The sequence below is a fragment of the Acomys minous genome (genome assembly GCF_964271855.1).
Source record: "Acomys minous genome assembly, chromosome: 10".
NCBI lineage: Eukaryota > Metazoa > Chordata > Mammalia > Rodentia > Muridae > Acomys > Acomys minous.
The window spans coordinates 25419792-25563970 of record NC_140491.1 but is presented as its reverse complement, the minus strand read 5'-3'; the positions used below and the strand labels follow the sequence as shown (position 1 = coordinate 25563970).

General features: G+C 43.1%; 1 protein-coding gene across 5 annotated transcripts; it reads left to right on the top strand.

Moving 5' to 3' along the window:
* The first annotated feature begins 41814 nt into the window (after positions 1–41814).
* On the top strand, positions 41815–143932 carry C1QTNF7 (C1q and TNF related 7). 5 transcript variants are annotated; one of them, XM_084797632.1, is made up of 3 exons: positions 41815–42058; positions 137089–137334; positions 142846–143932. In XM_084797632.1, exons 2-3 carry the CDS (start codon positions 137097–137099, stop codon positions 143475–143477), a joined length of 870 nt encoding a protein of 289 aa, XP_084653758.1. In that variant the 5' UTR covers positions 41815–42058; positions 137089–137096; the 3' UTR covers positions 143478–143932. The 5 variants fall into 5 exon arrangements, with proteins under 5 accessions (XP_084653758.1, XP_084653757.1, XP_084653759.1 ...); XM_084797631.1 differs by lacking the exon at positions 41815–42058 and adding an exon at positions 42069–42369; XM_084797633.1 differs by lacking the exon at positions 41815–42058 and adding an exon at positions 79494–79709.
* The last annotated feature ends 247 nt before the right edge of the window (positions 143933–144179 follow it).

Sequence of the window (144179 nt, the reverse complement as noted above, 5' to 3'; positions counted from 1 at the left end):
TCCTGATCTGGGTGCCTGGAAGTGAAATTTGAGTCCTCTGTAAAAGTAGTACTACCAGCTCTGCTGAGCCATCTCTTCAGCTCCTGTGGACCTTTTAAAACTTGAAATCACTCGAGTATGCAAAACAAAACCCATAATAAAAAAGCGTGGCTCTGAGTGTGGGGTGGGAAGGAAATTTGTTTATAGTGTGAGAGCTGACACAAGAAGGCAGAGAGCTGGGCACAAGTGACTCAACTACTTTGCTGCTCTTTGCATAGTCATGAGCAGGCTGTAAAGGGGCCTGCAAACCCTGATGATAAAGTGTGTGTCTGATGTAACCTTTACTAAGCAACCTTATGGAACTCTTGGTGTAAATGTTTATATTCCGTCTTAAGCCAAGCGTGTTGAGAAGAAAGATCATCTCATTGCTTTTTAGGTTTTGTTGTTTTTCTCTTTTGTCTTAGGACATTTCCCTATCCATTCTAGACTGAGACTATCCCTACAGCACTCAGCAACCATTTTCTTGGATCCAGGAATGACATTTCCCAGACACATTTTTAAAAATGTATTTATTTATTCACTTTACATCCTGACTACGGCCCCCCTCCTCCGACCCCACTCCTATCCCTCCCTCCTCCCCCTCCCCTTTCCTTTTTCTCACAGAACTAGCCCCCCCCCCCATGGGTACCAACTCACCCTGGCACATTAAGTTGAAGGAGGACTAGGTGCATCCTCTCCCACTAAGGCCAGACGAGGCAGCCCTGTTAGTAGGACAGAATTCAGAGGGAGTCAGAGAGGGTCCCTGCTCCAGTTTTTGGGGAATCCACATGAAGAACAAGTTTCACATCTGCTATGTCTCCCGGGGCCTGAGACCAATCCATGCATGCTCTTTGGTAGGTGGTTCAGTCTCTATGAGCCTCCAGGGGCCAAAGTTAATTGACCCTGTAGGTCTTTTGTGGAGCCTTTGATCCCCCCAGCTCCCTCTATTGTTCCCCCAACTCTTCCATAAGACTCCCCAAACTCTGTCTAATGTTTGGCTGTGGGCCTCTGCATCTGTTTCCATTAGCTGCTGGGTGAACCTTCTCAGAGGAGTTATGCAAGGTCCTGTCTACAAGCATAAGAGCATAATAGTGTCAGGGGTTGGTTCTCTCCCATGGGATGGGTCTCAAGTAGGGCCAGTCTTTACGTGCCATTCCCTCAATATTTACTCCATCTTTGTCCCTACATATCTTGTAGGCAAGACAAATTTGGGGTCTACTGTTTTGTGGATAAGAAAACACCAACATCTCAGGCACTAAGATCAACAATTAATAAATGGGACTCGTGAAATGGAAAAGCTTCTGTAAGGCAAAGGATATTGTCAATAGAACAAAATGGCAGCCAAAAGAATGGGAAAAATCTTCACCAAGCCTACATCTGATAGTATCCAAAATATATAAAGAACTCATAAAATTTGATACCAAAAACCCACATAACCCAATTAAAAATGGGATACAGTGATAAGCAGAGAATAGAGGAATATCGAACAGCTAAGAAACACTTAATGAACTGTTCAACATCTTAGTCATCAGAGAAATACAAATCAAGATAACTCTGAGATTCCATCTTACACCCATCAGAATGGCTATGATCAAAAACTCAAGCGACAGCACATGCTGACAAGGTTGTGGATGAAAAGGAACACTCCTCCATTGCTGGTGGGAGTGAAAACTTGTGCAACCACTTTGGAAATCAATCTGGAAGATTCTCAGAAAATTAGGACTAGTTCTGCCCCTAGACACATTTTAATGAAACCTCAGTAGAAAATATCACCCTAGCCAAATTTAGCCAGCACATTGCTGCTGCCACATGTATAATTTATGTTGGATGATGCCTCTTATCGCCCATAAAGACTTTCCAAATCTATACTCAAAATCCAATCTGCATTCACTCTAGTCTCTGCTGATACTTAGAGCATTTTTTGTAGATCAAAGTCATCTTATGCAGAACGTTTGTTATTTTCATCTATCTCCTATTTTCTTCATTTTTTAATGAAATTCATTTTCAACCAGATATTATGGTAATCTGCCTCGTAGTTACAGAACTTGGAAGACAGAGCAATAAAGATCATAGCATCCAGGACACTGAGCTATTTTTAAAAATCGTGGGTCTGGATAGATAGCTCATCAGGTAAGAGTGCTTGTGGCTCTTCCAGAGAGCACCCCAGCTGGGTTGCAAGCAACCACATCAAGGTGCACACACTGTAACTCCATCTTCAGGACATCCAGTGCCTTCTTCTGGAGAAACATGTCGTTAAAAAAATAAAATCTTTCAAAAAGTATTGTCTCCCTTTAGGTATTTTCCCAGTTTTCCTAAATCCTTGTTCCCTCCCATTCTTTACCGTCAGGCCCTTTTGAAGAGTGCTTGGCAACCTCTGTCCACTTTCACCATTTGCCTTTTGGCTTCTGTCTTAAACTTTCACTAAAACTGTTTTCTTCATAGTCTCAAAGCCTACTGTTTTTTTTTTCAGTCTGTGACTATGTGGACTTATAACACTCATCCCTGTCAGGGTTTTCCTCTTGCTGAAATGCCCCCATGGACCTCCATGAAGAACAGGTCTTCTTTTCTGGTCTCTTTTACTGCATTTGGTAGAAACAATACACATCTGTGCCCCCAGCAGTGGGGAGATGAAAGCAGGACTCTCTGGCCAGCCAGTCTACCTGAAAGGGTGAGTTACAGGTTCAGTGGCAAACCTTGCTTTAAACATAAGGTAGAGAAGCAACCAAGGAAGACAGCCTTCTGTCAGCCTCCATATATGCACATAAACACACACACACACACACACACACACACACACACACACACACACACACAAACCAAGCCTTGTGGTGAATAAATAGTAGACAGGAATGTGAGTCTATGTCTTCAAGTTCCAAACGAGCTATTAGCTCCTATACTGCACTGGCTCAGTCTGATTAAACATAAGCTATTTGGGTAGTAATCTACTTAGAAGTCTTCAGTGTCTCTATACGGTCTGGAGAAAAGAAAGAAAGAAAACAAATTCTCCCCAGACAGAAACTTAGGGTCCTTCCTCATCTGGCATCAAATTTGCTTTCTAAATGTACCTTTTCAAAATAATGGTTCTTACAAATGCTATGCTTCTGACATCCCTCCTTTAGTGTCTCTCTATTTTATGACTTCAACCTAGGCACTTATTCTTTCAATTCAGAATATTATAATCATACTCTTGTATATTTCACATTATAACAATAATAATTAGAAGGACCCAACACAGGAAACCAATTTAATAGCAAAGCTTGAAGTATGTGCTCTGCACAGGAATAGAGTCTTTGAAGAAGAGGCAACATTATATGTTTTCAGGTGGGTTTATGGTGGCCTCAATACCTGTTACTTTATAGGACTTCTAATTGTGACTGTTGCAAGGTTCTGTCGTGATTGACAGTGTTGTTTGAGCAGGTGTTAGTTCCCCATTATTCCGGCAGAGCTATGAAGAAAGTAACTCCAATGTATCTTGAGTTTATGCAAATATCATTCAAGATTAAGTTCTGCAATTTAAAAAGTCATAAGGAAACATTAAATTGTGATTACTTTAAAATACATATGTAATATATAATGGCTGTGTATATTATATATATATATTAAAGTTATGACACTTGGAATGATAATGCTTCCACCAATGCCACAGATTAACAGAAACCCTAGTAGAAGGCATGAGAAGCCTTCCTTTGAGCTGTTGGTCAGGGGAGTCCAAAAGATTTCCAAAACAATATAGTCTTTTGCCTCTGCTTTTGGCTTCCTACCAAAACTCAAAGGCAAGACCATGTTGCTGACTGTACCACACATTTTATATACAGGATTCGGAGGAATAAAATTGGAACTTGCCTAGAAGTTTCACCCTCAGGACTAGTACTGCAAAAGTACTCTCATAGTACAGGAAGGTGGTATGCAAGCTACCACAGGAGAAAAGTGATCCACAGTCCTACAGAGCTTTACAGCCTATGAATCACAATGCCCAGCATGACAAATTATCTGAAAGGAAAAAATAACTGTACTTACATCTTAGGAGTAACCAGTACCTATCTAATTGGACTGAAGACTCAGTCAATAGGAGGAAACCTGTGCCTGGTTTTGTAAACCTAGCCAACGACCCATGGCTTGTGAGGTCATGAATCCTAGAGGAGAAGCTACTACTGCCACCTTCCTAAACAGGTATGGATTCTAGACGCATTCTAAAGACTTATTCTTATGCCCACAGACAAGTGTAGCTCTCACGTCTCATTAAAGAAGCTTCTTCTGCAGTAGATAGAGACCATTGCAGAAACCCAAAAATGGTAAGATGCAGAGAACAACTGACCATGGGATGTCCAACCCCAACTGATAACACGCATAATGCAACACACACACACACACACACACACACACACACACCACACACACACACACACACACACACACACCACACACACCACATTTACGTTTCAGGGAACATCAAGGAAGAGGAGTTGGAAGAGTATAAGACTGTAAGTCACCAGAGTACTAGAATCTCTGCTGTGAAAGACTATCTTCTATACATGCCACAGGTAAGCTGCACCTATGGAACTTTTGTAATATGGTGACCTGAGCAAGATCTGCACAGTGTCCACACCAGTTGACATGCCAATGTGACTGGAGGAAGTTTCACAAGACCCCACCCATAGATGAAAAGCTACAGACTATTAATGCCCGCTGAGAGCAAGAGAATCTGTCTTGTTCCTGCATGAGCCTCTCATGCATTATCCAATCCCAGGAGGTCAACCCTGAGTACATATACATATGAGCAACACTAAATGGACTCAAAAAGATGTGTGTGCACATGTGTGTGTGTGTGAGAGAGTTAATCATAATAATTAAAGAAGAAGCCATAAATTTGAAGGAGAGTAGGAGGAGTGAGAGGAGTTGGAGGTGAGGGAGGGGCAGTGATGATGTAAATATAGTACTCACATATGAAATTCTCAAAATTAAATTAAAAATAAATAATCACTAAATGGTAGCAAGAACAAGACATTTCCAATGGCTGCTCTGCAGCAACTCCTTCCATAGTTCCTTCTTCTAGCTGATAATTTCTCTGAGTTTGCACAGAGGCCCAACAGCATATTTCAAAAATAATTCTGAATGCTCTTGATCTTCCACAGAGCTGAAGTTTCCAAGTCATAAACCATTTTCTCCCTTTTATCAGCTACAAAAATTATTCCATTTGTTAACATTTTCATATTCCGTATGTGGAGAAGGCAGACACTTCTTGACAGCATCACACTAATAAATATTTCAGAGAGTGAGAACAAGCAAGATATTGGACCAAAAAACCCCAGCCCTCTGCCTCCATGTGGACAGAATGTTCTTATGAAGCGGGGCATGCGCACGGGGGAGGCTTGTATTGGAATACGGAAGAGAAACCACGAAACTGGACTTTGCGCGTAGTGTGAGGTGTCCTTGAGTAACTCTTCTGAAAAGTTGGAAAGGAGGCCTCGCTTGATGTAAACATCTAAGCCATCAGTATGCAGACCAGGCAAATGAAGCCTGGTGGGATAGTGAAAGTGTTTAAGGAGATATCAAGGGGCAAGAACAATTGTCTGAATTGTCTGTGTTGGAGCTTAAAGAGCGCCAATAATTTTTTTGTGTGTGTGGACAGAAATAGAAGAATAAATCTGTCAGGAGAACTAAGAGCATAGAGCTAAAGAGACAGCTCTGTGGTTAAAAAGCACATGCTGCTCTCGCCAAGACCCTGGATTGCAATGAGTGGCTCCCAAGCCTGCAACTCCAGCTCCAGCAGACCCAAGGCCCTCCTCTCATCTCCACAGACGCATGCTTTGCATGAGCATACAAACATACAACCAGAATATAAAGAAAGCTTTAAAAGTCTTTAAGACAGAGTGTCATATCATTTGAAATGAACAGAAGAGTTGGTTCTAAAATATGGAATCCTTCCATTGTCAGAAGAAATTATGGTGGAATGTTCCCTTTGTGATGCTCAGATTGGACATCAGTGATGACCCTGAGCAAGCCCCATCCTTTTGAATAAAGATTCCCGTTAGAATAAAGTTGCTGATCAGTGAGCTGAAAGGCTGGTTAAAGACTGTTTAAGAAGGGTGTGTGAGGAAGAAATACAGCAACATGATTGCACTTGCAGAGAAACCCAAAGATGGCCATGCTTTGGATCTGTATCACGCTGCTCTTTTCTTTAAGCAATGAAGGTATCTTATTTTGTACCGATGTCTTTCTTTCCTCTTCCTCTTCTAGCTACCTAGAAATAGAACTGGCGGGCTGGAGAGATGGCTCAGCACTTAAGGGCACTGTCTGCTCTTGCAGTGGTCCTGAGTTCAATTCCCAGCAACCACATGCCCTCTTCTGGTGTACATACAGATAGAGCACTCATATACATAAAATAAATAAATCTTAAAAATAGAACTGGGCCTTTATCATCTTTGACTAAACAAACCTTGGCTTCACCTCACAGTTTAACATGAGGCAGAGCCTCAGTTAGCTGTTAAAGATGAAGCCAGGAGAAGGAGGAAGGAAGGGTAGAGAGGAGAAGATACAGAGGCTGTGCGCACAGACATCTTCTAAGGGGTGATGGAATGCTTGGATGTCAACTGTCAGAAACAAACCCTAAGCACTCAGTGTAGAAACTGTATGCATTGCTGCCCCCTTCCCATGGTTTCTTCTCACTGGTAAGGAAAAAAAAATATTCTTTTGGGAAAAAAAAAACCAAAAGAACCAAACTGCTTTTATGGATAACTACTGTTATGACAACAGACAATAAAAAGTAAAGTCCTGCAAAGTCCATAGAGAATCAACCACAGTCTTAGTTATTTACTTACTTCTGGCAGAAAAAAAAAAGTGTATAGAAGCCAAGTTGATGAAAAGGTGCTAGGTGACAGAACAATGTGATTTATGTTATTAAAGGTGATGTTCTGTATTTCCTGCCCCAGAGGGCTTGATTTCTACACTTATGGCCATTCTCCCCGCCCCGCCCCCAGGGGCTTTCCTCTGTGCACCTGTCTCCAGATCCCTCTGCACTAACAGGTCATCATGGGTTGTAGAGAATGTTGACTCACTCTGGAAGGTCCCTGTAGAGTGCACTTGCCTCTTCGGAAAACTCCATCTCTTATCTCATTGTTTCCAAAGTCACGGGTCTGCACACAAACAAGAACACACACCGGCCAACTTTCAGACTCTTTGGCTCTTCTCCTCTGAGCCCAATCACCGTACCTCTGTGTATGCAAGCTTACAAAAAAGGGCCTCGTAACTGGGATGAATTAGTGAAAATCATAAATTATATTCTTTTTTGTTTCAACAACAAATGAATCGGGAAAACATTGTCTGGCAAGCACAATTGTATTCACTGTGTATTCAGATCATGTGGAGCAGATTAAAAACAACCATAGAATGCCTCAGTGTCTAACTTCTGGAGAAGAAACAAAAAATCAGAATTACTCTCCCAGTAACGTTGTGAGAACCAGTGCATTCGGGTGTCACCCCCTCCTGAGACTGCTCCTTCTACATTGTCAGTGCACTCCTGCCATCTATCAACTGCCTGAGAAAACACAATGCAAATTATCCAGTTGTTTTTCTTTGAACAGAAGAGAGTATGTAGTAAGAAGTGAGCAGACAGTTTGGTATGTGAATTAAGCAGGCTCCCACCAGCTCACCTTGCTCACAGCCTACAATGCACTACTCTGCTTCAAATAGCTTCACACTTGTTTCCAAGCTAGGCTTCATCTCCATCCTTCATCCCCCTGCCTCCTGCCTCACTGCAAGACTTCAAATCCCCTCAGATACAGCGCTAAAAACCTCTGTCCATTTCCAGATTTCATTGTTTCCTACTTGAAGTGAACGACCTGGAGTAAATCCATGGCTTCACCAAACTATGACTACTCTAGGCAATTGTCAAACTATTCTTACACTCACACAGTGCCAGAGAATCTGCTGCCCCCACTACACGCTGGCTGGATTCTGTGCATTTCAGTCTGGAGAAGAGAGACAGCAGGAACAAGGCGATGGAAAGAAAGCCTGGGCTCTGTGGTTTTGCTGTAAGCATGATCTCTACACTGGCATGTCCACCCCACCTTCTGCAGATAGAAAAAAAAGGTTGGCCCAGAAAGGAAGAAAAGAATCCTTGTGCTGTGTCTGACATGACCTCCAAAGCATGCTTTTTGGCTCCACAGTCATCTTGGGCATCTCCACCTTCACAAACAGAACATTTCTAAGAGAGGAGTTATTCATTACATCATAGAATTGGTTTCCTTGAACCGAGGAGCTGTAATTTGCGAGTGGGCATAATACACTTCTCCCTTATCTATATGGGCATTGCTTGGAAAAATAGAGGTCTCCTCTACCATATACTGGGCCAAACATGTGGTTCTGAAGTGGACTAAGCATATTTTTGTGTGATCTCCAATGTTCATGTGGATTTGATTCACAGCCTAGGGAACTAAGCCCTGTCATACAGCAAAGCCTCCTTAACCCCTTTGCCTTTTAGAAAATGCTGCCATCCAGTTGGCATCACATTCCTTCCCTTCCATGGGGACCATGAGTCTATGAACCCGGGTCAAATATTACCTAGGAAGATATTGCATGTAATTTAAGAGCCAACAGTTCCATCATTTAAATGATGATGACAATAGCTAGAATATTTATCAAGAAATAAGAGGGCTCTACCCATCCAAAAGTTTATTTCAGTTGTCAATGAACATGATACACAACACACACACACACACACACACACACACACACACACCCCACCACCACCACCACCACCACCACCACCACCACCACCACCATCACACCACACCACACCACGAGGGTATGAAAAGTTCAATTTTTTGAGAACACACAGCCACCAAGCTGTGAAGGTCTGAAGGTCGAGAGCAAAGAGCAGAATGAGAATGGTCCAGATTTCGCTGTGACTTTTATGGTTTGAATTTCCTACTAGCTCCAAAAGAGAGATGATCTGCTGTTTCTTCTCAGCCTACACAGATGAGAAGCGAGCAGGAAAGAGGTGAAGCTTCAGATGCCAGCAGTCAAATGTTAAAATGGAGCCACACTGCAGCACCACAGCACACCCTATGTTCATGACTGTCTAAGGACCTCTCATTGGAGTTTCCCTTCACCCCTTTAAAAGCAGAGGTTCTCAGCCTGTGGGTCGTGACCCCTCTGTAGACGAACGGCCCTTTCACAAGGGCTGCCTACGACCACTAGAATGTACAGATATTTACATTATGATTTATAACCATAGCAAAATTACAGTTATGAAGTAGCAACAAAAATAATTTTATGGTCAGCGTGACCACAACATGAGGAACTGTGTTAAAGGGTCACAGCATTACGAAGACTGAGAACCACTGCTTTAAAGCAATTGACTAGTGTTGGCTCACAACGAACTAGTTAATATCCAGACAGGAGCAGAAACTTTGCAAAATCAAACAGCAGCGGATGCTGTGCTGGAAATATAAGCTAATATCTTTTTAGTGTCAAAACCCATCCTTTGATTTTGACCTTGAGCAAGAAGCCAAGACAATCTGATGCCACCTGACCACCATCAGGGTGATAACAGTCCCAGTAAGTCAGTCTTAGTTTGGATCATCAGATTATAGCCTTGTTAGTATACCTACAGAGGGTGGCAATTATGTTTCCAGTAATGAATTTAATGCCATAGGCTACAAAGCTCAAACAGAGAGCATAGGGAACAGAGAAAACAAGGCCACAGGATACCCACTCACAAATGAGTTTCTTTCCTAAAGATGTGAAGGGAGTCAATTTTCATGTTTTTGGAACACTTTAGACATTATTTTGGGGGTGACTAAAACACAGATGTAAGTGCTTTGAGCTCTGTGCCCACAGGACATGGAGACATAACACCCCATAGGAAATGTGTAGTCCTCCAATTTTCTAAGTAAATGAATACAGTTTCTTCTGAGTTCTGGAAGTACTCCTTTCTCTTCCTCAATATTTGCAGACTGGTGACAAGCTACAGTTCTGGCCTGAGGTCTTATGGAAGTGCACGAGATGGTTCTCATCCTCTCAAAAGCTGTTTCTGTCCTGACAGGCATAAATGGATGAGCAACTGCCTCCCTGCTGGCCTCTCAAGGGGTTGAGAGAGTGTTGGAGCCAGCACTGTGGTTTCAGGATACTGTCTGCTGAGAGATTTAACCTCAGAGGCCAAGTTTTACCCAGAACTCTGAGGTCAGTCACAGAACTATTCAGACCAGGGGTGAAAGCATGATTGGAACTGGATAGATGAAGACGTTACCAAATTTATGTTGCCTAGATTTCAGGTATATATTTATAGATCCCATTAGAGAAGTGATGAGACTCCATCAGACATCTTTCCTGGCAGATAGCAAGTTATGGTGCTAACCTGGGGCGACAAGTGGTGTTCTAAAGAACCCTTTTTAGCACTGGACTTTGTACAGCAGGTTTGCCATGTAACAGAAGGCTATACCACACCCTCCTTTAGCCACTGGAGCACTGTCATCAGTGAGCATGTTCACAACTGTGCTGTATTGAGGGGGACACGGCATCAGTAGAAAGCCCTAGTAATTATGTGCGTGTGCAGGCAATGGTCTGAGACCAGTCTCTCGAAAAAACTCAGGACAGGGAGGAGGGATTGTGTGTGCATGTGTGATGTTGTCCGTAGCTTTATCATTGGTGGTAACGTGTCCATAATGCCTTTTATGCCCTGGCAGCTCTCTGGCATGAGCCTATCTTCATTGAAGAAGCCATCCCAGGTTGTGATGTGGGACTGGTGGCTTAGAAGGGATTTTGTGTTATCCAGCTTGTAATTGAGTAGAAGCAAAGGAAGGAGATGGCATCATTCGAGGCCTTGAATTCCCATCAGCAAGCGAGCGCCAAACAGCAGATTGAGCTAGACGTGTTTAAAGATTTCATAATGATTTAAATGCATAAAACATCATTGTGGTAATGATTCAGTGCCTAGACTAAGACCTGGTATCTGGCAGGTATGTTGTAATTTTTATTTAAACAAAGACTTAGCAATATATTTCTCAGATATTGTAGTATCCCCAAACCACAGACTATGTCTAGTCTTAAACTAATTGATCTTTAACAACATCCTGCAGGTGCTCAAGAGAACTGATGAAATATTCTCTTCTTAAACAGCAGAGGAGGCTGAGATAGGAAGAAGTTAAGTGATTTGGAAAGATAAAATTCAACCAATAAATCATGGTGAGGTGCAGAGCAACGTATCTCCAGCTCTCTGCTTCCTTTCCAGGGAGCACTCTTCCCTCAGTGATTCATCAGTGCCCTGAGTGGAGACATGGCTCAGTCCACCAACACCAGGGAGAACCTCAATTTATCCTTTGGTTTGCAGGTTAGAGGTGGTACCCAGGACAACTTGCTTCTCACATGGTTATATGTACCTTGCACACCTACGTCTTCTCTTCAGGCTGTACTCTTGAGAAAATACCTATTAAAATAGGAATTTATAGTTAATTCTTGGCTTTGCAAATTCTGTCCATTCTGATTAAATGCCAGAGCCCATCAGCCCATCCTGGAAATGCAGCTCGCTCTCTTCCTCTACAGCAGAGCCAAGGAAAATTGGAAAGCACTGGAGGGAAAGAGCCCCGGGCTGTGCAGAGAATGATGCTATGCTGCCAGTATCCATTTGTCATCACTTTCTGCAGGTGAAAGAGGGAGGTCTACAAGGAATAAATGTGGCAACGTGGCTGAAATCACTCCCTGAAAGTGCTGCAGGGATCCCCAAGGACCCTGAGCATCTTCAGATTCACAGAGAGATTCTTCAGAGAGTGGACATTATGTCATGCAGTGAGCTTTCCTGAGCCATGTGCTGTTCATTAGGAAAGAAATCATTTCCTCTCACCTGTATATGAGATGAGCTCAGTATTCCAGATTAAGTGGAGAATGACAATTCATGAGTTTTACAAGTGCTAGTTTACGATGATGTATTTAGCTCTTCATAGTGACACTGAGAAAGGAAAAGGCATCAGGAAGGGAAGGGATGGGTCTCCCTATTATCCCAGAGGCACTGACTTGGTTGTATTATGAGATGTCCCTTATTACGGTTAAGGCAACAGTTGAGCAGTTTGTCTCAAGCCAAATAATTTTCCCTTGCTGGAAATTTAAGACCCTCCAGATAAAGCAGAGATTCTCAGAAATCTTTGTTTCAAATCTGTATCGACTGCTCGAGCTCAGGCAAGTGAATCTAAGTCAAAGCTACTCTATCTGAAATGAGATCTTTCAGCTCTTGTGGGCTTGAGGACTAAGGGAAACAGATCTGGGTGGGCTTCTGCAGTGCTTGGTTCATGCAAAGGGCACAAGAAAAGCTGCTTCCGTTTCTTTTCACTGCTGCCATGATTTGATTATGAAATGCTACCCGAAAGCTAACATGTCTGCTCGAGCTGACGTAGCTTCAAGATGGTGGATCCAACCATTGATCAGCTAAGAGATGATGAGGCCATGGATAGATTCATAAATGGATGGCATTATTTGGACATTGTAGAAAAGAGGAAGTGAGGGTAGAAAAGAGTATGGCATTTGGGGGTGTGTCTTTGAAGGGTGTATCTTGCCTCCTGCCCTTTCCTCCTGTCTATTTCTGCTTCCTGGCTACAGTGCTGTGAACAGGTTTTCCACACTATGTCCCTCTGCCATGTTGTTTTCTGCCTTACCAGTGGCTTAGGAGAAATTCAGTAAATTGACCATGGACCAAAGACTCAGAAAGTGTGAGCCAAAGGGAAACATTTCCTCCTTTAAGTTCATTTTCTCAGTTGTCTTGTCAAGATGATGAGAAAGATGAGTGACACCTGTGCTAGCAAGTGTTTTCTCTGGCTGCTCTGAGGAGTCTGCTTTTGAAGATGTACTTCAGTGGTCTGTGTGATGTCAGCAATGTCTCTTGGAATCGGTTCTCTTCTCCACAAGCAGCTTGTAGGGCAGGATAACTTTCTAAAGCTGCTGTGAGCCATGATGGTCTAGCATACCGGAGATGACAGAAGCCACAGCTGGCAGAGCGAGAGAGGGCCCTGGGTGCCACCTTCCCTGTCAGTCGGTCCTTAGCACTAGGTACTTCCAGGGAATACGGAGGACGCTATACTGTTAGCAAGTCAAATTCAAAGCCACACACTCACTATTTCATTACTATGACAGTGATAACACACATTTCCTGTTTACAAAATAGTGGGATCACAGATCTGATCTATAACTTTCTTCCATGTGCGCTTGCACAAGTTTCCTAACCAGCGTGTGCCTCAATGTCCTACCATGTAAAACAAGTGCAAAGGATAGGGTTGTAATTAATATTAACATCTTTACTGCTTATGCAGTGCTTCTGAGAGACCTGGGCATATGGTGAGCATCCTCACTGTTGTGGGTCTTCTTCCAATTGCCCATGCGTTGTGCTTTTCTAAGACACAGAACTCATGGAACCTACTCTCACATAGTATTTAGCCTCACAAGAGAAGGCCGGTGAGTAGATTGCATTGTTAGTAGATCTACCAGTCTGATCCAGAGTCTACCACATGCCAGATACTGTAACGGGTACTCACGACACAAAGATAGACACATGATGAGCCTTAACTATATGGAGTCAGGGCATCAGTGGAGACCCACCTGGATGGAAGTGCCTTTCTTTGATTCTAAAGTGCATTCTGCTATATGAGTAAGAAATGCTACTGATCTTGAACAAATAGCATCCACCTTTCCGGGTTGGTCTGGGCTTTGAGTGAGACACTACCCACAGAGTTCCAGAATAGGCTATCACACAAATTGACATGCTGGCAGCTCCTACTAGGTACTTATATCAAAGTGTAACAAATTACACATGAACAAGAGACCCAAGGAGCCATGGAAGCACAGTGTACAGACATTTAGAACACACAGATGTGGGCATCCGGGATGTTTTCTGGACAAGGGTAGAGAACTGTTGAAGGAAGACTAGCTACAACACTCAAGAACATTGTAAGCAGAAAAAAAAAGCATAATAAAACATTGGAGGTTGGTCTGATGTATCCTGGTGCTAATTGCTGCTTACTGTCTCTGTGCTCCTACCTGGACCTTTTCTAAGAGCCTAACCAATCAAAGGTCATCACACCTGGGCAGGGCAAGTGGGATAGATGTGGCTAAGGGTTCAGGTTTGGAGAGACAGAGAGAATCTTGGGAAGAGGAGAGACTGGGGGAAAGGAGAGAAGGAAGAAGGCTGTGTGGAAGAGAAGCACATGACGGGTGTGGATGGAGATTTGGCCCAGATGATGAAAATTAGCAAGTAGTTTGGGATTATGAATGGGAGGTAGCTTGACAGAAATTATTAGAAGCAGATGGCATAAAAAGTACTTTAAAGGATGAATATCTGCCCTGCCCCAGATTAACTGAGGCTAATTTAAAATATAACAGGTGTCTGTGTCTTGATTGACTGCCTGCCAAAGGGTTAGAAAATCTGCAGTAATAATAATTACAGGCATAATAATAAACATTCTTAGGCCATACTGATAAATTAACCACAACAATAAAAGTGTGCTATGGTGGAGTGTTCTAGAAAGTTTATCCCCTGGAACTATCTACAGGTTAAAACTACTCTACGCCCCAGGTCAAAGGAAGTTGAGTCACCCTGAAGTTCAAAAGTTGACTCGAGTTAATTGCTCACAAGAGAGCATTGAGCCAAAAGCTCTAGATTTTCTTATAGCACTGGAACTTTGGGGTAAGGGTGGGAGTTTGTCCCTTGAGCATCATTCTCCCTTCCACCTGCATCTGATGTGCAATTTGATATAAAATAGTTTCCTACTTAGCAGAGGTTCTCCTGAATGGTCCTGATTTGGACTATCCCATACCATTCTGTTCTGCCTCTCAAAACAAAATTAGCATGGCTAGGACACACTGCAGTAAGGTCAGCAGAGGCTCCACCTAAGAAATTAGCAGAGCTTAAAATTCTTGTAGCCTCTCCCCAAGTTCACGAAGATCATCAGGTCAACCACAGTGCCAAAAACTGTTCCATTCCTCAGTCACTCACCTCAGCAGAGGCCGCTCTTCCACAACACTTAAGCCACCACTAAAGATAATGACCCAGGAGACAAAGTCAGGCCTCAGACTTCACCCTCAGCCCTTTAACCTAGAAGTCAAACATCTCTGTAAATGTGTCCTATCTTCCTGGAGGGTGTCCAGACACAAGCCTGAGTCTCTCAGGGAAAAACGGAAGAAAACACAGGGAGGAAGAGAAGGCTAGATTGAATGTTGTTTACTGCAACTTCTTTTCAGCTCTGTGACTGCCTCTGTCTATACAAAAGCATGCCAGGAATTTTTTCCATTCACCTAACAAAGTTACAGAGAATGTTATGATGCGCCCAGATTTTAATGAAAGTTTTGCCTCTATCATGACAGCATCTCACTCATCACTTAATTTGTAAATGTTCAGGTTACTACAGACACTGCCTTGGCACTTTTTAATGTATTTATTAGCATATAATAATTATGTATTTTAATAGGTTCATTATGATATTTTCATTCATGTATATAATGTATTTTAATCATATTTGCCTCCCCATTACTCTTTTTGCCCTTCCCCCATTTCCTCTTCACAAGTCATCCCAATTTAACTTTTTGGGTTTTTTGTTGTTTGTTTTGTTTTTGGTTTTCTAGATGTGTTTCATTAGAGTTGCTTATGGAAACATGGGGAAAGGTTATTTACATGAGAAAATTACCTTCTTCTCCCAGCAACCATTAAGATTAATTGCTTAAAGGCAGAGTGGGCCCTCGTGAGCACCTCTACTCCCATGGATGTTGATGGGATCAGTCTTGGGTGGGTCTTGTACAATCAGTCCCAGTCACTGTGGGTCGATGGGTGCCACAACCATGTGATGCTCTGTCCTGGTTGTTGGTGACATTTTTCCTGTTTAGGAATGTAGGGATGTAGACCCCTAAGTACTTTTACTTGTACGTGTGCCAATGAGAGCTCAGTTAGGCTGCAGTAACAAATATCCCCTCTACCCAAACCCAGCAGCTTGGAACAACAAAGATTTCTTTCTCTCTTACACCAACTGCACTGGGGTATGGATGGCTGTCTGCACTGTCTGCAATAGCTCAATATTTCCCATTTGTGTCAGGATGGACTTCCAGCACTCTTGAGGTAGAAGAAAAAAAGTCAGATGGATGAATTTCACATGGATGATTACTCGTTTGGCCTGGAAGTGCCTTCCATCACCTTTGGCTGTCCAAAGTGCATGGATCTACACACACCTGCCTTCCTAGCATCACATCATATCACTCCCTACTCTCTACATCTCTGCCCAATATCCACCTTGTCCTACCAAGAATCTCCAGGCTGGCATCAGGTAACAATGTCCTCCTTTCTGTCCATCTTTCCTTCCCCGCTGTGAATCTCTGTCCCACCCCAGTTCCAATGGGTACACCTTGCTGTACAACTAGAGTCTCCTGGTCAGCAGTGGTGTCTCTACTAGTTTCCACCTTGTCTTTGCTCCTTGTTGGTGCCCACACTACTACACACAGAACAACTTGTAGAAGAGACAGATACTCTAGAAGCCTGGATGTGACAGAAGGGAAGAACCACCTGACTGAAAGGCAAGAAGCAGGCTGGAGCGAGAAATGGCCCCAGCAGGAATTTGTTCATTGGGCTGAAGTCAAAAGTTCATCTTTTGGGAACCAAGAGTAGGCAAGCAAAGCTACAGTCACACAAAGACGATGTCAAATGTAGGATGACAAGGTCAGACTTAAATCCTCAAGGGAACAGGAAAACTCCATAGACTTTGCAAATGATTCTGTGTGACACAGAGAGTAGCCCTGATGGGCTCAGATGAATTTCACTAGGTTAAAAGGGCCTGCTCCCAGGGTCTTGTAACCAGAACTGATGTAAGATGGTCACAGCACATAAGGTAGAGGGCCGCAGTGTGATCGTCGGCTGACATGTGCTGCATTACATGCCAAAAAACTTGCCAAGCTCTTTCAGTGTGCTGTCACACTTAACTTTATTAGTCCTCACAAATATGAGTCAGAAATAACTACCCTCTCTTTTCAGTCAAAAACCCAGACTCTGAGAGATTGGATAACTACAGCAGAGTCACACAGCTGGTGATTAGCAAAATTAAAGTTCAAGTCGGTACTCATTCTGTGGCACTTGGCTACACAGGCCGCCACGCGGCACAACACCCACATGGTAACCACAACAGCAACCAGAGGACATCAACAGGGAGGCCTGGATCTTTAAAGGGCCCCATGCAGCCCGAATTTATGTCTATTCTTTCTCCTCTGTCAACTCAAAGGGAGGTCTGGCTTGGTTAGCCTTCCATCTGTGGTTTCATGTCAAATGAATTTTATTTCCACATATTCTGGTTTTGTTTTTGTTTTTGTGTTTTTTTTTTTTCAATTTCACCCTCGATCTCTGTCATTAGTTTTCAATTTTAAAGTTTTCCTTGCCAATGACTCTTCTCTTATTTGCATTTTGGTTAATATGATTTACTAGCTGGGGCCTTTCTGCACTTGGCAAAACGGAAAGGGACCTCTTCTCTTGAACAAATCTATTAAACTCACATAATTAAACTAAATAATCGTGTCCCTCATGTGATGCTTTCTCTCCTCTCACAGTAGTGTTCTCATCTCATCCCATATGGTCTGTCATTCTGGCCTTCTAAGCCCCACTACTTCCATCTTGGGAAATTCAAAGTCTTGCCCTCTGGCTTAGCTTTTCTCACCATTCTGGACAGCTCGTAAAGACAGATGGTTTTGTTTGGTCTGGTATAATCATGGGGTCCTAGAAAGGGACGTGAGAGGATCACCAGAGGGGTGAAGGAAGAAGGGGTCACAGGCAGACAAGCTCTAGAAGCCAAGATACACAAAGAATCCAGCTCCTCGGGTGCCTCCAGAACAGAAAATAGCACTGGGACACCCTAATTTTCATTCCATAAAGGCCAGCTGAAATGTGAACCCACAGATAAATACAACAGCTTTTATGTCACTTAAGCCACTGTGCTTAAGACACAGCTATTTAAAGGCACTTTACAGAGCTTATCAAAGTATTGGCATGCAACGCAACACGTGTTGGCTGACACACTCGGACCCTTTTCCTTATTCCGGAACCACTCATTTCTTCTGAATCTAGAAAACTACTATGTCCCCTCAGTACATATCCATAGAGTTTTTGAAATTCAGCCTAGGTAAAATCAATTTTCTCAAAAAAAAAAAAAACAAATTAATTATCTTAATTAGGGTTTCCATTGCTGTGAAGAGACATCATGACCAAGACAGCTCTTATAAAGGTAAACATTTCACTGGGGCTGGCTTACAGTCTCAGAGGTTTAGTCCACTCTCATCATGGCTGAAGCATGGCAGCATGCAGGCACACGTGGCGCTGGAGGAGCCAAGAGTTCTACAGCTTGGTCTGAAGACAGTCAGGAGAAGACTTAAATTCCACACTGGGCAGAGTTTATGTATAGGAGACCTCAAAGCCTACCCCCAACAGTGCCACACCCACTCCAACAAGGCCACACCTCCTAATAGAACCATCCCTTCTGAGCCAAGCATGAGTCTATGGGGTCCAAACCTATTCAAACCACCACACAAATAAAAATTACAAATGCAAAATCTTCCCTGGTTACCAAAGGCTGACCACAAAAAGCTGTGCTGAAACTTTTCCGTCTAGCTTTGTAAGGTAGGTTTCTGTTTCTCCAACTCTGTGTTCCTGTAAGGTATAGTGCATGCCCCGCCCCACCCCCACTCCCACAGCTTTCCCAGCTTCCAGGAGCTCATTAGAATAAGGACAGAGAAGCCTGTTCCTTTGCAATCTGCATGTTAACAAGTTCCACAGATGATTCCACTGCATATTTCAGGCTGATGTGCCACTCTCTACATCTAAGTGAGCCTAAAATTAGTTGCATTGATTGACTGCTTCCCATCAGCCAGTCAACATCACTTGACTCTGGGAACAGAATTCCTCAAGATGGCAACTTAAAACTCATCTCATCTGATAGCTTTCTAATTCATTTACATCACAGAATCTTGGAATATGGAAAGATGAGAGTAGAGAAGGCCAGATCCACAGGATAACACACCCGTCTCTTCCACGTACCACCAACCCTTAAGGGTCTACCTCATCATTTGGATGCAGATTTTCCACTAATTTTTTTCTTGATGTGTGGAAAAGAAACTATAATAAAAGAAAGAATTTTGTCCATATTCTTGAGAGAGTCACTAAGCAAAGGTGGGTCTAGAAGCCCAGACATTTCTTTTAGTGAGTATGTTAGTAGTTCATCAGGTTCACACAAGGCAATGAGTGCCTCCTTCTAAGAAGCAATCTCTCCAGGAGGCCAGACTCTCCTGCAGAGAGCACACTGGTTTTGCAGAGTCCACCAAGAGTGCTTCTGAAGCTACCCGTGCCAGGGTCAACTTTTTGGTTCTTCAAAATTCATTTTCTACCTAACTGCTCCCACCAACTGCAGAAGCCCATAGACTCCAAAATTGGCTCAGTCTGAACATTCATGGAAGAGCTTACACATGACAAAGGGAGAGAACTGAACATTCCCAGAAAAGCTTGAAGGTGACAAGGGGAGGGTAGGCTTATTGGGTTTGAAAGGAAGGAAAACTATCCACTGCTAAATCTGAAGAACACAGTTAGAAGAAAGCAACCCTCTAGTCTATTAAATAGCAAGATACCCATTGTCCTCAAGGATGAACTGCTTGTCATGGGTTCCCTAACAAGATGGAGGTAGTCTTTCTAGTCCATCTGTTATTTTCCTGGCCATCTCTGAGGTAGTGAGCTTCTACTCTTAAGCTTTATCTGCTAATAATCCATTTTGGCCCAAGAATATTTTATGTAACTTTGGGTATATAGATATATAAAATAAGTATATAAGCCAAACATTACTAACAATAAATCACAAGCAATTCTTTGGTATATAACAATTTTACCATGTATTAATTATGAAAGAAAATGTATATGTTAATCAGATAAATGCACTTGGTTTTGGGGGGCAGGAAGAGTTAAGTGGGGGAAGGGTTTGCTTGAGAGTTGTGTTAGTCATTAAGAGCCCTTGCTGCTCTTGGGGAAAATCCAAGTTCAATTCCTAGCACCCTTATTGGTTGGCTTATACTTGCCTGTAACTCTCTCTCCTAGACTCTGTGGGCATTGCATACCCATGCACACCCTATGCAGAAAACATACATATGTACATATAATCAAAATTAAAAGCAAAAATTTTAATAGCTTAGTATTGAATAAATATTTGATTCTACAGGTCATAAAGTATTATCAGCATTTTCAGGCTTACTCTATGTCTTTGTTCCAAATATATGGTAGACATGTATTTGGGGGGCACTTCAGAAGTAGCCAGAAATTCTGTCCTAATCCTAAGCCAAAATTAATGACATTTATGAAGTCAAACAGGAATCTTTAAACCAAACATTCTAATGCAATACAATCTGGGGATATGGTGATTTGATGCTTTATTCTGAAGAATGATGATGGAAAATATTATCTTTGTCCTAATTAAACCATTATGTTTCTATCAGAGCAGAAACTTTGTGTGTACAGTAAAAGCACTGAGATCAATAACATCCAAATAGGCTTGAGTTGAGGAATTTCAGGCACTATTCAACAGCATTGCAGGACATGAGAGCATGCACAGAACCAAGGCTGCAGAGACCCTGCACTGTTGCAACACAGGTACACTTAGTCAGAAACACCTGGGAGCTGTTGTGCATTTAATTTTGAATTAATTTTTGATGATCACAGATTCAGAATCTCTTTTCCGTTGCCAGATTTTTCACAACCCCAGCCATTTGGTTATGTAGCTGAATATGAGGTCACAGCCCAGAGTTTAAGATGCTCTGTGCGAGGCCATGTTTACAGCGTTGGTGTGTTTGATCTTAACAGTAGCCTAATGATGGAGAGTCCAGTTCCGTTCATGTTGGGATATCTCATCGTCTCCATTCCAGAGAACAAACAGAAGCCAAAGATCACATGGGCGATAAATGTTAGCGTGATCGCATGATCTCCCTGCCTCCATGCCCGAAATCCTTTCTGCTGAAACTTCTTTCTTTGATCAGAGTACTAAAAATAAACAAGCGTTGTCATCTACTAGAAGCAACCAGGCCTTAGTTCTGAAGGCTTTTTAGTGAAGTAAAAAGAGTTTCCTGTCACACTTAACCATTGTGTTAGCAATAAGCTGTTTACCCATTTGACTTCTAGGACCTGGAAGCCTCTCTGCACCGCCCCCCCCCCCCCGGGGTTCAGCACAGTTACCAGCAATGCACAAAAAGTGAACGCGATACTGTGTTCTGAGTGCTGAAGTCAGGCCAGGATTTATATGTTAAAACTGAAATCTCAATTAGTTGGTGAGGGACCTTTTGGGGAGTGATTTAGTTGTAATGGCTTGGCCTGACAGATGCACTTAGTGTCCTCATGAAGGAGGCTGAGGGGAGCACGGTGTGTGCTTCTGCTCTGGGGAAAATGATCCTCCCTAAGAGGAACTGGCCAGGAACAAAAGACAAAACAAAACAAACAAACAAGCCTTCCCCACACACTGCCGCCACCTTGGTCCTGCAGGGTTCATCACATCCCAATCCATGAGAGGCTTCTGTCATTTAAAAGCTACCTGGTCTCCATTCTGTTTGCAGTCTGAATTCACTAAGACATCAACTAAATGAAAAGTAATGAGATCAAACGCTGATTATCGGTCAGGCTCTGTCATTTCACCTCTTTCTGGCCCTAATCTCCTGCTTAATAAAATAATAGATGAATGAATGCATGCATGCGCACAGCAGCGGTAGAGGGGCATCTAGACAAATGAGCAGAGAGATGGATGGGGAAATGTTTGTATGGGTGTTTTTGATGGAAGGGAGAGACTATATCTTAACTTCTACAATGTTTTATACCAAAAAATTAAAAGACTCTGGTTATAATTTGAGCTCTTGTTGTAATTGCAAATATGGTTAGCAGAGTGAGGGTGGGAAAGCATATCTGGATAGCTTTGATCCTACCATTCTGGAAACTAATAGGCTCTTCAACAGAATGTGCCTTAAAAATAGAGTCCGAAGAAGAAGATGAAGAGACAATTTAATGGCAATGGTTGGGATCACCTGTGGTGTTTAAAGGTCGCTCTTCTGTGATCTTCTTCTAATGACACTACTTAATTCTCACAGTGTGCCTCAGACCCGTAACACAGTGATGAGAGCTGTCTGGGGAAATCTGATTACTAACTATGAAATATGTCAAAGACTTCTTAGCACAGGGCATGGAGCATCTAAGGACTTGTTAAAAAATATTATTGTTAGCTATTATGAGTGATGTTACTAGTCATGTCATTGTAGGTATGACCAACCTGCTTTTTATTACATGTTTATTTTTTTTCAAGTATTTTTAAAAGTCCACTGCTTAACTATTTCCCACAGGAGCTCTAAACATGCAGATTACAAGGATAATAGCTTAGCCACCTCTTTATTCTACTCTGCAGCGCGGAATCTGCATCACAGACTGAGTAGATGCGAAGGAGCTGAGTGAACTCAGTTGCTACAAGAAGGCCTGAACACGGACCTTTGCCATGTCTCAGCTGATGCTGGCGAAGACCCCGCTGTCCCCATGCTTGGTCTTCATCATCATGAAGGAAAAAGTATGAAATAGACACAGCTTTACCTTGGCCATTTATGGGGAGCGAGGAGGTCAGAAGCCTCTTCACTCAGCATAGTTAATGGCCACTGACAAGGGGTTAGTGAGTTGTGACTGCTTTGTGAAGAGCCTTGATGGCTGTGTAGGACGGTTAGCCTCATTGTCAACGGAGAGCTTCACTGTCGCCTAGGAAGCATATCTCCAGGTGCATCAACGAAGGCATATCAGAGAGGCTCACCTGAAGAAGGGGACCTTGACCTGAACGTGAGTGACACCATCCATGGTCTGGAACCGAATACAAAGGAGGAATCTAGCTGGGCACCAGCTCCCATCACTCCCAGCTTCCTGTCTGTGGACACAGCGTGACAAGGTGCTTCTCTCTCTCGCCAACATGCCTTCCCCACAGAGATGGACTGCACCTCAGACTGTGCACCCAAATAAACCACCCCCTTCCCAAGTTGCTTTTGTTAAGTGTTCGTCACAGTAATGTGAAAAATACTGTGCTAAGGATTTAGCCATTTATTCTGGAGGGTGCAATTATTTACTGAGGAAATTCACATGTGCTGGTAAAGTGAGAGTTCAGCTGACTGACAAAAATAGTAATATCTGTGAAAAAAAAAAAGAAAGATCACATTGCTATTAGACTGAAAAATAACTGCATAGTCCTTTCCTAGAAATGCTTAGCTACGTTTGTGTTTGTTGAACTCTGTTCGGGGGTTTTTAATCTCAAATAGAAGAGTATTCATTATTATAAGATGAAGAACATGAATGCTAACACTACACAGATGTGATTTTGAGTTCTGGATACACTCTGATTAGACAGTTAAGAATCTCTCTGGCCCTGCCTCTGTGTCTACATCCGCAAAATCACATTCCCCATGGTACCATTTGCACAGAAGTGCAGTGAGGGCTAAATGAATTAATGGTGTTCAATTCTGTGAATGGCATGATGTTACTATAGTAACTACCCAAGGAGAGGAGCATAGCATTGGAAACATTGATGGGGCTAGCCAATGAGTTGCCCTCTCATTTGAGACATGTATTTTATTGGATGCATACTTTTGTTGAACAAGCTTTCTCAAGCCTTTAATAGGGTCCTATACTACTGTGGGGACTATTTCCTATCCTGGTCACTGTGAAGAACAAAGGTATATTTAAAATCAAGCACTAAAGAAAAAAAAGATGTGAACAAAAATCTGTGCTTTCAAGGACCTTCCATTCTAATGATGCTACTTAATTTTCATAGTGTGCCTTGGTCTCCCCACCTGGAAGAAAGTGATGAGAAATGTACAGGGGATCTAATTATTAACTATGAAGCATGCATCAAAGACTATCCAGCACATAGCATAGGACACATAAGGCCTTGTTAAAATTAGATTTGTCATTACATTATTATTATTATTATTATTATTATTATTATTATTATTATTATTATTTAATGTTATTAGTAGTGTCATTGTAGTGTACAATCACTCACCAGCTTTGGAACACTGGAAAGAACTTCAGTCCTTTAGTAAGAGGCTTAGGAGTGCTATTAAGATACTTAAAAGAATGCCTTTACACTTCATGAAGACAGGGCAGAATCTAAACAAAATCTGTGCCCAAAATTGACACTCTAACTCTCTCCACATGTTCCCCAGTTTCCACACCACATACCCTAGAGAAAAATGTATTTTCAGGCACTGACTAGCATCAATAGTTTTATGATACGCTTGCTCTCCCAGAGTCATCTAAGCTCTTAATAAATGGGCTTCCCCACATTTGCAGTGATGAATGGGAGAATTAGCAGTACCTCAGGAATTTTCACTCCCAGGATGACCTCATGAGCCTTGCATAGAGCCCAGGACAATGCTGAATAAAGTGAAGGAAGCTTTTCATGGGAGGCAGGGTACTTTGATTAGCCATTTAGGATGGGAGTCATTAACACTGACTTTCACTGTGTGTTTTAATGCCAAACAATAAGACAGTCTGACGTTCCAAAATGCAAGTAGACATAACTTTATCTTATTTTCCTTAAAATGACTTTTGAATCTCTACAAGTTTGGTTTGCACACTTCCTGTCAGTAATGAATGTTCTAAACCATCTCCCCAAAGACTATCTGAAATCCCTTTTAATCTACAGATTAACACCTAATGGGAAATTACATCCTTTCCACCCCCAATAAAAGGGACAAGAAAGACAAAGATCAATATTATGTGTGACGGGATTTCTCAAAGAGCTAAGTTCAAAGTGAAAGCTGAAAACTTCAGGGAGAAAATATGCAAAGTACACAAGAAGAAAGCTGAAAGATTACAAAGAGAAAAAAAATGGATTAATAAAGTCTATGCCAGGGCAGGAAATCAACCTCGACATAGTTTTTTTAAGCCTCTTGACTCTCTTGTTTGAGTTGAATTTTAGTGGCTTTGAACTTTTTGTCTTTACAACTTCTGAAGCTGTTCCTTCCAGAAGGAGGAAGTGGGGTGAGAGCAGGATGGATTTGCAGGAGAGACATTCGTCATGTCGCTTCTAGCCTGGTTGAAGTTTCCAGAATCTTCTCATGAATTTTTGCTGCACTTGTGTTTACTAAAAGTGGAGACACCTCGCCATCTAAGGCTCCTATTGACTTAGAAGCCAAGGTACAGGTGGGAACTGGGGAGAAAGCTTGGGTCATCAGGCAGACCACAGGAACTCTTTAGCAGGCCAGATACCTCACTTCCACCTTTGCTTGCTGCTCTGGCACCTCAGCTAAAGCCCCTGCTCTTTGGTGTGAAACACAGAAGAAAAGTTAGAATTCATGTCAGAAACTTGAATTTTTTTTTTATTGTGACTGTGTAACATCGGGTATCACTGTTTCAACTATTCACAGATTAAGGGGTCAGTGTTGTCAGGTGGATCATGTCACTGTGTCACTGTTGGCCATCATCCTTCTCCAAAACTGCTTGTCATCCCTCCGAGACTCCATGTCTACTCAACCGTAGCTCCGCATTCCAACCTCAGCTTCTGGAAGCCATCAATCTGGTTTTTGCCTCTACAAATATGAATGTCTTAAGTAACAAGTAGAGGAGAGCTTCACATAATAGTCATCCTATTGTTTCAAGAGTATTTGTCTAGCTTATCTTCAAGGGTCATGTGTGCTGGACAGTGTCAGAACGTCACTATTTTTCAGGTATAATAATATTCTGAGTGAACATGACCACACCGGTCTATGTTTCATAACAGGAAAATCTTAAAGTATATTTGGGTTGATTTCTTGCTCTAGCATAGATTTTTTTTAAATTAGTGTTTTTATTTTTGTCTTTCAACTTCTCTTCGCACACACTTTACATACTCTCCACCAGAAATTTCAGTTTTAACTTGGCTACTTGTGCACGTCTTTGATCTCAGCACTTGAGAGGCAGAGGCAGGTGGATCACTGTCAGTTCAAGGCCAGCCTGGTCTTCAAAGCAAGTCTAGGACAGCCGGGGCTACACAGAGAAACCCTGTCTTGAAAAACCAAAAAAAGAAAAAAAGAAAGAAAGAAAGAAAGAAAGAAAGAAAGAAAGAAAGAAACCACACACACACACACACACACACACACACACACACACACACACACACACCATTTCCACAAAAACAGGCCATATCTAAACAGCATTTTAAATGTACTGATGCTATAAACAGTGGATATCTGCTGTTCTTATTCAACTGGTGTCTTTTATTTTATTGGACAGCCTTAAGATCCACAGCTAGCAAACCACTGGCTGTGAGAATATTCCTATTTGGAACTACGAGTTGCATGGGGAGGGGGGTTGCCTTTGCTCTATACTTTATTGACAATTAGCTCACACCAGGTGAAGACCAATAAGTGCAGAGCCCTCTGTCTCGGGACCTTTGCTGGCTGCATCGCATGCCCTCCTAACCCTACAACCACCATTTTGTTTTCTAGATGTGGAAACTGGGGCTTTCTTGAAGCTCAAAGCGTTCCCAGCTTCATGCCAGTGGACTTAGGCAATAACTGGGCTGGTCCAAATGGAAAGCTTTAAAGATAGACATTTAGGAATTGGTGAGATACGGATGTAGTTCATTTCTCTTGTCTGCTCCATCCTCTGCACGTTCTCTGTGGAGAGGGAAGGAAGAGTACGGCCTTTCTCACTGCATGTCTCACTGCGTCTACAGCCTAGAACAGAGGCTTCTCTAAAGTGCATGGGTGGTAACTTTCCAAGTAGCAACACAAGACAAATAAATGACTAACCCTCTCAGTGTGTGGGGGGGAGCCACTCAAAGGGGTTCCTGATTTATCAATGATGTTAGGATAAGCCAAGCAGAGAATCCGAAACTTCTGGTGAAATCTGGGTTTAACAGACCGCTCTCTCCGGTGTGTAAACAGAACTCTGTGTGGGCTCACATGTTCAACACACAGGCTGCCTTCTCCCAGCCTCCCTCTCCACCACTGCAGGCAGGCAAGCCCAGGGAGTGTATGAACCTGCCAAATCCCCATCTCCTACAGCAGTGTCTGGCACACAGTGGCCTCTTGATTAATGAAGATGGGACTTCTCCTGGCAGATACAGAAATGGAGTCTTCTTCCCTTTTGGACCAGCACCCAACTCCACTCATCGGCATTTGCACACATGCGCTCCCTTAATCACCATCCACGTGACATCAGGCAAATGGAAGGATACTGTTTGGGGGCGGGGCAGGGGGACAAGTTGAGAACCCAGTTACTAAAACTCAGTTAACAACACTTTTGGAGCAGGAGTGATATTACTTATTAAGAGGAAAACTTTCCAGTTCTCTCTGGAACAAAAGCTCAATCGACTTCAATTCTTCAAACCTATCTTACATCAATGAGCATCTATGGAGTATTGTTGCAGCTTCCTTCAGCCAGATTCTGGCTTACAACTTCCCTCTATGCAGGGAACATAGCTTCCTGCCTTTCGATTTGGGGGGGGGGGGGAGGAGACAGGGCTACTTGGTCCTTAAATTAGGATAATAAACTACTATCCTACAGAACTTGGCTTGCAGATGTCAGCCACCAGGTGTCTAGCCTGACATTGACTCTCCTGCCCCAAACATTAGTTTTGTCTTCTCCTAGATATGTTACTGTAACTCACCATCAAAAGAATCATTTCATTATAAAAATTCTTCTCCAATCTATATTAAAAATGCTTAACCTTCCTCTTAACATAATTAACCTAATTTCTGAAACACTAACGACGGCTCTCTTACATTGCGCCTGCCAGTCTCTGCCTTTCTTGCCAAGGCCACCCCTCTTTCCTGCTCTATGAGAAGCATTGTGAAGACCCTCTCACTTTCCCACAGGTTTCTGTCCGATCCCGGCATCTCTCCACTACCTCAAAAAGGAAGATCAAAGAGAAGTTTCTGATACCTGCAGGTGCTAGTAATTATGGCAGCATCCTAGAAACAAGCTGATGATAGCACAGCCAGATTCCTGTGGCAGAGGAAAAGAGGCGATTCCCAAGACGAGGCAAAACCAGGCTCAGCCTGAGGTCTGTGTCTGTCTTGCTGAGTAAACTTGCACAGAGAAGCCCAAAGTCTCCCCAATTCCCTGCACTCATATGCAAATGAAGACAGCCACGTTTTCTTCCTACACTTTCCATACAATGGGGATGAAGAACTGTACAAATGCACAGATCCCTGCTGTTCTTCAAGCCGGATACTTTGCACAATGAAACGATTACTCCATCTTTATCCAGAGCTGCCAGGCAGTCCTCGGTTGTTCTTCCAAAGAAACGGATTGTAAGCTGTTGACAAGCACACTGCAAGGCAGGTGTGGGCAGTGAGAAACGGTGACTTCAAAGGCAGACCAACCAACGTCATCACGTCATGCTTCCTTCCTGCCTGTCCTTTCCAGCAATCTCCTTCGGGTCCAAGTACAGGATGCTCCCTCATTTGCCTGCTTGTATCAAAGAAAATCATCTCTGCCATTTGTAATTGTTTAAACCCGATGAAACTCTCCCGCCACACAAACATGAGGCGCTTGAGAGATAATGGCTCAGCAGCTATGGGCATATTTACATTCCTGCAGAGGAACAGGGTTCAGGCCCCAAAACTCTCACAACTAGCTATAACCCCAGTTCCCAGGGATCCAGCACCCTCTTTTGGACTCCTCGGGCACTAGATGCACACGTAGTGCTCATATATATCCGTGCAGGAGCATGTTCGGACACATCAAAAATAAATCAAAGTAAGAAAAGGAATTAAGCACATCAGGGTTGGGTAGATGGTTCAGCGGGTAAAGTGCTGACTGGGAGAGCTAGAGGACCTGAGTTCAGGCCTACAGACCCCCAGGAAAATCTAGACATTGGAGAGTTTGCCTGGCACTCCAATATGGCAGGGGAGGAGACAGATGGAGCCTCAGAACTTGCTGGTCAGTTGGTCTAGCCAGTTGTTCATTCCAGGTTCAATGATAGACCCTGTCCAAATAAATAAGGTGGAGAGGGGTAAAGGACAACACCCAGTGTCCACCTCTAGACTCCATGCACATCTACAAACATGTCCTTGCACAGCCACACACACATTCACACACCCACACAAGTCTATACATACAACATATATGGAAGAAGTAAACGTGTTGCCAGAAGATACAACCTTACAGGGAATAAAGGACTAGGCCCCCAAATCACCTCTTCCCATCATGTTTTCCTTAATCCACTTTACTGGAAGACAGAGCAACACCAGCTAAGACAATGATGAGCACTTATTAACACAAGATGAACACCCATAATCCAAGTATCCAAAAGCCAAGATGCTCAAAAGACGGAAACATTTGAGACAGTCATGATGCTGGAAGCGGAAAGTTCCACACCTGACCTCATGTGATAGATCACATTCAAAATGCAAGGAAAACTGTGGAATCGGAGCTGTTGGGAATCTTCTTTGGGTAAGAAGGGCTATGCTATGCAAGCAGGAAACCTGAATGTGGGATCCCAGGAGCCCATGCAAAAAAACTAAGAAAGGCCATATGCATAACTTCAACCACTGTGCTGAGGACTGGAGCAGCCAGAGACAGGAAGATAGCTGGACCTTGGTAGCCAGGCAGTCCAGCCAAAATAATGATCTCTAGGTCCAGTAAGGAACACTGTTTTCAGAAAATAAAGTAGAGAACATAAAGTCAGGACACTTGGCATCCTCCTTCTCTGGCCTCTGCATGTAGCAGGTGCATGGCACACACACACACACACACACACACACACACACACACACACACACACGGCAGGGAGAGTTGTATAAAATTACTTTCAGGATGTGCCTACACAAAGGTAGACGGCACATACTGAATTTAATATGTCTAGATGCAGATTTCATTCCAAATCATCTCATTAGAGATATACACAGATTATCCTGCCCAAGATACTTCTGATTTTCATCATGTCAGGACACTCGGCCTATATTTCCTCTTAACTGTTGTGTGCCAGTCAGATTTCTCCAGAGGAAACAGATCCAAATAAGCGGAGGGAGGCGAGGAGGGGGAAGAGACAGTCAAATACTCATTTTAAGAGCTTAGCTCATATAATTTTGAGCAAATGAGTTCAACCTTTGCTTGGCAAGCCTGTGGGCTAGAAGAAGCTAGAACAGGCTATGTATAGTAATCCTTGAGACAGAGATCCTTCTTTACTGAGGAGACCTGTTTCTCCACTCAAGACCTCCGACTGATAGAACAGAGGCCACTCACAAGGCTCACTGGTATAGTCACCTTATAGAAATGTTGATCCCAGCTATGAAATACCTTCCCGGCATCTAGATAGAGACTTGGTCAAACAAGTGGCACGATAGCCTAGCCCAACTGATGAATAAAGACCACCACTTACTGTGGGTAGTCTACATAGAACCACCAAAGTGTGAGTCGAGCCTCTTGCCCTGATGAAGGGCACTAAAATGCTTATTTTCACCATTCTTTCCTTGTATGCTATGAAGAGACCATCTCTTTTGTAAAAATAATAAAACCACACGCACAAAAATTTCCAAGAAAAAGAGCTCTTGGGGTAAGCCTGGCTAAAGGGAGTTCCCTTATGTCCCAAATGGAGTATTATTGGTGAAGGGAAAAAAAAGTTGATGTATTAATTGGCTTTCAGCACAATAACAACGTGTTTGAGATGACTAATTTAGAGAATAAAATAGTTGTTTTGGATCATAGCCTTGGAGGTTCCAATCCAGGATGCAATGGTTCCATTCTTTTGGAATGGTGGTAAGATAGAACACCAGGGTGAGAGAGCTACAAGAGCAAAACAAAAGAACTCACTTTATAACTCAGGAAACAGGCGAGAAATAGGAAGAAAGAGACCAGGGGCCACATTCCTGTTGGGGATATGCCTCCGATGATCTCAGGGTTCTCCCCACCCCACCCCCACATACTAGATTCTACCTCTTAAAGGTTCCATTGCATCCCCAAATCCCCATCCTTGGGACCAAGCTTTTAACACATGAGCCTTAAATCATAGCAAGTGATTTCCTTGCAGTGTATGTGTTTGGTCTTAATACAGAAAACCATAATCCTTGGCCAACATCAGTTCAGTCTCGGTGAGCTTCTGTGAGTCCTTGTAAGTTGATTTTGTGGGCCATGTTCTTGTGGTGTCTTTGACTTCTCTAACTCCTACAAACGTCCATCTCCATATTCTGTGGGGTTCCCCAAGCTCCACCCAATGTTTGACTGTGGGTCTCTGCATCTTCTCTTCTCAGTTTCTGGAGGAAGCCTCTCTGGTGACAATTTACGCTAGGCTCTTTTCTACAAGTACAATATTTCTACAAGCAAAATATCATTCGGAATCATTTCATCGACGTTTTTCACTTCTGTGTACTTAGTCTCATTAAGTTCTCCAAACTACTTAGTGTGCAAGGGTGGGCAGTACAGATGTTAGGCAGATTATGACAAGCACCAAAAAACCCCCCCAAAAATCCAGTATTTGAACCCAAACTTCTGATTAAAATAATCACATCTCTCCCCTCTCTGTGTCAAGGCATATCTAAGTATTTCTGAGCTACCAGTCTTGGTAGATTATTAGAAAAGCAATTCTATCACTAAATCCGTTTTTGCTGAAGTGCAAGAGACTGATAGAATGATTTGTTAATTTGTTCTGTAATTAGTCAAGGGGAGAACTTGCTGCCGCTGTGTGACAGGCTTGCACTTTGATGGCTGAGACCGGTAAAACTGTTCTCTCTGCTAGAGTGATACACCACCAGTCAGAGTGCAGCTCAGCACTCCGAGAGCTGGCAGCCCAGAATGACTGTGACTGGTCTGGAGGTTTGGGATATCTCTGCAGAGATCTTTGGAATTTGCAGCACAAATATGACCAGGTGGCATTTAAGTCACTGCGAGAAAAATAGTCCTAGATCAAGGACCTTCTCTCTGAAATCTCACAACCCCACGCATCTCCCAGGAGCAACAGAGATTGTCAATGGCAGGAGCACAGGGAACATCACATCACTCCCTGAGCCTGGCTTTGGGAGGCCTCAGTTGCAGTAAGGTACCTTCTGGATGCTTCTGAGGAAGGGTGTTATTCTAGAAACTTGAAGAAATTCTAAAGCTGACCTCAGGAAAGGAGAGACCAGGTGCCTTCAAGCCATTGTGTAGAAATAATGTTAGGTTCTTTCTTACAGCCCCAGGCTCTGCTGTAGATCGCTGAGCAGAAGATGGGAAAGCAAGTGGCCTCAGAGTGGGCCAAGAAGAGGTAGCCTGCAGGAACGCCATGCTGTCAGCTTTTTGCATTGCCCCACCTCATGCCCTGGAGGCCAGTTAGGTTTGGAAATGGTGTTCTCTATCTAAGCCACAGGACGTAGATGCTGAGCTAGATCTGTGTCTCTGGTGAGGCACTTTCTCTTGGACATTTTAACAGCTCAGATGGAAAATTCTTGGGGACCCAATTCTTGAAGCCCAGCAGGACAAATCATCAAGATAACTGATGCCACCTGCATGCTTTGCTTCATCTGGAAAACTTCATAAGTCTTTTTTTTTTTTAAGAGTCTGAGCATCTGGCCACCAGATGCCAGTCTCTACTCTCTGAATTACCTTGGCAGTTTAGCCTTGGGGTAAGTTAATGACCAATCCTTCCTAAAGTTGGTGCCTTGCAACTTCTACAGGAAAGTTGAATTGTTATGTGGCATTTAAATTTAGGGCCATGGATGCTTTAAAGAGGAGAGGGTAAAGGTGACCTCAGACAACTTTCCGGGGACAGTGATCGCAGCCAACAAAGCTCCTATAATTTTGCACTTAAAACACTGTTCTTAAAGTAAATAAACTAACATAAGTGTATAAAATAAGACCATATTGCAAGCAATAATTTAAAACAACTACCAAATTGCAGTCCATTTTAAGACTTTTAACATTTATCAGAAACATATTTGTGTGCAGTGAGCTGAACTCATCCCAAATGGTGCTGCAAAATCAATCAAGTCTTGATATTTGCCAAATATTGCAGCATTTAGTGTTTTTGAAGAGCATACGTAAGCTGAAGGAAAGAGTCCAAATTCTCAAGATAATTACAGAAATCATTTTCAAGAACTTACTAAATCAACTTTCACATATAACAACAACAAAAAAAAAACAAACAAACCCGCCACATGCACAGATCAGAGCTGTGACAACTGTCTACTGTTGTAACCCTAACAACAATCAAAATATAGAATGTTCCAATGACGCCATACTTCCCCTGGACCTCTCCACTTCCAGCTTCACCCATACCCCATGCCCAGTCATTTACTGATCCATTATATTAGACTGATATGTTACCTTTCCTAGAATTTCATGTCATTGAATCTTTCCAGCATATTCTCTTTTGTGTCTGACTTCTTAGTGTTTTCACTTATCAGGCTAACATATGGCATTTATCTGACTTTTGTTCTCAACAGTACTCATTATAGAGATTTGCCACAATTTGTTTATTCACTCACCCATTACTGAAATTTGGGGCTGTTGACAGTGTTCTAGCTGGATACATATAGCATAGGTAAATGTCATATGTTGTGTTTTAAATGGATATATTTATTCTCAGCTTTTTCTGTCGTTAACTGTTCTGCTATCAATATCTTTAATTGACATCTTCCATGAATATTCTGTCAATTGTTCGGGGTGATGTTACAGTTTGGATATAAAGTACTGCCTTTTATGAGGGCATTAATCCTACATGGAGGCTCACCCTCACAGACTCGTCTAACTTTAATTATCAAACAAAGATCCTATCTCTAAATCCTACCCCACTGAGAACTAAGCCTTTGACATAAAATATAATTTATTCCATAGTAGCCTCATAATAGCACATTGTATTACATATTGCTAGTTCATGTATGAATCAATTGACTCCTTTCTTGGGAAACACCAAGATGCCACATGAAACTGTTTAACTGTTTTCTATTGAGCCAAAAGGACCCATTAGTCCCTTTTCTGGAACAGCCACTGTTGAGCCAAGGAGCTCAGTCTCTTAAATTTCTATCCCCTCCAAATGCCATCAGCTTGGGGCCAAGCCTCCCGCGCATAGACACATAAGTGACACCCAATTCATGTCCTTCTTGTAGCTGTGTGTGCCGTGCCTCACCTCCATTGTCTCACAAAACCTTCCAGAAAGCACCATTTCTCACCAGTGTTTGAAGCTGAATTTGCATTGACAAGTCCCAAGAGCAGAATTTACCCAAGAAGGCTTCACCACTTTTATGCTGCATTATTGTAAGATTTGATGACATTCAAAATTATACACTATTATATACCTCATGTTTTGAAACTGTTCACATTTCTTCCAAATGCAGTCTGGTGCTTTGGTTTAAAGAATAAAGCTTACACCACAGAACATGATGTAAACTTAAAGATCCACTGTTATAAATGAAAATATATTATGTCAAGTTTTGGCTTATTCTAAAACAAATTTGAACATTATCCTCTCTCAGGTTTGTATAACCTTATGTCCTGGCCCTTCATGAACTAAAAGATTCACACTTCATAACCAGAAATAATTTTGCTCATGAAGGCAAAATAAGAGTTGAGCCAAAGATCCTGTCCATCCCTAAAACTAAGTCCAAGAAAAAAATGTTTTCTTGACTTTCTTCCCATATCCCCTTTCATTCTGGCAACAGGCGGCCATCAGAATGCAATCATTTCATTTTCTCATCATCTATCTCTTGCCTTGTCAGTATTCATAACCCGCTAACATCCTGTCCCAAACATCATATCTGGTACATTTAGCAATTGTTCAAAAACGTATAAAAACGTGCCCTCACACCTAAATTTTGCCTCTTAAGTTTGACCACATTTTTGCAGCATAACCTACCAAGCACTATCCTTTTTGTGTGTGCAAACATAATATATAAATCCAAGACATTATGGGAGGCATCATGGATATCAGAAAGTTACAAGAAAGTTTAAAACATGACCTTAGTCCTTGAAAAACATATGCTTTAGGGCAGGAAAAAAAGCACACACATGGAGAGCTATGACATGAAGCAGAAAGTAGTAAGTACCCACTGAGTGAGATAAATGACCACAGCTTGAAAGAATTGAGTGTCCTCGTAAGCAACTGCTTATTCTGCCAAGAGAGCTATGCAAGCAAGAATTAATATCCAAGTAAGAAACAAAGCCAAGCTTTTATTAATAGCTGATATGTGCCCATTAATACCACCTTTGGGCTGAGGAGTAGAACGGCTCTGGAGATAGCGTTAAAGCACAGGACCTGTGCTGTGACTTAGAAGTAAGCACTATCTATTGCTATTACTCATTCTAAAATGTGTAAAGATGCCAAGTCTGGCTTCCTGATAAACTAGGAACACTAAAGACATAAAACAGAATGAAAGAATGGAGGGGTCATCCTCTGTGAAGATGGCTTTCTTGTACCTATAAGAAAACAGAAAGTTGGAGAACCTACCTCTTCTGAAATAAACAGGCAAGAGGACTGTTTCACCCCACACAAGATACGCACAAGATATGGTATAGCCACAGAGGAAGAGAATTCATCCAGAGAAGCTATGGGTCCCCTGTTGTGGTTTACTCACAATCCTTCTCTGATAGAGGACAAGAGAAAGCAAATAATGTAGGGAAGACAGAAGCATGGCTTCCTTTCAATTAGCTGAAGATGAGCTGTGAGGAGGAGGGGCGGAACTGCCTTCCTCCTCCTATAGCTTCTTCTTGAATGTGCTTCTTATGGTCCTTGCATCATGATGAGCTTCTCAGATCATTCGTTCTGTCAATCAAGTATTTGCTGCAAAATGTCGAGTGTTTTACCATTAGTAGATTGAACATATCTTTCTTGCATCTGTGTCCTATGGGTTGAATGTGTCTCCCCAAAGGACCATGTGCTGGACGCTTATTACCCATGAAATAATGCTGCAGGTTCTGGAGCCTTTAAGACGTAGGAGCTAGTGGGAGTTAACTCACTATCTAACTGAGGATATTGCCATCCAGAGCGAGAGAGAGAAAGAGAGAGAGAGAGAGAGAGAGAGAGAGAGAGAGAGAGACAGAGAGAGAGACAGAGAGAGAGACAGAGAGAGACAGAGAAAGAGAGAGAGAGAGAGAGAGAGAGAGAGAGAGGTACTCCCATGGGATCCCAGTCAGATCTCATGAGAATGAGTTTATTTGAAAGCAAGCCCATCCAACATGACTGATCCCTTTTGCATTTTCCTGCTCCCTCTTGACTCTCTACCACACTATAGCAAGGAGAGGGTACCCTCTACCCACCAGAATCACAAACCAGATAAATCTATTTATAAAGTACCCAAACGTATTCACTGTGTTATAGCAACAAAACCCAGACTCATGTCTTTGGTAGACTTCTTCCCATTCATTCTGGTCATGAGACTGGCCTGAACCAATCAGTCTTCAACGAACTTACCTAAGCAGTCTTGAAGAGACATTTGGTTTTTCTACCTTGGAATCCTCTTAGACTTACATAATTGTCTAAGGGTATATATTGTTTGATGGAGGAAACAGAAATGTTGGAGCCAGTGTCCACAACACTATAAGTTCAGTTCCAAGCAGAAAGCTACTGGGTATAAGTGGACCTTAGAAAATTCCAGAAAAACTGATGAAGCTATAATGAGAAGATGGGCAGAACAGCCTAGCAAACCTGCGATTTGTGAAGAATAATCCATGGCTTTATTCATTACTCATTATTCCAACATTTTCAGTGACTAGGGTTTTTTTTAAGAAGTTAGGGTTAGAAACAGCTAATTGACATACCTGTCCTAGAGATTTCCATATTTATTTTTACCTTGTGTCCCTTATCAGAAGACATTTCAAAGTTTGATTTCACAGGCAATAATCCAGGGAAACACTGAGATAATAAAATTTATAATAATGTGAGTCCCCCCCCCCAAGGACACTGACTTTAGAGATACAACAAAGAAGGACAGTCAAGACTTGGTGATGGAGTGTTTTGATAAGGAAGAAATAAAACCAATAGCATATGTTTAAAATCCTAAGCACTCGGGAAGACTGTGGCATATCAGTGCCACCCTGGAAGAGTTGATCTACTGGAAGATAGTTTTGTTTGTGATATTAAGCCAGAGGGATCACAGTATTTCCAGGAAATGAGAACCAACAGATACCAGAGAAGAATAGAGAGTGGGGTGGTCCTATCTATTCTAAAGAGTGCATAAACTGACTAATGAAAATGATTTGAGAGGGTACCTTCTCAAGGCTGAGAGCAGACTCAAACTGTTAATTCAAATGTTGACTCTCTGCTCACCTTACCATACCCATCAAGACACATTTAGCCACTAATTGGATATTGACTCACTGGAGGGAAGCCAACCAAACTGGCAGCCTAATTGAAATCATGTTTCTTGAACAGATGCACAAGCCAGAGTCCCTGGACTTGAGGAAAGATGGAGCTGGTGTGAGAAAAGCCAAAGAGTTACTTTTGTATATTTGAGAGCCGTGCATATGTGGGAAGAGGGCAGACATATTTGATCTGCTCAGACAATTCTCTTGAGGCTTTTGTGACATTGTTGGCCCCCTTACCCTAAGAGGAGCTAAGTAGAAATAGTATGGACATCTGCCAAGACTGCACTGATGACCATGAGAAGAGTGAAGGGATACATTGAAATATCCTCAAGATTTCTTCTGAATATGTGGTCTTACAGCCTACTATCGATTTTTTTCTAGTTATGTTCTGTAGTTTTGACTCTTCAGTAAGCTGATCTGTTACCCTTAATCACCAAGACAGTGAAAAGGGTACCTTCATATTAATTCTGTCTGCCAGTCAGGTTTCCATTACTGTAATGAAATGCTTGAGTTAATAAACTTATATAGAAGAAGAAGGAGAAGGAGAAGAAGAAGAAGAAGAAGAAGAAGAAGAAGAAGAAGAAGAAGAAGAAGAAGAAGAAGAAGAAGAAGAAGAAGAAGAAGAAGAAGAAAGAGGTTTTTTGGGGGGTTGCAGTTTGGGAAGTTTCATGCTCTACCTGATTGGCAGAATTTGGGGAAGGCTCTTGGCAAGGCAGGAAGCACGTGTGGTGCAGCAGAGCTATTCACTTCGTAGCTATGAACTGAGGTGAGAGAGGCTGGTCTGTATCCCACAGTTCCCTTGGCCGGGAACATGCCCTCAAGAACATAAGGCTCTCAATGAGGCTTCTCCCCTTCAAGGTCCCACCACCATCTCATAGTACTATTGTGAGGACAAAATTAGCAAATGAGTCCTTCCAGGTCATTCCAAAGGATCGCACTCACTAAGATTAACATCCATGACCAGTAGACAGCAGGTTACCAAGAAGAGACTTGATACCCTATGAACATATACAGGGGGAGGTAATCCCCCTCAGAAACAGTCATAGGGGAGGGGAATAAGGGAAAAATGGGAGGGAGGGAAGAATGGGAGGATACAAGGGATGGGATAACCATTGAGATGTAACAAGAATAAATTAATAAAGGTGGTAAAAAAAAGAAAAAAAGAAAAAAAAAACATCCATGACCAGAGAGCGAGAGTCTGCAAACCCCAGAAATGACTGGCCCCACTGTGTCCTCAGTGCCCAAGAGCAGCAAGCATTACATGAACATTTGTGTAAAGTCGGACGTGGAAGAGGGGCCACACGATCCAAGTACCTTCACCTGGACACTAGGATTGGTCATGTCTTTCTCCACCACTCTAAACATAGACCCTGTAGTTTGTCTCCGATCTCTAAACTTCACAACGTCTTCCCAAGGGAAGATGGGTTTTCCTGGCATGATTTGTGCCTCCTCCTAGCCTCTTCCTTCATGTCTGTGTGTAATTGATGGAACTTGGCAGAGATTTATTAGAGAATCCAGGTAAAGCCACCTCGGTCTCCAGATATAATTTGAAATGTGGCTAGCTGTAGTGTGAGAGCCGAGGGTAATCAAAGTTAACCGTGAGAGCTCAAAGCTTAACACATGAAAAAATGTCTGAACGTTATAATCACATTCAAAGAGGGGCAGTCCTGCCTTCTGAGTAAAAATAACATGCTGGGTTTTAGAGAAGCTTTCATAGAAACCAGAACTTATCACAAATATCTGCCGGCAATTCGGCTAAGGGAAATGGATGCCCTGCGAAGTTTCTCTGCGCTTGCCAGACAGTCTGTGTGCAAATTAAAGACTGGCTTCTTACTAGCTCTGTGACCATGAGCTAGTTGCTTACCCTCTCTGTGCTTCAAGTTGTCCATCCACAGAAGTGCATCCATATTAGTATTTGTCTCACAGGACTGTTGAGAGAATGAAATGAGCGGATGATATTAAAGATAGATAGATGATAGACATAACAAATAAATATAAGTAAATAGACATAATAGGTAGATGGATAGATAATAGATGATAACTTAGACAAGAGAAAAATTTTGGAAAAGATACTTATTTATTATGTTGTTATGGAGATTGTGGTGATCGTTTCAGAGTTCTGTATTTTCCTCCAAACTCATCAAGATGTATATATTTAGTGTGCTTATAATTCCATCTAACCACTACATTCAGATCAAAGGCCTTACTTCCTATATGACAAATTATCCCTACACATCTAGTATTGTCCATGTCTTAATCCAGCAATCTGGAAACTTAAACAAAATTCTATAGATAAAACTGACAAATTCTTCCCCACCTCTTTGTCTCCCTATCTCTCTATCTCTCTGTCTCTATCTGTTTCTGCCTCTTTGTCTCTTGGTCTTTCTGTGTCTCTCTTGCTGTATCTCTCTCTGTATCTCTTTGTCTGTCTCTGTGTCTGTCTCTGTGTCTGTCTGTCTGTCTGTCTGTCTGTCTGTCTGTCTGTCTCTCTCTCTCTCTCTCTCTCTCTCTCTCTCTCACACACACACACACACACACACACACACACACACACACACACACCTGCAATAAAGCAATCACCATAAAAATTCTCATTCGCAAAAGAGTGAAATCATAGGCAGCAGTTACTGGTACCCAGGCACAGTCCAAAGAGAGTCTTGGAACTGCCCACAGGGAAACCCGTATGTCCATCACTCTGTGCTGCTGTCATCACCTCCTTTTGGTAGCCCCCTAGCTTTTCTCTTGGCCAGAGAGGTAAGTATTGGGGAGTGTGCCTTCACATAAGCCTGCATTTCACATCCTGCCTGTAGAAGAAATCGTTCTCAGGCTTGAAAGACATTCTGAGTATAGACTTACAGAACTGCCAGAAATACAATTTGGTAGCATAGGATTTTGCATTTTAGCCCATCAAGATATTGGTGGGATCCTTCAAACTATAGAATGTGTATTCCCTTGCATTCTTCCCTTTCCCCTTTTCATTGCGGTTTATAACTTTCCAGGAATGCTCTCATTCTCAAAACACCTTGCCAACTGCAGCTAGCAGTGGCTGGCCACGCAACGTGTGTCTACTCCCATCCCTTTCCCCTAGAACTAAAAAGTTATTTACCATACACTGTCTTCCAAGTTACCGATCTTATCAAGATCACCAAAAGTTTTGCCACTTCAAGACATGGACCATTGCCTTTTCATCCCTGTAGCCAATCTCCCATACTCATCCGTTGCCGTCTATTCCCCTGAGTCAGGAGTTTTGATACAGAAGCATCTGTGTCTATCACCTATTTTGGCTCTGGTTGGGATGGCCATTCTAGCTTCTGTGGTGAACATCGTAAGATGACTTACTAAATTCCTACTACATAGAAAGGCACAGAATTAATTTTTATCAAATAAATACTTTATGGTATGTATATATGCAAAAACACTGTTTTGACACATTTGTATTTACACTTTCATAAATACATTTTTAAAAATAAAGCAACAGGTTCAGGATTACAGGGGCTGTGACTCCAGCATGTGAGTCCAGTTCCCCACTGAACGTTATCCTAATGCCTAGAGATCACTCCACTGCAGAAATGGGAGCAAAAGAGACCCCACTATTCCTCTGATCCTCAGTATAGGAAACATAAAGACTGTTCACTTCTCTGTAGGCTTGGGTCATTTCTACTTGTGTTTATTATTTATTTACTATAAAGTACCTTTACATGCTACATATTGTGTAATAGTTACTTGATAGAACTCTAAAATACAAGGAGGGATCAATATCCTTTGAAGGTTCTACCGTAGAACTTGTTTACATCCTTCAGTGCAGTGAGCATCTCACTGGAATGTGTCCATGTCGATGTCTCTGCTCATTCTTGAACGGTTTATCTGTCTAACTGATGCTTTCTATTCATTGAGGGAATTTTGCTGCACAGCTCTTCATTAAGTTTGTCGAATTGATACATTGTCCCATGCTGATTTCTACACAAATTATGACATATTGATCATTTTGAAGGGGATTGTGTATGCAAATTAAAATTGACACAAACTATTGATTGATGGAAACATAGCATTACTCTATTCAGCATTTACTGAGCACAGGTTAGCAGGCACTCGGCAAGACATATTTCGATATATACCATAAAATACTTTTAAATCAACATTTAAACCATGCTTTAAAAGTTGGCTATAATTTTAATTCACGTGTGTGTGTATGTGTGTGTGTGAGAGAGAGAGAGAGAGAGAGACATTGTGAAAAAACGGGTAGTGAAATGTACAATATTAAATTAAAATCCCAGAAGATTTATTCTGACTACAAGCTAAAATATCAAAAGATTTATTCAGTTCCATAGACATAATTTGCGAAGTGTGTGTCCTTCCTGGATTTATGATGCACGTGTGGAATAATGCTTAAGCAAGACCAATGTAAATAGCATCATCTTAAGTCTCTCCCTGTTTCACAAAAACATTGGTGATAAATTAAGGACAAGTCAAAAAGAAACAGTCCTGTTAACAAAAGTGATGTGTGGACACGATTCCACTGGTTTAGCCCCTTTCCCGAGTGGCAGGGTAAGCTGTCTTGAGTGCTTTTGTTTCTTCAGGGAAAGGATGCCTGTCGACATGCAGTTACCACTTTAAAAGGCTACAGGGACTCGAATCCACAGAGTGCAAACAGCGATGGCTGCAGAGAGCGGAAAATCCTCCAGATACCTGAGACCCTTGCTTTGCATCTGCCTTCGTCTGGGGTTTGCAGAAGGACCTTGCCCACTCCTCCTCATTCCTAACGAGTGTATATAGTAGACTCTTTGAAATGTGAGTATTATGGGAAGGATCGCAGTTGCTTTAAATTATAGAAGTTGGCAAGTGCCTGGGAGAAGGAGTGGGAGGTTGTTTAAACTGAGAAAGACGGTTGCAGAACTTTGTACGACAGCATGAGCTCCGAGCTTCGCACACATCCCTTACTTTTCATCAAGATGCTTCTCTGCATCGTTGTGAAGCAGCTTGAATAGTAAACACATTTCTGCTCTGAATAATTTTTAATGGTTTCTAAATTCATGGGAGAACCAAAGCAAGGAAGTCTTATGTTTGGGGAAGAAGTCTGAACCCAGCAATGCCCAGGAAAGGTAAGCTACCGGTTTTTCACTTCAGCCGTTCTCTTCCTCCCCACCCCCACCTCCTGTTTGGACTTTATCAACATATTTGCAGGAGGACCCACATACAGCTACTTGTAAGGAGATGGGGGGACGTGTGGGTAGAATGTCAACAAAAGATAAATCAGAGGTTGGAGAGTCGGCAGCGGTGTCTCCCCTGCTCTCTTTTCCGCTTGATGTAGAAAATGTCTATGTATGGAGATGCTGTTTCTCTTAGAAAAGGTCAGAGGCGTCTCTAAAACCCTCAGTCTTTGAGCACAGACCCTTCAGTGGGAGGTGGGCTGTTGTATGCTCAAGATTTCAGTATCTTTTCTATGAAACTTGACTGCCAGAGCTGAGCGTCTTAGAGCTCAGAAAACTTTCTCATAGATTGTCCTAACATCCTAAAATGTCTCTCAGTCTTGGTTATTGTGACTTTATTGTTTTATGGAATTTTTTTTACAGTTAAGTAAACCATTTGACTCTTTCCTATAAGAATCTAGAAAGATGTTACTGATATTCATTTTATCACTCTGGAAGGGGAAAAAAACAGTTAAACATGACATATTTAATTTAGGTCAAAGTCAGCCGAGGATGTCCTTATGTGAGTATGGTGACTGACTTGTCAATTGTGCCTTTAGATAGCTCTCCGTTTGGTTTGGTTTGGTTTTCTGTGCATTGGTCATCTGAGAAGCGTCTTGGGTGGAGGGATATGTGAACAGTCTATGCATTTTTCTGTTTCCTGGAGAAACTCTTTTATCGGCAAGTTCCTATTTTTCCAAGGCAGAATTCCAGGTGAAAAAACAATCCCCACGTATTCACTGAAATCAGAAGATGGATCTTACAGGCTAAACTTTTTAGCAGAGCCCTGCGTTCTTTGCTGCATGCGCACACATATGCATGTGCTCTCAGGCAGAGGTTAAAGAACTGTGGTTTTCATTGAGCCGAGGTGGCTGGGGCAGGGAAGCGACCTCTGTCTACAAGGCCCACTTGTGTAGAAACACTGGCAATCAAGGCAGTTAGGCCTCGGAGGAATGCGAGGTTATGCTACAGTCACTAAGAAAGAACTTTACCGGCTTCTTTGTTTGTTTGTTTGTTTGTTTCTTCTGCAACAAAGTCTAGTTACATAGTGATGACTGCTTGCGGCTTCCCTTGCCTTGAGATCTTGGTGATTAAGATCAGACTAAAGACATTACTGTATAAAAGCAAGGAGGTGACTCTATTGGTTGCTTGCAAGATAGTAAAGAGACACTTTTTGTTAGCTACCTCCCTCCATCCATAATTGCTAGTGGAGTAAGTAGTCCGCAACAGCTAGTTCACAGACCTCTCTCCCTTCCATTTCTTGCGGGCTTTCTTTTTCTTCTTCTATTTTACCCACTCTAGCCTACAGACCGCTACGGAGGGAGCAGGGTCAGGCAGGCAAACGGAACACCACAGCCTCTCTCCCAGCTCTTCCGGCCCACGCCTGGACAGTAGAGGAAGCCCCCACCCTATTTGGAGGGGGTCTCCAGTACCCCACCCATGACCTCATTGCAGGCAGCTCAGAAAGCTGCATGGCCCGGCTTGCATGGCGCCTGAGTGGGCCCTGGGGATGGGTGTGGCCTAAAAACGCGCAGTATGGCATGACGTGGCTTCCCATCACGGGCTCCCGCAGAGGCTGGCGGTATCTCTGGAAGCCAAACTTGCCAGACCCCACCCGGGAGCCCAAGAAGCATACCCCCACCCCCAACGCACACCCCATGAAGATAAAAACAAAGGCAATTGGGGTTGCTAATAAAAATCGCCAAGCCAGCTGACTCATCCGAGGCTCAGTCACGGGGGCTTTGTGATGAAACATGGACATGCCTTGGAAGCAACCCGTCAGGGTTGTCTCCAAAAGGGTCTTGTTGAGAGAGACCCAAGGTGACCTAATTGTGTTCCTGCTACAGAGTCTGGGAGAGAGAAGCAGCCTGTTCCAGGAACTGGGGAAGGAGAATGTTAACTATTGAACTGCCAGGGGGACACTAGCTACCTGTCTGACCGGCTTTGGTGTGAACCAGACTTAGCGAAGTTGGACAGATACAGAATCAGCCTCAAAAGTCCAGACTTGGCAAGCTAGGCTAAGGGATAAAAGGCCAAATGGAGGTGGGGTGGGGGGAAGGAACTCCATCTTCTTCAACGGTCTTTCTGGAGGGCCCACTGTGTGCCAGACACTTTAGCAACGTGCTTTAAAAGCAATCTTAACATGAGCAGCAATGCAGATAACATGAAAATGTCAAGAAATGCCTTGTTCGACAGTCTGGTTGGGTCAAAGAGAGATTCCTACAGAGGAGCCTTTGAATTAGACTTTGGAGACTGAGCCCCTTACCATGAGAAAGCCGAAGTGGTGCATCCTAACACAGAGGCTAAAGATCACAGCGGCTCTCTGATGGGGAGATCTACTTCTCAGAATGAGTTCCAAGGCAGCTGGCACTATGGCTGTTAGCCAGAGGCTAGTTCAGTGTATTGCTTGCTCAGTCAACTTTGGAAATATGGACTGTCATGTACCACCACAGTGAAGCAGGGTACACGGTTCCAAATTCACAGATGTCTAGCATCAAATCCCAGCCTTCATCCTGTCGTACGAACTTGGTCCTGTTGAAATATCAGGCTTTCCACTCATTAGACGAGAATAGCAAATGTATCCATCTTCTGAGGGCATTGGGAAGATGGCCGTGGAGATGTGAGGGCCTGTGTCAGAGTGCTTGGCAGGACAGCTATCATCAGCAACTCGGAGTTGCTTTTGCTGTAGGACCCTGTCCCGGGAAATGTAGCTGGTAATGTGTTCTTTGGCTCTCTGTGGGTGGGATCATTAACATCTAGTGTTTTCCAAAGTCATTAGACCAAGAAACTTTAAAAAAAAAGAAGAAGAAGAAAGAAAAAGCATGAAAGCCTGTTGAAAACCCCAGTGAGCTGAGAACAGGTGTCCTTACATTGCATGAGGCTTACCCAAGATTCCACAGAAATGTACCAGTTCTCACTGGCCCCTTCACAGACTGCCCTCCTCAGAAGCCCAACTGAGAGTCTCGTGTCCAAGAAAATTGACTCAGAAAGTCCAATTGCAGGTGTTAGATGGAAAATAAAAATGTTGTCAGTGAATAAACACCGGAAAAGTCAGTCTCGACCTACTGGCCGAGGACACAACTGTGTCCTTGCTAAGTTAACCGAAACCTTTATATCCTAGGAACTTCCCAACCAAAGGGAGAGGATAAGATGTGTACTACAGAACAAAAAAAAAAAAAAAAAGCAAAATTCAATCGCTGTAACATGGAATGTAAGAGAGATTGCAAGTATATGAAACTTCGAAAAGAGAAAACTCCAATAATCAAAATAGCCAGCCAGCCAGCCACGTTCCTGGATGTCTGGAATGTAAGTAAGTGCAGAGGAACCTGCTCAATCCTATGCACATGACTAGCCCATGCATAACTTATACCCCTCAGGTGTTCCACACATGAGAAACTCAGAAAAACTAATCCTTCAGAGCCTAAGTGCTAAAGGGGAGTCTCAAACTAAGTACATCTGCCAGGAAAGATTCTTCAAGTTAGGTAACATGTAATATGATCCTGAAAGGACCCTTGAGGACTGGAGGGCCGGGCATTCCAGGCAGAGAAGACACTACTACCAGAGTAGGGAGAGAGCTGAGGAGTGGCAGGAGGGCGGCCCTGACAGAATGAAGTGCAGCCACAGAGAGCAGAGCCCAGGGGAGGATGAGCTGCAGACACTAGCTTTCCACCACAGAAAACCTTGAATGATAGAACGTAAGGTTTGGATTTTTTTTTTTCACGGAATAATGATTAAATGTTAGTAAACAAGAAAGTAACATGTGAGACGAGAGAGAAAACCTTGTTAGAAAGCTAGATTTTTTTATTTTATTAATTTATTCATATTACATCTCATTTGTTATCCCATCCCTTGCATCCTCCCATTCCTCCCTCCCTTCCATTTTCCTCTTACTCCTCTCCCCCATGATTGTGACTGAGGGGGACCTCCTCCCCTGTATATGCTCCTAGGGTATCAAGTCTCTTCTTGGTGGCCTGCTATCTTTCCTTGAGTGCTAGATTTATCGCGGCGAGTCATCAGGCATGGACGCTCTTGCAGAAGATAAGCAGAGAAGCACGCGCTAGGCCCAGCCTATAGAACCCAGACCCAGACCAGCACAGTGGCCTTTGACCCAGCGACCCTGAGGGCTCAGAGACTCACACTGGCTGTGGGCCTCCTTCTCCAGTCCAGGACGCTGGAGCTAGGTAAAGCAAGGGAGGGACTGGCCCAAGAAAGAGAAGAGGGGGAGGGGCTGGCCCTTGGAAAGCCCTCCCCTCCACACTCGTGACAACAACATTCTAAGCACTTTTATGGAAGTCATTAGCTATACAATTCCCTGTTCGATCACTGGGTTCCAGACTTTCACCTCTGTATCAAGCAGGCACATTTCCAAAACAACCTTTGGATCTACAAAAGTTTTATGAGTTTGCAGCTATAGCGATTACATAATAATGGCATTGGCACGCAATGACAGGGGTGGGGGTGGGGTGCTGGTTTTAATATATTCCTTCCGGGGGCGGGCGGGACTAAAGTCCCTCTTCCTGGCTGGCTGCCTTTTGCAAAAATAAATTCTCCTGTGTGAGGGCTCTAACTGGTTTTACAGCATTCTTGGGGTTTTTTTTGAATAAAATTACCCACAGGCATTGTTTGATGAGCCTCTGCAAAGCCCCAGGTGATCGCACTCAGAGATCAGGGACTAATTCCTCTCCATCCCCAAAGCCTTAGAAACCGGGTGGGCCAGAACCTAAATCTATAGGCAGAGGGTCTGCAAGAAATGTCACATTCTTGTTCTTTCTTTAATTCAACTGAAATCTGATTCCACGAATCCACGCCCACGGTGGGGCCCTGAGCTTCAGAAATCCTTGGTGCTGCCTGCTGGAGCATCCACAGCACCAGGTTCAGGCAATGCTCTCAGGAGAACCTCATTCGCTCCAGTTACACCAGCTCTGCTTGATTGATGGCCCTTCAGGCCTTTGGATCACACTCCCAAACCTTAGCTGGGGACTGTGAATCACTGAAAAGAATGAGGAAGCCTAGTATGTGAGCATGACTAGGCAACCCTGGCCTCTGAGACATGACAAGCCCTACGGGATAGCCACACGGATGTCTCACAGGCTACTCAAGCCAAGTCAGCCAGGTCTGGGAAAACCTTTTATCAAACTCCTTCATTTCCCCCCTCCATGCCTACCTTTATATTTTATTTTGTGATGTAATGGCATTTTCCTTTCTCTTTCCACCCTCCATGCCCTCCCACAGGCCCCTCCCCAGTCTTTCAAATTCATGGCCTCTTTTTTCATTAAGTGTTACTGCAGACATACATGTATTTGTATATACTGGTTGATCTGATAAACAGGATGAGGTAATTGGCGACGAAGCTATAATATACAAATGCAGGTTTATTAGAAGTGGCACAGGAAGGGGAAGGGAAGGTGGGGGTGGTGGAAGGGAAAGGAGAGAGAGAGAGAGAGAGAGAGAGAGAGAGAGAGAGAGAGAGAGAGAGGCCCTAGAAACAACATGTCTGGTTTACATATGACTCTCTGGGAAAGCAGAAGCCCCAGCTGTAGGTAGAGGGCAGGTCAATCCAGCCACGCCTTGCAGCAGGACCTAACATATACATATATTCATAAATATTACCTGTTGAGTCTATATTATGTTATTACTTGTATGTGTGTCATCGCGGTGACCATTTGGCCCTGGACACCTAACTGCCATGCTTTTCTTTTGTGGAGGACCGCCTCTCCTGCTTCCACCTTTACCCAGTTGCCTTGCCTGTAGTTCTCTGACAGGGCTGGAGCCTCATGGGCTTTTTCCCTGTGCAGTCTGGAATGCTGTTTGGTGTTGTCCTTGTGAAGCTGGAACGCTCTGGAAAAAAAAATAAATGCAGACTTTTCTTCCTTGACACAAGGAAGCACAAAGCGCCTGGCAATTTCCTTGAAAGGCTAAGGTGGAGAAGGGGAACAGAACACAACTGAACATTTCAGGAAGTGATCACCCAAGAAATGCACACCCTACTAGTTAATAGAACAAAAATCCTTCAAAGTTACAAGCTTCCACCAAAGGAAGTATTTATTATGTTCACGTTAATAGGGTCCTTTTCTTAAGTGACTGCTACATCGCCAGCACTGCATACACACTGTGGCAACATCACCCTTGTTTTTAGCTAAGGGAAGGTGAGACACTTGTCTAAGGACCTTTAGGCAGTATGTGTATGTATGTATGTGTTTAACATGCACATGGATGCACATGTGCATATGCATATGGAAGCCAGAGGACAACTTGGATGTTGTTCCTCAGGAAACATCCACTTTTTATTTTCTTTGAGAAAGGGTCTCATTGGCCTAAGTAGGGTGGACTGGCAAGTCAATAAGTCCTGAGGATCTATCTCTTCAGCATTGGCATTTCAAGGGCATGCCACCATGCTCACCAGCATCATTTCCAGATTTTTAAACTTGGGTGGGTGCTAGAGGTGGAACCCAGGACCTTGCATTTGCATGGCAGGCACATTACTAACCAAGCCATCTCTCCAGGGCATAGGGTGCTATTTGCACTCATGTTATGTCTGCCTCAAAAAATATCTACATACTTTCTACTCTGCCACACAGAATCCCAGAAGAAATTCCCAATTTTTTTTTTGTTTTTGTTTTTGTTTTTGTTTAGCAATGCAGAACTCTGATCTTGGCTAGTCCTTCAGTAACTACCTCCAATTAAAATGAAACGTGTTATTATTTTGCTTTATGTGTATAGATGTTTTTGCTTGCTGGGATGTATGTCTGTGCAATAGGTATATGCCTGATGCCTCTATGTCTGTGCAGTAGGTATATGCCTGATGCCTCAGGAAGCAGAAGAGGGCATTGGGCTCCCTGGTATTGGAGTTTCAGACACTTGTGAGCTGCTATGAATGGAACCTTGATCCTCTAGAAAAAAAACGGTTCTCTTATCCACTGATCAGCTCCACAGATGCTAAAATGCATTTTAAATGGAAATCTTCTGTCACTATAAAGCTTCTACTTGGTATGAGATGAAGCACCCAAAATGGTGTATTACCCTGCTCACAGAGTATTACCCTGCATTACACAGCTCACCTGTGGGATAGCAGATAAATGATCCAATCACACTGAAGAGAGTGTGACATGATAAAGGATGTTATCCAGTGCACAGTTAGAAAAGAGATCAAAATCTCGCCCATTCTTCGGCCTTCTGCCTGTAGCTCAGGAGAAGAAAGTGACTTCTAACTAACGAATGGCCAGCTTACAGAAAAGCATCAAAGTGATGCAATTTCAAGCTTCCACGTCCTACCAACAATGCAAAACCAGAGCTGGTACTGTCGCCCTGAAACACATTGCTACCAGATGGTCTCACACAGAAATCAAGAGCAGTCATTAAAACACTATTTGCTAGCTAATGGGCAACATCCTCCAAACAGCTTATTCTCTTAAATTGGAGCTTTTTTTTTTTTTTAGAATGTTGTGGGTTTTTTCCACATTAATTTCTTTTCGCAAGACTTTAAGAAGTAATTTTTATTTTACTCCACTCTAAACTCTTGTTGGACATTAACCTGGTTTGGCATTAACTTGTTTACCAAGACATTCTGTCAGCTTCCAGGATCATTACTGCTTCCTTTTTTCCTCTACAATAAAGATCATGTTTCTGTGTGTGAATTTAGGGGATGCTATGTTTTCAATGTGTTCCCCCAAAGTTAGATAGTGCAGACTGGGATTCCATGCAGCAGTGGCAGGAGGCAGCGCTTAATGGGAGGCATTAGGTCATGTGGACTCTGCTGTCCTGAGTGGGTTGATGCCCTCTGCACAGGGTTTCCTTGTGATGAGACCCATTGCATGTATGTGCTCATGCCATATTGTTTTAAACAAGGCAACACACCGTCAAGGCCCCTCTTAGCTAAGGGCTCTTAGATGCAAGAGTCTCCAGACTTCAGAACTTAATGTTTGTTACTTATAACTTGTCCAGTCCCCAGTCTTCTGTCATAGCTGTACAAAAGGTATTTAAATGGGAGCTTTGAACATCTGTCCCAAGCACTCTCCTTGTCACCTTCATGCCTTCCACTGTCCTCCTTCAGTCCCACTCCCATGTGTACCCAGCCCTAGGTTCCTAAGACAGCCCTTTACTAACAGAGGTCTGAAGAATCTGAATCATTTCCATTAATGAATGATATCGAGCCATCTTATCACCTACCAAAGAACTGCAACTTCATATAATTCCAGTGCAATCTGGAGATGTAATGTAAAAACTCTTGTTTCTTGAAGCAATTTATATACCAGTTCGTTGAATGCACAGTGTGTATGCTTTTCATCTGCCCCTGAGGTCAAGAGTGAATGCTATCCAAATGGGCTTTAAAACTCCATCCAAGTATACACTTTACTTTCAGCTTCAGTACCAACAGGAGCACAGTGTTAATGCCTAATAAAAATCACCCCTTCTGGGAAACATCACAGGTCACTAGAAAGTTCTGCATTATATCAGAATCTGGCCATTACTGTGGGCTCATCATTGTCCTTATTCTGCCCTTCTACATAGTAGGAGGAAGACCTCTTTCCTCTGCCTGCCTTCCCTTGACTCTCTGGGATTCTCTTTATGGGAAGAATATTTCCCTGTGTTTTGTGGCTTACTTGGGAATGTATGCTTATGCTCCCTTGACACACAATCCAGGCTTACCCCAGGTCCCAAATGACCCCCACACCTCCTGTCATAGTTTTTTACTTTTCCCATTACTGTAACACACGTTTCCTGGCAGAAGCAACTTCAGAGAGGAGGGGTTTGCCTCCTCTTACAGCTCATGAGTCCCCTCAGTCATGGCTGGGAAGTCTAGGCAACAGGAGATTGAAGCTGTGGCTCATGTTGTGTCTGTGCTGAGGAAGGAGAGAACAACAGTTGCTTATGCTCAACTAGTTTTCTCCCTTTTCTCCGTCCAGGACCCAAGTCCAGGGAATGGGGCCCAATTGTAGAGTTGGTCAGTTTTCCTGCCTTCAGCGATCCTAACCAAGATCATCCGTCACAGGTGTTCTTGGAGGCTTATCCCACAGGTGATTCTGGATCCCGTTATATCAATTACCAATCCACAGACCTAGTCCATCTCCAAGAGGCTACTTGAAGACTTGCCCTGAAAAAAGAAAGAACGAAATGTTAACCCAAATTTTGAGTTAACAAGAAAGAGCTAACTTTGCACCAATAAGCCCATTAGTTAAAACAGCAACAACTAAACTGTTGTTTCTCTTAAAACGTTTCTAACAAAGCTTGTTTTCACCCATATTTGAGCTTTTTTTCCTTTTCTTAGTTAACTAAAATTAATCATAAATCAAGACCCTGGAATTAGCATCTTTTTTGTATGGCAGCCTCAGCCCTGATGCACAAATACACTGTGAAAGGACAATCGTGGAGGCTGGCAGGTGAACGACAAGTGAGGTATTGCCAGGCAACTTGATAACTTCCTCTTGGGCCCTTCACTAGATTCCCTCTCTCTGAACAAATTAACACCTAATTTAATGAACATAAACAAAATACAAGCCAGAGAAACACAAGCACCCCAGGGACACAGGGAAGAGACTTGTGTAAGAGTGTAAACATGTCAAGGAAGATGATTACACCCAAGCTGAGCATGTTTCCGTGACGCTGTGAGGGCAAAATGACAAGCACATTCCAGGCTGGCTCGCCTTGGCTTGTTTTCATTATGTCATGTCTTTTATACATGTCTCACTTTCTTCAGTTTCACTGTAGATCAGCGGCACTCAGCAGCCATCCAAGTTTTAAGTTATAAGGCCACTCAGAATAGAGTGGTAAAACCTCACAGCATCCCGCACTCTCCTTCCTGGGACACGGGTTAGTACTTTGTGCAGAGTACCCATTCTGTATACACTACCCACCACTTAACAGCCCTTTCCAGTGATCAAATTGAGTTGTTCTGACTTCACAGTGTACACCTTCAAATAACCCTATTTTGCTTAGTACTGATCCCAGAGTGCAAACATTTATTACAGTTTAATTGTTTAACACTGTTGATTATTATTAACAATGCTGTCAACTTCTTATTGTACCTAATGTATAAATTAAGCATTATCATAGATATGCATATATAGTACTAAAAACCTATAATAAACAGAGGTCAGTAGTACTATGTGAGGTTTTGGACATCCACTGGGTTTCAGACTGCCACCTCTGCAGAGAATATGGCCTATGGATGTCTACTTTAGGATGATTCGTGCTAGCTATTTGTATATATGATTTAGCACTCCTTCCCTGGTGCTTCTGCCCATGAATGAAAGTATAACCATTTCTCAAAAATGCACCATCAGTAAACATTTCTGGGCAACACACTGAGTCAGCAGCCACAGTCCTATACCTGCAGGAGTAAACAGGAGCCCCACACACGTGCATATGTACAGGCGGGACCTGAAGCAGGTGAGGCTACATGCTTCTGCTGAAGCAGGCAGGTCCCATGTGCTCTGGGGATGGTTCCGAGGGAAATAAGGGCTCTCAGTACCAGATACTCAGATTTTTTTAATGCCACCTTTTATTTCTAGATTTCTTAATGAAATATAATGGCTTATTCAGCAAAATGCTTCATGAACTTGAGTCCAACTCCACAACTCACAGGAAAAAGAAAAAAAAAAAAGAAGACATGGTAGTTTGTGCTTATAAACTTAGGCCTGCAAAGGCCATTAAAACCAACCCTTGGGGCTCACTGGCATGCCAGCCTCCTCTAATAGGTGAGTGAGCTTTAGGCCAAAGGGACACTCTGCTTCAAAACCCAAGGTAGCTAGCTCCTGAGGAACAACACAACACTCACATCATGCTGCTTGTCTTCTGGCCCTACACACATACACACACACACACACACACACACACACGCACACGCACACGCACGCACACGCGCACACACACACACATGCACACACATGCACATGCATACACAATACTTCTGGTGTGTTTGACCTACAGAAACAGCACTTTCATATTGTCCAACTCACTATTATATTAAAATATTTTAAAATTCTATTTTACTGCTATGTGAGAAATCTCGAGAGCACTTGCCTTTCAGCACTGTGTTCCAATTTCCCTCTCTCTCTCTCTCTCTCTCTCTCTCTCTCTCTCTCTTTCTCTCTCTCTCTCTCTCTCTCTCTCTCTCTCTCTCTCTCTCTCTCTCTCTCTCTCTCTCTCTCACACACACACACACACACACACACGCAGATGCTTCCAGCAGCACACACGTTGCTGCAAACACTCACCCCACCGGGCGCTCAATGGGCTGCAAACCCTCTTCATATTCCTCCACACCACTGTATGACTCACACTATACACCCGCCCCTGTGCACCCAAAGCCTCACGACAGTCAGTAGATAGATAACTTGTCAGCTGATACAGCTAGTATCCTCACATCTTTGCTCATGAGACTCAGAGGGGGTACGCGTAAAATAGCTTTCTCTACCCAGTCCCCGCCCCCAAAAAAAGGTAGGCAGGGAAATAGACAATGATGACTCAGTCTCCTACTCTTGGCAACTTCAGTCTCCGTACCCCTCAGTTCCTCTGCAGTGACTCAACCTCCCCTTCATCTCCCTCTTTTCTAGTCCTTAACCAGGTCCTTGTCTCAGACAGCTGCGTCGGCCATCATTTTCTTCCTGCTCTGCTCTCTTGAGCCAATGCCTGTCTTTCATTTCCTGCTCTCTGTTTGCCCCTCTTGTCATCACACATTCTCTAGTTGTCCTCTCTCTCGCCAAGTCCAGTCTTCCAGGCACCTTCTCCGTACATGCCCCCTGGCCTGAAGTCTGAAGTCTTCATTGGCATTTGTGTGTCTATCTCCTGCCGTTTCTGTGTCCTTAGATAACTGTACAGGCTTCAGCAAAAAAATTCCATACGTGCCAGTGGTTTGGTGCTTTTATATGTGATTTTAGACAAAGGGAAAGAAATATGCAAAATAAACAATTGAAATGGAAACACAAAGTCAGAGCCATGAAAAGGAAGAGAAATAAAATATGTGACCCGAAAGAATCAGTCTAGTTAGAATGACCGAGCATGAAATTTTGCTTCCTGGCAGCCGAACCAGAGAAGTTTTAGACCCGCGTATACTCTAGTGCATGGAGGGTGAAGGGCCAAAGGAGAGGAAATGAGTTCTCTTCTTGCCTTGACCCAGCCATGCTTTTGGAGCACATATTATTCCCCATATCTCCATTTTGTTTTCAGCAATCCATTAATCTCTTGCTGAGCATCCAGAGCTTCGTGGTGTTAAAGCCTCGTTCACGTCCTTTAGAAGGTCGCTCTGTGTGGTAAGCACAAGGCTGCTGATGAAGGCAATGACGTATGTCGATGCTTTTGCTCTAGTGTTGTGAAAGGAGACCTCTAACTCTTGGTTGATCGGCTTCCTGCCTGGATGCAGGTTCCAGCTGTGGGGCATGGTTTAAGGAGGAAAGAGTCGGATAAAGAAAGGAAGGAACGACAGTTCTTCTGAACTCTTTTTTCATTTTCCTCCAAAGCCACTCAGTGCTTCACCCTTCCTTGTCTCTTGCCCATCACCCTCCCTCTGCAAGCCATTTCCATCTCATTCCAGTGAGACTTCCAAGCTTTACTGCTAATGCCTCGGTATTATATCCAAAAGCCAGCAAGGTGAAGAAGCCTGGTTCTAGGGGTGAGTTCAGCTCTTTCATTTTTCTTTTAGCTGGTATCATTGGTCAATTAATTTTTCATCTGCATCTCTCTGTAAAAATTAAAGGCGGGGCATCCATTAGTCTCACTATATGGATGAAGTAGGCAAGCATAGGGCTAACTAGCAGGCCAGCCTCCTGCTTGGTTTAAGCTACATACACATCATTCTCCTCACAATGTCCTAGCTACCTGGACACCACCTGCACTGAGCCACACGCCTCTGTTCTTCAAAGCAATCTAATCATGTCAACCCATAGCCCCCTAGCAATACTTAGGAAAATTCCTTTTGTGGCCAAAACATACCCTGACACTAATGGCAGTGGGCCAATCCAGCCTAGACTGGTTTAGGCTGCATCTGCAAGAAGGAAATTTCTATCCTCAAAATAAACATTTAGGGGGAAAAAAACCCTATTTACCATCTTACGCCTATGCATAATCGGCATATGATTACATGTGCATAATTACACACGATTAAAATCAGATGCATCATAGCAAAGACATGTCCAATGGCTTACATAACTCAAACCTGTCCATCAAAAAGGAAATCACCCATACTCTTTTTTTTTTTTTTTAGCAACTAAGTCTTTCTCCTGGAGCCACACAAAGAAACCCCTGGCAGTAACCAGAGGCTTTGAGTAAATATCTGTGCTTAAAGCTCTCTTGCTGTTGGTTCAGAATGAGACCCCTCCATACTGTGCTACTTGTGTGTGCTTCTTTGACTCTTTAAGATGCCAATGACCTGTAAACACCCAGTCCAGACAGAAACCATTGTAACAGGGTTTCAGTGAAATAGCACAGAGTTATGTAAATAAACCACAGCTACTATTACAACCCTGTCTTCACCACTGGGAATGAACTGGAAGACAAAGCATTAGCAAGCAGGTGATGACTGAATTATGGAACATCGGGTTCTCTTCCCTTCCTTCTTCCTTTCTTCCTTTTCAACTTTCCTTTTTTCCCCTCTTCCTTCTTTCTTCTCCTTCTAAAGCCCAGAGTGTAGGCACACATTTAATGAGCCTCCTAATGAATCACAACCTGTGTAGATTTCATGACAACAATTCCAGGTGTAAAGTGGAATAAATAAAATCTTCACCACTTTCTACTCAAGGCAATATTCTGAGCGTGACTTAGGTGAGGTCCTGAGAGAAGTTCTAACGTGCCTAGCAAGAGGAGCAAGCCTGCGACAATGCCATGTAACTTAAGGATGTGGGCGTTCCAGGCATATCTCAATCCTGACTTCACTTTAGCTAATATTAAGAGAGCCTCCGAAAGGCCCTTAAAGTGCAGGCTATACCCACAACTATTACATCAGAGCTAGCTCTGGTGGTGGGACTGAGGCATGCATAACTTTTTAGAGCTCCTCCCCCGCCCCGCCACCCCCCAGTGACTTTAAACGCAATCAGATGTGGAGAACCAGCATTTTAGGGCAAGTGACAGCCAATGGCGTGAAAAGCTGCTGAGTTCCCAAGGCTCTGTGTCTCTCCCTCGATTTGAGGACATAGATTATTCTTGAGCCCCTATAGAACCCTTCTAGGGACTTTGAAGAAAGGGAAGTCGGCTGTGAAAGGAAGGCTACAGAACGCCTACAGCAAATACGGCCTGATTCTTCAACAAACATGGTGGACAAGAGGGAATGGGGCTTGAGAAATCAGCAAAAAAAACATGGTTCAGTTTCGGAATGTAACTGAATTTTAAAATATGCAAGACCTAAGCATTTCTGAGCCAGGATAAGTCAAAATGAATCACGTTTAGTTTACAAGTCAAACTTATTTAAATAGTGAGGAGCTGCTTGCCTTCATGCAGTAGATTTATTGCAGGAACTTGACCAAATGGGTCCCCTGCTTCACATCTCACTGTGTAATTCTTTTTCATCGCTGTTTGTGGTATTGGTCAAGTGTGTCACTTCATTACCTTTCCTATCCTCACAAATATCCCACGAAGTGACTATCTTCCATTTTACACATGAGAAACAATTTTCAGAGGAGTAAACAGGACTCATAGACATAAGAATTGCCCACCAGTCAGTAAGATACCAAATTAAGACTCACGCCTGGGTCACGATGACCCTGGAAAGCCCCGCTGTCCTTGACCCTGATAGTCTGAATATACGGCACAGCTTCAATGTCTGCAAGGCTGTGTGTTCTTTTCACAACCGGAAACAAAGAAAGGGCAACTCATTTCAAAGAGAAGTGGGAGGGTGTGAAGTCTTTGCTCTCATTGACACACGTGCCCAGGCTGAAGGCAGAGGAGCAGCCAGGATAGGAATTGCCCATAACTGCCACTAATCAGGAAATGTCGCTCCCTCCGCTCTGGGCAGTCAGGGTTCGCTAGGAATGATTGCGTGAAGCATCATTCACCTCCACCATCTGCTCCTTCCTCCTCCCTGCACAAGAGGTCCTTGCTGACTTCTGCCTGCCAAAGCATCATGTGTGCCAGCTCATTTGGCCATCTCCTCTTGAGGAAACCCAGTCTCCACAGCCTTTGATGGCTCTGGAAACTGATTAGTGTCCATTTGCTAGCCACAGTCTCCTGCTAATGCCTCCAGGTGTCTGTGATCTATGGGGCTTTGATTTCTGGTCTATTAACTTAGAAGAGAATTAAACCTAATTTTAAAAAATATAACATTAGCTCCAAATAGCTGCATAATGCACGTCAGTGACATGCTCTCCTTTGGCCTACAGAATGCTGAGGTGCATGTGGGTTCTTCTTTGCAGTGAAGGGAATGAACAAAATTCCACTTCCTCCTCATAAGAAAGGCTAATGCAATATCTCCTTGAAGGAGTGAATGGCACTTTATATATTGCCTTAATTAAAAACAAAACAAAAAACATTTTAATGCTACATTTAATGGGGGAGGAACTGGCTGCAACTTCATTCCAGGACAAATTTAGGTTCCTTGAGAATAAATCTTAATAAGACTATAACTTGGACTGTTTAGTTTGGGTAGAAAAAAATGCCAAACATGTCCAATAAAACAAAGATTAACTAAGCATTTATGTCTTTTTCAGCTCACATTTCCATTATAAAAAATATTCTAACAAGAATTTGAAAGAAGACATGACATGTGCCCACAAACACAATCATCTCTGATAGAACACGTGTCTCTCTCGGACTAAACTGGTCCAGGGAGTTTATGGCAATGTGGCCATGGATGCTGTCCAGGATATCCACAGTTTATTGCAAAAGTTGTTAGGAGAAGGAAAAGTAGGTACTGGCTTAGCATCTTACCTAGAGTGGAACCTCAGCTCTGATTGGGTGCCCCCCCCAGTGTTTGCCCCTCCCCCCATGGCTGTTTGTTATTGCCCTCTTACCTAAAAGGAAGCTGAGGCAGATAAAGAAGACAACATGGCCAATCTATGCTTGAGACTGGTGCACGTGGGCTGGACCTCTGTAGTCATGGAAATGTGTTTGAATCCATGAAGGTAACAGCAACCATGAAAAACAATGCAATGCATCTCTAAGCCCTGACTCTGGAGGCAAAAGTCTCCTCTGAGCGTAAATCTTTCATAAGGTGCCTCACAGTATCCAAGCTGGGATGACAGATTTCAGCATCCTTGCCCACAGCTGGTTGTGAGGGAAGCTTTTGTGGAAGATTGATGTGTGTGTTTAATCACCATCAAAACCCACTTAGTAGGTAAAGAAAAAATGACACACAGGAGTCCCAGGAGAAAAGGGTGCACAGGACTGTAAAGAAACGAGACAACCCACATAGATCATCCGGAACAGGGCAGGGGAGACTTGCTAGTGGGATCTTCCCAGAAGGCCAAATAGCTCTGTTTAGTCAGAAAGGAATGTTCTGGGAGAAAAATAGTAAGATGAAAGAAAGAGATTAGAAAGGGCTTTGGATTGTGAAAGGATAGAAATGGAGAAGAGGTGATTCTGACTTTCTTCTGGAAGGAATGGGAAGCCATCAAAGGCTCTGGTGTGAGAGAGAGAGACATGTGGGAAGCAGAGTTCGAGAAGATTAAGCCACTGCAGTGCGGAGGGGAGGGGCTGCAGTCTGAGGCCAGATGGGGGCCTTCCCTCGCCATTCCATGGCTCTCTGGAGGTCAGAGCCCTGTGAGGCTCTGTGAGTCCAGCTGGCCTGTTCCCTAGCCTGGGTTCAGGAAAACCCTGCAGATGAGCCAGTGGCCCATGCTCAGCCTAATGTGCTTCATGCTGAAGGGTCTAAGTGCCCTTGGCCTTTGATGTGGAAATGTCATTGGGACACTGAATGAATTCCAGAATGTCTTCCAGGGGAGAACACGCAAGACAGGAGGCCCCGTGCAACACACATGTGGACCTCAGCAAGCAGAGAGATGGTGACGAGGGGGAAAGCAGAACGGAGGAAAATGAGATCTTTCCCTCAGTTCGGGAGGACATAAATTTAGATTATGGGTCTCCGTGCAGAAACAATATGTGAAGCCTCACTGGTGTGCTCCTAACGCTTGAGGAAGAGTTTCCTGCAGACCTTCTGCCTCACCCTCACCCTCACCCTCTGACTACCCATGCATGCATACAAGGCTCTTTTGGATTCTACAGAGCAATCGACAGAGACCAATGCACTGGGGATGTCCTAGCCAGGACCCAATTTTGAAAATAAAATCTTTCACGCTGCTTGGAGGTTGTAAACATTCAGGAATGCTATGCTAGGGAAGAAGAGTTAAACCTGAAGTCACTTTTAGCCATGTGACCTTGGGCATGTTGGCTCATCTCTGAATAGTAATAGAAGCACAAGGGTCCAGTGATGCTACAGCTACGACAGCATCTAACTCAACACCAGCAGTTGACACAGGAACAAGCAGGGTCAGAAATCAGTGCGGACAGAGCCAGGCAAGAAGAGCAAATGAATCTGGTGGGATTCCTGAGAAAGCAGAGCTCACTAGCTACTTGCCTTGCTCAGTAATCTCACTGGCAAGGGAGCTACATGGAATAATTCATAAACACCTAAACTGGTTGAGAGAGACAAGAGAAAAAAAAAGGAAGATTTACTGTGGCTTTTCAGATAGCAGACTTCCTATTTCAATTCTGCACAGGGCCAATATTATGTGGCTGGCCCTAGAAATCAGACTGCCAATCTCTGCCAATATGATGGGTAGAGATGAGTAAAAGCAGATTAATGTTACCAACATTTAAGTGGTGCATGGTTCTACATTACAGAGAACTCTGTGTCTCCTTCCTGCCTCTCAACTAAATGGTACAATCTCAGATGTCTCCAAGAAAGTGCACTACCACAGCCCCATGCCTGCCCTAAACCCACATACAGAGAAAACTACAGTACTAAATCAAATGGTAGTGTAAGAAACTGAATTGTGGAGTTAAAAAATAAATCTCAGTATTGAAGATCTTTGACAGATTGTCATTCAAACTTCTAAAAGCCCTGAAAGTGGACCTGTCACCTCTTTAAGAGCTCTTGGTGGCCAGTCATCACTTTTAGAGTCTGACTTCTAGGTGCAAAGATGCAGCTGGCACAGGCTTCCATCCCTTCCAAAGAATGATCCCCCACACCAGGAACATCCTCAAAGTGTGTGACAAGGCCAAGCAAGCTGTGGTACCTGCTCCCAGACTCTGAAGCAAAGAGAAAAAAGGATGGCTGGGAGGCCAGGCCACGTGATAGTCCCAACTTTATCCAGGCAAAAGTAGATGTCATCAATATCATCCCTCATTCCAGTAGCCCTAATGTCCTTTGTTCCAACAGTCTTAATGTCCTCAGTTTTGGTCTCATCTGTCAAAGATCTAGCAGGACTAACAGTACTTGCCTGTCCATGGAAAAGGCCTTCAATGGCCTCTAACTGGACAATCTGACCAACCAGGGCTTTGAGGCTGCAGTTGATAATCAGTCATGGAGAGTTCTTTTCTGAGGGCAAAACTAACCAACCCTTAAGTCTTTTAAACCATTAGCCAATAGGTGCAATTTGCAATTGTAGAATCCATAAGCAATGAGGGCTATTTACAAGCCATGCACTTAACCACACTACCAGACACAGTCAGTTCCCATGCCCACAATAGTTGGATAATATAAAACCAGCAGTAGTGCTGAACTAGCAGCACTGAGCCACTGATGAACCATTCCTGGGAAGTCTAGGGCTGTGCTCCTGAATGCCTTCATCACGGTATTAGTAATTGATCACTATAAAACCTCATTTTGGCTGTGTTTAATGTTTATATCACCTTCTCCATGTACTGTTGAGTCATTAACATTAAACTTCTTGCCAAGAACACTGCAGCTTGTGTATGAGCAAAGTTTATCTGACACTGAGCTTGTTCTGTAACACTGTGCTTAGGGGTACTAGATAGCGAGGTATCCGTGTCTGTTTTTTAATGTTGATTTTATTTTATTTTTATTTTTATGTGTATGAGAGTTTGCCTGCATGTACGTCATGTGTATACAGTGCCCTTGGAGGCCAGAAGAGGGTGTCAGATCCTTGCAATTGAAGTTACAGATAGTTGTGAGCTATCATGTGGGTGCTGGGAATTGAACTCAGGTTCTCTGGAAGAGCTGCCACTGCTCTTAGGCGCTGAGCGATTTCTCAGGCCCTTCCATTTCCATTTTAAATAACAGGACCATAAAGTGAAAGAAATGCAAGAAATTTAACACTAGATTCACAGAAGCAGAGGAAGAGGTGGAAGAGGAAGAGGAGGAGGAGGAGAAGAGGAAGAGGAAGAGGAAGAAGAAGAAGAAGAAGAAGAAGAAGAAGAAGAAGAAGAAGAAGAAGAAGAAGAAGAAGAAGAAGAAGAAGAAGAGTTACAAAAGTTACAAACAGAAAGGCAGAAAGCAAATTATTGTCATCTTTAACCTCAGGTGTGCACACCTGCAAATAAAATAACTACCAAAGTACCAGAATCTGTGAATGAGGAGGGGATGTTTATGTAAAAGTCATTCTCTTTAACTCTGTTTAGTAGGTCTGCAGTGAAGTCTCATTTTTGGCTTCTAAGACCTACCAGTCAGTATTAGTGTCAAGGGATCATGTGTCAAAGAGAAGCATAGCACTCCATTGCAAAGCTGTATTTTTCTTTGAAAAGATGAAGATCCCAAAATCATCAAACCTTTCCAAGGTACCACATAATCTATTTGTATATTTCAGTGTTAAACTGAGAAAATATTTTTTCTCAATGAAGGGAGACTCTTTTTCTGACTGAACTTTAAGTTTCTTTTTAGCTTGGTTTTGCTTTGGTTCATTACATAACTGAGGATGACTTTGAACTTCTGATCTTCCTGTTTCTATCTCCTTCCTGCTGGGATTACAGGCACGTGCCTCCACACCCAGCTGATAGTGTACTCAGGATTGAATCCAATTCATAAGCACACTACCACCTGAGCCACATCCCCAGCCCTGTTTCTTCTCTTTTTAATTGACACATGATAATCTGATAATCCTAAATGCTAGCTGGAGGAGGGTGAGGAATGATGGGTAGCAATATGAAATTTCCAAATAGTTATACAACACACATTGAACATACCAGAGGCAGTAACTGGTATACTGCTTCAGACACTTGTCATTGCTTTGTATTGGGGACATTTAATACTTTCTTTTATAGCTCTTTAGGAACATGAGTAAGAACCAGCTGCACTTGTCTTTCTGCTTCTGGCTTATTTCACTTAGCGCATTGTCTTCCAAAACGTGTAAAGCAGACTCTCCGGAACTGCTACAAATAGATCTTAGTTCTGTTCTTGGGAACCACACAGATCAAGGTAACCCTCCTCCTGCAGAGCAGCCTTTCATACATTTGAAGATACCGCAGTTTCCCTCTTCCAAAACGACAGCTCCCCATGCTCAGCATCCTGATCTGATTGTTCCTCACAGCCTCCCTAATTTCAACACCTTGGCCACTTTCTTGGGGGCATATTCTAGCCCATCAATATTAAGGGCAAGCTCATGCTCAGGCTCTAGAATAACATTTGTAACACCAAACTGTGGGCAAGGCAAAATTAATTCACAGAACTTTCCGGAGGACAGATTCCTCTACGTGTATGAGACTATTTTTTAAAAGATCATATCTTTCCATGTCTCATGATGTATCCTCAGTGAGTAATGGCACCTGCTCCCAAGCCTGACTACACAAGTTCAGTCCTTAGGACCAACAAAGATGGAAGAAGAGAACTGACACACGTTGTCTACTGACTTCACAAATACACCATGGCATATGTGTATATATTCACACACACACACACACACACACACACACACACACACACACACAGGCACATGCACGCACACTACACACATGCACACACACTAACTAAAGTATAAATAAATATGTGAAACAGTACATGTACTAAAATTAGTTTCATTACAAGAACGTACATTATGGATATTTTTATTGCTCCAACATATGGATACAATCAAGACATCAAAATTATAATACTAAGGAATTTGTGCCACATCAATACAGCCACTAAGTACTATGTAGCCATCAAAGATGATGTCAGAGAGCCTGTCTTGAGTTACATAGGTATCTGTAGAATCATAGAGAGCTGTATATACGAGTGAGTACAGTTTAATTGAAATAGCCATCTCTTCATGGAATATTAGCCTCTTCCGAGGCTAATAGTGTCTCTCTGTATCAGCTGCTTTTATCATTGTGACAAACACTTCAAAGAAACAGGTTCAAGTAGTAAAGACTCATTTTAGCTCACAGATTCAGAACTTTCATTCAGTGCCTGGTAGACAGGCACTGCTGCTGTGGACCTGACATGGTAAAACAGAATATCACAGTGGGAAGGTGTGGCAGAGGAAAGTTGCTCAGAGTAGCAGGAAACAGAGAGACAGAAAGGGGACTGTCCCAGGGACCTACTTCTTCCAAGTAGGCTCCACCTCCTTCTCTCCGCCAACTGCCAAAGCAGCACCACAGCTGAGCTGGCGGAGACACATGTTATTCACATCATATACTCTCTATGGTTTATTTGATCTAACACATTTCTCTTTGTTTCTTGTTCTCCTCAATAAACAATTTTATTTACGATAAAAAGTAACCCTTGGTTAGTTTCTTATTACTCTCAGAATTGAGAACAGCACCCTAGCATGAGACGCATCTTCTCCTTACACTATCACTTCCCACTTTATCCCAATCCACCACCCCAAATCCCCAAGTCTGTACCACTGCTGGCCCCCTGACACCTCCTGATGATGTTCATAGAACTAAGTTAAGAAGTTAACTTGGAGTCGGGCATGGTGGCACACTCCTGTAATTCCAGCACTCAGGGAGGCAGAGGTAGACAGATCTCTGTGATTTCAAGGCCAGCCTGGTCTACAAAATGAGTCCAGCACAGCCAAGGCTTCACAGAGAAACCCTGTCTTGAAAAACTGGTGATGGCGATGATCAAATGGTGGTGGTGGTAGTGGTAGTGGTGGTGGTGACGGTGGTGATTAAAAAAATTAGCTTGCGAGCAGAGGACTTGGTTGGCTAAATAAACCTTTTGTCACACAGTCATGAGTCTGATCCTCAGCACCCACATTTTTTTGTTTGTTTCTTGAGACAGGGTTTCTTCGTGTAGCCCTTGTCTGTCCTGGACTCACATTGTAGACCAGGCTGGCCTTGAAATCACAGGGATCCACCTGCCTCTGCCTCCCGAGTACTGGAATTAAAGGTATGCACCACCACACCCGCCTCAGCACCCACATTGAAAAAGTTGGTAGGAGAACTTGGAAACAACCTATGTGTCCCTCAATAGAAGAATGGATAAAGAAACGGTGGTACATTTACACTATGAAATACTACTCAGCTATTAAAAACAAGGAATTTCCAAAATGTGTGGACAAATGGATTGAACTAGAAATTGTCATAATGAGTGAGTTCACACAGAAGCAAAAAGAGCTAAATGGTATATACTCACTTATATCGAGACACTAGTCCAAGATGTACGTCCCCATGAAAAACTGTACCTACCAGGATAGTGGGTAAGAGGGGAGGTCATCCCATTGAGACTTTAGGTGTGAGAAGCCTGGGAGAAAGAGGAAATAGAAGGATCCAGTGGGTCCTGGAAAACTACAGGCGAGTCTGGGCCCTGGGGTCCTCCGCAAAATATGGCAACGCCAAGGAAAAAATAGGCAGTAAACCTCAAACCCATACCCAGACTAGCCAATGGACAGGACATTCTCCACTGGTGAGTGGAGAAGGAGATCTAACTTTCACACAAACTCTGGTGCCCCATATTTGAACATGTCCCTTGGATGGAGATGCCTGGTGGCACTCAGAGGAAAGATAATAGGTCACCAAGGAGAGACTTGATACCCTATGAGCATATACAGGGGGAGGAGGTCCCCCTCAGACACAGACATAGGGGAGGGGAGGGGAGTAGGGGGGAAGTGGGAGGAAGGGAGGAATGGGAGGATACATGGGATGGGCTAACAACTGAGATGTAATATGAATAAATTAATTTAAAAAAATAAAAAAGAATAAAAAAAAAAAGAAAAAATTGGTAGGTATTGGTACCTACCTGTAATCTCAGTAATTTTAAGACAGAAAAGGGGAACCACCCGGCAAGCTACCTAAGTATATGAGCCAACTCAGTGCCTTCCAGGCTCAGTGAAAGACCCTGCCCCATCCAATGAAAGCAGGGAACAACCAAGAAAGACACCCAACATCATCCTCTTGCATCTACATGAACACATGAGCTTCTATACCCACATGTGTATGCACCAACATGCATGTTAACATGCACAGCACACACACTTGCAAGTAAAAATCAAATTAGCTTGGAGAAACTGTTGTCAATTTACATGAATAGTAAGAAAGCAATACCAATAAAGGTTTTGTGTCTAATCTAAGGCGATGTCTCCCCAGGAACAGAATTGTACAATTCTTTTCTGTCTTTGTGTTATAATCACAGCATAAGCAAATCACATACAGTGTTTACAACATTATCTGGGGAAAAAATACTCTGAAGTATTGTCCTTTCCACTGCCATGTCTACAAACAATAAAAGTGATTCCAGATATGTGCTCTTCCCATTTCAGAGAATGCCCCTGGCTATTTAGAGCAATAGTGTAGCCAGATATTAAAGTCCAGTTTGCAAGCATATGCCCAGCATCGTCAGAGTCACAAATATGGTCTACTGTGTTTCATTATGAGAATTTAATATAGAATTACAAAATCCAAATGGCATAAATAAATTCCAGATGTCCTCCCAAATCCCTAAATCTCACATTTGACTAGAAAGAGACATCGCTGTGTATGAATGGTCACATTTAGTTCCCTGAAAAGCCCCAAAGATCCTCAGCAGTTCTTCAGGCTTATCCCAAGAAAATACTTGAACTCTCGATCTCTTCAGATCCACAGCCCAGCTGGCTGACATGTGGTCGGCCTTTTTCTCCCCTCTAGGGACAACAGCACCATGGTAAAAGTACACAGAGTAGGAGCCAGGCTGCCTGGCTTTCCATGCAGTGGACCAGCTTTCAGCAAGTTCCTCCGTCTCTTCATTTGTCACTGGAGAATGAATACAGCACCCACACTTCATGGTGCTCCTACCATGGTGCTGAGCGTACAGCAAGGTGTCTCTGCTTGCTACCAAAACTTGTGTGGCAAGGGAGGTCTGGCAGGGCAGGGCAAGTTCATGCTCCTCTTGTTTATATTCCTGATAAACAGACCTTTTGCAAATGACTGATGAACTAACTTCTGATCACAGATAGTTCTAAACCTTCCTGGCCCCTGACTTCCCTTACTGGGGACAGTATTCCATATTCTGTGTGCTTAATCCATGTCATTCTACCAAACATCTGATGTGCAGGAACAAAACCACCAATGTTCTGTTTTCAGAAGGTTTATGGGAGTGGCTTCTCATCTCCAATGGACTTAATGATCAACTCTGTGAAATTCCAGCTTGGTTATGATAATAATAATCAAAAGCTGATCATTTTCTTCCTTCTTCACCCCATGACCTCATTAATAATTGGCATTTGTGTTTATAAGAAACAACTAAAAAAGGCCGCCATTGCTGACCCTTAACAGAGCATTTATAGCCAGTACATCCTTCAGCAGCTCAGTTCACACCGCCAGAGTGTGAGTGGACGCCAGATGGCAACTGCGCATGCAAGCCTCATGCTAGTTCACACTTGGCCTGCCTTTCACCTCTGAATAGTAACAAAAGTGTGCACAAATTTAGTGTTTTCAGACTGCTTTCACATGCAACGCCTTGTTTACTTCCCCCACCAATGCTATGTGAGTAGGTTTTATCATCATCATCATCAATGTCACCATCATCATCACCACTATCATTATCACTGTCACATTGCCATTGTCATCATCGTCGTCGTCGTCGTCATCATCATCATCATCATCATCATCTTACCACACTGCAATATAAAAAACTGAAATGTGGGAAGATGAGAATCCTTATCCCAAATCACCAGCCAGTAAGAAATTTAGTAGAAATTGGAACTTGGATTCGTTCCCTTGAAAATCTGTGCTCTTTTTTTTTTCCTATTAAATTTCATGGATCAAGTTATAGGACTTACAACTGTAAAGCTTAAAATAGTCCCAGGGACTCTTAAGCAGCATCTCTTCTTTGCACATTTTTGTTTATCTGAAGCTCTGATTTTTCTGTTTTGTCTGATGTTCTCATGGTTGGCAAGATCAAGCACAGGCATCACCAAGTCCTTCAGCCAGGTGGAGTTGTATCTGCAGGCGCGGACTGTGCACTGGAGAGAGAGAGGGACATGTTTAATTGGTGTTTTGTTAGAGCAGGATTTCGTTCTAATAGCCAAATGATGCCTCATCTGAAAAGAAAAACAAACTATTCCAGAGAATTATTCCTAAAGGAGCCAAATCTTTTGCAACAGTGAAGTATTACACACAAGTCTGAAAGTATTCCTTAATGACGCTAGGATGGAAATGTGAAGGAGTGATGTGTCAGGGAGGAAGTGTGTCTGACTTCGTGGAAAAAAAAAAAATCAACCTCTGTGGCCTGGCCGAATAGTCTTCTTGCTTAAAAAAGGAATGTGTGTATATGTGGTCAGGAGTTGGTACAATGGTGTCTGTCTGAGTTTGGTCTCCTATAGCAAGATTCCATTGATAAGATGGCTTAACAAACATCTAATTACCAGCTTTGTAGGCTTAGTAGTTAATGGCCTAGGGAAGGTAGATCTTACATCCAGTGATGGACACATCCATCCTTCATTCTTGAAATGCTCTCTCCTGGCCGAGAGGGACAGACTGTATCTCTGAGGTCTCTTCTTATAAAGGGCACTAACCCCGTTCATGGGGGTCCCAGCCTCAAGATGTAACTACATGCCAAAGTCCTATCTTCATCCATCAAGTGGGAGGAATCGTGGGGGAAGGGCCACAAACCTCTCGCTTCCTGCAGTTCTATCATGGCTAGAAACTCTCAGTCACTTCAAACTATAAAGAGCCAAATCAAGGCACGAAGTACAGATTTTGCTCATGTGCCGTTCTCCCTAGTGGGTGGATCACATGACCCCTGCTGGCCACGGGGCAATCTGGGAAAGTATGAATGAGCTGGCTAAACTGCCTCCCTAAACAAGATCTCTGTAGTAAGAGAGGAGGAGGAAACAGATATTGAGCACCATATGTGAAACTGCCACTTGCTGAAGCTCTGCAGTGTGATAGGTACAACTCAAAACGGTGCCAAGAAGAAAGGATATTCTTCTTGCATTAGGCTTCCAGAAAGTGAAATCCACAGAAAGATAAAATGCGAAGGGAGCTGTACTTTCCTCGGAAGATTGTTCTGTGGATTTTTTTCACAAGACAGAGTGTTTGACCCAGTACAGGCCTTCAAAAGTGGTTGAGAGTCTTCCTTCCTCTTTTGGCTCTGTCTTAAATGTGAGATGCCATTGGAGTGGCCTTATACATTCTTGGTGTAGTTAATCTGTTGTGATCTAGCTACCGCTGCTGTCCTGACTGCTGTTGTCCTTATCCCCTCACCCACACAAGCACAGCACTGGGGACATGCAGTCGAATCTGTCTCCTGGATATTCTCTCTCTCTCTCTCTCTCTCTCTCTCTCTCTCTCTCTCTCTCTCTCTCTCTCTTTGATTCTAGTACACTTAGGATACTGTGTCCATGTTCAGTTAATGTATCAGTGGTCTTGGCGTTGGTGGGTTATCAATCTACTTACTATGCTTAACACTTCTGTCTGACTCCATGTAGAAAGAAAGACAAAGAGAGGGGAGGGATGGAGGGAAGAAGGAAGGAAGGAAGGAAGGAAGGAAGGAAGGAAGGAAGGAAGAGAATCTACTTCTGTTGCCTGGTCAAATAGTTTTTCTCACTGAAAAAAATGTGTAGATATGCCAGTGAATAAATTAATCTCAGATTTATCATCATTTACCAGCTATGCAATCCTGGCCAAGTTTCACACCTCAAATAAGTGAGAAAGGAAAAGAAATGTTATGAGCTTGTGAAACGTTAGACTTGTCCATTCTGCCACAATATGATATCAGCAACAGCTATAAACTGAACTACCATATACCCATGGAAAAGAGATGTGCAGCAAATTATGCCAGAGAGAGAGAGAGAGAGAGAGAGAGAGAGAGAGAGAGAGAGAGAGAGAGAGACACAGACACAGAGTGTGTGTGTGTGTGTGTGTGTGTGTGTGTGTGTGTGTGTGTGTGTGTGTGTGTGTGTGTGTGTTATAAGGATTTAACCCAGGGCCTCACACATGCTAGGCAAAAGGTCTGTTACTGAGCTACATCCATAGCCCCCTTTTCACTCTTTAGAGACTGGGTCTCACTAAGTAAGCCAGCTTTAACATGTGATCCTCCTGCCTTACTCTCTTAAATGGCTGAAGTTACAGGCCTATGCCACTAAGCCTGGTTCAAAGACATTTATTACACAGTATAAACTGTACTATAACAAGATCTATTTATCTTTCTGGTTTTAATTAAAATCACCAAACCACCATAAATTCTAACGACCTTATATATAAAGAAGCATTCAAAAAAATGACCCGCAAACTTCCCAGAATCAGACTCTGACTTTTATAGCATGGGAAAAAAAATATCACCACAGAAAAGAAAGTCTTTCCAGGTAAGCATCTTTCACAGGCATCAGTAGCCAAGCAGAAGGGAGGGTGTGATAAAAGAAAATTCCCAGAATGCTTATCTCACTGACCCAGAGTGTTGTAAATATGCTAGGGCTGAGTTATGGAGAATGGTTAAAGTGTCTCCGTGCTGCCAACAGGGCTGGTGAAGAATCTCTCCTTTGTGAGGCTGCTCCTGATTGTCAGTGAACACCAAAGTGAGTCTGGCAACCTGACAGCATTGCCTGAAGCTTCCTCCCTGCAAAATGTAAATTCACTGCAGAGCAGGAAATCACATTCTATCTTTACACTGATGGATCTGTCTTCTTTCTATGACGCATCCAGAGAAATGGGGATTTTTGGAAGCAAACAGCAGGTGTTTGGCATCATCTACGCTTGCACGTGGGATGTATGTCAAAATTTAATGCTAAGTAGGATAGCTCAAGAGATTTCCTTTTTGTTCCCCCTCAGCACTGTAAACATTAAAAACTTACTTGTGAGCCTAGAATTAAAAACTGGATTTGGTCCCCAGGTCTTTCATGTTATAAATGTGTAAGCGTGGACCCATTGCTTATTGCCCCAGTGCTTTCTTTGTGTGTTAAATGGAAATAATAGCTCTTCCATTCAGCAAAATGAAAATCCTATACTTAAAGGAAGTAGAGTATTGCTGATTTCACATGGTTCAGCCTGCATGTCTCTCACTGCACTGAATCCGGAGGGGGAGGGGAGGGGGAGTGCTCATGTCTGACTCTCAGTTCCAACTCTTTTGGTTGCATATGACAGGTCCCTGACTCAAAGTAGCTTAAGAAAAATGAGAATGCATTATCTCATGCAATTAGATAGTCTCAGCTTCAGGTGTGGCAAGATTTGCCCTGCTCTCCGGTGTGTGTGTGTGTGTGTGTGTGGGTACCTTCCTGTATGTCTGTGAACCTTACGTTATGGAGAAGATGACCAAGGACTGAAAAGAAATCTGTTTCCAAGGACTGTCTTTCTTGAGTGATGCATATCATCGGCCTTTGTTGATAGATGTGTCACATGTGTTCTCTATGGCGCAACCTGTTTGACCTACTCACCTTGGAGGGGCTGTAGGGAAGCCTAACTTGAGGCACACAGAAAAGGAGGTCCCATGCAGGCAGAAAAACATATTTATGATGATGAGGACAGCACCATGCTGGTCCTGCCCCAGGAATCCTGGCCTCACATTACAGAGATGCCGGCACAAAACGCACAGGGGACAGGACACACTTTAGATTTACTGCTTGACTCAAAGATCCAATAAACAACTTTGTCTAATTTGCCTAAGAATTCCCTGGGTTTTATCACACAGAAAGTCCATGCTGTGGGAAACCGCTCAGCCCTGGGCAAACCATTTCTTGTGCTTTCTCTTTGCCATCACATTTACCTTTTAAATAACATGCAATTTGAATTTTGTCTGGATTCTCCAAAGTAGCTGTTATGTATTGTTCATAAAACAAGCCAGGCCTCAGTAAACACACGAATCCCCAAATAATCTGAGAAATGAGTGGAAGCTTAATTGTTGATTAAGACAAGAAACGTGTGTGCTGGGCTGCTGAGACTGCGCAGTCATGGTGCTGGTCTGAAGATGAAGAATGAGGAAAGAGAGACTAGTGATGGTTTGGGATGAGGAGGCAGAGCTGGGAGGGCTTGAGACCAGATTTTTAAGGGAGTCTCGGTTTTATTGTTGTCAGAGAAACAGATTATTAATAAAGGAAAATGCTGAGACTTGGGACCTTGCTCTCTTGAGTCATCATCTATGAAGTAAACCAGGAAATGATTTTTGGTCACGAACTATGCTTTGAAGCTAAGCTTGTCTTTGAAACTTTCCAATCAGAGTCTTAACATTAGGGAGAAAACAATTTACAGTCTTTAAAAGACCAGCTGTCCATGGAGAAAGGAGCCTTCTAAACTATAATCTTAAGAATGATATGGTGCTGGTGAAACAGCTCAGCAGGTAAAGGCACATGCCACCAAGCCTGACGACCTAGGTTCAAATCCCCCTAATCCACATCCACATGGTGGAAGGAAAAAATTAACTGAAGCAAGTTATAATAGAATCTATACACATACTCCATGGCACATTCACACACACACACACACACACACACACACACACACACACACACTCGTTCCAGATGCTAATGCCCCATCAGGACATAGTTCTCAACAATTTTTATGATATTTTTCCTCACCCAGCACTACTATGCCACCCATTCACTCACTGTTGCTCTACACATGTTTAGTTAGACAGGCTGAGCTGAGTCAGCTGGCCCAGCTTATTGAGCTACATTCCTCTCAGAGTCCAGATGGTGTGGGCTGGGTTTGAGAACCTAAACATTTTGAACTCTAATTAGGAAGAAATGTACCATAATCTACAATGACAGCGGTGTTTTTAGGTGGCATTGAGGAAGGGCTTGGTCCCACTATCTGCTTTCAATCTTGGTCCCGCCCTTTGATATACTTAAGATTTCATTTTAAAAAAGACCTAAATTTTATCCTCATACAGCAATGAGGATAAATTTACATGATTACACAAGATTCGTGAACCGTGCTAGCACATTCCAATGTTGGCCATGATTCCCCTCTTACGCTCATTGGCTGCAATAGAGAAGATTTACATCGGTCCTCAGGGAGGAGTCTATTTATCCTTGACAAGCCAACCACATCATGAGTGTGCAGCCAAGATCACCTTCTGAAACGCATGCCTATAATAACATACATTGTTATACTGCGCTGGTGAAAATAATGTGAAAAAGTTAAATATGTTAGGGTCACGCTTTCCTCTCTGCAGACCTGGATGCTTTGAAAGAAAATGGTGTTCCAGTTACAAAGGAACAGACATTCACTTGTGGCCACAGACTCGGGATAAAATGGGTGGGTTCAGAGTCAGTGGGAAGAAAAAAAAAAAAAAACAGAAACAAAACAAAACAGAAAAACGCACAGGGAAAGGTTACTGTCACTCTTTAGAGAAAGCAGAAGCATTTTGGGCCACTTGTTAGATTTTAACATTCCTTGTGTTGCTATTGTGAGAGAAAGCGACTTTTGCGTGTCTGTTTTGTATAGCTAGTTTTTTGTCAGGTTAATCAGATTATGCTCAATAGCAGTGATGTCACTTTTATTTCTTCTCAAACATATACTATTTCTATAGCTCTTTTTAAATTTGCTTAGATTAAACTCCATGATAATGTGCACATGTACACATATGCCTTAGCCTTGGGTCTGATCCCCAAAATAGTTCTTGTATTAAGTATAAATTTTTATTATAGAACCATAGTGATAGCATTGCCTTCTCTGATGCAATAGCTAGACCTGTTTCTTTTGCTCCCTATGGTGTCAACTATAAATATTTGGGAATGATGGCAATAGCACCGCATTTTTAGTCTCCTCCTTAGCACACTGCCTTTCTTCATTTCCTTTTGACATAACAAAAATACCTAAAATCAGGTCATTTATAAGAGAAAAACGTTCATTTTGATTCAAAAAAATCTACGGAAAAGTACAAAATGGCCACATTTTTTTGGAAACTCAGCCTGTTCGGTAATGCACAGAAGTCACAGGGACAAGTAGGCTGATATAGGAGGAGCCAGACTAAACAAGATACCTAGCATAGTCCAGCAAGCAGGGGCTGGATCTTCTTTACGCCATAAGGAAATTAATCAGCCTTTTAAAAGACTCTCCCTCCCAGCCCTGCCATCTTCAAACCCCCTCCCATGACTTCAGGAACGGAGCAACTAAAGCCCAAGAAATGCTAAACTCTGCTGTGGCCATCTACATATAATGCAGTCATGCCCAGACAAAGAAAAGTAAGGAATGGAAATGAAAACAATACAGATGAGAAATATTCTATTTGAGAACATGAACAAACACAACTGGACATAAATAACAAAGTGACTAAAAGGCTTGAACTGTGAGATACGCCCAGGAACCATTAGTCCTGTCCATTAGCACCCAATTGGGAAAAATAAGCATCACTCTAGGAAGGGATTTAAGAGAAGAAATCAAAGCCTTTTTTTAAAATGTAAGAACAGAGAACCTATGCATGCATTAAGTTCCACTGAACGGCACAAAACTCAAGAAGACCCACAGCCCCATTGATCTTTATGCTCATAACTTTTTGCAGGGGGAGTGCGGTTTTGCACTTAACAAAAGATGTCATCTAGGCAAGTTAGCTTAGTTTATTTGTTAGTATTTAATGCTTTTGTTTCCCTAGCTTCCCAGGAGTGTGTAACTGGTTCTAAATAAAATGCTTTATTGCAGGGGTTGTAGAGCAACAACTGGAGAAAAACGGTGTTGTTTTGCTACAAACCCAGAGACACAGAATAGCTTGGCACCCACAATTGAGTGATATAAAAAAAAAAAAGAATCCTACATTGAAGCTCCCCAAGTATCATATAAACTGACAGAATTTTGGGGATTGGCCACTACCCTGAAAAATAATGTCCTCTACATCTCTACTGTTGCCACATCCTTATGAGCCCCTCACTGGCCTGGGACTGTGGATTCTGCTTTGAGGCTCCAGGTTGCCAGTTCCTGGAGAACTAGGGAAGGAAAAGGGGAACGAGGGGAGAGGAGGACAGAGAAAGAAAAAGAAGGGCTGAACCTGGTGGCACTCAGAGGAAGGACAGCAGGTTACCAAGAAGAGACTTGCTACCCTATGAGCATATACAGGGGGAGGAAATCCCCCTCAGGAACAGTCATGGGGGGTGGGGAATAAGGGGAAAATGGGAGGGAGGGAAGAATGGGAGGATACAAGGGATGGGATAACCATTGAGATGTAACAAGAATGAATTAATAAAGGAGAAAAAAAATTTAAAAAAAAAAACCAAAAAACAAAATGTTACACTTTCAAGGATAATATTCCTTGCCAATCAATATTCAGGAAATACCATTTGGAATGTTTTTAAGCTTTGTATTGTCTTGTTTTTGATCTTTTAAGTTTAACAATAGCTGGCCTACGAACAAAAAATAGGGGTCACTATAGTAATTCATAAAGTACTACTTTCAAAGACTTAAATTTCCCATTAAAAATAAAAAAAAAGAAAAAGAAAAAGAAGGGCTGTAGAAAAAAAGGAGGAGGTAGAAGAACAGAAAGCAAACAAGAGAAGAAATGGATGGGGGGGAGGAAGAAGGAGAGAGAGAAGGAGGAGGAAAGGAAGGAAGGAAACCAAGAAGGAGTTCCACTGAGCCGAAAGTGTATCCCAATCACTGACACTTAAAGACCCTGAGAGTTTATGATCTAGTCTTTGAAGAGAGATCAAAAGAAAATTAATCAAACTTTTTAGGGTGCAAATTAAAGAATCACATAAATAATTCAATTTCTAAGAATGATTCCTTAGTCTAATAAATCTGGTTATCTCCATCCAAAAGAATTTGTAATAAAAATATTTTAAAGGGCTTTTTTTTCAGTTTATAAAACAATTCAATATGTGTTTTCTTATTGTTATCTAGACACTAAAAAATCAGATATTAATAAAACATTTCATAAGTGTGACACTTTCACTGCTATAATCCGTTTTCCCTGAAGCCCAGCAAATAAAGCTATGTTCCTTAGCCCTCTAAGCCCAGCTTTATGCAGTCACTTGGGCTGAGAATGTTGTTCTCTGAAAAAAAAAAAGTCTTCTTTCGTGCTCCTTTTGATGCCTTGTTCCATCGAAATCCTGTCTCCTCGCTTTCTAGGGAGGACCAATGGGAGTGATGAGCAGGGAGCCCCTCATGCAGAACCTGCACTAAGGCCCTCTTCCAGGAGGTCAGAAGTTGATCCGAATGCCAAAGAGGAGACCAAAGGTCTTCACTCTAAAGAACATATCCTTGGGTAGCAAACCAGCAGCCCTATGCCAAATAGAATGTGGAAAATACATTAAGATGTACACAGAGAACTTAATAAAGGGGAATCCATCAGACTGTTCTGACAGGTGTATTTTTGCCACTCTTGCTGTTGCAGTGAGCCTTGTAGTACCTTTCTACTGTTTATCTTCTCTGTTAGCTAGCCCTTATTCAGTGTGCGCCCCCCCCCAGCCCCGCCCCCGCCCTTCCCCTTATAGATTCTCATGTTTCAGTAAAACGGATGGCGAGATCTTTACTAAGAGCACATCTCTGCAGTCAGGGAACTTACAGTCAGTAAGGCAGACAGATGTTGTGCTATCTGGGCAGCACATACGCACTTTTACAATTACAATCATGATGAAGCACATTTACGAAGTTTTACAAAAGGGGAATTTTTTTATGAAGGAGAAATGTTGGATACTATAAGATCATATGAAAGATAAGCGTGGAGGTGATCAAAAAGAAAACACCCCAAAAGAAGGAGCATAAGATCAGAGTTTGAGCTGACTGGGGGAAAGAAAACAGGGAGATGGCATTCTGGTCAGTGGCCAGAGCTGTTGCCTTCAGCTCTGTGGGCCCCTGCAGGGATCCCCCCCCCCCCCCGGGGCTGCCTTCCAAGTCCTTTTTCCTCTCCTGATCCTATGAGTGACTGTCTCCTCTCAGATCAAATGAACTAGGGATTAATGAGTCAGAACTGAGAGTTTCTATGTACAGGAAGGATGAATGGAGGCAGGGCTCACACAGACAGCACAGGGTTCTGGACGGCACAAGTCAGCGCTCTCAAAACTAGCTTTGTTCTCCCTCTCTCCAGCCTCACTCACAGACTGAGCTAAATTCTCCCAACATTCACATGTCAGGCCGAGCTCACTGAGACAAAGCTTTAATTGGAAACTGTTCTTGCCGAAAAGGAGACGCAAGCCCTAACCTAAGTGACATTTTAAAAATGAGTTTATGAAAGGGCGACGGAAGTCACTGGCATAATTAAATATGAGTTAGATCTGGACCATGTACACTTTCAAGGGGGAAAGCAGGTCTCCCTTTATTTGGCATCTGTGCCTATTGTAAGGATAAAGAGACTGGAAAGACAATTTGTACTCTGTAAAAGAAAAATCAAAAGTGGCAATCATGGTGAGACGAGTATCAAGAGGTGGATGGCAGAGAAAGAGGAAAATGAACTCCTTAGAAAAAGAAGAGATGGGACAGGAGTCCTGGCATCAGGACTATGAATGAGCACCATGGGTGAAGTGGGAAACAGAAATGACCCCAGCCCGTCAACCGGATTTTCTCTGTATTCTATGCTGGAGAGACTACTGTCTTAATTCAGGAGTCAAGCTACGGGAAAATGCCACAGACCGTGTAACTTATAAACAATTTATTCCTTGCCGATCTGGAGACTGTTAGGTCCAAGATCAAAGTGAAAGGCAGTTCAACATCTGGTAAGGAGCCTGCCTTTGCTTATGAGATTATCATCTGGACCCTCCGGAGAGGTCACATGTTATGTAGTCATATGGCGGACGGGTAAAAAGGACCATCCAGGTCTTTTCATGAGGTCACTGATCTGGTTAGCGTGGACTCCACCCTCGTGACTTACTCACCCCCTCAAGATCATCACCACAGCAAAAAGAGGAATCCTATCTCCAGTGAGGAAACTGGTTTGGAGAATTTCGGTGGCTCCTTGGGCTTCCCTTTGTTAATGAGTATTCTAGGCAGCGGCCTCGTCTTGACTTTTCTATTCCCACATCCAGTGTTTTCTCTGAGGAAATGTCTAGGCAGACTATGCAGCTTTGTCTGGCATGGCATGTTTTCACATTTTCTCTATGTCTTGTCATGTTCTGTGACCAAAATCCAACGGTTTTTTTTTCCCACTTAAAAGTATCTCAGTGTGAGGCTAGAGAGATGGCTCGGAGGTTAAAAGCACTGGCTGTTCTTCCAGAGGTCCTGAGTTCAATTCCTGACAACCACATGGTGGCTCACAACCATCTATAATGAGATCTGGTGCCCTCTTCTGGCAGGCAGACACGTATGCAAGCAGGATGTTGTATACATACTAAATAAGTCTTAAAAAAATAAAATTAAAAAAAAAGTGTCTCAGTGCCTTCTTCCAATAACCTAAAAGGAATTCAGGAAAGCAAAGGAGGACAGAGGCATGAGAATGGGGTCATCCCATCCATCCCATGGTGCAATTGGTGGATCCTTGATGGAGCGCTTTCTCAAGAACACCCCACTGTACACCCAAGCAAAGGCCGCTGATATTACCATCCCATTTTATAACATTCAGTACCGTAACTCAAGACATAAAGAACCTTGTCCAGTGATAGGCATCCTAAAGGTCACCAGTTTCCAAACCCTGTATCTGCTTCCACCTCCCACTGTGGACATAGACTGGGTGGGGGTGGGGGTAGCCCTTGGCTCCAGATCTTCTCCCAGCTATGTGATCCTTGTGGAGCTCTGCAAACCCTGACCTTCACATCTTTCCATGGCCAGCTGAAGGTGATGACATTGATGGCCATCACAAATATTCCCTCTAGCAGCAATTAATAACAAGAGCACATCTGTCCCAATCTCCTAGTAAGTGGAGACTTTCATGGGACATGCCTTTTGGGCTAGTGCCCAATTATAAGTGAGTATATACCATGTGAATCTTTCTGCTTCTGGGTTAACTTACTCAGTATGATCATTTCTAGTTCAATCCATTTGTCCAGAAATTTCAGGATTTCCTTGTTTTTAATACCTGAATAGTATTCCATAGTGTAAATGTACCACAGTTTCTTTATCCATTCTTCAACTGAGGGACATTTAGGCTGTTTCCAGGTTCTGGCTATTATGAATAAGGCTGCTATGAACATGGTTGAGCGTATGTCCTTGTTGTGTGGACATTGCACTGGGACTGTACGTAAGACAAATATAAGAGATGGGGAAATAGAAGAACCCAGAGGGTCCTAGAAACCTACAAGAAGAACACTGTGATGGGTGGATTGGGGCCCAGAGGGGTCTGCTCAAACTATTGTACTAACCAAGGACAATACAAGTAGTAAACATCGAACCCCTACTCTGATCTACCCGACGGACAGGACATTCTCCACAGTTGAGTGGAGAGTGAGGACTGACTTTCACACAAACTCTGATGCCCCATATTTGACCACCTCCTCTTGGTGGGGAGCCCTGATGGCACTCAAAGAAAGAACAAGCAGGTTACCAAGATGAGACTTGATAGCCTATGACCATATAGTGGGGGAGGAGGTTCCCCTCAGTCATAGACCTAGGGGAGCGGAATAGGGTGAAAGCAGGAGAGAAAGAGGGAGGAACTGGCAGATACAAATGATGGGATAACAATTGAGTTGTAATTTGAATAAATTAATAAAATAAAATTTTAAAAAAGAAAGAAGAAAGAGCAGCTGGTCTCAGAAGATCTGCCGGAGAGCCTCGATTTCCCACATACAAAACATGTGACATTCAACTTGAACTTGAACTTTAGATATTATCAAGACTCAGTACTCCTTCCCAAAGAGGATTTAGGGAACAAGCCAGCAGATAAAAAGGGATATTTATTTATTTAGTTAGCTTGTTTATTTATGAAGTTGCTTCAAATAGTCAGCGCCCTACAGCGACTCCAGCACCATTGGATGCCCTGGCCTTGCAGCCTCCCTCTATTCACCGCCACCCTTTGAAGCTTGAGAGTATGCTCTTAAAAGCGAATCAGGAAAGCACATATCAATCTGAAGCCAAGGGGGTAAAAAGTGAGTGCTTCTTGCAGGCAAAAGGAAGGGGCTTTGAGCTAAAGTCCACATCTGTGCAGAGTTCCAAGCATCCAGCTGTTGGAAGTTCTGGCAAACACTGTAAGTAAACAGCCCTCGCCCCCATCCACGCAGACATCTTCAGGCTATTTTCACCCTGGAGAAGACTCTTGGCTTCCGAGGTCTTACACTTCTCTGTTTGCTTCTCTGATGCTTGGGGGTGTTTACTGATTTAGGCTTAGTCAATAAAACATTTCTGGGGGACACTGGTGCCAAACTGAAGAGAGAAAGTGAAACTCGGGCTTAGCTTTGCCTGCGTTAGTTTTGAAGTGCTCGAAAGTTTACAATCCCCCTAACCACAGATCAATACTCCAGAGCAGCATGACTCGGAAACCTTGGGAGCAAACAGAAGCAGCCCTCTGACCTCCCCTGAATGACAGGATTGTCTGTGAGGCTGCTCCTGCTGAGCCCAGGGTGAAGATGTCTCCTTTGATTTGCTGTAAGATTCTAACGGAGGAGAAAGAACATCTGAGCCAACGCTGCTCCTTGTAGAGTTCTTTGTAGTGGGATAGATTCTGTGCTCGGTTTATATTTCCTTAAGAGTGCTGATTTATTTACTGTCCATTTTATGATTAAACAAATGTGCCACTCCACGTGGCTGTGGGGATAATGCGGGACAGGGACATAAGCATCTGTAGGAGAAAGGATGTATTTTTGTTAATAGCAGTTCCAGGAATAGAATGTATGCTTTCATAAGTGCCGTGCGATGTCAACATGCATTTCTTTCCACCAGTATTTTAAATTGGATTGTGGTTTGTGACTTTGGAATTGTAGAGGAGGGCATTTTATTTAGAACAAATTTTCTGCCATAAGGTTTTACAGCTAGCTTCTTCAAGAATCCAGTGTCTTTTTTTTTTCTTTTTCTTTCTTTCTTTCTTTTTTTTTTTTTTTTTTTTTTTTTTTTTTTTTTTTTTTTAGGTTCCTCGTCATAGTTCAATGGTTATGTGGGATTTGTGTCCCAAGATCTCACTGCCTGCCCAATCATCAGATTGTATCTCCCAATGTGTTTTCATTTACGTTTCCAAGGTCCCACACCCTGCTTAAAGTGTGTGTTCCAGACTCCCTGGAATGTTCCCAAATCCACAAGAATAAGCACTCTTCATGCTAGCTGATAAAATCTGTCTTCCTTTTTCCCTTTGTGTAATTTGGGTTCACATGACGGCATCTGACGGTGATGGTGGCGGTGGAGATGGTGGTGGTGGTGGTGGTGGTCTCATTCTTAGTAATTGTCAGCAGACACTTAAGAGACTATAAAAGTTAATAAGATCTAAAAGTTATCAAGAATTCCTAACAGTCCAGTTCACATTCAGCCCTCTAGTGAACACCCCATTTTCACTTTGAGGTGATATCTAGGCCCTCACCTTCACCTAAGTAGATGTCATCTGCCCACTGCACTGACAGTAGGAGGCAACAAATGTCAACCCTGCTGGGACAGGTGTGTGTGTGTGGGTCCTAACGCAGCACAGGTGGTAGCTAACAACCCTGGATGCTTACTGTCTAACACACTGTGCTGTGTTGCACCATCAGACAGAGAGAAGCAAATTTAGAAGGTAAATGGAGATAATTTTAGGGGAAATGTTACTGAGCATTCAGAGTGGATTTGATCGGTTACCTGGCCACTCCATGCCTGCTCTGAGGATAAGCTGCCAAGGAGTACAAGATCAGAAGATGAAAAGCTGGGGACATAAAAACAAACTGGCTTCTGTTTGACTGTGTGCTTATGTAATACCCCTGCACCTCAGTTTCCTCGCTATGATGTATCAGCAGCAGTCAATCAAGTAAGGTTTCTAGTTCATGCTCCAGGTATTTTTTTCCTTCGTTTATATATGAGAAGACTAAAGCTATCCCAGGGTCACATAGGCAGCCGGCCACAGGAATTAGAAAAAAAAATGATCTACTTTCAGTTTTGCTAAACTTCTACACTTTCATCTCTTTGGTTGTATTCTCTTGCATGACTTCCCTTAGTACAGTGGTTCTCAGTCTCCCTAATGCTGTGAGCCTTTAATATAGTTTCTCGTGTTCTGGTGACCTCAACCATAAAATTATTTCATCACTACATCATAACTGCAATTTTGCTAATATTGTGAATTGTAATGTAAATATCTGATATTCAAGATATTGATGAGAAAGCACTGTTGACCTTGATTTCATGCAAACCATCTGAAGGTCTAAAGGGTGAAAAAACTTACCCAGTACTGGCCGGCTCCAGGCTCTGTGTAAACAGTGATAGGATTCAAACAGGTGTTCTAATTCCTCATCCTGCGTGTTTTCATGACCCCATGTTTTGGGGCTGTGCCTGCCCCAAAAGGAAACAGAGAGCCTGCCAGGGCTGCTCCCGGTCTCTATGAAGCAGCTTCTCACTGTTCCTGGCACAGAGCTTCATTTACAATCGCAGGTGCCTGTGGTTCCCTGTCAGCAAATCACACAGAACATTCAGTTGCACATAAGAGGTCACCAGTCTGGAGCACTGAGAGTGGTATGGAAGAGTGGGGAAGGGGATGGAAGGACCCAGAGGGTTCAGGAGCCTCACAAGGAGACCATCAAAGCCGGCGGATCTGGACCCATGGGGGCCTTGCACGAACTGTTGTACCAACCAAGGACAATGAATGCAGTAAACCTAGACCCCCTGTTCAGACCTAGCCAATGGACAGCCCATTCTCCATGGTTGTGGGGAGAGTGGGAACTGTCTCCGACATGAACTCTGGTGCTCCCGATTTGATCACTTCCCCTTGGAGGGGAGGCCAAGGGGGCACACAGAGAAAGGGGAAGCAGGCTATCTGATGAGAGCTGAGAGCTGATGTGCTATGGTCATATGGTGGGGGAGGAGGCCCCCTTCTGTCGGAGGTCTAGAAGAGGGGAATAGGGTGGAAGAGGGAGGGAGGATGGGAAGGGGAAGATACAAGTAAAGGGATAACATTCAGGATATAACCTGAATAAATTATAATAAATTGAAAAAAAAGAAAAGAGTTCACCAGTCACTGTGCTCAACCAGCCTGTATGAAGGTTGAGTGTCAAGCCTGACCTTTACCTGAGGAAAGCAGAGCTCTGTTGAGAACAAAAGGTGGGCCATTTTCTCCCCTCACAAATTTGTGTTATGTCATTTGGCCAGAGTCAATAGTAAGTCAGGGCTATGGAATAGTAAGTATGCAAGTATGGAGTAGTAATACTAAGTCTTGTTTATGTCCAGTGAAGCTCCTCCTCTTTTGGCCTGTGTCCCCTTCTAAGCCATGTGACCATCTAACTTTGTCACCAGTTCCTTTTACTGCATCAGGCTTCAGTGAATAGCAGAACAGAAGATTGTTCTCATCTAGCTTTATATATATATATATATATATATATTACTAATAAGTGAAATTTAAAAAATCAGTTAAGGGGCTATAGTGATGGTTCAGTAGTTAAGAGAACTGGCTACTCCTCAAAGGATCCTAGTTCAATCTCCACCACCCAACGTGGCAGCTCATAACTATCTGTAACTCCAGTCCCAGGGAATCTGATGCCTTCTTCTGGATTCTGCAGGCACACTGTGCACATGCTGCACAGACATGCAGTCAAAACACTCCTACACGCAAAATAAAATAAGTAAATCATTTCAAAATCAGTTAATAGACTTTACCAACAAACAAAAAGGCACTTATAATATTTATATTGTGAGAAATTTATTTTAAAATCTTCTGTCTACTTAATGTGTTGAGGAAAATGTATTCAAGCTGATGTCTCTGCTGACTATTACAGCACAAGCATATGAAAACCAAAATGGAGCAAGGCCAAACACATGCATGCAAGCTGGGAACTTCATGTCTGCGACAGGGGTCATGGAAACAGAGGGGAACAGGAACCATGGAACAATGTCAGGAAATGAAAGGAAATAGCTCTCTCCCCATCACCTTTCAACTTCAAGACTCCAAGCACATCACTTAGCTCTAAAGCTTCTGTCACAGACGGAATCAGCTTAGCCCAGGGTTCCACATGATATGTGCCTAGCAAGACCTCCTGGGTGCTTCAGCCCTGCTCCTACTTGGCCCATCAGCATTTAATGAACACCCAACACGTGCCAACCATTACTCTAGAGCGATGGTCCTCAAGATTCCTGATGCTGTGACCCTTGAATTACAGTTCCCCATGTGGTGGTGGTGGTGACCCCAACCATGAGATTATTCTCATTGCTACTTCATAACCACAATTTTGCTACTGTTATGATTTTTTTTTGGATTTTTTGAGACAGGGTTTCTCTGTGTAGCCTTGGCTGTCCTGGACTTTCTTTGTAGACCAGGCTGGCCTCAAACTCACAGCGATCTGCCTGCCTCTGCCTCCCAAGTACTGGGATTAAAGGCATGTACCACCATGCCCAGTACCTGTTATGAATTATTATGAAATTATCTGTGTTTTCTGATGGTCTTAGGCAACTCCTTTAAAAGGGTTGCCTGACCCCAAAGGGGTCACAACCCACAGGTTGAAAACCACTGCTCTAGATACAGCCATAAGCAAGAAGGAAAGTACACGTTCTCACACAGATCTCTGCTTTAAAGGAAACTACAAACAAAAGAACCGCAGACCCAAGTGTCCTTTTCACAGACTAAGTGAAGAAAAAAAAATAAGTTAATGGACAGAAGGAAGAGCAGGTGACAAGAAAGGGACACTTCTTGGGAACTCATCATTGCTGATGAAGAGGCATTTAGCACAGACTTGGGCCATAAGGAAATACACAGCTAAATCCGGAAGCCACAGAAACTGTTTAAAATTAGTTTATTATCATGTGCATATTCATGTGTGTATGGGTACACATATGTGCATGCTTGAAAGGCAAAGGACCACCTCAGATCTTCCACAGCCTTTGTCCACCTTTTTTATTTTTTGGCCAGGGTCTCCCATTAGCATAGAGCTTGTCAAGCGTGCTAGGCTGGCTAAGGAATATGCCTGCCTCTCCACTACTGGTCTGCAAGTGTGCACCTCCATGCTCGGGAATTTCACTCAGATTCTGGGGACTGAACTCAGCCAGGTCTTCTCTCTTTTTAGACAAGTACTTTACTAACTGAACTTTATCTCCAGCCCCAGTGAAATACTTTTCAGACTTGATTTATCTATCACCCATGAGCTGCAGAACCGTGATAAATCTACAGGATTTTTCTTTTTAGCCTTGAAGCACTGTTTTGGAGTTTACTTTTTGTTTCTTAGTATAGTGCTAGGAGTAAGTATGTGAAAAGAACATTTGCTTCCGTATTCTATTTTCTGGGTTTTTAAATAACGTTCTCCCTCATCAGAGCTACATTAGGGGGTCCTAGATGAAGATGAGATAACCATTTCTCTTTCAAAAGCTTTAATCATTGCCATTTCTAGGGACTAAGTCATTAGAGAAGGCAGAGCCAGGATATGGCAGACTATGGAGTGGATTATATGGCTTCATGGTCACTTCCTGTGTGGCTTCAAGTCTGAAATCATACAAGTGTTTATGGATCCAACGTGCAGCATTGCCGGCAGACAGCCAACCCAATTCTTCTGGCCAGGAGTCATGTGTACAACTTTTAAATACAATTGGTCTGGGATATGTCCTCACAGGTCTGAGACAGAACCTACCCAAAGAGGGGGTCCCCTCGCAGAAAGCCTGCCCAAGAGGAGTCTTTGTCCTTCAGTTACCCAAACAACTGTAGCCAGAGTAGGCTTAGCTGTAAGGATCCAGACTATTGTTTCATTGCTGCATTTTGCCTTTGTTTCCAGACTATAAATCTGAATTATGGATCCACAGCCGAGATGCACGGGTTGATTACCGAGGCTGGATTTCGTTTTCTAATTTGGACTGCACGTTACAACAAGTGCGATTCTTGCCAAATTGCGAAACATATTTTAAATATTTTTGTTCTGGGGACAAGTTTCAAAGCTAAGACTTAGGGAAAGAAAAGTATGAGGGAAGAGGACGAGATTGGGAAGCTGTAGTCCGTTAGGCCACAGTACAGTAGACTACACACGTAGGACACTTTGGCAGATTCGGCATGAGATGGATGCTGAGCTGCGAAAGGGTGAGAAAGAATTTGGTACTGCCATAAAACAGTGTTTACAAATATCCTCAGCCGTGTATCCTGGGTCTTAGCTCTTTCCTATGACTTTGGGGGATGGAAGACAGTGATTGTACCATGAAGCTTATTTGAATGGAGTCATGAGAAAGTTTACCAGCTTGTGAGATAGTGAGTAAACAGAACTCCAGTGTGACCTCTGACCTCCACCCTGTACAGCTCAGTAACTTTTCGCTCTGCCTCAGACAAACAGAGGGTGCTTTCATTTTCTTCACATGAATTACACATCTATTTACATGAAACAAGAATTTACTGCAAAAAAAAATTAAAAAATAATCATTTACTGCAACTTTTTTCAGTCTTGATATGGTCTCCAGAGGGAAAGGGCTGAGGAAATGTCTTCCTTGGAGGTCTATTAAAACCACATTGGTTATCATATATGTCTGCTATGGCTTCAGTGTGGTCCTTCCCCAAGGTAAAAAACAGACAAAGCGGTCCCTCCAGATCCTTCCTCACTCTCCAAAGGTCACATCTGTATCCATGCAAAGCAAAATGGTTGGCCATGTGGAGTCCAATGCCTGCTCACTCACACTCCCTCTGTCTCAGATAGTCTGGAAGGATGACGGTCTCTTAGACCATGACTCTGGGGACCATCTTTCAACAACCAGGAAGAGACCCCCACTTTGCCCCAGTCTGTGCCCAACAAAATAAGCACCATTCCCTCAGAGTCTCTTGTTAAAGTTCCAATATTTTGGAGACATAAATCCAGATCCCCCCCCCAAAAAAAAAACTGGCATGGATGTAGTACTAAGTTAGGAAACTGGAATTCTTTTAAATTTCTATTATGTGGGTCAGGGGGTATCAGTTAGCATCGTACTTCCTATAAGTATCACAAACCCAGTTGCTTTAGCAACTAGCACTTTATCTCATCATATAACAAGAAGCTCAAATGTAGGTGGTCCAAGGGTGGTGCAGCTGCTTAGGATGCCCTCAGGAAATCCATCCTCTTGCAAATTCTTGCCCCATCAATGTCAGCATGTGGCTTCCATTGTCACAATGGCAATCAGTTGTTGTACCTCTAGTGTTGAGTTGAAAAAAAGTCAAAGTTACTTCTTTGTTTAACGTTGCCTTTTAATTTAGCATGGGAAACTCTTTTTCGGAACACAAACGTGCAAATTGTCAACCCAACAATGAATGGAATATGGCTACCTCCAGCTACACAATGATTTGGAAGCCTGTGTGTTTTGCATTATAGTCTTTGATATAGGGGGGAGGCAAGTGAAATATGCTTTGAAATGGGTTTAGAATAAGTACTTATTAAGACACATTATAAATTCCTACTTTCAAAAATAGTAAATTTGAAATTTGACACAAAAATGAGACATTATGTCAATATTTACTTTCTGTGTCTATTATAACTTTTGACAATTCTCCCAAGCATGAAAATAGTTTTAGGATAAGCAATAAAGGCAGACAGGGTAGGAATTTTACCTGGAGTAGATAATAGCGGAAGGTCTGGGGTGTCAGGTCAAGCTCTGAACCCCAGCTCACTAGATATGGGGTGCTTCTGGACCTCAAATTTTATGTTTTATTTGAAAGGTCTGAGTCTGTAGCTCATCTGGCAGTGTTTGCCCAGAACAAAGAGGCCATGGGCTCCAGGCCCAAGCTGCACAAACCAGAGTGATGGTTCACACTGTAATTTCAGCAATCCAGAGTATCCTAAGGTCAGGGTCATCCTTAGGAACCAAGGGAGTTGAGGCCAACCTAGACTAAATGAGACCTTGTCTGAAAACAATAAAATGAAGTAAAAAGTTGAAAGAAAGGATTAAAAGAGAATCAAATAAGTTATAATTGTCATAAACCACAGAAGCACATAGTAGGCATTCAGAAAATAGGAAGTTTCTTCCCCCGCCCCCCCACTTTGCATCTTTTATTCTGCAAGTCTGGAAGCCTTTGGGAAACCCAACCTGCAGCTAACAGTCAGAGCCTTGACCATACCCAGCCTTTTGTGCTAGTGCCTGCCAAACTCCTTTCATTTTGGGGCATCATCACTCTCTATCTTAGCAAACCAGACAAAAATGCCTAAGCAATTTTGTTTTTCCAAGAGGCATCACACACTTCAAAGTGCCATCTGCCTGTGACTTGTTACAAAACAGAGTTAACAGAGCCATTTGGTGACATTTTAAAAAGTGACTTCAATGTTTGTTACCAAGGGATCTAATTCCACGCATTTGTGCAATTTGTTCCATGTTGTTGGGATGTGAAATACAGCCTCCACAAAGGCACTGGGCTATTGCAACGTGTTGTCCACATCCCAAGCCATGAAGCCAAGCTTTCATTTGGGTTTCTCTCCATTTTAATTATCTCCCCTGTCCCTCAGACAGTTTTCAGTCTAAGATGGATGCTGAAAGCTTATCACCTCCTGTCATGACTGCAGAGTCTAAAAGAGAAACAAATAAACAAGCCAAAACAACAAAAAAAGAGCCCACAGATTTGCATACATGCTCAAAACTCTACCATTAGCTAAAGTATCATTTCTACAAGATGGCGGAGGTGAGAGCATTTGAGCATACCGTTCAAAGTCAGGAGGCATTCTTATGAACTCTGCCTCTAGTGAGTTACCATTTGGCCTCACTGTGTCCTTTCTTATCTACAACAAAGAACGAACCTTATGAGTCTCACACATCTCTCTTGGTTGACACGAAAGGTACTGATGTAATATGCCCATATGTAATTACTGACATAAACGCCCACATACAAAGCAAGGCATGATTCATTCAAACTCATGTTGGTACTTCCTATCTACAGGAACAGAGTGTGCTCCAAGCTGTCCCTCATAATTAACCCCATGCTCCTCTCATACTCTCCTCTGATTTGTCCTCTTATTTTTATGGACAAGCTTCCTTACAGGAGGTCATTTTTCATCTTTCACTCTTCTCCTCTCATCCCTTGATCTAGCCTTGCTCGCTCCTTCCTCGATTACTGTTGAGTCTCTGTCCAGACAAAGCAGCCAGCTGTCTGTGAGCTGACCACCTTCTCCTAGCCTACAAGCCGACAAATTCCTTGTCTTGTGTTTATTAGGAGAAAATAAGTTATTAATACCTCCCACATGACCAAAGAGACCAAATCCCTGTCTTGTGGAGGAAGGGTTACATTCCTCTTGCCTCACAAGAAACACCAGCAACCCAATGGAACAACCTCTTGGTGTAGGTGCTCGACCTACCTGTGAGCATCAAGTCCAAGGTAACATTAACGGTGCAGAGGCAAACCATGGTCCCTAGTGTGTCTCCTGAGATACAGCATCCACAGAAATGATGGAAAACCCTGCCTCCCAAATCTGATCTTCATAGGCCAGAGTTGCGGACTGTAGGGCAGAGGTGTGGAGAACACTGATATCCCCGGCTCAGTCACGTGCCTCCTTGCACGCAGAAGCTCGAGCCACTACTGAAAGGCTTTCCTGAAAGTATCACTTGCACTGCCTGACTGAACAACTGTCTGCATAAGTCCTCAAAGCCAGTCACTAGAGGACAACATAAATATTTACTCAGAGCCTAGGCACCCTGCATCCCTTACGCTTCTCACTTTCAAGACTATCTCTAACTTCTAGTTTGCCTTAGCTGGACCATTCTATCCAGCAAGGAAATCTGGAAACTATTTAAAGCTTTATGCTTTCAAATTGTTATCATTTGGAAATAGTCATTATGGCATACGCCACTGGAAGGTGAAAGTGAAAATCATTTCCAAATCATACTACTTTGAAGGCAGAAATTGTTGAGCAGGTGCATCTGGACGCTGTCTGGTGGCCAGCTCTGGAGCATCTTTAGAAAGATGTGTTGTTTCCTTGACCCCTGGCTATGCTTGGAGGCTGCTTTGAACATGCCAAGCCCATGCTTTTTGGAAAGATAGGTGTGTGCAGTGGCTAGAGATGGCCAAAGGAGCCAAGTCAGGATTACTTCAGGATGGAAGACACCTGAACATTTCTATTAGCTGAAAACAATCACCCAGGAGTAGAATTTGAAGAGATCAGAGAATGATGGAAGATGGGTGTTCCAGGTGATCTGGGAGAGCCCCCATCCCCCACCCCACCCCTCTCCGACCCTCCACAAAAGTGAAGAGCAATAGAGAATGGGAGAAAATATTATGTGAAATTTCTGGCCTTGGCATGCATACCTATGAGTGTACATACACATGCATGCACTCACACATGCAAAGTGAGTTGAAACAGAGCCCTGGAAAGAGAGAGGGAGGGAGAGTTTGATGTTGAATACCCAGATTCTGCCTGATACCTGTGTCCCCTGCCCATGAGAAAAGCAACAAAGAATAAAGTATAGCTGCAAGTGACGGGGGCTATAGAGAAGGCGTGTTTGCCTCAGGATCATTGCTTGAGGTTAGGACAGTGAGCTGGTCCAGTGTGCACTGGGAGAACCATCTGGGGTGGGCCACGGAGTCTGCACTAGAAGAGAAGATTGCGACCCCACCTCCCTCGAAAGGCTGAGGTTTATAACGAGTGTTTATCTACAAAATACTTCACATAAAAATAGCCCAGGACACCACCCACATGTTTTGTCTCCTAAGGGAAACACATGGGCCTTTCTTAAACTTTAGCTATAACGTCTCTAAACTCATCTGAGTTTTGGAAATAACTTGGCTCCAATGCAGAGACACTCAAGGAAGCCTTCTGTCCACACATACTTTCTTGTGACCCACAGAGCTTGAGGGCCCTGGACCCTTGCCAGGAAGAGGTGTGCGTAGAAAGAAAACTGAGATCTCGAGTTTTTGTACTGCATGCTATAAAAATGGTTTTAGCCGTGCCATGTGGGAGGGAGATAATCTAAAACAGGGCTATTTTTCATGTTCGGCCTTTGAAGATTTTAATAAGCATGAACAGAATCGGGTCGTGGGCTTCAAATGTTTCAGATTTACACTGTCTTCCTTTGATTGTTTGAAACTGTAGGGTTGTTTGGGGAAGCTCCCAGGCAGCTGACAGACAGAACTCAGCAGGTAGTGACCTTCAGTACAGTCTCATTTACTCACCCTATCACCTCTCAGCCAAGCAGGAAGGAAAGAAGCAAAAATGTGGCTAGACTGGAGGCCGGTTCCGCCAGTTTTTTCAAGCCCCCAGGAAAAGGCTCTTGGGCAAACAGTGGTTAGCATTTTTGGGTTTCTTGAACTAATTTGTGTTCTTTCCCTCCTGCCCCCCACCCCCCACCCCTTAATCCTTATGAGCAAGCATAGGACTCTTTGGCTTGCCTTTAAGAAATGCTAGAATATTCCCAGGGGTGAGCCCAGGAAGCACCTGGCCCACCATGTTTGTGGTCCTCTAGGACAGAGCCAGCATAAAGAGCAACAACAAAATCCTTTTCTCCTGGGCCTTAAAGTCCAGTTGAGGAATCTATTAACAAAAACAAAACAAAAACGGCAACAACAAAAAGCACAGAGATGAACAGATCTTGAAGTAGAAAATGGCTAGAGTCCTGTTAGATGGGCTCAGGGAAGGCAAGAGTCCCAGAAAGCTAACGTTGGCAGGCAGCATGGAGCACTCTGCGAGCAGGATCTCTTGGATAGTGCTCTGGGTCCAGGAGTCATGGCCAGAGAGAAGACAACATGGGCTCCGCTTGTGTTTGACTCAGGGACATAAAGATTTCACTGGAAACATGAAATTTGAACATATAGGGGAAAGAAGAGGCAGCATACAGTCACTGGTGTCCATGTAGCTATATGGCATAAGATGAACTGGATGCACACACCAGGAAAACCTATGCAGAAAGAAGACCATGGTGGGAGGGTACCAGGCATGACTGAGGAGTGGTATAGACGGCATGGTCAGAGGTGAAGGATGGGAGAAGGTAAAGGTAGAATAAGAAGCCTCAAGAAGGAAAGAAACTAACATCAGAGCATCCTGTGGCCAATTCTAATCTTGCAGCATTAGTTCCGGGAAGCCATTGGAACCCCAGACAGATTGCTGTCCTTCCAGTGGCTTCTCCTAGGACAGAAGCAGGAAAACCTTATTAGGTCAATAACCTAAGCAGGTGATAATGCAGAAAAAGACAAAAGTGACAGCGGTAGAGATGGTAGGAAATAGAGAGTAGTTGATGTTATAAAAGTGATTTAAAAGTCGCCATAACATATTTGGTATTGGTGGTTTGTTGCGAGGAAAGGGAGCGGGAAGAAAGATAGGAGGGCGCTCATGAAAGAAAAAAAGAAACAGAGACAGACAAACATAGTGAAGACTGAGAGAGAGCTAGGGAGGCTAGTGGGTCCTTTTTATCCAGTGCACACCTAGTGGCAGCAGGTGATGATGACAAAGGTTGCTAGATCCTTAGAAGGAAGGCTAGAGGGAATACCGGTATGCTAAGAGCTGAGATAATGATGTTTAAGGAGAATGAAAAAGATGATTAACACCAGATCTTCAAAGGGGTGGGAGAATCAAAAGGATTGTGAAGGGCTTAGCCTAAGCATCTAAAACATTAGGAAGTATGAGGCACAGGTGGAGGAAGATGGGGTGGCCACACCTTGTATGTGTGAGTTGTGTACCTACAGGAAACCCACTCGGTGACAACTAGTGCATGGGTAGATGTGAGTATGGCATTCAGAAGGGAGGACAGGGCTAGAAATGAATCTTCCTGGCTCTGTGACTGACTGGGGTTACAGAAACAAGAGGTGTGGCGATGGTGAAGTGAAGAGACCTAAAGGCAGAGAAGAGAAAGTTGGAAAAGGTCCTGAGACCTGACAGGTAGCGAGAAGAGTCAAGTCAAAGGACTGAGAACTGACTAGAGTCAGACACAGGCATTCATTGGTGACCTTGTCGTATGACTAGTCCACATAACCAGTCCAGCTGATCAGTTATTGGGGGGCCGAGGGGGGTCGCAACCTGTAGATAAAGAAATGGGCGAGAGAGATGCAGGGCTCAAGCGAACAGTAGCTTGTCAAGAGCCGTTTATTGAAGGTGAGGGCAGGCTTTTTAAAACCTGCTTTAGGGAGGGTGGGGGTGAGCGGGGAGGGTAAATGGAAAAGTACAAAATCTTCTGGGGTTGAGCCCCGGGAACATCTGCAGGGGGAGGGATTTTCCTAGGTGAGGCAAAGCAGGATGTCTCTGTGGTTATCTCAGGATCGGATCGCTCTCTTCTCAGGGCTAAGTCTGATGCCTTGCATGCCTAATGAGTGGCCCAGCAGGATGTTTGCTGCAGATGCTGAATGGGTGGGGGTCGGCCACAGGCCGTTTGGTCCCTGGCAGTCGTAGGCAATGCTAATGGATGGTGGGGCAGAAACCAGATGGTGTAAAGTTAAGAGAACATGGAAGAATGAAATCAAATAGTGGGCAAAGGTCATTTATTCAAGGATTTTTTACTATACACTGAAACAACTGAATTAAATTCTAAAGAAGAAATGATAGCATGTACATATATAAAGGAAAATATATACAACATGCTATTACATGTATCATTTATGCATTACTCCTAAATATATTACTACATATGCACACATTACTACATGTGTAATTTACTTTATACATAAATATATATGTGTATAAATACTTTATACATAAATTACATACATAGTACATTACTATCTACATCATTATATCTACACATACACTGTAATGATCATCTCAAGAAGAGAAAACTTGTGGGGGAGAAGAAAATCTTCAGCTTTAATATATAAAGATATTAGCTGTTGGAAAGGAAAAGTTCAGAGGTATGATCACGTGACTGTAAACCTGAAGCTGAATGGAAGACAGATGATTAGAAGAAAATCTTGGAACTTTGAAAACAGGACACATGGAAAAGTCTTCCAACCAGACATGGAAAGCCCAACCAACAGTGATATTAGAGAGAATAACAAGAGACAGAGCTAAATTCCACAGGTAATGAGAGTGGCAGGGATCCGTGGATAACTTCCGTCAGGAAGTCATGTCATGAAGGACATGAGGATCAACACTGGACAACTGATGATCTGAAAACGACAAGAAAGGGAAAGGTTACCTACCTGATGGCATGAAGAGGGATGTGAATTAAAAGGCCACCATCTGAGTGGGCTGCAGAAGCCCGGGATGCCTCCTGAGGAAAGACAGCCAGACTCTGGACAAAACCAGGAGGCAGATGTTCAGAGACCCACGGCAAACAGTTTGATTCTGTGAACACTGGACCTGGTTAGATCTGAAATTGAGAGAGGACCTCCAGGAAGGAAGACTGACTGGGATTATAGGGCAGAATCTGGTGCTGAAGATAATAGGTAGAATTTTCCTTTTATTGTGGAAGCCAGGCCCCAGCTCTGTTGTTAATTCTTTTCAACTGATTGAATGTTAAATTTTTTTTGCAAAGTCAACAGATCATGGAATGTAATCACATGAATAAGATATCTTCCCAGTAAAACTGAGACGAAGGCTAGATGAATGGCTGGGGACTGAAACCTAGCAAACTGAGTCTATAAAACAAACTATGACATCAGTGATTTCTGTAAACCCCTTAGATCCTCCCCTGGGGACTTTCTTCACACACAGGGAAGAGTCTATGACACATCAGGGGAGAAGGGAGAGGAATTCCACCTTACAGTGGGGAGAGATTAAATCTGCATGTCTACGTAGTGAGCATTCTTAGAAAACAATAGAACAAACAGCACTAAAAATAAAATATGACTTGCTTTAGCATGGATCCATGTGACTTAGAGCTGCTTTCACGGGGAAATAGAGCAAGTTGGGCAGATCTCCAGAGGAAAGCCATTCTAAATTTTCCTGGGCATCTCAAGAAAAAAATTATTTGTCCAGCATGTCAGTATATCAAAGTCCCCTCACCAATTTTCCACTGAAATTATGATTAAGGAGTTGGCAATCATTTGTGAACACATAACCAATGACCAGCACTTTCTTAAAATAGGGAGACAAATAGCTTATAACTATGACCCCCCCCCCCAGGGATGTACCTGGGAAATCCTTCAGTTAGCATCTTTATGTTGAAAGAAGTAAAGCACTCAACTCAAAATTCCTCAGAGCAAGACCAAAGCAGTACCTGTTAGTGGGTAGGACTGTAGGGTGAGTGGGTCTAACTGCAGGCTCTGATGAACCTAAGCACTCTATAAAGGCTCCAAATACCATCTCTCTACAACTCTTGGTCTGCCTGTCTCTGGGTGGCATCGTTATTACCCAGGTCTCTCTCAGCGGTAAGAGAAGTAGGGATTACCTATAGTTCCAGATCTATAACCATATAGTTCAGCCACCTCACTTGAGATGGCCACTGGCTCCTAGGCTTGAGTGGAACCCCAGAGCTGAGCCTCAGAGGACTGTCACACTTGACCTCCTGAATTCTTTGGTGTCACCCAAGAATGGAGTAGCTTGGAGTTGCCAGAGATGAGACACTAATGGAACTTACGCTCTAAAGAAAGGTGAAAGGAAAGTCACTAGGGCAGGCTCTCCTAAGTGGGTGTGCAAGGTATTGACAAAAGTTGGTACCTTTTGCCCAGAAGCAACCACAAAGACCAAAGAATGGCAAAAAAAAAATTTTATGGAGCTCCCCCCATCCTAACTGTCTATTCTCCATCTCTGAGGGGATATAGTAATTTTTTATCATGTCTCACAGCCTCACACATTATTTACGATCAAACTAGATAACATATGTAAATATGTCTATTGAACAATAATGGTGATACACACATGCACATGCACACAAGCCTTTGTGAATAAGCTGGGATGCTAGTTTGAGCTGAAAGAGGGCGGGATGAGAAGAAGGCAATTGATACCACCTGTAAGGAGAATTTTTTTCTGTTTTGCTAATGTTGCCAGTGCCTGTGACCTAGGCACTTCTGGCCCTAAGAAGTCCTGTGGAAATTCTGAGGACCAGTGGTCTTGAGAATATCACTCTAGCTAACCTCCTTCCTATGTGATCTGAAGAAAGGCTGCTCTCCTCTCCCAGCCTATTTCTTCACATTTAAAAGATGGCAAACATGGTCGCTCTATGTGGGAGCCTGCGATGAGCTGAGGACATGAGAGAATTGCCAAAAAGTCAGACAATACATTCATGCAGTGCATGCCTATTGAGTGCCTACCATGTGCAGAGACTTTCCTAGACATGGGGACATAACATTGAGAGAGACAGAAACTCTACTGTGTGAATCATTCCCTCAGCTGAGGTGAGAGTCAGTTAGCAGCCATGCCCAACATCGGAGTTCTTCACTAGGGGAAATGTGGAGCAGGACAAATGGACTGGTGGAGCCAAGACTGGAGGGCTCATTTCATATGGAATGCCAGGGAAGGGCTTGCTAGCATATCCTCGGTGCTCTGGAGGTGAGAAAGCTAGCGTGAGAGGTGAGAGGCCATAAGCTTTGCAGCCAGAGGGAACACGTCATGACAGGAACGTTTGGGGAAAGCAAGTAAATTCAGATTTGCTCAAGCTGATGCAGCTGAGTCAGACAAGAACCCAAGGCCACAGAATACAGCTTGGAAAAGGAAGAACTAAACTGACATATTGCAGATAATCAAACCAGGCACTGTGGCACACACCCGTGATGCTACACCCTCTGCAGACTTAGGAGCTCAAGATGAGCTTGGGCAACACAGCAGTTCCCTGCTCAAAATGAATTGATGAATTCTTTAAATTAAAGGCCACCTAACTATTCACTGGGTGGAAATGCCTGGATAAACGAGCCCACTTGTACTAAGGAATCAGGGCAGAGGTGGCCAGCCAGTTTATGTGACTTAGTCCAGACATGTTATGAGAAACAGGTATGTGAGGATGCCATCTTAAAAATGAACTTATCCCAATGTGTGTATATGCTTGTGCAGAGTGAAATAATGCGGAAGAGTGCGCACACGAGGCTGTTGGAGGATGGTCTGATATAATTTGATGCTAATTAATAAAAAGCCGTCACACGTGGTCAGGGCAAATGAGATAGGCATGGCTAAGGTTCTCTGGTATGGGGAGACAGAATCCTGGGATAAAGAGAGACCCTGAGGAGAGGAGGAGGAGAAGGTGGCCATAGGTTAGATGGAAGAGAAGCACATGGCTGGCGTGGATGGAGACTTGGTCCAGATAAGGATAGTTAACAAGTATTTGGGATTATGGATGGGAGATACCATGATAGAAATTATTAGAACTAGAGGCCATGGGATTGGGACAGGTATCCCATACCTGCCCCACTATGGGAAGTAGTTTAGAGGATTAATATCTGCCCTGCCCCAGGTTAACTAAGACGGTTTTAAAATATAACAGGTGTCTGTGTCTTGATTGATTGCTAGTGGAAAATACTGCCATAATAATAATTTTAGGCCTAATAATAAACAATTACTAGACAATACTGGTAAAAAAAAATAATAACAACACAAGGCAACTAATGGAGGGAATCTAAAGAATAGGGTTTAAAGAATGACATTTCACCCAGGGACATTTGACTTTCATGAGAAATATGTTCTATTACTTTCAAAAGTATAAAACTGGACCCAAGTGGACACTGTCCACTCTTCATATCTGGGGATCATAGTAGAGAGGATGAGAATCCCAAAGGATCTTGACTTCTTAATTCTGGCACTGGAACCTTCTAACCAGAGTCATCAGCCCAGGTGCCTTAGGGAGGGCATCGCTGACCCACAAGATTCCAGTTACTAATAGCAAGATGGAGTCCTCATGGGTTTTTACAGGACTGGAGCTGAGATGTCTCTGAACACTCTCCGGAGATTTTAGTGTGTGGATTGATCACCGCCACTGCTTAGGTGCTGTTCGCTTGAGATGCTCTCATGGCCAGGAGCAGGGGGCACCTGGTGCCATACTGAAACACACACTGTCTTGATGAGGGGACAGGGCCAAGAGAGCAGGAGGATGTGGGAGAGCTTTTATTTCAAAACATGGAGCCAAGCCAGGAAAATGGTCCGGTAGCTAGAATAACTGCAGCAGGCTCAGGGGCACAAGAACAGCCCAGAGATGACGCTGTCTGGCCTTGGGATAACTGAAAACAAGAGGAGTGTTGGCTTACTATGTCAACGTTCAGCAAAAGAGGTGGCTGTGGGTGATCTAAGGGATGGGCTCTGGGTCACTTGATTTGCACAGAAAAAAAATGGTCCTCGGGAAGCCTTTGCTTGTCTCTTATTGCATGTCTAGCCCTGAGTGTGTGTCCTCTCCAGTCAGATCAGCCATATAGAAAATGAGAAAACGCGAATGGGCCCAGGGGAGTGTACTGTACTTATTCCAACTCTGTGGCCTGGTGCCATGAGTGAGTTCCATCCAGGACCTGGGGCTTGCCTTCCCCTTGCGTGTAGTGGGAGAAACAATAACATGCACGTGAAGTCATTGGTATCAGAGGGCACCCTGTGAGGACTCACTGTCAGCTGCTACATTTCAGAAGCAACTCTCACGTTCCTCTCTGGTTAGTTTAAGTGGACTGTCCACTTCTTCTTGCCTTGTATAACTCTAGGCTGAACTGTCCGAAGTATGCCTCGTGTATAGTTACTGAGTGCCTGAGGGAGTGAACTCAGTGTCGCTCTCAGAACTCGAGAGGTACTTTCAGGTAGTATGTACCGAGTGAGGCTCAAGACCAGGCCTTATCCCAGAACTTTCCCCTCCAGTTAGCTCATTTGTTCACACCATTATCCCCATAGGATTAGAATGGCTACCACAACTTTCTTTTTTTTTTTTAAGTAATTTATTCAGATTACATCTCAATTGTTATCTCCTCACTTGTATTCCCCCCCTGCCTCCCCCGCCCTCCCCCCCCCCCCGTTCCTCCCTTCCTCCCTCTTTCATCCTATTCCCCTCCCCTAGGTCTGTGACAGAAAGGGACCTCCTTCCCTACCATATGATCACAGCCTATCAGGTCTCATCCTGGTAGCCTGCTTACCCTTTCTCTGAGTGCCACAAGACCTCCCCACCAAGGGGAAATGGTCAAATAGGGGGCACCAGAGTTCATGTCAGAGTCAGTCCCCGCTCTCCACACAACAGTGGAGAATGTGCTGTCCGTTGGCTAGATCTGGATAGGGGGTCTAGGTTTACTGCATGCATTGTCCTTGGTTGGTACAGAAGTTTGAGCAGCACCCCCTTGGTCCAGATCCTCCAGCCTTGATGGTCTTCTTGTAGGTTTCTAGGGCCCTCTGGATCCTTCTATTTCCCCATTACTACTTTCATCATATTTTTATAGGAGATAAAGTTCATGTGAATTTTAAAGTCATGCCATTAGTAAGTAGCAAGACAGATATTTAAACCACCTGGGATGCTTCTGAAAGGGGCATCACTGTGGCTCTAACATGCAGGCTGAAACTGAGGAAAATGAGGCCAATGCTAAGACAGCTTCCACTGTTACTAGGCCCAACAGTTTCTCGGAAACAAAAAATGCCTTGGACTGTACTCAATTTTTTTTCATTTATTTTAACCTGACTGAGAAAAGGAAAAACATTTATAGACTATAAATTGCAACGGGAGGGGACGGCAGCAGTTCCCGGGACTCTTTGAGAGATATGGATGAGCGCTATAATCTATCATAAAGCAGCCACATTTGCTCAGGGTGGTAAATAACACTGTCAACAGCATCCAGTTCGGTGCTCAGGAAGATATATTTGCAGTCAAGGAAGCAGAGAGAAGCGGAATGGGATTGGTTTCTTTTCTGGTGACAAGAAGAAATCTGAAGCTCTCTGCAACCTGAGACCCTGATTTTGGCTCTTCTCCATTTTCCTCCAGCATTTGAGGAAACCTTTGGAGTGGGTCCATCCTAGATCCATCATGATGATCCCCCCTGAATTACACATAGCCAACTATTGTGGCTACATCCACTCTCTGGCTTCCTTGTGTTTTCGACAGAGACCATTGGTTTTTCCTACCTTGCTTAACAGCAGAAAGCAACCCATTCCAAAATCCAGTGGCGTTCAACAGAATAAGTTTGTGCATTGATGTTACATTCTCATGGTGAACCTGAGGGGCCCCATGTTTATCACTGGCAACCAGGGGACCAACTGCCTTTACCATCCTTTGCTGTGACCACTGATGGGGGAGCAGGGTGTGTCGATGAGTCAGGCTATCCTTGTTCACATCTCCAACCTAAGCACCTCCTCAAGCCGGGCCAGACCAGGCCTTGCCTTCAGGGATGAAGGAGGGAGACCCTTCAGTGTGCCTCTGAAGCACAGAGAACTGGGAGTGAGGGAGGACATGTGGCCTGGACTGCACAACACGTGCAGAATCAGTCAGAGTGTTTCTATGGAAATCCACTTCCACATTGCAGACCAGCGAAGGAGAAGGGAGTGGCTGATAACTAAGGAGGAAGCAGGAAATTATGTGGGTGTGTGGCATACTTGGGATACAGTGATGATGAGAGCAGTGAGGCAGGACCCTACCTAGCACAGCAACAGGAGCTATAGCTCTGAGGGATTCCTCATGGGCCACACTGACTTCCTGGATGCCAGAACCTGACATTTTACTCAGACAGGTTGAGTAGAAAGGGCAGAGGAAGACCACCAACCTGACAGGACCCTGGTTAACCATGCTTTCAAAACACACACACACACACACACACACACACACACACACACACACACACCTGCTTCTGGTAAAACAGCTAGACTCATCTGTACATGTGTGAGCAAGGCTATATGAAATAACCTACCCAGAATGTTGCAAGAAATAAATAAAAAGGGCAAATACAAAAGAAGAAGAAGAAGAAGAAGAAGAAGAAGAAGAAGAAGAAGAAGAAGAAGAAGAAGAAGAAGAAGAAGAAGAAGAAGAAGAAGAAGAAAGAAAGAAAAGACAAGACAAGAAAAAATGAAAAACCCCAAACCATCTCATTCTATCTTAAGTGACTGGCTACCATGCAAAACATAGGTTAGTTTTCATTACTCTTTAATGAGGTACCAGCATAGTTTCTCACAAAAATTTACATTCATAAAAGAAACAGAAATGGTTGAAAGAAAATAAGATGAAGACCAACTGAACTGTAGACTGAGAGGCTCGGAGCATCAGTGGATGATGAAAGAAAAATAACTCCTCAAGTCAGCAGCAACAGAAAGAAGACGTATACCACCCAAAGCACAGGGCATGCTGAGGAAATCACAGAGAGAAACAAGAGGGAGCAAGTGGTGAAAACAGCAGGCGAAACCGATTGAAGACAATAGGGGCTGATGAACTCCAAGTAGTGTATTCTGAACAGAAAGGAGGGAGAAAGGGGGAAAAAAACTTAATAGCAAAAGTTCCTCAAACTAAGAGAAACATGGTTTCCAACATTTGAAGTACACGCCCTATCTCAAGTGAAAATAGCCGATTGATGATGTCAAGTGAAGGAGACATAAACCTGTTTTTTAGGATTCAAAGTTCGAGAACAGGTGAGATTAATCCACTAGAAGACCGACCACATCGTGCATGAGCTTAATTGTTGCCAGCTGAAAAGATCCCATGAACAGACTCTGGGAGAAGATATATAAATGAGCCAGAACTGGAGGCGGGGGCTTTTTGGAGACTTGGGATAGATTTGGCTGTTCATCGCTGCACTTCGAGATGCTCCTAGAGAGAACCACTCGGGGGAAGACTTCAGGGCTCCGGCTCCTGCTGAGGTTCTGGGTTCTGATTACCCCAGGTTCCAGCAGAAGAAATCCTGCAGCTCACACCCAGAGAATGGTTCCTCGGAACTGATATCCTTAAGGTTTTGTTATTGTGTCCATTAATCCTCATTTCCTATTGTTTTGGTTATAAGTGATATATGCTCGGTCACTAAGTTGTTAATAAAATATATTGGTTAAGAAAATTGAGCCTACAGTCAAGAGCCACACCAGGAAGCTGGAGATGTCTCTTGGTCGCTGGAATGCTTACTCAACATACACAGAGCCCTGGAGTTCATCCCTAAGGACACATAAATCTGAGTTTGATAGTATACACCTGTGACCCCAGTGTTCAGCAAGTGTAAGCAGGAGGCTCAGAAGGTGAAAGTCATCCTCATAATGAGCTTTAGGCCAGCAGGGATTGTATGAGGCCATCTTTAAAGATAATCTATTCCATGAGATTCTGATAGTCAGATGAAAAGTGCTGTGTGGTTGTTTAAGCAACATGAGCCACAAGAACAGCAGCCAGACCTCACTATGCCCTCAGCAAACTGTATTCACCAAGTTCTAAAAGGCAAAGAAACATAGCCCAAGAGTCCTCATTAGTCAATGTATGTTCCTAAAAGATACGTGGCAGCCTTCTTAAACTTGAGAGGCTCCACGGACTACACTACCAACGCCTTCTCGAAAGTATGTGGTAACGAAGTCCACCATCAGAACAAAACATGAACCAAAAGTAAACACTCAGCAACTGAGAAGCCACTATAAAGGGTTGAGAGTAAGTGTTGGATCCTTCTGGACGTGAAGTCAAGACTAAACCGTGATGGAAACTGGTCCACAGAACAAAGGAAACTGTTAGAATTCTAGGAAATTCTATGGCACTAAGGTAATTGGCAAAAATGAAAAGCTAGTGTGGGGGACAGAAGATAGGCATCAGCTCCTTCCATGAAGGAAAGCAATGTTAGCTAAAGATGAAATGTCGAAGGGGGTTTGAGATACGACTTGAGAGTAAAGAGCTCTTGTTACTCTTCCAAAACATTCAGGTTCCACACAGTTGTTCACGACTGTCTCTAAGATCTCCTTGGGTTCCAGGCCCATACATGATGCATAGACACACATGTAGGCAAACACTCAAACATGTAAAAAAATAAATAAATGAAAATGTAAAAAAAAATGAAATTCTGTTTTAACCTGAGAGCAGCCTTTTAGAAACCAATATCTCTTGTTATACATATTTACCTGACACTTAGCAATTTCCTATGTTCGATTCCTACTTTTTCATTCTTCTGATGAATTCAAGTAAATTCAGAGGGAGTCACTTTTATAAAATAGTGCGTGTACAGTGTAAGACTGTTTATACACTCAGCACACCAAGGTTTCGGACTAAAATTGTCAATGCCCACAATACCCACAAATGCTGGCAGAAAGATTTCCAAGTCTGTCTTGTTACTTCTTTTCTCTCTTCTATGTTCTTTCCCGAAACTATGGCATCTTTATAAGCAGTTACATTTCTACAAACACAGTCAGCACAGTCCCACTGACAAAAACACACTACTACATACAAGATCCAGCCCTGAAATCCACCACTGCTGAGCGCCATCCTTCGTAAAACCCCAGACGGAGCCAGGAGCCAGCCCCCAGCTTTTCCAGGAAAAATGTGTCCCCGCCCCACCCATCTTCCTCACTGGGATGAACGAGACATTCAGTTCTCTGCTTCTCATTCCAAACCTCAGATGTTGCTCTCAGTCACCTTGTCCTCTTAGGTGTTCAGGGTCGCGTTATTAGTGCTCCACCGCTGCTCAAACAAATGATCACAAGAAAAGTTCTTGAAGCAGAAATCCAAATTCAAAGTTTTGGGCAATGTTGGTTCCCTCCTAGACCATTAGAGAGAATCACTGTTAGATTTCAGGACGAAGAGTAAAGAGGCCAAAAAAGCAGGAGGGAGACCAGAGTCTAACCTCAACCCACTGCTAGTTTATTATGCTCGTATTAGTACACACAGCAAGAAAGGGCAGCCTCTGTCCTGCAGGAACGGAGAGATCCTCAGGGAGGAAGGGGAGTCCCTGGAGTTTACATAGGGCCTTGGGGATCAGCGGGGTAGCCGCCAACAGTCCTAGAGTTCTTAGACTGTGGTGTCTCCTCCATTTTGCCGCCTTCTTCTTCTTCTTCTTCTTCTTCTTCTTCTTCTTCTTCTTCTTCTTCTTCTTCTTCTTCTTCTTCTTCTTCTCTTCTTGTTCTGAAGCCACATATGGATCTAGGGTGTGTTGTAACACTTGACTATTTCATCCCGATGTCTGCACCAGCCCTGCTTCCAAATAAGGTCAAGGTCACCGGTTCCGGGTAAATGTTTCTTTTGGAAGATCCAGTACAGGAGCTTCCTAGATGGTGTAAACAACTCTAAGAAGCTTCCTTGAAGAAGTTCATGGAAGCAAAGACCCATCAACCAGAGGAAGGTTTCATATAACATCTGGTGCCTGAGGATCTCGCGAGAACACAGATCGCTGTGCAACCAGGCAGGCCTGTGATGTGGCTTGATGTGAAACACCCTCCACAGGCTCATGTGTTTGAACCCTTTAGCTCCGATGTGTAGCTCTGTTTTGGGAGGCTGGAGACGTTTTTGCATGTGTGGTATAACAACTAGGCTTGAGAGTTATAGGCCAGTTCTAAATCCAACCTACGCTGTCTGCTCTCTGCTCCCCAGAATTCAGGTAATTGCATCATCCCTCTGCCTTGAACTCTGCCTCGCTTTTTCCAACATTATGGGGACTGTGCTCTTTCAAACCATGAGCTTAAAAAAAATCCTGTCCATAATGTTGCTTCTTCTACCAGCAATGTGATCACAGTCATTAACAAAGAAGTAATTAATCCACTAGGTGCTAATTGTTAATTAGATATTTTGGGGAAGTCACTTACTTTCTTTGGGTCTTGATTTTCATCAAGAAAATAATTTCTGTGTAAACCGTGGTGGAGATTAAATGCATGGTGAAGATGATGCCCATAAGGGATTTTATAAAGTGTCTTCAACACAGCAGGCATTTATCGTGCTAGTTTATAGGCAATACTTCAGAGAGGGTGTGCCAGGAAGAGATGTATCAGCAAGCTCACCATGAAAAAATCCAAAGATATTTTCATGAGGCCATGATCAGGACCACTTAGAGTGTATGTTTTTTAATTTTTGTGCTTGATACTTTAAAGTGGCAAGGTCAGAGCAGGGCTGGATATAGTAGTGTCATGCCATTCTTAATGGGAACCAAGATCGTGGGAAACCAAACTGAGAGAATAAGAAATGCCAATTATCTTCACCAAAGCCTTCAGCATGGCTTGGCTCTGGCAAAGGCTGTCTGGGCAAAAGATTCTTACATTAGCTGCCATTTTAATGGCACATCCCCAAAGAGATCAAGATCCCTAACTCCACAACACACGGTGCTTTGAATTGAGGTCACTGGTCATGTCAATTTTAAGACATATTGAGGTGCTCAGAACTCCAGTGGTTCTCATGATCTGCAGAATCACCAAAGGAAATTGTGACGAGTAGCATTTGGGAATGCTAATTTGAGTAGCAGAGGCTGATGCTAATTGGCTTTGGCTTTTCCTCATGAGACAAGATGAGTGGTCCCCACATGGGTTCGGATACCCATTAATGGCACCAGAGGTCCAGGTTGCTTCTCTCTTGCCATATTCTGGCCTTCCAATGTCATGCTTACCTCAGATGAGAGCACAGGGGCTCTGCTCTTCAGACAGCATATCTGTGTCAGAGGCAGGCAGAGGAGGAGGCAGGGGGCTTTTCATCAGGAAAAAAAACACGCCCACCCCCAGAACTTTCCACAAGGTGTCTGGTCCCACCCTTCAGGCTAAACTTTGGTCTGGGGGCACATCATCCAGTCTTCTAGAAAGGATTCTGAAAAGAAAGGATACAGACAGGCTACCTTGTTGCTCAACAAACTCAGAATTCAGGTGGCAAAGACAGAAGAGGAAGTGAATGTCAATTTAACGTCAGGATACGACACAATTAAAAAAAAAAAAAAAAGATTAGCTAAGTGAGGTGACACACACCTTTAATCCCAGCACTTGGGAGGCAGAGGCAGGCAGATGTCTGTGAGTTCGAAGCCACCCTCGGCTACAAATCTAATGGGTGTCTCCTGAAGATTTGTTCTACCTGCTAAGGGTTAAAGATAAAAATTGATCACGGTGCTCTCTTAAAAATAAAAGCCAGGATGTGGCCCTCTCTTGCTTCATTCAAGATGATTTCATCAACCATCTAATAAAAATGGAACTTCTCCCCAGGGCCGTAAAGGCATGAACAACCTAGTTCCCATTCAGCTCCACTGGTTTCTGACACCTTTTTCCTGGCTCTTGCCTCTGCCCCCCCCCACCTCCCCCCTCCTTCCTGCTATGATCATTTGTTCGCATGCGATTTTCTGCAGTGGCCTTACACCCCGACATTCATGACTGACACCTTTGCTGGATTTAGATGTCGCCTCGCAGGTTCCCATTTCAAAGAAACCTGCTTCCCACCTCACCCTACCCCTCTTCCCACTCAGTGTGACCAAAGCCACACTTTGAAGAAGTTCTAATGTTTGAAATCAGCAGTGTGCTGGCTCCCTTTTCCGTGTCTGCGATCACTTTGGAAGGCTCCTCTCTGAAGGCAATGCTTTTTTTGTTTGTTGTATTTTTCCACTGTTTTCCCAGTACCTGGATCCCAGGTTTCATGTCCCAGCTTCTCAGTTAAATGAGGAAAGGAGGGAAAAAAGCAGAGCTAAGAACCCAGATGCAAAACACCAGAGCAGAACCAGCAACAGGCATACAGATGCAAGGTAACAGAGGAGATAGAAACACACAGCTTGCCCTCCACAGGCCTGGACGTCGCACAGGAGAAAATGAAAAGAAATGATGGATGCTCACTGCCCTCAGTGGGACCTTCATCCATCTAGGAAGACAAATTAAGGAGAAAGGGACGTTAGAGGAAATGAGGTTGGGCTGAGCATGTGAGCTGGCAGCTTCCAGCTTCCTAATTGGAAAATGGTGCATTTCTCTGGAGGGACGCTCGTTGCGATGTTACTGGTAAAAAGCCAAAAATTAAAGGCAACTAAACATCCCAAGAAGGGGATTAGTGGAAACAATTCCAACATGTCCATTTGATATGATTTTTAAAATTATGCTGCAAGTTATGTTTTGTTGCATGAAGATCAATCAGATTAGTAAAGGAGGGCACAGCACAGAAAAGCCATGCATGCAGAAGAGTAGGCACCTGACTAGAAGCAGATCTGCCCATGATAATGAGGTCATTTGGGGGTGGTCTGGTGACAGCTGGCTTCCTTCTGTCATCTATAGAATTTTCCTCTGGTTAATACTTTAATTAGGCTAGACTTCCCCAAATGTAAACAACTAAATTAGGATCCACGTGTTCAAGTCTATCCCTCCAGAGTGATTAAAATCCTAGACCCCAGAGTCTCTCTCCCTGTAACAAAAGGCTTGCTTCTAAGTATCGGTCCAGGCAAACACAAATAAATGTTCGAGAGGTTCAACCAGACATGGGTTAAAAATACCGCAAGGGTATCACTGATAGCACAACCATCACGAGACCTGAGCAGCCTCTCGTGTGAAGAACAAGAGCATAGAGGAGATCTAGAAAGTGAAATCTGTTGTCAGAACACCTCTTGGAGTTAACACCCTGGGTCAAACTCCCTTATCCTCAAAAGTTGCTGCAAATTTCAGATAGTTTTTCTCATTTAGAGTAGGCAGCATGCTCGTCTGATTCCCGAGACCTTGCCTACTCCCTAGCCCATCGTGTCAGCCTCAGGGCTGCACCTGTGGCAGACCTTGGCCAGCAGCTGAGCCCTGTGCCAGGCACCTCCCCAGGCTGCTGTTCTCAACCCATTGCTTTGACAACAAGTCTGAAGCAGAGGTGAAGTCAAATGAGACGCTAACTGTGATGTGCTTGCCTGGATTCGGTCCCAAAGAAGACCAAGAGCATGATCAGATATGAAATCTGAAGGATTGCTATTAAAATATGGCTAAAACACACATAAGGAGATTTAAACAGGCACAAATTAAAAAAAAAAGAGTTGGTCATGTAGAATGTCAATTTAATATGCTAGATTCTATCAAAAGGAGAGCTACCGAGTTCGAAGCCTATCTCTTCTGTCACCAGCATTCCTTCACCTCCACACCAGAGAAGAATTTAGGCTCCCCGTGTGGTATTTTGGATGCCACTGAGCTGGACTCATCAGTTTATTTTATGGTTCCCAAAGGAAATAACAATGTTATAGATTAAATACTTGTATTTCTCCTAGATTTTTATGTTTAAGCACCAACCTTCACGAAGATTGAGAGATGTTAGGATTGGATGGGGTCCTGAGGATGGGTCCTAGTGATAGAAGTAGTGACTTCATAAGATACATTAGAAAGCTTTTTTTTTCTTTTTTCAATTTCTTTTATGTTAATGTACCATCCTTAATGGTTTTCTTTTTTTTTTTTTTTTTTCTTTTTTTTTTGGTTTTCCGAAACAGGGTCTCTCTCTGTGTAGCCTTGGCTGTCCTGGACTTGCTTTGTAGACCAGGCTGGCCTTGAACTCACAGTGATCCACCTGCCTTTGCCTCCCGAGTGCTGGGAGTAAAGGCGTGCGCCACCGCAGCCACCACCACCTGGCAATGGTTTTCTTGTTTACTCACTGCTTGCTCTCCTCTCTCCCTGTCTCCTCGTCCTGCCCCCTCTTCCGCTCCCTCCCCAACACCCATCTATCTGAAAGCCAAACAGTAATCCCTTCCCAGGAAACAAACTTTACCAGCTTCTAGATTCATGAGAAATCTGTCTGCTTTTTCTACTGCCCAGCCTACAACAACTGAATTCAGAGCCCCCGTCTCTCAACAGTGCTCTTCCTTGATGGACTTTTCAGGGCAACTCTCAGGGTCACTCCAGTTAAAATATACCACTCTAAAACTGTTAAATCCAGCAAAGACCCAAGGAAATTCCTCTCTTGTTACGAAACATATATATCCCTAAGTGGCTGTATACACTTAAAATAGTGTTAAAGGAAATGGCTGGACTTGGATTGTTTTATTCACAGGCACTTCACTAGCACAATGGTTCTCAGCACCAGGCTCTGGCTCTAATTTATCTGGGAAACTTGCTGGGAAGACTTAGGAGAGTCTCCGTCCTCAAATCCTGTGAGCAGTTTTCTGGTATCTATCCATATCTATTTAGTGCTCCATTTATGCTGGTATTCTTCCAGTGAGAAACCTGGCAAGCAGGAGATGAGCTGAAGGAAAGAGGCATACTGACTGTGTATGCTGTTATGAGATGGATTTTCAACACAAATCACCATGCATGCGCACAGCCATGAGGGGGAGCTGTGGATCTGGTGAGACCTCTTGGTCCTCTCGATAAGAAAGCATTGCACAAAATCCACACCGGGACTTGGGGTGCTCTGCCCAACCAGAGTTCCTACCTGAGACAGTGAGCTGCAGAACCTGACAGCATGCCTGCTCAGCCAGCCCATGGCCTTGTGCCTGTTTTGTTCACTTTCATAAGCATCTCACCTATGAAATCTATGAAATAAGATAGGCCACAGCCATCTATTTCCACAGCCCTGTGCCAAAAGCAACTTAAACGAGTGGGACCTTATTCAGCCTCAGCTTTAAAGGGTGTAGTCCGTCATGATGAGGATGGAGGGGTGACTTCATCCATGGCAGCAGGAGGCAGCCAACCCGGAAGCAGAAAGGAAAGCAAGCATCTAAGAATAGTTCTGATTAGAGTCCTTGCTACTATCTGAAACCTTGTGAGCACAGTCTACCCAGTTCTCTATGGGCATTCTGGTATACCAAGCTCTCATGAAGATGGCCCATTGAGTTCCAAAGGCTTGGACACCACTTTGTCAATTTTATCAAAGCAAGGACTTTCTCTTGGAGCACAACTTATATGTCAATTCCTTTTCTTATCATAGGAGCTGTGGACAATGAAATAGAAAGCAGCCAGGGCCAATGTACCTACAAGGATAGTGACTAGGGACCTAGTCTCTCTTGCAAAGTCCTACCTCCTAAAGTTTCCACAACCTTCAAAAATGGCGCCATCATCTTGGGAGCAACGAATCCAAATGCAATCATGTTGAAAACAGTCCCAGTTGAAACCATAACATGTAGAAAACAGTGTATGAAGGCCAATTAGGATGTTGCACATGCACATCAGCATTGCATGCACAGCATGACACATAGCACATACTCAGTAAATCATAGATAAGACCTCCCCACATCCCCATACTGAAAAAGAGGTTGTTAAAATGATCAGACAGAACTCTGCAGGCATGCCAAACTCTTCTCAGGAAACCAAATCCGTCTACTGAAAGACAGAGAGCTTATACACCAGAACAGTTTCAACATGTCGTGCTAAGGGCTAATGGCAAGATTCCTCCCCTGGCTTTCCTGTCATCACAACTTATCAAGGAAATTAGAGTGCCTTGGGCATTTTAATTTAGAGTTGTAAGTGTGCACATTCATAATTTCCCTGGATTCTTTCCATGAAATTTTGAAGTTTTGATTTACTGTTTTATGTTTTGATTTAGTTAATTTTCCCTTAGAGATGTGAATAACTAGATTGCTAAATTTTTGGAAAACAAAGAAAAAGAAAAAACAATAGTTCATAATTCTGACACGTTAACAGAGTGGATGTCAGCGTTTTGTTATTTTTTTCTATTTACAAGTGAGCAACAGACATCAAAGTTACAGTGCAAACAACCTTGTTTCCCATTTTCCCCTTCACATTATATTGCAAATATTTTCCTTATTACATCAAGGTCATTTTAACCAACACTTATGACTAGTTGCATAATACTCCAGTGAGCAACTACCACCAATTATCTAACAGTCCTCTACTTATTCCAATGTCTTTCTGTTATTTTTCAATAATATGGCAATGAATATTTGTGTGTATAGGTAAGTAATAATTAATCCCTTAGTCTAGATTTTGTATGAGGGATATGTCTTTTAGGGATAAAAAAAAAAGTACACTAAGGAACAATATTGCAAATATTTCAAATTACTTACACAAGGCAGCCATAAGGCCACCTAAGATCTGTGTGAGACACACTGAACTGCAAAGGTTCAAAGTCAGCATTTTATCTGGCTGCTAAAACGTTTCTATCTGTGGCTAGTTATAACCAACACAAAGCGGAGTTTGGGAAGCCATCTCTCCCTGTCACACAAGTTACATCTTTCACCCAATCTGTGAACAGGTAGGACAGCACGCTGTCCCTGAATCCCACTGAAAGAAACTCCCCACAATGCTAATGAATACGCATACATCTAAAGTTATCCCTTGATGCTATTTGATGGCTACTTGGCAATCTCCTCACACTTTAGTAGTGATTGTTTATTCATCTTCCATTATCTGGTGGGGAGGGGGAGGGTAAATTCATTTCAATAAGAACTCCCTTACACTGATGACTATTGGTTATTTTGTAAGTATGTTGGCCTAGGGACGCAATTCAGTGGTAGAATGTTTGGCTGAAACTCCTGAGGGCCTGTGTTGGATCTCCAGCACCCCACGTAGACACACGTGCACAAAACAAAATTCTTTATGATCCCTAGAGCGTATATCATGTTCTAGGTCCTGCCTATAGCTCAGGCAAGGTCTCTTGGTCTCTAGGTTTCCTCTGGTATATCAAATTTTTATCACTGCTATGACAAATTAAGCTAGGTATGGTGGCTCGCACATGTAGTTTCATTACCCATGCGACTGGGGCAGGGTGATTAAAGCAAGTTCAGTACCAACCTGGGCTGCATTACTGAGTTCTAGTCCAGCCTTAACCATACACATTTGGTGGCTTACAGCAGTACAGTCATTGTGCAATGCTTGATGGGTTCTCAGGACTGTGCTCCTGTTGGAAGCTCTAGGGAACAAGGCAACATCTTATCTGTTTACTCCTGCGGGGGCTGCCTGCACTCCTGAGGCCACGGCTCTTCCCTCATCTTCAAAGGTGACAGTGCAGCATCTTCCCTCTTCTCTCCCTGCATCCATTCTGGCATCACCCTTTCTTATCAACTCCTTCTTAGCAAGACCCCTGTGTCTACATCAGTGGGCCCACTCACACAGTCCAGGACGACTACCCTCCTCGTGACCCTTCACATAGCCACATCGGTGAAGACCCCTTTGCCTTAAGATCACACACTGCTTTGTGCAAGCAGCGTTGAGGGGTCCTTATTTGGCCTATCAGAGCAGGGGAACAAGTACAGTTAAAAGAACGACCTGAAATTATAATCATGTCCCTGCAGGACCACTTTCCCTGAGAGTCTGTGTGTGAGGAAAACAGCAACACAACAGTTAGAATTCTAATCCTCCCACCGGAGCCAAAAGCAGGCAAGAGAGAACACATTTAAAGGGCATGAGTTAATCTTCTTAGCATTTAAGCCCTTTGTGGTTCCACATGCATAATTTACCTTAACTCATTATTTTATTGTCATGACAACCCAAACAAGGTTGCAGCAGCCTTGTCCCCAAAATGGAGATGAGAAAGCCTGAGCTCCCTGATTCCTTTAGCAACACTCCTGAGGTTGCACCAGGCCTGTGGCTAGGGGGCCACACAGCTTTAACTCCAAAGCTCAGGCATTGTCCGCCCTGTCAGGATGGTATAAGCCTGGAGTCCTAGCACTCACAAAGTGGAGACAGCAGGCTCATGGGAAATACACAAAGCCAAGGGAACAAGAAATCTATGGTGTTTACACTACTGCAAGTGTCCGCTTGTCAATCATCTCCAGACTTCCTGTCTTGTCTGTCATGCCCCTACCCACAAAGGAAAGGATCTCATCTGTTGCTTTGCCAGCTATGAGTGTAGGAGAGGCACAGAATAGGACCTAGTAAATGTTTATGTAAGAAATCAGAAACACTCTTTTGTCCCAGAAATAACCAATGCAAACAGACACAATCATTGCGTCATGGGGAGGATGGATGCTAAAAATGAACACATGCTCGGAAAAAAAAACTCCTCAATAGCCAAAACAAACAGAAATGCAGCCAAGTGCATGCAAAATTTCTTTGGAAAATCCCTCCAGACTTAATCCCAAGCCTGCACTCACTTTTTAAGAACTGGTTTATTACCTATGTGTTGAGCTTTGTGTTGCTCACACACTTCAGTCCAGGGCAAAAGAGAAGAGATTATTTATTTAAAATGGTGGAACCATATCACTGCATCATTTTAGCAGATTCTTAAAGATGCACCTGGTTGCATGCTTTGTGCGTAGAGAGAAGGACATAGCAGGATTGGTTGCACATCTCACTGTGACAGAAGGACATAGCAGGATTGGTTGCACATCTCACTGTGACAGAAGGACATAGCAGGATTGGTTGCACATCTCACTGTGACAAGCTGCAGAACCACAACGCTATCATTATGTCCCCTCTACTTAGCCCCTACAGAGTAAGTGTCCACCTTTCTTTCCCATCGCTGTTATAAAACAGCCTAGCAAAAGCAACTCAAGAGATAAACTCCCTTCCAGCTTACAGATAAAAGGCAGGGAAGTCAAGGCAGCAGGAACTTCACAGCTACGTAGCAGAGAGCATGACTGATCCGTTTCCCCACTTCCATAGTCCAAGAAACGGTACCATCGTGGAAAGGTCCTCTCTCCTCAGTCTACACGATTAAGGAAATTGCCCATCGTCAGGTCCAGAGAGCCATCTCCCAGGTTATCTGAGGTCTTAACAAACTGACAGTTGAGATTAGTCATCATGGTGAATGTCTTCATGTTTTGTCCATGTTTTGGTGCCATCCTCTCATGTACCCATTCAGCTAAGAGAAAATGACGTAGAGTCTGAAAAACACCATATTTTCCCGCATAGGTTATGACGTGCATATGAGCATTTACTTGGTGTTCAGGTTTGACTATGAACCCCAGGGACAACCATCGCTGCCTTTGTATTTCGTCCTTGGACCTCAGGTATAGCTCCCTCACGGCACCAATTCACTTCTGCCCTCTCTCTCTCTCTCTCTCCTAGAGTAACAGGAGACAACTGCTCTAACCGTTCTTCAGTCTCTAATTTTGGCTATTGGCACCTGTGTGTTGAATGAGCGAATGAATCCTTTAAAAGTAAAATCACAGTCAGAAAGAATTTTAGCAAACAGAGAAGAGAGCCACAGCACATTTCCAGAATCATAACAAGACACGACATTTGTTATAGTTCTTTCTGCCCTGTATTTTGTCTTCCATATGCAAAGTTATTTTGTTTTTCTTTTTCCCCTTATAAAATCATACACATGTGTTCTTGGGGTGTGTGTGTGTGTGTGTGTGTGTGTGTGTGTGTGTGTGTGTGTGTGTTCTGTGTTGAACATTATAACATAGGCTTTAGCCCAGGGCATGCCATACTCATGAAACTTGATGAAAGCAGGAGAATGTCTTAATGTGCCTTCACTGAATGTAGTATTAATGTCAAATCTGGAGTGAGTGACTGGAGAGAGTTCTGCCCACATCCCAGCTGTTATAAATCAGCCTGAAGTCCCCTACCTCGACTAGAAAATCCTTTCGTTTTGCCTCCTTTAGATTTTGTGACCTGTGCCCTACATTCAGAACTTCCCTGTTTCCTCACAGGCTCAGTCACAGGCTCACAGCCACCACTAAATTGTTCTACCAACACCTCTTTCACAAAACATAGTGTCAGTCACTTTGTCTACTCTGCTATTTTTTTCTACGAACATAAATATTTTCAGGAACTCACAAAATATTTTAGACATAGCCATCATGGAGTTCCAGCTGATGATTAAAAAACAAACTGGGCTGAGGATAAAATTCAACATGCTTTCCATACTCTGGTTTCATTGTTAGTTGACAGAGAGCAGGGGCCAATGCCTTGAGCCCAAACATATTTTTATTAAACCAAACATCATAAAACAAGAACAAGAGAAGCCTTACTTTACTCAGGCCACTAAGATGAATTGACACGCTGAAAGCATTGTTTCACACTTGCTCAACTGAATGAATACATCTTCGTACAAAACAATGCCAAACTCTCTGCAATTCCAAGATGCCTAGGATCCAAGAATCCATGCTTTCAAATTCCTCAATGAGAAAGTGTAGGAGGACGGAATTTGGACTTGAACCAAATGCTGAAGTCTGGCACCAGCCTGAAAAGGCACTAAAAATGTACATTTAGGAGTAAAAGCAAGGAGGAAGGTTAGGGGTAGATGAAGAAGAGGAAAAGCACCAGGTAAAAGATCCTCAAATCTCCAGCGTTATTATGATTTATTTCTTTTCATTCTTTCAGGGTATTGTCTACAGAGTGGGTACAGTTGGTCCTCATTTTATATAACATTTATTTATGTTCTTCCAAGACTAAAAGGAGTGTGTTTATTGTCCCTGGAAGGAAACTAGAAAAATACAACAGAAGTGAAAATAGAAAATAACATCACTCATCATATGGCAATAGAGACGCATTAATGTTCTGTCATTGTGCCTTCTTATCTTTATGTCTCATGCCCATATTATTTTTAGACCAGAATGAATATTCCTTGGTAACCAACATTTTTTCCTTAAATAGTTTATTATAATTACTTGCTTTTGTCATTAAATGACCTGAAAATATTTTTTTTTGGTGCTCCTCTGGTTTAATCTATGATTGCAGTAAAAATCAGTTAGAACAGTTTAAAAAATAAATAAATGGTGTTTCACTGTAGTCAACGTACTTGAACGTACTGCTTTTATAGTGTCTCTTTTATTTTGTTCTTAAAATGAAATTCTGAGACTATAAATATCAGTACAAAAGGCTTGTAAAAATGTTCAGACTCTTGGTCTTTACCAAAGTAACAAGTTTCTAAAAAATGTTTCATTTTAAGCCAAGTATGGTGACACATGGCTATGGTTCTAGTACTCAAGAAGCTAAGGTACAAGCTCAAAGCTACGCTGGACTCTGTACCAAGAATTGGTCTCAGAAAAAAAAAAGAGAGAGAAATAAAAAGAGAAACAAAAAATAGGCGAGGACAAGAAGGAAGAGAATAGAAAGGGAGAAAAGTAGGGAGGAGAGGAGAGGAGAGAAGAGAGACCAGGAGGGGAGGGGAGAGGAGGGGAGGGGAGAGGGGAGGAGAGGAGAGCAGGAGAGGAGGAGAGACTGGCAGTTACAGGTTTTATGTTATGTTTCTTCATCTGTGCAAGGGAGATGGCGTGGAAATGACATGCGTTGGAGTGCACTGCAGTGGATGGTACCCACACTAATAAATAGAACACCAGGGAGGGTATGCCATCAGAATCAGGAGGCTACTCAGCAGTCATGCCACTTCCTGACCACAAGGAAGGATGTGGAGTTGCTACTCTGAGAGGTGGCTCAGCAGTTAAGAGCTCCTCCAGGGGAGTAGAGTTCAGTTGCCAGCGCCCATCTCAGGCATCCCATAACCTCCTAGAACTTGGACTCCCTGAGAACCCAATGCCTCTGGCCTCAGTGGGCACCTGTACCCACCCAGCCCCACACACATACACGTGATTTAAATAAGTAAATAAGTTTTATTTTAAAACAAAAATGCATAGGGGCTGGAGAGACGGCTCAGTGGTTAAGAGCATTGGTGGCTCTTTCAGAGGACCCAGGGTCAATTTCTAGCACCTACATGGCAGCTCTCAACTGTCTGTAACTCCTGCTCCAGAGGATCTAACTCCCTCACACATGCAGACAAGACACCAATGTGCATAAAATGAAAATAAATTTAAAAACCAGAAACATATAAAAACTCATTGGCTGACATCCTTGAACCTGGTGTCCTTGAGACAAGGCCTCATCAGAGGATGGCTGCTGTGTTCCAACACAAAGATGCCTGGCGTCCTGCTGTGCTGTAAACTGATGGAAAGATTGAGATGGTACGATCCCTTAGGCCAGTAGCTCTCAATCTGTGCTTCGCCACCCCTTTGGGGGTCGAATGACCCTTTCAGAGGGGTCACCTAAGACCATCTGAAAACACAAATATTTACATACAGCAAAATTACAGTCATGAGGTAGCAACAAGAATAATTGTATGGTGGGGCTCACCAAAACAAGAAGGATTATATTAAAGAGGTGCAGCCTTCAGCATTAGGAAGGCTGAGAAGCACTATGTTAGGCAGTGGGTGCTATCCTTGGCTATGGCCAATTCTTTCTACACACTTGCCATGAGCTGTGTGAGGTTACAGCTGAATGGGCCTGCCCTCTACTGAGGTTGTGTGGTATCTGGGGCATCCAGGATAAATGACTTATGAGATGCTAACCCAGAGCAGATACCGTTGCCAAAACCCTGTGGAACAAGCTTGGATGTCCTCCACAGTGGGGATTAGTGTCACTATGTTAGTGGCTTCCAAATTATGCTACAGCTCTGTCAGTGCTTCAGGGATGAGGGTACCTGATGTGGAGAGACTTACAGTTCCCTGGGTTTTGTTTTTATGCAGGAACGGGGCAGCGTGAATTCACACAGCCATTTGCAACACCATTTGGCAGCATGTACCAAGACAGACTTAAATCATGCAAACCTTTTGACCCAGTAATTCCACTTCTGGGAAACTATCCCAAAGAAACAATCCTAAATAAGGATGAAGGCTTGTGCACAAAAACATTCACTGCAGTCCCATTCAGAATAGGAAAGATGAAAACAGCTTCGCTGTGCAAGCATAGAAAAGAATATTAAATAAATTATAAAATGACAACGTTATGGATATTGTTCAGTTCCAAAACCTAATAGGAAAGAATCCTTATGATATGTCATTAGGTCAAAGAGAAAGGAAACAGATTGTACCAGTAACAGTAACAGTTTTTGAATGAATGGGAGAGAGAGAGAGAGAGAGAGAGAGAGAGAGAGAGAGAGAGAGAGAGAGAGAGGCTACACCACATTAAAAAAAAGGCAAAAGAAATATGAAATGACAGTGACTATAAGTAGTTTTACTTATATTCTTGTGCCTTGTCCTTTTTATAAATTTTCTTTAAAGAGGATGTCTTTAAAATAAAATGTGCTCAATCTCCTGTGCTGTCTCTGTAGACTGTAGAAGATGAGTACTGAAGTGATAGACAGTATATGTTTTTTTTTTTAATCAGAAAACTCTGTAAAATATTAGTAGGAAGTATTAGGAGTAACACACACACACACACACACACACACACACACACACACACTCACACACACACTCACACACACACTCACACATACACACATGTCAAATGAGCCAGGTCTGCAAGTGGCCTGTGAGAACCCTGTTCCTTTGGAAGCAAGCTAATAGTTAGATAGTTTTGTTGTCAATCCTTGCCTGAGTGCCACCTATGAAGAGTTCTGTCCCTTCATCACTTCCTCTTCTAGTTCCTTCACCAGGCAGCAGTTCAAGAAATGGTTCTAATGTGTACACAGGGTCGCCATTCTTCCAGGCATACTCTTTGCTGGTTTCTTATTGTCCCCAAAATCAAATCCAAGACCCCATACAGCCTTTCAATACATACAGGGTCAGGTCCAGCAAGCAGACTGTCCATGTGCCACAGTCTCTCACCTCCTGCATCCATTCTTTTCCGGTCTCCCAGTTTCCCCTCTCTTGCCAAAGTGCCCGGTTGTCTTGGCTTAGCACCAGGCTCTTCTTCAAGCTATTTGGAAAGACCTCTCCACCCATGCAGACACCATCTTCCTAGATACCTCACAGTAATCCTTCAAGAAATTGAGACGTTATCTATTGGGAAGTTGTGCTGACCACAGAGATGAAAGCACACACCTAGGTTCTGCACAGAATGTTCCAAAGTCATGCATGTCCTAGACCTAACAAGGACATAGAGTTATGCCTCTGGCTTAAAGCTTAGACAGTCTGTTGCTCGGTGATAAAAGTGCTTTCCTATCTTTTCTGAGACCCTGAGTTGGATTCCCAGAATGGATTGAAAATGTTTCAAGTATGAGCTAAAGAGATTGCTCAGTGAGGAGGAACATAAACTGCTCTTCCTGAGGGCTGGAGTTCAGTTCCCAGCATCCACATCTGGCAGCTCACAGGCCACCATAACTCCCTTCTCTCCTTATCCTTATTAGTCCCCTTTGTCACCTGAGACATCTGCTTTCACATCACAGATGCATGCTTGATTTTATTTATCTACGTAAGATCTAGGATCTCAGAAGAAAGAAAGCATGTGCGTCTTTCAGAGACTAGTTCAATTCAGCTAGTGTGACTGTCTCCAGTTGTGTCAATTTTTCTACAAACAACATAACTTTAATTTTATTTATGGCTTAACTACACACACACACACACACACACACACACACACACACACACACACACTATGATTTGGACATTTTAAAAATTCATTTTATGGAAAAGAGTACTGTTTCCAGAAGAGAGAGCCAAAACCCGAATCCCTTGCCCTAGGTCCCATGGCCGGTGATAATGACTTTGGCGTAAAGCCAAGGGGACTCACTCTACCCACTGCCACAAAGAGACATCCATGAGCAGAGGGAGGCATGAACAGTTTGCTAATCCAGACTCCAAAGGAACATTCCTTGGTTCTGTCTCTGCCAGGCTGTGATGCCCAACCCTCCTCCCTGGCATACTGTGAGTGCTTATTGGGTTTCCCAGCTCTCCCCACAATGACATAGTCTTTGAGGACATTGTTTTGGCTGAAAAAGTTATTCATGCAAAAGATACCACATGCTGCTAAATGTCCCTTTGTTGGGCCTAGGGCAGCTTGGCTGCCACTCATGGGCCCATATGCCAATAGGCCTCACGTGTTTTTATGAAGAAGTCAAGCAGGGAACATGTGTCTCCCTCTATTGGGACTGACTTGTAGAAACACCAAAGCATTTGAATAGACTGAGATTTGTGGAAAGAAATGAGTTTAGTGGATGGTGATGATGACTATTGTCATTATTAAACAATAAATTTAATGCATCCACATTATTTTTAATGTCCTTGGACATACTGTCATGAAATTCTCATTGTCTAGGATCTAGACTCTGGGTGATATCATTGAGTGACTCTCCTGCAGCTGAGCAGGAGCCTCTGAATGATTTTCAGAAGAGTGAGAGAGGCAGAAAGAACACGGTCAGGCAACAGCACTTAGTCAAGGCCATTAGCCAAAGCTGTAGTGCAATAGTAACACACTTAAGATTGACTGGACACATCATGTGAGCCACTTCAGTGTCTCAAGTCATCACTGCCCTCATCTTAAACTCAAGGGTGGCATCTGAAAAGTCTGGGTTTCAGTGTCATGTCTATCCCAACAGAGCTGCGAGGCTTTAGGCTGCCACTCTTATTTGGAAGCCTCAGCTTCTGGGGGGGAGGTGCAGTAAAATGATAATGGAGCCTATTTCTTACTTCTGAGAGGTCAGGATTAGTTGTGTCTAGCATAAAGAAAATGTTGCCTTAAGGGGTGTTATTATATATGTCTTCAAATTAGGAATCCCAATAAATATACAGTCATCCCATTGAAAACTTCTTCTGGATTGTGACCGAACCCCTTCAGACAGATCCTCTCCTGGCCCAGGGACACATTTCTCTGCAAGCTGCCCATGGGCAATGCAGTGACTATTCCTGTCCATAAGTGGAAGCGCTGCCTGTCACCCACTGGAAGTGTAAGCAGACTTCTGGCTGTCAGTGTACTGCGGGAGGCCAAGAACAAGGTGGGTCTACATTCCACTCCATGCCACCTACATGCTGGAAAGCAGTTCTTCCATTTGCACTTTTCGTTCTTTTCCTTGACATTGGCCCCTTGCATAATGAGACGTTCTGGAGCCAACGCCTTTTTATTCTTAATAAGCTGAAGGTTGTTGTTAGCTGGCTGCCAGGAGCTGCCAGTTTCCTGGCCCAGCTTGAGGTGAGATCCCAGGTCCCTCATCCCTTTTGGCTTCTCTTGTTTTCCTTCACTGGGGACATTGCCCACAGGTGCCATTCTGAAGCCAGACTTGCCCTGTTGGCCCGGAAGGCAACACTCCTCCTTGCCTCACCTCGAATCTGCTCACTGAGCCACGGCCAGAATGAAAATCCCAGAAGCGTTTCTTGGCTGCCTGTGTCCCACCCACCATCTAGCTGGCCATTTCAGAGAAGCAATTATGATGGAAACTTGGGACCGTAGGATGTTTCACTTGAATCTCAACTCTTCATCTTGGCTCCAATAGTTACCCTCCTGAAGATGCAGGCTACGTGGATGTGCACTGGGAGCAATAATATACACTTGTGGGTTATATCTGTGCCCTAAGCTGGTAAACAAGTCCTCTTTCCTTGTCCTCGTGCAGGTAGAAATGGGGTACACTGACATATCCAGCTTTTAGGAAAATAAGACAAAGGTCAGGTCCTGACTTACCACAGAGGTCCTGAAGGCGCACAGTAAGCACTAAGCACAAGAGAGCTAACCCCTTTGTTAGCAACACATTACATTATCAGCCTCATTGTGAAGGGTGCTATCCACTATAAGCGCAACTAAAATTCAGTCAAAATGTTTTCAAATTAGGCATCTGGTCAACCAGTACCTCCACACAGCCACTGCTTAGTAAATTCTGTGCCCATGTATAAAGTAGACAGATGCCTAGCAAATACTAATTCTCAACACTTTTGTTCACTGTATTCTTTGTCATCATAGATGTGTGTTTTCTTTGGGTCAAAGAGTACAATTAATCATTAGAGCAGTTTTTACGCAGCAAAGTGATGTTGTTAATTAACTTATAAAAAAAATTGCTGTTCAGCTTCACTTTAGCCACAGACTTGAAGGCAAAACCTTGCCAAGATGGAGAAGACAGAAGAAACACCAGGTGAGAGATAACAGTTAGCTGTAGGAAGTGATTTTTCTTGACTCTTTTTGTTTCTTTGGTTGGTTAGTTGGTTGGTTGGTTGGTTTTGGTTTTGGTTTTGGTTTTGGTTTTGGTTTTGGTTTTGGTTTTGGTCTTGGTTTTTGAGAGAAGTTTTCTCTATGTAGCTTTGGCTGCTTTGGATTCACTTTGTAGACAAGGTTGGCCTTGAACTCACAGAGATCAGTCTGCCTCTGCCTCCTTGAGTGCTGGGAGTACAGGTCTGTGCCAACGTGTCCAGCTGCATTTTCTTGATTCTGAAGGGATTCTTTGTAGGGCTGGAAAGATGGCTCAGTGGTTAGGAGTATTCAGTGTTCTTACAGAAGACCAAATTTCAATTTCTAGCACCCATGTCTGGGTGTCTCATAATCACCTGTAATTCCAGCTCTAGGGGATCCAACACCCTAGCCTAACCTCCTTCTACACCTGCAAACACATTCACACACACACATGCATGCACGCTCCCACACACGTGCATGCACGCGCACAGAGAGAGAGAGAGAGAGAGAGAGAGAGAGAGAGAGAGAGAGAGACAGAGACAGAGACAGAGAGAGAAAGAGAGAGACAGAGAGAGATTTTACAAACACTCCTCTTTGTAAGGTCCACATTCTTTCACCTGGATCTACAGCAGGTCAATCTTATGCACGTAAATCTGGCTTCACATACTCTGCTTCAGATACTTTGAAAATAAAGGCTGATTCTCTCATTTGCACTGAGGATCCCACTAAATAGTTTTCATCATCCCTGCTAGAGAGATGCACAAAGAGATGAAGTAAGGGGCACGTGGGCATCACATGAAGATAAATGAAGAAATCTGAATGAGGAAGAGCGAAGGTTCTTCTTCCAAAGCCGCACATGGGTAGCAGTGTTGCTTGTGTTTTCTCAAAGGTGACAGAGAAGTGGGAAGGTGTCACGAAAGACAGAGATGTCAAGGACTCCCTGATGTGGGGGGCAGGGCGCTGGTGTGGGGAAACTGTGCAGAGAGCCTTGTGTGACTGGCCAGAGGGACCTGTCTGATTTATTGCAAGCTGGCATTCTCTGGTGGTTAGTGTAGACAAGAAACTGGGATCCTGCTGGGCATGGTGGTGCACACCTTTAATCCCAGCACTGGGGAGGCAGAGGCAGGCTGATCACTGTGAGTTCGAGGCCAGCCTGGTCTACAGAGCGAGTCCAGGACAGCCAAGGGTACACAGAGAAACCCTGTCTCGAAAAACCAAAAAAAAAAAAAAGAAAGAAAGAAAGAAAAAGAAACTGGGATCCTGAGAAGATTGTAGGTCAGAATTCCGGATTTCCTTATTTATGCATGTATTTTTATTTGTTCTTTTAAATATTTATTATGTTTTTAAAGTTTTCATGCAGTATATATTTTGTTCATATTCTTTCCCTCTCCCTAAGTCCTTCCAGGTCTTCCCACCTCTAGATCCACCTAACTGTATGTTCTTTTTCTCTCTCTCTCTAAAGAAAAAAAACCCAAAAGATAAAAATTACTAATCCATAACAACAACAAAAGTACACATGTACACACAAACACACACACACACACACACACACACACACACACACACACACACACACGTGTCCATTTTGCACTGGTCAACTACTTCTGAGCATGGGTCCTGCCCTAGAGTGTGGTTGATATACCCACTGCCACTATATTGAGGAAAATTATTTCTCTCCCAGAAGGTATCAATTGTCAATAGTTTCTTGGTTAAGGGTGGGACTTTGTGTCCCTTTCCTGCTCTCCATGCTGGGGTTTTGTCTGTCTTGGATCTGAGTAGGTCTTGTGTAAGTTGTTACAGTTTCTGTGAATTTATGTAAGCACTAGCTTTATTGTGTTTGGAATACGCTATTTCTTTGAGGTCATCCACCACCTCTGGCTCTTACAACTTTTCTGCCTCCTCTTCTACATAGACCCCTGAGCCTTGAGAGAAGGGAATTGATAAAGAGACCCCAGTTAGGACTGAATTTACTTTCTGCACATTTTCCAATTGTAGGTCTCTGTATTAATTACCATCTACTTTAAGAAAAAATTGTCTCTGATGAGGTTTGAGTAATGCACTGGTCTATATATAGCACAATGGTATTAGGGGTTATTTTCCTGCTGTTTCTTTTACTGAATAATAGTAAGTAGACTTTCCCTAGCCATCTAGTCTCAAATTCTTGGCCTCTTTAGCACTATCATGCCTGGGTTCCATCTCATACAGTGGGCTTAAAGAGGTTGGGAGTGGGGATAAAGAGCTGGCTTCCCTGCCACTCACTGGCTGCAACACTTGGGAGAGAGAGGGCCCTGCACCTCGCCTAGGCAGCAAGCTCTGCTGGCTCTGGTGATGGGGTCACCCCAGAAGGCAAAAGCGAGGGAGAGCTGGCCTCACCACTTGCTGCTGTGAGGTGGCAAAGGTGTGAGTGTGATGCTCTTCACCCCCTACCCACCTGTGGTCATTGGGAGATCTGGCCTTTAGGACACAAGAGCAGGAGGGATAGTCCTGCCTGTCACTGGCTGTAGTATTTGGGAGAGCGGACCCTGTACCTGGCAGGGGCAACACAGTGAAGATAGCCCTAATGGTGAGGGCACAAGTGAGCCAGACCCCAGGATGGGAGAGCAGATGAGATGGCCCAGCCCTTCACAGGCTGCAGCACTTGGGAAAGTGGACCCTGCACCTCCACTGACCATTTTAATGGAACTGGCTCCGGAGGTATGGGTGTGGGGTGAGGGCATGAGAGCAGGAGAGCTGATCCTGCCTCCTGCCAAAATGGCATTGGGTGGCCCAGCCAGAGCAGTGCTAGAGAGCTCACCCTGGTGAGGCAGATAAGGGAAAGCAAGCAAACTGACTAGCTCAGCTACCACCTAGGCCCAGATCCAAGGCTCTAAATCAGCCCACCCCAAAATTTAAATCATCTGCAAATGGTTGACCTTAGCCAGTCCTGCTGATCCAAAGCTGCGCGATCTCCATGACAGGGGCAACAGCAACTGGGTGGAGTTCCAGTGGGGATCCAATATTGATGGTGTGACAGAAGCCAGAGACCTTGAACCAGACAAATGACTCATTGCCATGAACAATTGAAAGTGAAGAAGTATGGAACCCAACTGTGACACACTACAGCTTCCAGAGGAGACGTTCTCTATGCTTTGTTTTATTTTATCTATTGTTTGTTTGTGTAGCTTTTCTTTTCTTTTGGAGGGAGGATGGCATGTTCAAGTGGGTGGGGAGATGAGTGCAACTGGGGTGTGTGATGTGAAAATCACAGGGAATCAATAGAAAGTTAAAAGAAAAGAATAAGAAAAATAGGAGAGAGAGAGAGAGAGAGAGAGAGAGAGAGAGAGAGAGAGAGAGAGAGATGGCTCAGTGGTTAAGAGTGCTTGCTGCTCTCCCAGAGGACTTGAGTTTGTTTCCCTACTCCCACATACGGGGTGTCTGTCACCCTCTTCTGGCCTCTATACTCAGGTACACACACTCATTTATAGTCATACATGGACACAATGCATGCAATCAAAATTAAGGTAGTTCTTAGAAAAAGTATTCGGTTACTCCCATAACATTGTGCCAAATAATGGATGTTCCTGGGCTTTGTATGAATGAGTATACACAGATAACTAAAAGAAGGGAGGGGAAAGGCAAGTTAGAGTATGGGGATGTCAAGCCAACAGTATCAGCCTTGCTAAACCACTGAACATGGGTGGTGGGGACGTGAACTCAATCGGTACTTCCTTCTTTTGGGTGTGATTGAATTTTCCTGTAATTCTTGCTTACAAAATCCTTACATTTTCAATATGAAAAGTGATATTTTATTTTAAAATGAGCATTATAACCTTAGATAGATGTTTTATATATATATATATATATATTCACAATAATGAATATTTGTACATATCAAAAAAAAAAGCCAGTGTCTTCTACATGTGAAGTTAGGGACAGGGTCTGAATGGAGCTGTGCAGCAGACAGAGCTTGGCCATCAAGCAGACACCCAAGCTCTAGTTCTGGCTTAGCATAGAACATGGCAAAAGTTGGCAAAAAGTCACTTCTTATGGAACTTTTTCTTCATGTATGAACTGGGAAAAGCAGGCAGCTGTCTTCTATGGCCCTTCCCTGGGGACTAACGTAAAACCATCACTGGATTAAAACTTGGACCTTGCTTTCTTCTCTCAAAGCTGTATGCTCAGGACCTGGGGCAATGCCTGGCACACAGGAGGGGTCAATTATATTTGCTCCCTCAATGAGCCAGTGTGTTCCCTTTTTTAAAAGTATGTAACTCCTTTTCTCACCTGAGCCTATTCCTTCCCTGCAGTGAAGGGTCGAGGTCAGAAGCCAGACTGAATCCTGTCACTGGTTTAGACCACTATGCAAAGCCAGAAAATGGCAGCAGCCACCAGCTCTGCACCCATCATCCTTAGTAGCAGCAGCAGCATCGGGGGAAAGTCAACAATCTGCCCCCAGTGCCTGCTCACTGCCCTTCAGATAAGGATCAGACGTTTCCATGCTGAGCAGAGCCCTGCATGGTCCAGGTACACCATCTTGCTCACTAGCACTCAGTGCCCTTTTATTATCTCTTCTACATTGGGTGCTCTGATGTTTGGTGTCCTCTCAGTCTGCAAGAGTTTTCCTGCTCCTCTGCTTGGCACTTTTAAGTCATATTTCCATGCTGCATATTTACGTCCTATCATTCCTTCAGGCAGATATCCTCTCGACCACACAAACGACTGTGTTATCTATGAAACACCCAATAATCCCATCTCTGGGTCTCCGGAACACTCTCCAAAACTTACTGAGTTGATGAAAGCTCTTCACGGGAAATAAAGATGAGACAAGGTCATCTTTCTTCCACGGGTCGCTTGACTCTTCCCTATCTTTACATGACCTTGCAAATAGCTTCTTCAGCTTTGAGGCAACACTAGACACATGAACAGTTCAGTCAGTGCCCATGAGTCATCTTCAGATACTAAAGAAACGAATCCAGTACAAAACTTGTGCCTTCTCAATGGCTTCATCTCCAGATGTGGAATGCTCTTCTGCCACCACCTAGTTCCCAAACCACCACCATGACACCCCCGCCCACCCACACACACCCTTCTGTCACCTCTACAGTCAGCTCAGAGGGTAAGAGAATGAGAAGAAAATGATCAAACTGCCTAAGTGGCATGCATACACACCCTTTCTGGCTGTCAGGACCTGCTACCTGCCCCAAGTGTTCAACTATCAACTCTGTTAAGTAAAGTGCATTAGCAAGTCACCAGAGACAACCCTAGGATCCCCACGCTTGTCAAGATCCAGGTATGGACAATTAATTCACTTCCAAGATGATGTCTAGTGAGCCCTCCCTCCAAACCAGCTCAGCTCTTGTGGCCTGGGGGATACTCCCTGTGGTAGCCCAAGGCCTGGTATAGATGGTCCAGACTCTTCTAGCTTCTTAGTATTTACATTTCCTGGGACACTTGCTTTGCTGTAGCTGGGCCCTCCCTGTCCACTCTTCTCAAGTCACCCTTTGCCTTCCAAATGTTCAGTGGCTGTAACCAGGGGAAGTGGTCAGTTTATTACATTTCTCTGACTAGACATCTGCAAGATTCAGTCACAGGTCAGGTAACAGTGCGAAGAACCCTTTCCACTGGCACCCCCTAACCTGTTCAGTGATTTCTCTGGGGTTCTTGTCAATTGTACACTGAAAATGAATTAGAGTCGAATGTTTAATCGACTCTCAGAAGGCACTTGGACCTCACAGATGGTCCATTCTTCTCCATTTTCGTTCCTCAACTGAAATTCTAGGAAGATGGGAATTTTTAACTTCCTGTCAAGCACAGGTCTGGGATTGTTGATGAATGTCTGCCTTCTCCACTCAACTTTGACTCTATATGCATTCTCTGTGTTTGCCATAAAGTCAACCATTCAGCCACACAATTACAGCATGATGAGATGAAGCTGTGAATAAAAGAAAGGGATAGTTAACAGGTGAAAGTTCCAAAGGCCTGCCCACCCATCAGAATCACCCAGAGCACTTTGTGGAAAAACAAAGAGCTTATACAGATACTTATCCACTGACATGCTAGTTCAGTAGATCCAGTTTAGAACCACTGAGCTACTGTGCATAGAAAGGTCCGAATAAGCCAGTCATGGTGGCTCACATCTGTAATCCTTGCACTCAGGGAGTCAAGGAGGCAGATGCAGGAGGACTGCTGTGACTTGGAGGCCAGCCTGATCTACAAAACAAGTCGAGGACAGCCAAGGGCACACAGAGAAACCCTGTCTCAAAAACCCAGAGAGAGAGAGAGAGAGAGAGAGAGAGAGAGAGAGAGAGAGAGAGAAGAAAGGAGGGAAGGAGGAAGGAGGGAGAGAGGAGGGAGGGAAGGAAGGAAAATACATGATAGAAGAGTTCAAGGGAGAGTCACATAAATGCTTGAGAGTATCAGGGAGAGATTCTGTAGGAAACAATAATGACAAAGATTAAGATTAAAAGATGGAGAAAGGGGATGAAGAGGATGTGTGTCATCAGGACCTGAAGCCACAGGGAATATGGTAAGTATGACTCTGATGCTAGACTGAATAAAATCTGATTTCTAAGAGTTCAGTGCACTTGTGGGGAAGAGGGGAAGGCTGCATCCATAAAGCCCACCAGACTACAAACTGTGTGTGCAGAGACTTGGTCTTGTAAAGTTAGTGATACCCTAGGAAGAAAATATATGTCATGGTGGGGAAACTTAACCAAGGCTATGAGGCACCCTACGGTGCTTACCTGGAAAAGGAGGACAAGAAAATGTAGTGAGGATTGAAGGACCTGATACTTGTCATCAGCCCATTAAATATCAGCTGGAAACATCTTCTAAAGCAATTCTAGTTAGTAACCAGTTTTGTGAGTGTCAGCTTCAAACTGGCCATGGTGGAGTGTGGGCTGGAGGAAATTGCAGTTAACTGCAGTCCTGGACTTCAAATTTTCTCATTTTTGAGAGCTTGTGTTCTCAGAATGCTACTGGATGTTCTGGGAATTTTGAGTAGATTTGAATGAGTTGAACTGAATTAAATTGGAAATCAAGTAAAAACTTCAGGAAAGTAATAGCATGAGCTAAGAGAAAAATTAAATATATGCTCAGGGGGGAAAAAACAGAGCAAAACCTTGGCCTTGTAGTAAGTAGCAAGTAAAAATGGAATCTTAGGCATTGATCTAACTCACGGCTTCCTTCAGCCTATTTTCTAGACATAAATTTCTACCAGCACACTTGAAATAAGTGTGAAAATAACTGCATGAAATAGACCTACAATGTATTATCCACATCCTGGTTCTGAACATGCTAGGAGGCATTTTAAAAGTTCAGTCTCTCTGAAGAGAAAAACAAGTCAAGAAAGATACAGAATTGCGTGGAATTATCTGAAATGAAAAGTGATTTTAGAGAAGGAAAAAAGTCAACTACTGAAGACCATAAAAATTACTATGACCCTTTAATGATATGAAAAATATTTGCACATAAAGTATGTTAGGAACTAGCTGGATATAGTGGTGTACACCTTTAGTCCCAGCACTTGGGAGGCAGAGCTAGCCAGACCTTTGTGAATTCAAGGCTAGCCTGCTCTACATAGTGAGTTCCAGGACAGCCAGAGCTACATAGTGAGACACTGGCTTAAAAAAAATAGAGAACACACAACTGGGGATCCAAACAGATTTGTTCAAGTTCCCCACCAGAGATGATTCTATTCTATGGACAGTGAGAAAAGCCCATTGAAGTCATCATTTGTTTTTGTTTTTTAAAGCTAATAATTAATTCAAAGGCTGGGCCACCTAAAATTAAATTGTCCATGGTTGACACTCAATGCACATATTAAGAAGTACAAGAAAGCATAGAAATAGTTAAGCACAAACATTTTATTTGAGGATGAGAAGCAAATATTGGGACTTTCTATGACTAGGATGCTACACTGATTTAGAAAATAAAATACAGCTTGGAGGATGGGTACCTAAAAATAATGTAAATCACACTGAAACAAAAACCCAGTCACTTTTGTTCTTGGTCAGATCTGTAATCAGTATTCACTTCCAAGATTCTATGAGGGGAAAAAAAACTTCACTTACAATTGTTACTCTTGAGAAGAATTAGGAAAACAGGATAAAACAGGATTTTTATCACATAATTTTCATAAATGGCATCACGTATTACAGATTGCTGTTACCAAGGAGATATAAGAAATACATATCAAATGAAAACAAGAACATTGATTGCAGCAACGCTGAACGCGTCAGCCTTTGAAGACACTTCTGCCTTTGGATTTGTTAAGAAATGTTGTCTATACAAACAAAGATATATCCATCTTCTAAAAAGGCAATCATGTGTCTATTCAGAAAAGAACAAAGAAAACATCAATACAATTCGCATAGCCCTCTTTGAGTACACAGAACACAGAATGAAAAGCCCACTTCCTTCTATATTTACCAAAAATGTGGTAAATAGTGGTCCCCATCTACCCCGCCCCCCCCCAAAAAAAGGTAAATGCTTCTTTTCTCTAAGCTAACAACCAATTTCCAGTCAGTGAGTAATTTTTTTCCCGGAACCATCTTATTGGAAAAATCAATAAAAAGAGGAAAAAATTAAATAAGCAAATCTTTACAAGAGGAGGCCACAGCAAAAGAAATGGTTAGCTTCCAAAGTTACCAACCAGTCAAGGAAAGCCGGCACTTACAGCTTGTCCCAAACAAAACCATAATTTTAACTGATCCCTGAGTTGTGCCTCGCTGGATGAATGACTTCCAGGGCCTCTGGCTCTTTGGGACCAAAGGAGAAGATTATTTTTAGCACAACTATTTGGAAATCTTTGAGAACTTGGACCCGCTATTCTGTCTGGTACCAAAGCAAGTCTCTCACTGAGCTCTCAGGAAAGAGCCTGACTTTTGTACGTTGGGAATCCTGCAGCAACCTACCCTCCCAGAGCACGGTATGGTGTTTACTCTCTTTTTCAGAACTTTGGCAAATGTAGATCTCATGGACCATCTTCGTTATGATGGAGTCCTTAGCTTAGTAAGCATGTAGCTCTATAGGAAGAATCCAGGAAGTGAAGACCTAACTCCGAATCTCTGATTGACACTAGATTCTTGGCAATGGACAATAGCCTCTGGCCCTTGTCTCTCCTTGCAGCCTATCACAAAGGGGACCTTGAGTGGGTGACATGACTAGGGGTTAGCCTGTAGACTATAAAAAATGTTTGCAAATCTCTAAGAGTTTCTTTTTTTGACTATTCTGCCATCGTAGCAGCTTTACACAAAGCAAGCAAAACTATAAATCATGGGACGTTGTAGAAAATCCTGATGAGTATTTTTCAACCAACTTTTGTTGGCCTTCTACTATAGTTCATTTTGTCATATATGCCCAGAACATGGAGTTTATGTTTTGTCATGGAAATGAGGAAGCAAACAGGTATAAAAGCAGCCATGTAATCTTGAGGGGGATCTGAATAATAGATCTAGGAGAAGAAAAGATCTCATTCAAATAGAAAATCAGTTCTGTACAGGAAAATGGGAGGTGGAAGGAGCTGAGGGACTCAACGGAAAAGGAACTGGGATGTAGAAAACTCAGGTCTCCATCCTGTCCCAAACTCACTGCCTGCCCTAGTGCAGGCAGAAGGACAGATCCTGATAGCGAGCAACGTCCACCTCAGAAGCCAAGGGAGAGGTCTGGTTTGGGCCCTCCTCAGTCTCACCTTTCACCTTCCTAATGATTTCCAGACAGAGCACATTTTGAACTTGAATTAATCAAATGCAATCTTCTGTTGTGAAGCAATTGATGGACGTTCAGTGTTCACAGCAAGATGTCAGTTCAAATCCTGGCTGTGCTATTTTATGACTTACAGAAATTTTGTCTCTATGAATATGACTTGCCTAGGGAAGTTGAGTTGAATGAAGGGAATCTTTTAGGATCTATCCTCTCTCTGACTTGGGTGTTTCATGAGCATAATTCTTTGATGGCTCATTCATGCTGTATCACTCATTAAAATGCCTTCTGATTGTTAAAGCTGTTGAATATGTGTGCCAGGGTTTATTTGCCTGTTAGTGAACACTTGGGTTACTCCTTTGGGCAGTTGTGAATGGTGCTGCCTTGAACATAGGTGTGCAAATATTAACTTAAGTCTCTGTGTTTCATTTTTGTATGTTGTTTCTCTGTGTAGCCTTGACTGTCCTGGACTCGTTTTGTAGACCAGGCTGGCCTCACCTGCCTCTGCCTCCCTAAGTGCTGGGATCAAAGGCATGTGCCACCAAACCAGGCTCCCTCTGTTTAATTCTTTGTGGTATATTCCCAGAAGTGAGACTTGGCCATATTTGAGTTCTTGAACTGTCTTCCAGCATTTATGGTCTCATGAATAACATCTTCTATTCTCAGACCAAAAATCACGCTATTTACAAAGAAACCTCAAGCTACAAAAGCATTTTGTGGAGGCACTGTCTTTACAGTGACTTAATCTATGTCTCGCCAGGTGATCCTCATGGCTAGTTTGGCAAGAAAGGATTCTAGAACTAAAAGTATTCACATGCTACCATAAACTACAGCTTGCCTTAAAGATTCAATTTGAAGTGAATCTTAAAGATTCAAAATGCATATTTAAATGAAATTTTTGATATATACATGTTTTTAAATGCATGTTTTAAAATCTAAAAGCCTGTCACTTTGTTATCCCTGAAGAAAACGTTAGGATAGAAAATCATTTGCATTTAGCATTCAGGGCCTCTCTGAGATTAGCATTATATCCAGAGTTTTGATTTTCTAAGTCCAAAGAAGCATAAAAGTGGAAAAAAAATACATGTCAGTACATATTCTACATAAATTTGCATAATTCCGAGCCAATACTTGAAAGCATATTGCAGGAGAAGGGACTGCTAATGGAGATGTTTTCTCCTGAGGATTTTAAATATATTCTAAGGTTGGATTGTACTGTGTATTGAGTTGTATACTTTGATTAGTTTTTGTGCTGGGCAAATTATGCCTTTTCAAGCTGTCCAAAATCATTATATTGTAAAGTTTTGACTCATGTGGTTTATCCTCAGTCAAAACAACTAAATTCCTTGCAATGCTTTAAACTTTGGGCATAGATGAAAATGGATTGTTCAGGAATTGGTGCTGGAAATATGCAGTCGTATTGGTGCCTCACGGTTTTTAATCGGAAAAAGTCGATCAAATTTTTGTGTGTGATAAAATGAAATTTGAGAATAAAAATATATGTAAAATTATTTTTAGTATCTTGGAATGGGGGAATCTTCTTAACATAATAAATTAGACTTTAGAAAAGGTTTTAATGATAAAAAATATTTTAAATGTATGTAAAAACAAGAGCTGGACAGATGGCTTGATGCTTACAAGTGCTTGCTGCTCTTCCAGAGGACCTGGCTTTGGTTTACAGCACCTATGATAAGCTCAAAACTGTCTATAACTCCATTTCCAGGCAGTTCAACATCCCTGGCCTGTTCAGGCGCTTATATCCAGACACATGCATCTGCACACAGATACACATAACTAAAGATAAAATAAATCTTTTTAAAAAAAAAAAAGAAAACCTAGAAAAATATTTTCTGCATTTGTCATAAAGCATATGACATAGGTAAATATAAATATTCGTTATAATAACAAAAGAAAAATGTTCCCCAAATGTCCATTGGTAGGGCACTAATTAAATATAACATATGCACATGATAGACATCGTAGAGATACTGAAACAAAAGGAATGTGGTGCCTCTATGTGGAGAGATGTCAATATAGATAGCTGCACTGGGCCCTCGAGCCACAGGCTCCACGTGATTTTACTCAATGAATCCGAGATAAGGCATAAGTAACAATTGCTTATTAATTATCTACTGCATGTGTGAAGTCTTATTATTATTCTGTGAGCAGTACAATTACAAACATTCACGTTGTGTTAGATATTATAACTAATAGAGAAGTAAGCGACTCAAAGTATGCAGGACAATATGGATGAGTTATATGCAAAGACAACACCAACTTTATCAGGGCCTTGAGCCTCTTTGGATCTTGGTACCTAAGATGGGGTGATGGTTTTGGAACAATTCCCCCCACAAACATGACACGTGTGGAAGCAAAATGAGAACACTGTATACATTAGGCTAGCCTGGGGAGGGTCACACAGGAAGTGAGCAACAGGACTCAGCTCTAGGGGAAAACCTAGCATTTAGGAGACAGAAAAAATGTTCTAATTTCATGCCCCTTTCCTTTCCACCTTTAGAAACACACTATTTATACATGAAAAAAAATGTTAATATGTTTAAGCCTGAGGAGGAAAATCAAAGATGAAGTCATATGATTTAAGGAGGGCTTTGAGGAGCAAGTACATCTTGTAGGCTTGGTGATTTTGCTATATAACCTAAATCGGTTAAGTTTTTAATATGTAGTTTTAAGCTCTGCAAAAGGAACCCAGGGGTCCAGGGAAAACATTTCAACTTTCTTTCCCTTATTTGTCTTATAATATTCTCACGATTTCTGACTAGTTTTTCTTCCAATAGAACTCATGCCCCATCCCCCCCAAAAGCCTTTTCCCAACTTGGATGTTTGTGTTAAATGCTGTTCTAGGCAATTGGGTCCATCATTAAATAAGAGAAAGATCTCTGGCCTTTCGGAGTTTAAATGCTGCAGGTCCTATCTTAAAGAAATGCATACCACAACCTAAAATAGAAATTACCTAGGGGTTGAGGTGATAAATGCAATGGAGGACAGAAAAAAAAAAACAGAGCAGGAAAAAGGAGGGATGGGATTCAAATTGCACGTCACAACATTAGATAAGATGATAACAGTTGGACTGAGCAAGATGGCGTAGGAGAAAGACCGCAAGAAAGAGGTGAGGAATTAAGCCATATGGACATCGTGGTGCAGGTATTTTACCCAAAAGAAGGAAACCACAATGATCCAAAGGCGGGTTGTACCATGTGCTTCTGAGGGACGCCAAGGAATCTATTGCAACTACGACTGGGACTGAGGAGGGAAATCAAAGATAAAGTCACTTGATCTAAGGAGGGCTGTGAGGATCAAGTAGAGCTTGTAGACATGGTGAAGTTGACTCTTAAAGGAAACTAAGACCCATTATGGTGAGACGCCACTGTGGTGTCCCACGGGAGTCCACATTCTCTCATCTTTATCCATGAACTGAGTCCTGAGACGTGGCTGAACACTCACCAGGATCCCATGGCATGCAGTTGCAGTGAGTACCACCACACCTTGTTCCTCCACTCTGGTGACAGTGGGTAAATAATCATCTTGAGTGACACTCAGAAGGTTCTAGCGGGAGCTGCGGGTGAGCATCTAGACTCCTGTCCCAGACACTTGCCTAGTGCTTTTGTCAGAGAAAAGCCATCCACTTGTTCAGTGATAAACCTTCTAGTTGCTTTATTTTATTCCTCCTTTGAGCACACGCTGCTGGGTATTGGTGAAGTACTCTTTCTACCAAGCACATTCCAAACTACCTCCAGATCCCCAGCTCACTCCTATTCCATGGTGTTCCCACGACGACTTCCACACCGCCCTGGTCCTGAGCTCCCCAAATCTCCCTCTCTCCCAACAATCTCAAGTCTTCCCTAAAGATACCTCTTGGCCTCAGTGTCCAGCCTTCGATGCTCTGTGTGCGTGGTCCAAAGCTTCCTCCTGAGCATCCTCCTCAGTGTGTTGTTCTAACGAGGAAGAGAAGCTGGTATGTTAATCAATGCATCCAATTTTAATGATAGTAAAGGTTCTGCATAGGATGCTCTTTCCAGTGCCTTTGACCTGGGTCTTCTTGAAAACAGCTCATATCTTGTTTTTGTTTTTTAAAAAATTCATACATGAGTACAATGTCTTTTGATCGTAGCTAGCCCAGGTCCTATCACGATCCCCCATATCTCCTTTTTTAATTCATGTCATTATGTGTCTGTGTATCACTGATATATATCATATGTATTGTCTATATCATATATAATTACATATATATGTGTGTATGTGTATATATAAAATTAGTGTTGCCTGTACATACATGTCTTCAGGGCTGGCCACTGGGGCTTAGACAACCTATCAGGGGCTTATCTCTCAAGAAAATTGACTCTCTCCCCCTCAGCAGCCATAGACTGCCTGTAGCTTCTCAACTCCTGGGGGGTGCTGGGGGGTGCTGGGTGCTGATACTGTGAGTCTTTCCCCTGCTCACATTGGGATGTTGACTGGAGTGCTTTTGTGAAGGTTGGCAGGCAGCCACACATGATGAGAGTTTGTGGGAACAACATCCCTCGCCGTGTCCAGCAGAAGTCCTTTTTCAGAACTCCTCTCTGGCTCTTATCAGCTTCCTGGTCCCTCTTCCAGAAAGTTCCCTGAGGAGCTTGTGTTGCTATCAGAATCACAGGGTTTGTCAAAAAAGTGCCTTCATCCCAACTGAACACTTGGATTGGTTGCTTGAGGCTGGCACTTGCCCTGTTTGGGGTTTAATTTAGCGCAATGGTCCCGATGATAGAAGCTTGGTCCCACTATGGGGGTTGTAAGAGGCACTAGGAGCTTTAAAGAGTGGGGCCCAGAACAAAGTCACAAAGCAGGCACTCTCCACTGTCCGCGCTTCCTGTCTCCCTATCCCTCTCACCTGGCTACCACATGCCATGGTGTGATACAGCCACGACGGCCTTTTAGAGAGCTTGGGCCATGTGGCATTTTCAGCCTCCAGACTGTTAAGTAAATAAACCTCTTTCCTTTGTGAACACCTTGCCTCAAGTAGTTCATTACAGTAGCAGAATACAGATTGCTATAATATTGTATGGCAGGTCCAGTGCCTAGAACATGACAAAAAGAGGTTTCCATCCCTTAGTGGGAGGGCTCTGTTAATGTTGGACACAAGGTTTGAGCTTTTCAGATGATAAGATTTCTAAGACTAGAGACCAAAAACTCACGTACATTTCTTAGGTTATTGTTCCTGAGCTGTGGCAAATTCTAGGTATAATTCCAAGACGTTTTGATCTTTCCATGGGCACCATAAAAGTGGTGCAGTGTGTGGCATGCTTTTTAAATTTTCTGGGTTGGCTGTCAAAAAATAGCAGCTGATCACTTTCCCCACATTTTATTATTTCTCTCCTTAGGAGAATGTTGTCCAGATCAAACACTATAAAGATTCTATACGAAAACACAGATCCAGCCATCCAAAACTCATTTCCACAACCCACAGAAACACCTGTATGCATTCTCCCATCAAAGAAACTGTGCATCCCTAAGGATGACATAGCCTGAGAAAATCAGGTCTCCCCAGCTTAGAACCATGCCCCTACATTTTCAGCCTACGTGCCAGGATGTCATGCTAATAAATCATTCATTGCTCTCTGCATCCAGGCCCTGTGGAGCCAGAAGCCAAGTCCTATTAGGTTAGAGTTAAAGAGACTTTAACTTCTTGACACAGCACACGTGGCACTGTGCGTGGTTTAAGTTCACACGGCTCTTTAGACCCCCAGTGCTAACCGCTTAATGGGACACGGTGGCATTATATCCTGCAGATTTTAAATTAAGATTTCCGACTCCCCCTGGACATTCACAGTACTGCAATTAACACTAATTGGCATTACACGTGATTAACAAGTGAAAAACGTGGTTTTCTTAAAGTGCTTCTTTTTCTCACGTGAATCCCAGGAATTCAATGGATGCATGCAAAGATGAGTATGTGTGACATTGGCACAACTCTGTAAACAGCTTCTACACATACAAGAGAGGGGGAGAGAAAGACAGTAATTAGGGTTACAAATGTCACTTAAGTCAATGTTAAGTGAAAAACAGTTCTAAATCACAGTAGCACAGACACACACAAGAAAACTGGAAATATATATATACTAAACTGTAAACGGCAATTAATTATCTCCGAGTAGTGCCAACTGTGCGGGTATTTATCTAAGTCATTTGAATATGTCCTTTTCTTTTTATAATGCATTAGTCTTGCAAAAAAAAGAAAAGGATATTTTACTAAGTCCGTTCATTCTTTCAGAAGAAATGCAGCAAAGAAATGTGTTTAGAATGGTTTCACCCTTCATTCAGTTCCTGCACAAGGCACTGGGGATTCTGTGTCAACAATGCATTGATGGATTTTTTTTAAACCATAAGAGGAATCAGGATTCTAGATGTGAGAAAGCACATGCTGGAGGCGGGCTGCCACACATGCCCAGTCACACTAACCCCGTTGCGCCAACGCCCCTCCCTGGAGAGCGCACTGATGTCTCCACTTATTTTCTAGAGCCGAAGATGATTGTCCTGCTCTACGTGACAAGTCTTGCCATCTGCGCAAGTGGACAACCCCGGGGCAACCAGGCGAAGGGAGAGAACTACTCTCCGAGGTATATCTGCAGCGTCCCTGGCTTACCCGGGCCTCCAGGCCCTCCTGGAGCAAATGGCTCCCCGGGGCCCCATGGTCGCATCGGCCTTCCAGGAAGAGATGGTAGAGATGGCCGGAAAGGGGAGAAAGGAGAAAAAGGCACTGCAGGTAAGGAATCATGATGAAGCTCCGCAAACGCTCCCCTCCCCGCTCCTTACACTACTGAACTGCTCCGCCAATCACCTCTCGGCTTCACCTGCACTCATAACCATTTACTTTACCGCGAATGTGCTCCAACTGCTCCTCGAACTCTTTCCAGCCTTAGTTGGCGGCAATGACAACTTTCTCGGGTGAGCACTGTGACACTGGAAAGGTAAGGAACCCGAACCTCGTTAAAGGCGCTGTAGGAGAGGCCAGACTGGTGTGCGCTGTGCATGATGCCTGGGGCTGGCCTCCCAACAACCACTGGGCAATGGCTGGGTGTACGGAAGCTTAAGTGGACAAACAGATGAGCCACAGCAGGGAAAGAATTGACATTCAGAAACTCGGTGGCCAACCCTGCTCAGAGCTAATGTTCTAAACAATCCTCAAGTGCTTCTAGATTTTTCCATGTATACAGCTGGGAGGACAACAGTATCCTATAGACGGCCTTTCCTTGATCCGCGCTCTCCCCACCTGTCCTGTTACAGCCGCGATGTAGACTTTACATAGCTCTTTGAAACAATACAATTGTCCTCTAGTCCTTCAGTAATTTCCAGGCTTTTCCTCCTGCACACAAGTTAGCCCGGGAAGCGTGCCAGACTCCGCGGTCTTCAAAGGAAACCAAATTGAAATTCTACAGGAGCGGTGCGAACTCCACAAGAGGAAGGGATTTGGAATCAATCTTTGAAAACAAGCTTCTGAGTACACAAGTTAGACAGATGATAAGAAGAAAAAAAATACATAGATCTTCAAAAGTGTGCCTCTACCCAATCACCGCCCGTGATTTACTTGGGTTCTGTGAGACAGTACCGCAGTATATATCCAGATTACTGGCTAATGCATCATTTCCAAATACTCCATGCAGAAAATATTGGGCAAATCAATAGCTGTCACATGCACAAGCATTGTTCAATATTAAAGAACCTTTCATAAAGATTCAATGTCAGATAAACAACCTTGAATTTGGAGCTTAAACCTAGTTATTCAAAAGTGTCTGTCTACAAGGCAGCTCATGTGGATGCAAATTATTACTGAGCCATGAGTCTGAATATCCTTAAAATTCTATGACACACAGAGTATATAATTCTATATGGCTGACCCTTTCAGCTTGCTGTGTTTGGAAGGAAGAAGGTATCGACTAATCTCACAAGCACTGGCACGAGAAAAAGAGACTGAAATCTTAGCTCTTTTAGTTACTTAATTTAGCATCCTCAAGCAAACAGCCTCTTTGAGCCTCATTTGTAAACTGAGCAAGGGGCAACTATGGAGTTTAATGCAGAATGCCCTACATGGTAATTGCCATGTGCTAAGTACTTGGTAAAAATTAGATATGGTTAATTATTAAATTTTGACCCACAAGTCAAAGATAAAACTTTGGCCATCCAAAGCCACTGAGTAAACAAAAAAAAATTATTAATGTATCCATGAGGTAATTTTATTTATTGTTTCAGATCAAATGTAATATTCTTAAATGCTACAGTTTTAGCCCTGTGGGGTTACGTATAGTCCTGTATCAAATCTATTCATCCCCTAGTGTGTCCGTGCACTGCTTACTCAGAAACATTTCCGTGGGCTTCTCACTAGCAACTTTTATTTCTCAGCCTCCACACCAACGCCATTTAGTGCTGACTAATTTTTAGAGCAGGGTGAGGGGCTTGGCATGCTATTTGACAGCATCTTCCTGGATATTAGTGACACATCCTCCCAACCGAAATGGCTCTAGACATTACAAACTGCCCCCCAAGCACACAGCTGCTTGAGAAGCAGTTCTCGTCTCCAGGAGTGAAGAGAAAGCACTACTATCTAAGCACATCATTGCTGTAGCACCAAATACTGACCACTGGCTGAGAACTCACAATGTGTGGGGGAACTTACTTATGTTAGCATTCATCACATAATGTGCAGTAACTGCAATATTCAATAAAATAATGCTACAAATGAAACTATTGAAGTTCAAAAGAACAAAGTGACGTTCCCAACCTGATTCGTGTAAAGCTAACAGGCACGCTGCGGTTATACACATGGTGAAAAGATGCGTACGTCACCCAGAAACTTGTACACTATTCTTGGATAGCAGATTGCCTTCACCTCAATCAAGTTCAGGCAGAGTTAATTATATTCTTTTTTGACTTCCCTACCCTAAATTAGAAACGAGGAGATTATTACTTCTCCTCTGAATCATAAATTCTCTGCGAAAACATACCTCACTGGTCTGTAACTATTATCGTAATATATTAATAGCATTCACTTAAATCTGAATGCATGTTCGTTCATTCACATATCACTAGACCGATCTCATGGCGCATTCCTACTTTTTGGTTGTGCGTCTAGCCTTTAACAGCTGAGCCATCTCTCAAGGCCTCATGAAGCAGTCCTTATTCCAGCTTAGGGTGTAGATTTTGGTGTGCATAAGCTTATCACACTGAGGCTTACATATAGAGAATGGTCAGCTAATATTAAATGAGATAAATGTAAGACAGATGTGTGGATGGGAGCACAGGTCCATTGATGGAAGGGAGGGAGGAGGACTGGTTACATGGATGATGCACGGATAAGTGAGGAGGAAAGCTAGGCAAAGCCCTTTGAGGGAGAACTAAAGAGGAACCGTGTGGCTAAGCTTCAGCACTGCATGGCTTCAACTTTAATGCATGATGATTTATCATTTTTTTCCTTCTGAGTGTGTGGTCTCCTGGTACATGAGAAAGTTCTCTGTATAAAAAAAGATGAATTCTTATATATTATTATTACACTTAATCCATGACTAAGTCTATCCAACACTCCAGGGTATTAAATGTGTGTCACAATAGAAAATGGAAGCATCGGGTCGGGCGCGGTGGAGCACGTCTTTAATCCCAGCACTCGGGAGGCAGAGGATGGCAGATCACTGTGAGTTCGAGGGCAACCTAGTCTACAAAGGGAGTACAGGACAGCCAAGGCTAACACAGAGAGACTTTGTCTCAAAAAAAAAAAAGAAAGAAAGAAAGAAAAGAAAAGAAAAAAGAAAAAGAAAATAGAAGCATCAAGGTTGTAAAGAGTTCCTTGTTTTTATAATTTGCATTTCAGTATTTCTGAGTTGTTCTCCATACATTTGCAAGAGGATGAGACCCTAAGAAACCTACCCCAAACCTTTATTTCAATGTCTGGGAAGCCTAAGATGGGAGGCTCTTACCCCGTCTTCAGTTTCACACGCACTCCACAGCTGAAGTGGGTTTTATCTCAGACATGCTCAGTCTGTTACTGTGCTACCCACTAAGCTTGGAGTAAACTTACTACCCAATGCCTCTGTATTACAAATAGAGCTCTTGAAGCCAGAGAAGAAATGACCAGCCCAAAATCCTATAACCAGCATGATTCCCATTTGTAAAAAAAATCCTATAGTTAAAATCATTACTGAGACAAGAATGGTATTTTTATTGTATTGAAGCTCAGTGAGGAAGGCAGAACAGGTTAAGCTACTATTGAAGCTAACATACAAGTTTGAGACATTGTAGTCTTTGATTCTTGAACAACAAAAGAAAGTTTATATTCCATTTATACCCCCCAAAGAATCAAGCATTGAAAGTTCAGACTTTTATGACCTTGTTTCGAGAAACATCTATCATCTGTGTTGTGCCTGAACCAGTAGAATTTCAACTTAACAGGACCGTCTGCTTTAAGGAGACACAAATGCTGTTGATAACAATGCTGATCTTGTCTCATAAACAACAGCAACAGCCATTGCCAATAACCTCCATGCGCCGTAAATTGTTAGCCGCTTTCACAAGGATTAAAGCGTTGTGCTTGACATTTTGAGAGGGGAGCTTTAGTTCTCCTAAAAATGTACATCACCAAGATATTTCCTTGTTAATTTTCCCAATTAAATGGGAAAAAAGAACCAACTTATCATATGCATGCACCGAAGTATGTACAACGCTCCAAGAATTGATATCAAAGTGCCAGCGAGATAAAAGGCTTAGATGAATAAAAGTCCCCGGGAAGAAAACCATGGTTACAAGTGAAACCAGGCATTAACAATACATGGTTGTTTCCCCAGAAGACAAAGAGGATACAACAGATGATAGCAATTTGGAGAGTTTGGATGCAAATACTATTATCTAAGTACCATTTATGACCTGGATTCAGTCGCAAAATTAAAACCTTTTATTACACTAATTATTGCTGGGTTTTTTTTTAAAGATTTATTTATTTATCATATATACAATGTTCTGCCTGCATGTACATTTGCATTACAGGAGAGGGCACCAGATCTCATTACAGATGGTTGTGAGCCACCATGTGGTTGCTGGGAATTGAACTCAGGACCTTTGGAAGAGCAGCCAGTGCTCTTAACCTCGGAGCCATCTCTCCAGCCCACTGGGTTTTTCTTTTTTTTAAAGAAAAGAAGAAGGAAAAAAATCGATTCTCCTGATAGCTTTCCATCAAAATCATTATTTGTCTATTTCTCGCCCCTAGTCAACCTGCAGATGTAAAGATTTGAACATAGAAAAAACAATCCTATCCAGTGGCTTAGACTTTGTTGAAATTCTTTCACACCCATTGCTTTTTTCCTATATGTAAAGATACACAGAAAAATTAGGAGACAAGGCTAAAATGTGATACATTCAGTGGCAGAGCCAACCGCAAAGCAAGAGGCATTTAGATGGAGGGAGAGGGACATCATGAGGCTGAGATGGTTTGGGATACACAGTCAAGTGTCTTCACAGCCTCGGGACTCAGTTTTCTCCTGCAAAAGCAGGCCTGTAGCATGGTGAAAACAGTCATTGTTTTTTAATTATAGTAGTATAAGATGCCCAACATTCCAGGTATACTTACAGTTTACAGGAACAACCCAACATATTCCCCTAGAGGATGGGGCGCCCAGGCTCCAGAGTTGGGCAGATGTGGGTCGAGATGGCAGCTCCATCACTCACTAGCTCCTGGTTCAGTTTCTTCACCTGCAATGGATGCTGGTAACTGTTAGTTTGTAAAATTGTTGTGATATTTAAATAAGATAGTGCATGCAAATGACGCATTTAACATCAGTCAGTAGTAAATAGTCGATAAATAGCAATTGTAATGTGCATTAATTACTTTATTATCCAGACTAGTAGGAACAGAATGGTACAAAGATGGAGCTGTCTCCAAAGCGTCCTCTGGTTCTGTCTCCCCCAGGACTCACTCTGGGAAAAATACCAGCATGCTCTTTGAAGTCTCTCTGTAATGACAAGGGCCTACATATGACTAATATGTACTGCGTGATCTATCTTCAAAATAATAACTAATTAGCTTTATCAGTCAGGGTCAAAATTGAGCTCTCAAATACTGAAGGAAATCTATGTGATATTTTCTATTATCAGTTGTTCCCATAGGATTTTTAATTAGTAGAATACTGTTGATAGTTGGCTAAAAAAGACTGGTTAGAGTGTATTAGAATGTGTAGGTATGTTGATTGTGACTCTCTAGAAGAACTATTAATTTAGCTATTGATTATTTTTGAAGGTCTGAAAGGTAAGACTGGACCCCTGGGCCTTGCTGGTGAGAAAGGAGACCAAGGAGAGACTGGGAAGAAAGGTCCCATGGGACCAGAGGGTGACAAAGGAGAAGTCGGTCCAGCTGGGCCTCCTGGGCCAAAGGGAGACCGGGGAGATCAAGGGGACCCAGGGCTGCCTGGAGTGTGCAGATGTGGAAGCATTGTGCTCAAGTCTGCCTTTTCAGTTGGCATCACAACCAGCTACCCAGAAGAAAGACTACCCATCATATTTAACAAGGTCCTCTTCAATGAGGGGGAACACTACAACCCTGCGACGGGGAAGTTCATTTGTGCTTTCCCAGGCATCTATTACTTTTCTTATGATATCACGTTGGCCAACAAGCACCTAGCCATTGGGCTGGTGCACAACGGGCAGTACAGAATACGGACCTTCGATGCCAACACGGGGAACCACGATGTGGCTTCCGGGTCCACAGTCATCTACCTGCAGCCAGAAGATGAAGTGTGGCTGGAGATCTTCTTCAATGACCAGAATGGCCTCTTCTCAGACCCAGGCTGGGCAGACAGCTTGTTCTCGGGGTTTCTCCTCTACGTTGACACAGATTACCTAGATTCTCTATCAGAAGATGATGAGCTGTGATCTGGACTGCAGACCCGAGTGTTACGGCAGCAACACCACCGTGGCTTACAACCTGGAGTGCTGCAAGGTGGAGCGAGTGAGGAGGAGAGTCAGAAAAAAAATTATTTTTTAATGGACAGTTCTGGCAGAATTTATCAAAATAAGACAAACCACCAACCAGTTGAAATCACATCAAAATAAATGGTATAGAATAACCCCAGACATCAACCCCTTGAAAGTAATGATGATGAATATTTAAGCAAATTAAAGATGATGTTAACAAATTTGAATGCCCTTGGTGATGCTACCAGCTGGTAGTGACATTGCCTCATTAAAAATTCATAAAACTCCAGTTTTGCTTGTTATTTAGAACAACCATGACATTATAGTCAAATCCTTTGACAATTCTCAAGAGTCAAAAAAGTAAGAGATGCTACAACTTTTCTAACAAATTAAAATAGTGACAAATTTCTTTATATATTTCTCTATGCTTGTATATGTACCAATAACTGTGTGTGCTCATATGTGTGTGTGTGTGTGTGTGTGTGTGTGTGTGTGTGTGTGTGTGTATGTATGTGTGTGTGCATGCATGTCAGAACACAATATCAGCTCTCACTCCTCAGGTGCCACGCACCTTGTTCTTTAAGCTAGAGTGTTCACTGAACCTGGAGCTCATTTATCTGGTAGCCTGACTGACTACTGAACCACGAGACTAACTGTGGC

Bases quoted from the DNA above. Each gene is read 5' to 3' on its own strand.
- C1QTNF7 (XM_084797630.1), top strand. From the start codon at position 120,840: ATGGAGAAGACAGAAGAAACACCAG. The intron at 120,865-137,088 runs GTGAGAGATAAC...CTTATTTTCTAG, and splicing joins GAAGACAGAAGAAACACCAG to AGCCGAAGATGATTGTCCTG. The intron at 137,335-142,845 runs GTAAGGAATCAT...TTATTTTTGAAG, and splicing joins AGGAGAAAAAGGCACTGCAG to GTCTGAAAGGTAAGACTGGA.